At 54.8% G+C, this 140842-nt stretch overlaps 1 protein-coding gene and 3 long non-coding RNA genes across 5 annotated transcripts; 2 read left to right on the forward strand and 2 right to left on the reverse strand.

Moving 5' to 3' along the window:
* Positions 1–24810: 24810 nt before the first annotated feature.
* Positions 24811–28503, reverse strand: LOC111764382 (uncharacterized). The gene is made up of 4 exons (XR_009183550.1): positions 28085–28503; positions 26853–27087; positions 26364–26524; positions 24811–25792 (listed from the first exon to the last, which is right to left on the reverse strand). It is a non-coding gene; the product is annotated as an uncharacterized lncRNA (long non-coding RNA).
* A 194-nt stretch (positions 28504–28697) lies between these two features.
* WNT7A (Wnt family member 7A) lies at positions 28698–93649 on the forward strand. Its single transcript, XM_058288243.2, has 4 exons — positions 28698–29029; positions 33730–33956; positions 53573–53844; positions 91223–93649. The coding sequence occupies exons 1-4, from the start codon at positions 28959–28961 to the stop codon at positions 91700–91702; spliced, it is 1050 nt and encodes a 349-aa protein (XP_058144226.1). The 5' UTR covers positions 28698–28958; the 3' UTR covers positions 91703–93649.
* A 4711-nt stretch (positions 93650–98360) lies between these two features.
* Positions 98361–101048, reverse strand: LOC131276101 (uncharacterized). Of its 2 annotated transcripts, none has more exons than XR_011647568.1 (2): positions 100955–101048; positions 98361–98817 (listed from the first exon to the last, which is right to left on the reverse strand). It is a non-coding gene; the product is annotated as an uncharacterized lncRNA (long non-coding RNA). The 2 variants fall into 2 exon arrangements; XR_011647567.1 differs by lacking the exon at positions 100955–101048 and adding an exon at positions 99012–100209.
* Positions 101049–115577: 14529 nt separating this feature from the next.
* Positions 115578–121533, forward strand: LOC111764381 (uncharacterized). Its single transcript, XR_011647569.1, has 3 exons — positions 115578–115828; positions 117442–117593; positions 118176–121533. It is a non-coding gene; the product is annotated as an uncharacterized lncRNA (long non-coding RNA).
* The last annotated feature ends 19309 nt before the right edge of the window (positions 121534–140842 follow it).

Consider the following 140842-nt stretch of genomic DNA (forward strand, 5'->3'; position numbering starts at 1 on the left):
AGACAGTCTCATTGCATGATCGATAAAACACTCCTCAGTGCTATGTACGGCTGTTAGAGCTTGGGTGGCTAATGTGGAAGTACCAAAGAAATCTCAATAACGGACACAGTACATGTTCTTGCACTGCCTGCCAGAAAGAGTTCAGCCTACTCGCCAGTTCTAAAGGGAAGCAACAATGAGTCCTAATCTGGTGGGTGCAGGGGTGATTGTATGTGAGACTAAACTGCAGAAGACATAGTTTTAAGGTAAGAATTTTATTACTCTCTCTACAGGCTTATCATTTTAGTGTCACCTGTAGATAGGTTACAAGACCTGGCTTGGAAGTTTAGAATTATGGAGTGTTCCTAGGTTTTATTGTATTCCATGATTCAGTGGTGCTAGGTCTACTGAAAATGAGTTAGGTGTTTCCTCCTCTTCTAGTTAGATTATTGATTTGAGATCTCTGTTCATTTTTAAATTAGGCATTTAAAACTATAATTTCTCTGTAAGCACTGCTTTCATTGAGTTGCCTGGGGTTTGATATTTCGTGTTTTCATTTTCTTCCATCCTAAAGTATTTTCTAATATCCTTTTGGTTTTTCTTTGACCCATCAGTTGTTTAGGAGTGTGTTGTTTAATTTCCACATATTTGTGACCTTCTCAAATTTCCTTCTGTGATTTTGAATTTTATTCCATTGTGGTCAGAAAACATGTATTGTATGATTTCAATTCTTTTCTACTATTGAGATTTATTTTATGGCCTAACATATGTCTATCACGGTGAATGCTCCATATGCCCTTGATATAATGTGTATTCTTCTGTTTGTTGGAATGTTCTATATATGTCTGTTAAGTCTAGTTGGTTTATAGTGGTGTTCAAGTCTTCTATTTCCTTAATTGTGGCAAGTTGACTTATGTACCCCAGAAAAGCATGTTCTTAATCCATTCCTGTGGGTGCAAACTTATTGTAAACAGGGCTTTTTTTTTTTTTTAAGATTTATTTATTTATTTAATTCCACTCCCCCCCCCCCACCCGATTGTCTGTTCTCTGTGTCTATTTGCTGCGTCTTGTTTCTTCGGCTGCTTCTGTTGTCGTCAGCGGCACGGGAAGTGTGGGCGGCGCCATTCCTGGGCAGGCTGCACTTTCTTTCACGCTGGGCAGCTCTCCTTACGGGGCGCACTCCTTGCGCATGGGGCTCCCCTACACGGGGACACCCCTGCGTGGCAGGGTACTCCTTGCGCGAATCAGCACTGCACATGGGCCAGCTCCACACGGGTTAAGGAGCCCCGGGGTTTGAACCGCGGACCTCCCATGTGGTAGATGGATGCCCTAACCACTGGGCCAAGTCTGTTTCCCATAAACAGGACTTTTGAAGATGTAATTTTGGTTAAGGTGTGGCCCAAATGAATGAAATTTTGGCTTAATCCTATTATTGGAGGCTTTATGAAGAAAAAGTCACAAGGAAGAGAAGCTGGCACTCAATGTGAAACCCAGAAGGGAAAGAAGATGCCTCCTGTGCATTGACATGTGACAGAAGAGCCAAGGACCAAGGATTGCCAGCAGTCAGCCCCAGAACTCCTCGGTCTTTGAGGACAAAGCAGAGACTTGCTGATTTCTCAATTCTGGACTTTTCTCTGAGACTCAAAACCTGGAGCCAATAAATTCCCACTGTTTAAGTCAATCCACAGTATGGTATTTGTTTTAGCACATGGGAAACTAAGACATTGATCTGCCTAATTTTCCTATCCATTATTGAAAGTAAGGCATTGAAGTCTCCAACTATGATTGTTGAATGTCTATTTATCTCTTAAATCTGCCAATTTTTGTTTCATGTACGTTGGGGCTCTGATTTTAGGTGCATATTTTGTTATTTCCTGAAGGACTGACATTTTATCATTTCAATGATGTTTATCACTATAAAATGTCCTTTTGTAATATTTTTTGTCTTAAAGTCTATTTTCTCTGATGTCAGCATAGCCACTCCAGATATTTTTAGTCACTACTGCATGATATGCCATTTTCCATCCTTCTTCCTCAACCAACTTGTATCTCTAAATCTAAGATGTGTGTGCGTTGCAGAAAGCGTATCACTGGATCATGTTTTTTTCCTCAAAAAATTCATTCTGCCAATCTCTGCTATTAATTGAAGTGTTTAATAGTTTATAATTAATGAAATGACTGATAAGGTAGGATTTTCATCTGCCAGTTTGCTATTTGTTTTCTGTCTTAAGACTTTCTTTCCCTCTATTTCTATATTATTACCTTCTTTTGTGTTAAATAGATATTTCCTTTTCTACTAATATTCCATTTTCATTCCCTTGTCATTCTTTCACTATATTTTTTACTTATTTGTGGTTGCCCTAGGAATTACAATTAACATTTTATAAAATTCTAGTTTGATTCATACCAATATAATTCCAATATATAAAATCTTTGCTCCTTTATAACTCCATTTCCTACCCCCTCCATTGAGCTGTTATTGCCATACAAATTACATCTTTATACATTGTATGTTGATCAGCACAGATTTATAATTGTTGCTTTATGAAGCTGTCTTTTAGATCTTTTGTTCTTTAGACATGGTTCCCTTTAGTTCTTGAACATTTAAAATAGTAGATTTAAATTCTATGTCTAGGAAATCCAAAGTCTGGACTTTTTCAGAGACAATTTCCATTAATTGCTCTCTTTTATTCCTGAGTATGAGCCATACTTTCTTGTTTTGGACATGCCTCATACATTTTCTTGACAACTTTAAATAATGTAATGTGGCAACTCTGAAAATCAAATTCTCCCTCTCCTTAGAGTTATTTGCTGTTAATCTTTGTTGTTGTTTGTTTAATGACTTTCCTGAATTAATTCTGTAATGCTTTTATTCTTGTCATGTGGAGCCACTGTAGTCTCTACTTCTTTAGGTTAGTGGCCACCTAAAATGCCTTAAATTCCTGGAACTAATAACTTTCTCAGTACTTGCTGAGGGGCTCTTTGTGTATATTGGTTCATGCCTTCAACATTCAGCTTTAGCTGAGTTGACAATCACCTTCCAAATGAACCGTTTGTGATGTTTTGAGGTTGTATGTACCCCCAGAAAAGTATGTTCTTAAAATTATTCCATTCCTAGGGATATGGACCCAGTGTAAGTATGATTTTTTTGGTGAGTAGGATTTTAAGTTAAGATGTGACCCACCTCATTCAGGGTGGGTCTTATTTCTTAATCCTCTTTCTGGTGTGTGTTGTTTGTTTTTTTAAAATAAGAGAATGAAATTCAAAGGGAGAGAAATCCATGGAAGCAAGGTGCTGGAAACAACAAAACCTGGAAGAGAAGGGAGAGACCAGCAGATACCACCACGTGCCTTGCCATGTGACACAGGAGTCCACGGTCTCTGGCAGCTGGTCTTCAGGATGAAGGTATAATTTGATGATGCCTTAATCCGGACATTTTCATGGCTTCAGAACTATAAGCTTGTAAGCTAATAAATTCCCCTTGTAAAAGCCAACCCACTTCTGGTATATTGCATTTGGCAGCCTAGCAAACTGGAACAATTTTCTATAATATCCCTTTCAAACAGTGACAAGCCTGGCTCCCAACATCTGCCATTATTTATATTTTTTCTTAACAGCCACATACTTATCATGCAGTCTTATAATTATTACTCTGTATCCCCATGAAAACGAAATTATCATCTTTAGTATAATGTTTATATATAGTTCATGTTATCTGGAGCTTTATCTTTTTCTGTAAAACACCATTTTCCAAAGTTACTTGGGTTTGTTCCTTTATTTTTATTAGTTTACATGCATTAAAATTCCCTCTTTATAATGCACAGTTCTATGGGTTTTGACAAATGCATAAGTCATATATTTATCACCCCAGGACTGTGATCAACAGTTCTGTCATCCTAAACATTTCACTTATGCATAGACTTTGCAGTCAGCCACTCTCCCCTCCCACAATCCTGGCAATACTAGTATGTATTCTGCCCTACAATTCTGTATCTTCAAGAATGTCACATGAACGGAATCATACAATATGTAGGCTTTTAGGCCTGGCTACTTTCACTTAATATAATGCATTTAAGACTTCCAGTTGACCAAGATGGTGGCAAAAGATGCTCCAGGATGCTATCCCCATGAAGAATCGTTAAACAACTAGTTCCAAATCAAGAAAAAATAGCCTGAAAAATGGTAGGCAAGGCTCATGGTGCCCTTGCTCAGCAAACACAGAATAGAAGACTTCCTCGAACCAGTAAAAGGCTTTGCGGTGGACAGAATGAAGGTCCCTAAAGATGATCAGTTCCTAATCCCCAGAATCTGTGAATATGTTACATGCCAAAGGTTGTAGATGGAATTAAAGTTGATAATCAGCTGATCATGAGATGGAAAGATTAGATGGTATTATCTAGGAAGGTCCAATGTAATAAGGGTCCTTATATGTGCAAGGGGGAGACAGAAGAGGGAAAACCAGAAAGATGGCAAAATAAAAATGACTTGGCCTCATGTGGCTTAATTTGGAGATGAAGGTTTAGGGACATGAGTCAATGAATGAAAGAGGTCTCTAGAAGCTGGAAAAAAGAAGAAAATGAATACTCCCCTAAAGCCTCCAAAAGGAATGCATTTTTTCCAACACCTTGAATTTAGTCTAGTGAAACCGATTTTTTCTCCCAAAGTGTAAGATAATTAATTTTGGTTATTGTTAAGCAACTAAGTTTTTGGTAACTTGTTATAGCAGTGTTAAGAAAATAAGAGATGTACAAAAAATGTACTGCAACATTAAATTTAATGTTGAAATGTTGGCGTGTTCCTCCAGAGAGGAATTCCTGCTTCCACCACTTTTATTCAGCATTGTACTGGAGATCCTAAATACTCCACTAAGGCAAGGAAAATAGTTACAAGTCATACAGATTGCAAAGGAAGAAGCAATTATGTCCCTATTTTACAGATGATGATTGTTTATGTAGAAAATTTCAGGGAATACCTACAGCTACTGGAACTAATACAAGAATTCGGTAAGGTTGCAAGATAGACATCCGTAGCAATTGTATTCTTCTATTCTAGCAGTAGATTTGGAAGAGGCGGTTTTAAAAATTCCATTTACAGAAGCATTTTTCTACAATGAAAAACAACAAACCATTGCTGTAAGAAATTAAAGGCCTAAATAAATAGGTTATAAATTCAACATAATACTATTCAAAGTCCCAAAAGGTTTTTGAAGAAATCAACAAATTGACATAAAATTTCTATGGAACTGCAAAGAGCCCAGTGTAACCAAATTGTTGTTCTCTGTTTGTTTGTTTTTAAAGAAGAACAATGTTAGATAACTTACTTCACCTGATGTTCAGAATTGCTCTAAAACCACTTAATCAACACAGGTTGATATGTTAATATCAAAAGAAAGACAAATAGATAAATAGAACAAAAATAAGCCCACATTTTTTATGATATTTGACAAAATCCCAAGGCATTTCAATAGGGAGAGGAAAGTCATTTGAGCATATGGTGGTTGTTCAACTGGAAATAAGTACAGAAAAAGTCAACATTGTCCCTTGCCTTATACCATACACAAAAAGTAACTCAAAATGGAACCCTGTCTTAAATTTAAAAACTTAAAATTATACGACATCAATAGAAAACATAGAAGAAAATATTTGAGACCCAGGAGCAAACAAATGTTTCTTACACAGAGTACATAAAGAATAAATCATAAACAAAGATTATATATAAGTAGTAGTAATAATAATGATTCAACACTTCTACTACTAGAAAGACAGTAATAAAGAAACAAAATATGCAATGTATAGCATATTTTCAACACAAAGAACTTCTACCCAGAAATTATAAAGAAACCTTATCATTTAATTCAAGAAAGCAAACAACAGGGAAACGGACTTTGGCCCAGTGGTTAGGGCGTCCGTCTACCACATGGGAGGTCCGCAGTTCAAACCCCGGGCCTCCTTGACCCGTGTGGAGCTGGCCATGCGCAGTGCTGATGCGCGCAAGGAGTGCCGTGCCGCGCAAGGGTGTCCCCCGCGTGGGGGAGCCCCACGCGCAAGGAGTGCGCCCGTGAGGAAAGCCGCCCAGCGTGAAAAGAAAGAGCAGCCTGCCCAGGAATGGCGCCGCCCACACTTCCCGTGCCGCTGACGACAACAGAAGCGGACAAAGAAACAAGATGCAGCAAATAGACACCAAGAACAGACAACCAGGGGAGGGGGGGGGGAATTAAATAAATAAATAAATCTTTAAAAAAAAAAAAAAAAAAAAAAGCAAACAACAGAATTATAATTTAAGCAACACATTCCTGGTAGTTTCCTAATACCAGAAGAAGAAATGTGGATCATATTCTCAAAGAATCGTGCTTGTTTGTTTTGACCTATCTGCTCTCTCCCTGAAGGACTGGTTCAAGGACTTGCCCTTATTAAGCTTAACCTGGAGTGTTCCCAGGGTTGGAAGGTACCCAGGGGGCATTTGTTGAAGGCACTTGAAGACTTTTTAATGTGTTAGCTACTGCCACCTGGGACAAGGGATAACAACTGGGACAAACAATAGACAAACCACAAAGCTTTGGAGGAAAGGCTAGGGAATGAGATACTGTGGCAAATAAAGGCTTTGAAAAGCTCCCACATATTCCTGGGAATCTAGGAAACCACAGGCATGTCCAAGGATTGGGTGTAGGTTCAGAAAAGACCAGAGAATGCACTAAGCTCTCAACTGTGGCTAACCTTAAGATTGTGCACAAGCAAATAGTGAGAGATAAGACTGATTTGTAAATGGCCTGGCTGAGTACTAAAGGTATACCCTAATACGTGCATGCACAGCCCATGTGCAAAGACTAGGAGACTTTTTTTGGTTCCAGGCATTTAAGAAAATCGAGGTCAAATCACAAGCTAACCACTAAATCAACTGAACAGAGATTTCATTGACCATTCATGGCAAAGAATATAGAATTTACAAAATTAGTTCAGAAAAGGCACTAAACAAACACCAATGAATACAACAAGCAGCAACACAAAGTCAGAGAGAAGGGAGAATATGATTTGCAGGATTACTGCATTTAATATTTTAAATATTGATTTTCAACACAACAAAAAATTAGGAGGAATGTAACTTAACCCAAGGAACTTAACCCAAACATGGGGGAAATTAGTAGAAATGATTGCTGAAAAAGCAGATATTGGACATACTGATAGGCTTTAAAACAACTATTTTAACTGTGCTCAAAGGGCTAAAGGAAGCCATATAGTAAAGGAAATCTTGAGAATTATGTCCCACCAAATAGAAAATATCAGTAAAGAGACAGAAAATATTAAAAGGAACCATATAGAAAATTTTCATATTTAAAGTACAATATATGGAATGAAAAAATTCACAAGAAGGGTTCTACATCTAATTTGAGCACCAGGAAAAAAGAATTGGCAAACTTGAAGATAGGCCAATTGGCTTTATCCAGTCTGTCTTAGTATAGATTCATATCTGGGTTGGTGCAGGACAGCCAGGAGATGGGCTACCCAAATGCAAGAGCCTGCTGGTACAGGGAGTAATTACACAAGAATTCACTAAAATCTTGGGGAAGCATGAGACTTCTGTAGGTCATGGAGTTGTGGTTTGGAGATGTCACTGTCCTTCAGTCAAAGACTACTGGGAACATATTTTAGTTATAAAAGTTGGGTCTATTATTATTGAAATGAGGGAAGATGCACACCTCAAGCAACCTGGGACAGAGGGGAAGGGACTTAAGCAGAGTGTTAGAAAGAACCTAAAGATCTGGGCTTTGGTTGGGTGACCTGGGAGTGCCTAAGGAAGCAGAGGTTCACACTGCATTGGATGTTGTCAGAAGGTGACAGCAATTGTATGATTAGGTAAAGAAGTAGCCATCACTCGTTTTAGCCAAAACAGGGCAGGAGGGGAGTAAACTTTGGTATTTTAAGGATGGCACAGTGAGCTTGTTTTTGTCTATGCTTAGATAAAATTACAAAGTGGCCTTATTTGTCTCATTTTATCAAGGTCTCAGAGAAATCTTGTCTGAACAATATCGGGCTCTAGCTATGAATGTCAGATCAGTTTTGGAGGTCAGAAGCTGCTTTTTTTTTTTTTTTCCCCCCCTTTCTCAGAAGCAATCTTCTCTAGATTTTAAGGACCCAGAAAAACCCTGTTCTTGATGGTCTACAAAGAAATTGCATACACACACATATACATACCTATCAGATTCCAACAACTTTCTGGGCTGGTGATAAGGCACTCCTGGAACACTTTTTCCTTTCAAATTTCCCTATATTAGTTATTTTACAGTCTAGAAGTAATGCAAGTTCATTTTGATATATGGCACAATACAAATAAGCACAAAGGATAAATTAATCATTGAGGTCCACTCCCTGTTCTTGATGGTCTACAAAGAAATTGCATACACACACATATACATACCTATCAGATTCCAACAACTTTCTGGGCTGGTGATAAGGCACTCCTGGAACACTTTTTCCTTTCAAATTTCCCTATATTAGTTATTTTACAGTCTAGAAGTAATGCAAGTTCATTTTGATATATGGCACAATACAAATAAGCACAAAGGATAAATTAATCATTGAGGTCCACTCCTTTCAATCATACACCCCCAGGATCACCAATGTTAACAGCCTGGGGTGAGTATCCTTTCATCTCATTTTCCTTAATCATAAAAACATTAACTAGAGTTGTTGCCTCCACTTCCCCAATTCTCATTCTTCTAGCAACTCTTCCAACTGGTGTCGGCTCCCAATCACCTGATGGGCACTGGTGTCATCTAGGTTGTTAGTAATCTCCATGATGCCAACTCTAATAGTCATTTCTTGGTCTTCCTCTTGCTCAGTTTCTCAGTGGGCTTCAGCATAAGGTGAGCCCACCTTTCTTCTTGAAACCATCTCTTCACTGATATTCATGCAATTGCATGGCTTTCCACTGACCCAGCTAGAGGCCTGTTCTGTCTCCCTTGGAAACTTCTCATCTGTGCCATCTCTAATGTAGGTGTGTCCCCGGACTCAGGACAAGGCTTTCCATGTGCATTTATCTCTACCTCCCCCTGACTGACTGTCCTCAGTCTCATGGTGTTAGATATTACCTACATGCCCATGACTCCCAGTGTGTATCTGCTTCCCTGACCTTTCCTCTGCCCTGCACACCTCCCTGCAAGTTCATTTAATAGGTCTCTCAAACGTTACAGTGTTAGACTGTCTCCCCCAAATAACACTGCTTCTGGCCTGAGTCTCCTCTCCTCTCTTCTCATTACCTGGTGTCACTATTACCCCTCCTGTTGTGCAAGCCAAAAACTCAGGAATCATCTTTGGTTTATTCTGTACCTTGCCCCTCGTCTTAGTTTCCTGGCTTCCATGACAAACAGCACACTATGGGCTGCTTAACAACAGGAACTTATCGGCTCACTGTTTCAGAGGCTGGAAGGCGTGCTTCCTCCCGAGCTCAGTAGCATGCTACTGGACTGGCAATCCTTGGGTTCCCTGGCTCTCCCATCACATTGTGATGTCCTTTCCTTTCTCTTCCAGCTTACAACTGACTTCTGGCTTGTAGTTTCTTCCCAAGGCTTTTTCTTTATAAGGCCTCCAATAATATGATTAAAACACATCCTGATTCAATTGGCCACACCTTAACTAAAATCAGTATCTCCAAAAGGTCCTATTTACAATTGGTTCACACCCACAGGAATGGGATTAAGATGAAGAACATGGTGTTTTTCTGGGGTATATAACTCAATCTTTCAGAACCCTCTGGTTCAATCCATCAGCAAGGCCTGCCTACTCTAGAGCCAAAATAAAAATAACAGATATCCAAAATCCAACCACTTTTCTTTTGCAATTATCTCATCAGGCTATCATGTAAAATAATATATATATATTCACTGACACATATTCCTATTTGCAGATATCTGCGAGATGCTCACCAATCCTCCTGTTTCTTCTTCCTGTCACATAAGACTACATTTCCCAGCCTCCCTTGCAGTTACCTTAAGACCATGTGACTGAGTTCTGGCTGTTGGAATATGGAAGGAAATAGGATGTGCTTCCTCCAAGCTGACCCCTGAGACATCCCACACAATCTTCCTCTCACAGGCTAGAAGCAGGGGGCAACGAGATAAAGTCTAGACTCCAAGACACCATTTTGTAATAACTTCCCAGATGCACTTCCCAACCATATCACATTGTACTGTGAGTGAAAAATAAACTTCTTTATGTTGAGACACTGAGGTTTGATTTTTTGTCTTTCTTCAAAAAGGATTTTATTTATTTATTCCCACCCCCGTCGTTGCTTGCACTCATTGTCTGCTCTCTGTTCATCTTCTTTTTTTTAGGAGGCACCAGGAACTGAACCCAGGACCTCCCACGTAGGAGGGCTCCCAACTGCTTGAGCCACATCCACTTCCCTGTCTCTGTTTTTGCTTTGATGCTGCAGTTACATATATTCTAAAAGAGACATATATAACTCGCATGTAGAGTTAGAGCCACTAAGAACAATAGATACCTCTGTGAAGGTGCTTGGATTGGGTAGGTCAAAACTTCAGCCTTATCTGCAATGTTTTAATTTTTTTACAAGGATAAGAAATTCATATTTTTCAGGTAGAGATACCATTTAAATTTACAAGACAATCCCTGCATTCCACTCTTCTTGCTGCTGGAACAGCCTGTCTATCCACCGTCTGCCCTTCCCTCACTTACCCCCAGGCTCCCCTCCTCTCCATGGCCTTGGTTCAGACTGGGGCAAGAAGGAAACTATGAGACACAGCCAGTCAATCAAATCTAAAAACTGATTTTTACCAGAACCAATTCAATCAGGCCCTGGGCTGGGTACAAACCAGGCACCAGGGGTGAACGAATCATGCTCTCTGACCTTGAGCAGTTTCCTAGTCGGCCAATTTCTTCCCAGAGTGAACACTCTTTGCAAGAAACTGTGCTGCGTTAATAAGCCCACATGCTAAAGATGCACTTACCCTGGAAACGGGGTGATCTTCTCTCTGGGTCTCAGTTTCTTCATCTATGTTCAAAGCTAGCAGAAGAGGCAGAACAGAACAGATCATTGCATCATGGCACAGAAAGAGTTAGAATAGAGGTGTGTGCTCACATGGGGAGGGGGGTCATAAAGAGAGAAGTGGCCAAATCAAGACTGAAAGAAGGCTTGCTGAAGCTGGGTCTTAAAGGTTGAATAGGTCACTATGACCACCTAAGATAAGAGAAAGGGCATGCAAGATAGGGGGCCCACACGTGCAAGGGCTTTGATGGCTTTGATTTAGTAGAAACAGGGTGTGTGCATGGCTGATGCAGGCAAGGGAGGTCCCTCCATAGGAATTTGGACTTGATCTTCAGGGCTGTCACAGCCATTATGCAGCTTGTGCCCTTGGGTGACTGGCCAAGGGAGCAAGTGGGGCTGAAAACCAGTCCAGCTCAACTCAGAAAGTCATTCATCCAGCACAGGATTGTGCCCATCTGGAGAAAGGGGCGTTTTCTCCTAACCTGCTGGAAGGTACTGTGAGGTCTAACAGCAGTCCTGATCATCCATCCCCAGGCATCACAGTTTTCAAAGCCTTTTCATAGGAAGGATCTTGCTAAATTCTCATACCAACTCCATGAGGCAGGGATTGTAGGCAAAATTTTAAAGATTAAAAAAAAGCAACAACTGAGGTTCAGAGGTAGAAAAAGACAAAACCCTGCAAGAGCTATTCCTAAAGTGAACCCTTCTGGTTCCAGGGATTCCCTTTGGTCCATAAGATCCTGGGAAAACCCAGTAAGACTCCTGGCCATTTGGAATGTGACAATCTTTACTTCATCTGGAAAAAGATGGGCTTGATAGATAGAACTGAGATTCATTACATACATCACACAACATGGAAACAAATAGAACTTTTAAAGGGTGAAGTCAAAGAATGACCATTTTTCAGGTTCTAATATTTTCTGCTCCCTCATAGACTGTCTTTGGGGAAAACTCATCTAAGATAGGATGTTAGCCAGGTACTTTCATACCATGGTCAATGTTTTGAGGTTGGATGAAATTTTATTTTGTGGCCCCCTCCTAAGATGGGGAGGGATCTACAGTCGCACACATTTCAAATGAAAGAAATCTCGCTGAGAAACCAATGCAGATAATATCTGATTTTATTAGTTTGAGTAGAAAATATAGGGGACTTTTGGAAAGATCCTCTGATTTAATCCCATGTCTTGGCTCATAGATTTATGAAAAAGCCTGGTAAAAAGAAGGGAATGTCTGCAACCGTGGCTAAGTTCCCTAAAATATCCCTGAAGCAAGGATGAGGCTACGAGTGAATGCAGAGCCTTTAACAGGCTGTGTGGAGGGATAGTAGATAAGTTTCATAATTCCCCCTCCTCCTTTTTGATAGTTACAAATTAAATGACATACATAAAATTTATTGAGAGTTGTGCTAAAAATATGTAGGATGCTTGGAAAACAAGGGCTAAGGGGTTCTCTAAAAGTTCCAATAACCAAGCCAGTCTCAAGGCTTTTGAGAAGACCTTACGTATGGTTCTAGCACCATCTTGTGTCTAATCTTGAGCAAGGAACTTCTAAACAAGAAAACACTTGGCGCAGAAGTGTGAAGGAGATGCCTATTCTGGGAGAAGTCAGGTGTTCCTGAAAGTTGGGGGGAAGAGTGGGGAGATGTAACTGAAGAAGCAGGTGGGGGCCAGGTCCTGAAAGGATTTTAGCCAGAAGGAGACGAGATCAGATATATGTTTTAGAATAATTCACACGGTAGGCCTATAGGCCAGGCTTATGCCTGAATTTTTGGGCCGGACCACTCCAATAGCCACTTCCTACTAGAATGAAAAGAGAGATTATTGGCTGATATGTTCTAAATCGCCACTGCCTAGAACAGTGCCTGGTACCCCATGCATCCCAAAGTCCCTTTTGGAGGATTACTAATTTAGCTCTTGGCGTCACACCATCCTGAGAGGCAGGGATCATTTTCCTCATCTTATCGATGCCTGGAGGCTCCTCCCAAGGGTCAAAGGCTCTTCCTCTCTCATTTATGACTCTTTGGCCTGGGTCCCTGGGAGACCCCCTGTCTGATCCTGTAGGTAATCTGGGTCTTGGGTTCCTGGCTAGACTTAACTGTTATAGCATCTGTCACTCGAGGTTTCAGGAAAGTACTCTGCACAAATAGTGGTGTCAACAACCGTTGCTGTTCCCAAAAAAGCAAATCCCAACAGGAGGACTATCATCCAACCCCATTCAAAAATATTAAAAGTCTATACCATCCCACGAGTGGGGGGCTCAGAAAAGGCTGCACACCCAGCGTCTTCTACTGGGTGTGCAGCAGAAACTGTCCCCAATTTTACAGGTGGGGAAATCGAGTCGTTTCACCTCCCCTCCCCCCAATAGGAAAGGTCCTCGTCCGCGATTATGTCGCGGGCGCCCTTCTTTCCCGTGCGGCTTGAAAAGGCGGGGTCCCGGGAAATGGGCGGGGGTCACTTAGGGTGGCCTTGATGGTGCTTTGGCCACTGACCGAGTGTAGGAATGGTCTGGCGCCTCCAGGAATATGTGACAGGATTTCCAGAGCAGCCGCGCCTCGTTTCCTTCGCGGCCACTAGGCTCGGCTCGCTCTGCTTCCTGCCGCTCCGCCCACTCTGCCCACAAGCGACGCCCCGACTCCGTCGCTTCACACACTCGGCTCCACTCGGCCCCGCTCGGCTCCGCCCCACTCCCTCAGGTTCACACACTCGGCTCCACTCCGCCCCGCTCGGCGCCGCCCGACTCGCTCGGTTCACACACTCGGCTCCACTCGGCCCCGCTCGGCTCCGCCCCACTCCCTCGGTTCACACACTCGGCTCCACTCGGCCCCGCTCGGCGCCGCCCGACTCGCTCGGTTCACACACTCGTTCCACTCGGCCCCGCTCGGCTCCGCCCGACTCGCTCGGTTCACACACTCGGCTCCACTCGGCCCCGCTCGGCTCCGCCCGACTCGCTCGGTTCACACACTCGTTCCACTCGGCCCCGCTCGGCTCCGCCCGACTCGCTCGGTTCACACACTCGTTCCACTCGGCCCCGCTCGGCTCCGCCCGACTCGCTCGGTTCACACACTCGGCTCCACTCGGCCCCGCTCGGCTCCGCCCGACTCGCTCGGTTCACACACTCGTTCCACTCGGCCCTGCTCGGCTCCGCCCGACTCGCTCGGTTCACACACTCGTTCCACTCGGCCCCGCTCGGCTCCGCCCGACTCGCTCGGTTCACACACTCGGCTCCACTCGGCCCCGCTCGGCTCCGCCCGACTCGCTCGGTTCACACACTCGGCTCCACTCGGCCCACTCGGCTCCGCCCCCTCCCGCGGTTCGTAAGCTCTGCTCAATGGGTGCCATTTAGGTTTGCGTCGCACACAGCTCGGCTCCTCTGGGCCTGCCTCGCTCCCGGCTCCCGTTTCCCGTGAGGCCCACCTGTCCGCCTGCCGGCCCTCTCACCGACCCGGCTCTGAGTTCGGCACAGCGCGCGGAGCTCCGGACAGAATGACCGAGCCGCCAGGGGACTTCCCCGGTTGCCCGTCGTCGCGGAGGCCGTGGGGGGCTGGGCCATGAACCTGGGTTCCGCAGTATCCCGGACTTGACAGGGCGTGCAGGCCCCCGCGTGGGATCTAATTGACTTTGGGGCAGCCCTTCACCTCTGAGTCTCAGTCCCTCCGCCTGCACAGTGAAGCTGCTGGTACAGCTCGTTCCGGGGCTAGAGCGAGGATTAGCGAGCCAGTGGGCACGTTTTGAGAGTCCTGCGTGTGCCAGGCAGTGTGGACGCAAAGGAGACCCCAGTGAGCAAGAGCACTGGCCGTGCCTCCGGGGCACACGCGGGGTGAAACGCGCGCCTGTTTTGCAACCGCCCTGGCCCCCTGCCTTTCCCTAGCTGTGTGGTTTGAGCCTCTGAGCCCAGAATCCCTGGGTAGGCAGGAGCTATCTGTGCTCACACTGCCCTCCAGCCCCAGACATCTCAGAAGAAGGCTGGGCAGGTGTCTCTCCCATGCCCCATCCTTCAAAAGTTTGGGCAGCAGGAAGGCTGGGTCCTAAGTCCTTTGGAGCAACATTATTATAATTAATAATGAATTAGAAACAACACTTGGAGTCACCTTTCTCGTTTGATGTCCCTCTAGATAACTAAGGTCGATTCTACAGACCTTTTAAAAAGCCTGGAACTCAAGGCTAGGGGGAAAGGACAAGAGTTGGGTGTATGAGTTGCAGGCTGCAGAAACTGACCTGGCTATTTAAAAACGAAAAGTTTGTTGGAAGGATCCTGGGGAGATCATGGGATAAGGGAAAACCTGAAGAAAAGGTTCAGGAAAGTGGGAGCTGGTCTCTCCCCTCAAGTGCCCACAAAATAAAGTCGAAACCTCCTAGCCCTGGAGAGGCTATGGCTGTGATGAGCAAGGAATGAAAGAAAGAAGTAGCCTGGCTTTTAGCAGGAGCTAATAAATGCTAACCTAAGCTAACATTTCTGACTCTTCCCTAGTTCCTGTGTGTATTAATTTTCTATTGCTATGTAACGAGTCACCACAAATTCAGGAGTTAAACAACACACAGTCAGTTTATTATCTCACAGTTCCCGTGGGTCAGGAGTCCTCTGCTCAGGGTCTCACCAGGCTGAAACCAAGGTGTCCACCAGACTGGATCTCCTCTGAGGTGTGGGGTCCTCTTCCAAGCTCTCTGGTTGTTGGCAGAATTCAATTCCTTGCAGTTGCAGAACCGAAGTTCCTGTTTGCTTGCTGGCCATGAGCTGGGGACCACTCTCAGCTCTGCAGGCTGCCCACCGGTCCTTGCCACATCCTCCCCCGACCCCAGGCAATTCAGAGCATGGCTGTTTGCTTCTTCGAGAACAGCGGGAGATTCTCACTGGAGTCTGCTATGAGGGAGTCCTGCTTAACATGACTTCATCATAGCGGTGACTGCCCCATCGCATTTATCGTATAAGGTGACCTAATCAAAGGAGCAACTGTCCTATCCTTTTTCAGGTCCCACTCTCATTCAAGAGAAGTGGGTGTACACCAGGGGGGCAGAATCTTGGGGGCCGTCTTAGAATTCTGCCTTCCACACTATGCTGGGTGCTTTCTTCATTCCAAGCTCACAAGGACCCTACAAAAATAGAGACTACTGATTTGGAGGGAAGTTATTTTACCTTTACAAAAATGCTAAGTGCTTATCATTAAATAATTCAAGCAATACAGCAAAATACTGCCAAGAGGAGATATAAACATTATGAATCCTAGTACCCCAAAATGCCCAGAATTTAATATCAGGCAACATCATTTCAGATAACTCTTTGTGCATATATTGGAAGAAAGGGAGGGAAAAGAAGAAAGGAAAAAGGGGGGAGAGAGGGAGGAAGGAAAAAGGGAAGAAAGGGGAATTGTATTAAAATAAGATCAAACTCTATATGCTGCTTTAAAAATTAGAATATATGGAGCTTATTTACACTTGAATTAAAAGAAAAGAAGTTTAAGTGAAATAGAAGGAATTGCTAACTTCATGTATTTGTTTCTTCCTACAAAAGATTCTCTAAGATTGTGAAGAGGGCCATCTTGTTTTCTTAAATTACATTTTCTAATCTTAGCATCTATTTTTTCCTTTTTGAAAGATGAGAGAATTAAGCTCCTCGCACTCTCTTCCATGTCCCCCACCCAGCCTTGCCCACACTCTGTTGTTGGGCTAATGCCCAATATTCTGCTATTGGGCTATTGTTTTTATAATACCAAGATTACATTTATTCTGCCATCTCAATTCCCTTGGGTGTTTAGTCCTAGTTTTGTGTTTATTTGGAAGCATTGCTCACCACTAGTCCTACTCCCTTGGCCTTTTCCTATCTGAGTTCCTCATCTAGAGTCATCTCTTGGTTGGCCTGGCCCCACTTTTCGGATGGGAATATATTAAGTCTTGCTCAAAGAGCTTGCCCATGGTTACATGGCAAATCAGAGCAAGAGTCAAGCTTCTGACCAATATTTGCCTGGCTCCAAAGACAGTGCCCAGGAAAGCTAAGGGTTCAGTGAGCCTTTGAACTTGTAGGTGGGTATCTGGGGAAGAAGGTCATCACTTTCCTCTTCCTGAATGTTCTTGGGAGGCCAGAGGAGCCTAGATCAGGCTCAGGGTTAACTCTAGCTCAAAGAGTCAGACCAGGTTTCCTGTTGCAGCTTCAGCCCAGTCCCAAAGGTCTGAGTTGGGAATCACTGACAGGCTGCTGGTTCTCTTGGTCTGGATTTGTCCAGAACCTGAAGACTGGGGGCAGAAAGCAGGACAGTGGGAAGCCTAACGGATCTGTTAAGAATCATGTCCTCCTACTATCAACAAAAGTCCCCAAACCAGGAGCCGAGAGAGAGAGAAAGAGAGAGAGGTTTATTTTCCTTTCACTTGGCAAAGTGAAGTACAAGCAAAGCCAGGAGAGGGTGGGCAATCTGGGCTGCTTTCGGCATCTCAACAGGGCCAGCGGGCCTCGGGATCCTTTTTGCTTTCCATTCTGCTATCCTTCTCAACTTGGCTGCCATGGGAAGCTTAAGACAAAAAAGGGGAACCACAGGGGGCTAAAACTCACTTTGTCTCACTGGCCAGAACATAGTCATGGGCTCCCTTAGTTGCAAAGGAAGTTGGGAAATGTAGTTTTAAAGGTAGACTCTTTGCCACCTGCGTTAGCATTGGTATACTGCTAGTAAGGAAGAAGAGGGGATGGGTATTGGGTAGGTGGTAGCTGTCGTGGGCATATCCAGCAATCCAGGCTCACTGTTTCTCTCTGACTCCAGAGTGCTCTGAAGACAGAAAGATTTATCTCCTGATAACTGATATTTCTCCATTGCTTTTTAGTCTACAAATAACGGGTACCCTCATTGATTTACAGATGTGTGTTTGGAGTGCCAGCAGTGGACCAGGCACAGTGCCAGCTGTTGTGTGTACCGTGGCAAAGGGAATGAACAAGGGCCTGTCCTCACATGGTTTATTTAGGAGGCACTTACTATTACACTTCATTTAATCTTTATAAAAGCACTGGGAAGTAAGTGCTATTATCCTCTGATTACACATAAGCAAGCAGAGGTTCTGAGAGGGAGCTACTCTTTTCGAGGTTCCATAAGAGCCAAAATTCAAACCCATGTTGGTGCTACTTTAAAGCTTTGACTCTTAGCAGCTATTCCAGGCCAGTGGTTTCCACCCCTGGCTTCGCATTAGAATCACCCGGACAGCTTTTATGAAATCCAATGAGAGAGTAAATTAAAAAAAAAAAATCCATTGCCTGGGACTTACCCCTCCCAGATTCCGATTTAATTGGTCGGAGGTGGGGAGCGGGCACCCGTCTACACGCAGCATCTTGTTGAATCCTCACTACAACTGGGGGTGGAGGCGCCTTTCTCTCTAACATCGGGGACACTGAAACCCAGAGACGTGGACTGCCTTGGCGGTCACACGGCCAGTCCACGGTGGGGCTGGGGTGTGGGCGCAGAAATCAACTGTCGCTGGAGGCCTGCCCTTGGCTCCCAGAAGAAGGAGCCTCTGTAAAGCTGAGGCACCAGAAGCTTCCCCGGGAATGCGTGGGCACGAGGAGCAGGGCACCCGATGGCAAGCAGGTGATAAAGGGCCTGGCGGTGCCAGGATGCGCTGGCGGAAGCCCAGCCCGCTGAAGGCAGAGGCGGGGCCGGGGTGGGGGCCGGGGTGGGGGCCGGGGTGGGGAGGCACTTTTTCCCCGGCCGAGCTCTGCCTGCCAGGCCCAGGACGGGTCACTAGCCAGGGACTGGAGGGCCGCTGGGTGGGCAGGGGTCCAGGGCCAGGCCCGGGAGAAAGGAAATCACATGGCCGGGGTCACAGGCCAGCCCCAGGAATGGAGAAGGGGGGAGATATTTCAGGCCCGAGAGGAAGGGCCCAGTCCACCAGATGAATCACCCGGAATGGAGATTATCCTGAGGAAGACCTTGGTGGGGGAAATTGTGATCAACGCCCTCCTCCCAAGGTGACCTGGAGCCGGCGGCCAGCTGGCCAGAGAGCGGCGCGGCCGAGTGTGGGCTGGGAGCGCTCAGATGTCTCTCCGATGGTCTGCCACTCCAGGGGTTTTCCAGAGCCCCTCCAATGCGAAGGTGACACCGCCACTTTAAAGTTGAGGAAATGGAGCCTCAGGGAGAAGGCATTTGCTCAAGGCCCCACGGCCAGGGAGGGGCAGAGAGAGGATCTGGAATTGGGGTCTCCTTTTCGATTGCTGCCAGCTTGCCTCCTGGAAGCGGGGAGCTAAGACTGCCACTGCCTCCCCCCTCCAGGTGCACCCGGGATGGACATGAAGTTTCACAAACAAAACAACCCAGGGGCAAGTCCAGCCCAGCATCTTACACTTGCTTTGAAAGGAGGTGCTAGACTTGTCCAATGTCCACATTGTTCAAATGGGAAAAATGCGGTCCAGAGAGCACAAAGGGGCAAAGGGCTTCCCTCCCCACCATTCCAGTGTTGAGTCGGGCAGAAGCAACCCCTGCTTCCCAGCTCACAGGTCTACACCCGGTGCTGTTATCTGGGGTCAAAAGTACTACTGCAGAACGTCTTCTGGTTTTCTCAAGTGTGGTCCTGGACCATCAACATCACCTGGGAACTTGTTGGAAATGCAAATTCTTGGGCTTCTCCCCAGATGGGCTGAATCAGAAACTGGGGGCAAGGGGTGCAATCTCTGTGTTAACAAGTCCTCCAGAAGAATTCTGATGCCCCAACCACTTCTCGGTTGCTGCCACCAAATCCAAAGCACAGGCACACATACTCTTTCTGTACTTATTTAGTGTGAAAGGGCTTAGTGATCTTAACCCTGAGTCTAGTAGAAAATCCCACTCACCTGAAGGCCCCCCCAAGGGCTCACAAGCCATCAGGGTGCAGAGGTCCTTCAAAATCAAAAGGGGTAGAGGTTCTCAAACTCGTGAGACATGCAAACCACTTTAAAGAAGAAAGGTTCTTGTGCGCTGCTTTCTATGCACAAAACACTGGTTTAACTGATTTTTGTTATACTGTGACTTAAAAGCACTATCATAAAACTAAGTATAGGCTCTTCTGCAATTCAAAAGCCAGCAAGTTCCAAACTAAATATAAACAGCAACTGCTATCAACACTGCAAAACCCATGAATTTTAAATGAATGGCATTGACAGTGTGGCAAAGAATATTGATTTGCTGAAGCCAACTGGCAGTTTGCAGCCTGCCCTTTAAATTTCCCACAAGGTACTACCATGTGTCACGGGATGACTCAGTTCTACAACTTCCCTCTATCACAACTCCTCCCAAGCCTACCTGCACACAGTGCAAGTGCTTTGAGGCATTATTTACAGATTATTGTCAACCTCTGCTTTCTTGTCATTATGAAAGTGGTTTGAGCTGGCAACCTCACAACTGTAGACACAAATGCCAACAAGAGCACCAAAATCAATTAGAAGGTGGTTCTCAGCTCTAAACTTATCATCCCAGTAATCCAAAATATGTCGATGTCAGGTTAACACTGAAAGAAGACAAGGCACTTTTAAAATTCTTGCTCTTGGAGCCTTGAGCATGCCTCTCTGGAAACCTAAGGGTCTACAGACCCCCTTTGGAGAGGACACAGTCTTAGACCTGGGAGGTGTGGCCCTGTTTTGAGCTGCAGAAATCAAAGCCCAGAAAAGAGCAGGGACCTTTTCTCATCCTCCTTAACTCCAGCAGCTGATTGCCCATCGATACGAGGAAGAATTGTGTCTCAGCCACAGCTGTGCCCCAGGCAAGGGGCTCCCTGAAATGACGTGAGCTGCCCTCCTTGAGAGAGGTCTGAGCAAGGCTGGCACACTGCGCAGGGGGACAGCATAGAGGAGGTGTGGGCGGTGGATGAGGACCGGGCCACAGCAGGGATCCGCAAAGTCCTGTGTGCCCACAAAGCCAAATGTGGCTGGCACTCTGCTTATAAGCAGAGAAGTGGATGCATGCCTGCCTCCTTCAGAAAGTCCAGTTTGAGTGGTCTGGAGAGGCTCAGGCATCTGTATGTGCAACCAGGTAAGACTGATGCACATAGAAAGTTTGAGAAACACTGGCCTACGTGACCTTTTAAAATTCTTTCTGACCCTAAAGTGCTGGATTCTAATCCACATCATTATCACCATTAATAATCAAAATCATATAAGAGCTGTCATGTGTTGAGTGCCTGATATAGGCCAGGCACTCTGCTAAATGCTTACATATATGACCTGCATGTAGCCCTTACCCAGGAGATCGCATTATTATTTTTCCCCCATTTTTTAAAAAGATTTATTTATTTATTTCTCTCCCCTTCCCCCCCGCCCCAGTTGTTTGTTCTCTGCGTCTATTCGCTGTGTCTTCTTCTTTGTCCGCTTCTGTTGCTGTTAGTGGCACGGGAATCTGCGTTTCTTTTTGTTGCGTCATCTTGCTGTGTCAGCTCTCCGTGTGTGCGGCGCCATTCCTGGGCAGGCTGCACTTTCTTTCGCGCTGGGCAGCTCTCCTTACGGGGTGCACTCCTTGCGCGTGGGGCTCCCCTATGTGCGGGACACCCCTGCGTGGCAGGGCACTCCTTGTGTGCCTCAGCACTGCGCGTGGGTCAGCTCCACACGGGTCAAGGAGGCCCAGGGTTTGAACCGCGGACCTCCCATGTGGTAGACGGACGCCCTAACCACTGGGCCGAGTCCGCTTCCCTATTTTTCCCCATTTTATAGACATGGAAACCGAGGCTCAGGGTTCCTTAAGAACACGTAGCAAGTGGCTGAGCAGGACCTCAAGACTGCGTGGTTCTGTTGCCCCAAAGCCCTCAGCAGGGCTCTGGGGTGCTCTGGTTTGAGAACTGACATGGCCCCTAGCTGGCCATGTGTCTTGGGAACCCCTCATACCTGTTTTGGGGTTCAGGTCTCTCAGGGTCTAGCTGTCCCAGGCATTCAGCCAGAATCTGGGCAAGTGATTAAACCTCTCAACACCCCAGTTTCCTCTTCTGGAAAATGGAGTTGTTATGTGGAGTAAATGAGATTCATTCATTTATCCATTTATGCAACGGTGATCCATCAAGGGCTCACTACGTGCCACGTCTCGTTCTAGGAAACGCAGCAGTGAAGAGTGATAAATACCCTACCTCCTGGAGCTGACAGTGCAGAGGGAAAGACAGACAAACATAAGGCCACAAATAACTAGTGTAGAAATGGGGGTGGGAGGGGAATGTGTGACAAGAAGTGCGAGGAAGATAAAGAGAGCCAGGGGAAGAGCTGGTCTAGAAAATGCTATCAAGGGGCAGGAAGCTCAGGGACCACCTCCCTGGGGGCAGCGACACGGGAGGTGATATTCTGCTTTGGTGACGTGAGGGACAACCTGTACAGCTATCTAGGGGAAGAGCGTTCCAGGCAGTGAAGAAAGAACAATGGTCCGTCGGAGAGCCTGGCACGTAGCACATGCTCAATAAGTCGCGCATTTTACTCTAGCACAGAGGGAGGGGCCATTTCCTATTTTACCAGATGGATGGTCTCTTTGTTGCTACTGCTGTCTCTGCTCTGGGGCAGTGGTCTGCGGGTCCCACCTGCCTGCACCCCCTGCCAATGTCCTGCAGAGAAGATGTGCAGATGGTAATGCCCAAGGCAAGAGGAGGAGGGAGCTGCACACTCTCCCACCAGCCTCACACACGGTGGGGGGCCCCCAAATGGATGCTGGGCAGGCACAAGGGATTGTGGCGCTCCCTGCTTGGACCCTTGGTGGCTTCCCGAATGAATGCAGTCTACGTGCCTTTACAATCACCCCACACACACACACCAGTGACTTCTGCAGCCTTTTCCCCAACTCCTCCCCCATGTGCCTCTCCCCCTCCCCACAGGCCGCTCACCCAGGGTCCCCGGGAGCACATGCTCCGACCAGGTGCAGGAGACAGGTAAACACATGGGTAAAGGCGAGGCGGTGTGACAGCTGCCGTGACACGGCCGGCGCGGGGGCTGCGAGCAGTGAACACCCCGGGCAGGAGGGGTGCCAGCGGAGCAGAGCTGAACCCTCAAGGGGTTCTCATTCTTATTCAGGCCTCAGCACAAGTGTCTCCTCTTCAGAGAGGCTGTCTGTGCCCCCTCTAACTCCAGGTCCCCACCGTGTCATCCTCGGTCACCTCTCCTTATTCAACTTCCTTCCGAGCACTAACCCCCCCCTACGAAAGTCTTAATTTCCTTCATCCATTCCTGCAGCAACGTCTCTGTGCTCAGGACAGTGCTGGGTCCTGGAGAGACGTGGTGGTGAGTGTGACAGCCCAGCCGGTCGCTGACCTCCTGGACCTCCCGTTCCTGGGAGGGAAGGGAACAAGAAAGGCACGATTCCCAGCAGGGGCCCAAGAAGGAAACAGAGCAGGGTGAGGTGATGGGAGGTGCTTGGGGTGAAGCCACTTTAGAGGCGCAGTCAGGGAAGACCTCTCCGAGGAGGTGACATGCCAGAGACTTTCTCCAAACCACACAGAGTAATGCCGAAGTTGAGACGAGACTCTCATTCTCTGGTGTTCCACAAGAGTCCTCTGCCCCATGCCCCCACCTCCCTGTATTCCTTCGTGTTGAAAAAGCTCAGACTTTTCCAACAGGCCACTCCAGACAGCAGGATCCTAAGGGACCTGGTGCATTGGGATGTCCCCTCCTCCCAGTTGCTCTCAACAGCTCCAAATACTTCAGTAATAAAAGCTTGTTCTATGGCTTGTGTTACCAAACTTTTCCTATAAGCACAAGTGAAGAGAACAAAAGAAGCAAAGAAAAGGGGGAAGACTTTACAATTCCAGCCCTCGGGGATCTGTCGAAGGACACTGTGTTAAACACAAATGTCCTTTCTTGATCCGTGGTGGCACCACGTGGTGGCATGGCCTCCCACATAACCTAATTTTACAAATGCACACATGAAATTCACTGCGTTCTGGGCCTTGTTCAAAGCTCTTGACATGTGGCATCTTCAACCTCACAACAACCCTAAAAGGGAGACACTACTCCTATCCCCAGTTTGCAGATGAAGGAGGTGAGGCACAGATAAATTTAAGGAACTTTTCCAAGGTCAAAGATAACTAATGTGGAGCCAGAATCTGAACCCCTAGAGTCCTCATTTACAGTTGTGTCTAGTATATAGTAGGGCTCAAAGTGCGTTAGCAAGAACTATTGTTGTGGCTCCCAGAATCCAAATGGCCACTTCTTCTGTCTCCAGCAGGGGGCGCCAAAGCCCATGGCTGACCGTGCACCTGCCCCAGGTATGTCTGCTTTGGCTGAAAGTGGAACAACACCTGCTGAAGACCCTTTTCTTCCCTTGATCCAGGCAGAGGGAGCCAAGAGTGAGAAAGATTCTGGGTTAACCTGACTCTGCTAAAGAAGAACTTCCAATAGTGAGTCCCATTGAACCACTAAGCATTTATTCAAACCTGGCTCTGTGTCTTGGAGTGAATCAGACACTTTTACCCCCTTGGGGGAGCTCACAGTTGAGTGAAGGACTAAGTGACTTGGAAATTTCAGCTCTATCCTCTGGATGAGAAACTAGCCTGGATTTGAACCCAGGTTTATTTGACCCCAAAGTCTATAGGTTTTTTCCAAGCATGGTCCTCAGTTTGATGCAAGCCGTATACTGGATTCTGGGGCTATACAGATGAAGGAGACAGAGCATGAGGGCCTTACATTCTAACAAGGGAGAAAAGGGGGTGAACTCTCCGTCAATATCAGCTCAGGGGCTGTAGGAACACAAAGGTAGAAATGTGTTAAAAAGTGCTACCTTCAAAAGAGATCACATCTATTGTGTTTACTGCTGTATCCCTGTACTCTAAACAGGACCTGGTACACTTGAGCCCTCAGTGAAAGTTTGATGAATTAAAGAAAGAGAACAGTGCTTAGGACAGAGGCAAAGGTAATCAAGACAGACTCTTCAAATCACTTGATATTTGGGGGGGCTTTGAGGGTTGAGTTGGAGTTTTTGCCAGGTGATAAAAGGGGGTGAAGGCATTCCAGGTATATGGCAAAGAATGTAGACATCGCACAGTAGATTAGTGGTCTCTCAACTTAAAAATATTACAACCTACAATATACACACATACAGATCCAAATACAAACACATGCACACAACTGAAACCCTTGTAAGCAATGTCTTCTATTATATTCTAGACTATTTCCTTTATGTGAATGTGTGTGAATCCTAGAGGCAACCCTCTAATTTGCAGAGATATGGGCAGGTTGGCTTGGAAATGGTAGAGGCTGGAAAAGTAATTTGGAGCCAGACTGTAAAGATCTTTGGATGTTGGGGTGATGTACGTGGACCCTTTTTCAGGCCCTGCCTTCCCTTGCCTTCTCTGTGGAGTCCGATACTATGAACTCCCCTCTCACCCTAGCTTCCTACTTCTCTAGCTAGTCCTCTTCATTGTTACTTGTTCTCCCCGCCCCCCCACTGGTTCTTTAAATCGTGCTGAATTCTTGCGGCTCTGTGCTAGAGGTTCTCAGCCTCCCCAGGCTTCCCTAACAAGCCACACTTTGCACTTGTAGTTGAGGGGTCCCCAGTTGCTCTCCATAGCCCAAATGTCTCCCTCCTGAGTGCCGGGGACACACATCCAGCTGCCTCCTGAACGTCACCCACAGACACATCAAACAGCATGTCCCAAAACTGGATTTGCGCCGCAGGTGGGTTTCGCCCCAGGCCCCAGCTCTGCGTGGTCCTTCCCAGCCACACTGTTAGAATCCTGTCCCTGGGGCCTCCCCCTCCCGTCTGTTCTGTCTTCGGCATAGTCCTCCGGTTCATCCTCTTCTCTCTTTGCCATCTGCCATCAACCCTGTCCAGCCTGGGCCTTTTCCTTTCTGCATAACTGTTGAGAGCTCCAGCTCCTTCTTTCGATTCCACACAATAGCTGCCATGAGCCTTCTGAAATACAAATATGATCATGTGACACCCCTGCTTCCCTTTATGATAAAGCCCAAATTTATTTATATGCCCTAAATGTGTCCTCAGATTCCCAATTGGGCCTCTTCCCTGCAACTCGCTATCCTCCACCCCATTCCTTCTAACTCTCCATTCTCTGGTCACCTTGGACCATTCACAGGCCCTGCTCCCTCTTGCTTCAAAAACTCTACCCAGTTAACCCCAACTCTTTCCTTCAGGATCACACTTTAGAGACACCTCCTCCAGGAAGCCTTCCTGGATGAAGAGCCCCTCCTCTGTGATCCCACCATCCATTTTTTATTGCAGTGGCCCACATCTTTCTTCTCCCTTAGATGGACGGCATAACTGAGGGGTTAAGAGCAGATGCTAAGTCAGTCCTCTCTAGGTTCAAATCCTGACTCTGTCCTATGCACCAACCTCATAATATTGAGAAGATCAAAGGGAGTTAAGATGTTCATTGTGACCATGGCTGGCACATCATAAGTGCTACTGATATGCTTAATAATTCAATCAATCCTCGGACGAATTCCAGGAGGGCGGAGAGCGCACTTACCTGATCCACTGTTATATCCCCAGCATCTGCCCAACATCCAGTCACAAGGGTCCCCCAACATTTGTGATATGGATGAATCTTTGGTCTAAGCTAGAAAAGGGACGCATGTGAGAGACGCTTAGGGAGGGAGATAGACGGCTCGGGGCTTAGCGCTGTTGCATCTGAGAGAGGAGGAGGAGGAAAGAACATGTTCAGATCAGACCTCGGGATCGTCCCTCCTAACCCCAGGCTCCTCCAGTCCTCCCAGGTGGAGGCACCCCATCCACCCAAGAACTCCAGCCAGCATGGGAGTCACTGTTCATTCCTCTTTCTCAGCCCCCTCCTTCCCTCCTGGGTGCCCCGCAGCAGGTCCTATCAGCGCTGCTTCTGCACTGTGCTCTGGATCCTCCTCTCTGCTCTGCACCTCCACCAGCTGATCCAATTACACCTGCTGCGTAACAAGCGACACCAAAACTGAGTGACGTGAAACAACCATGTCATTATGCTCACAAGTTACAGGACAGCTCACAAGTTGACAGGCCATGCTGAAAACAACTACACATGCCGCTGCCCGTGATGCCTTGGCTGGAAACCCTCGGAGGCTGGGATGGCCGGGGCGGGAATCATCCTGAGGCTCCTTTACGCTCCTGCCCGGAGCCTGGGCTGGGCTGCCGGGTCTCCAGGTGAGACTTGGCACATACAAGTCACATGTGTATCTTCTTCAGGTCTCTCCAATGTCTTCCTGCTGAACTTAAAGCAAAACCAAAGCTCCTTGGTGTGCCCGCTCGGCTCTGCATGTGCCCATCCCCGTTTCCTCCCTCTGCCCTCGCTGGCCTTGTTTCTCTTCCCTGAGCACAGCCTCGTAGTGTCCTCCAGGCAAAACTGGGCTGGGAAGGGTTGGTGTGTGTGTGTGTGTGATGTCCACCTTGGAGCTGAGCCCTGGCTAGTCTCCCTTCCTGTAACACTGGGCCCCCAGATCCTTTGTCCTTCCAGTCTCAGCTTGAACACTACCTCCTCGGAAAGATCTCTCAGATCTAAAATACAGCCGCCAACACGCAACACTCTCCCTCCCACCACCCCGTGTTCATAGCTGCACGTGTCCAGGTGGTATCTGAGATTATTTATGTGCTTACTTATGGACTGTCTCCCTCACCTACTCCAGCACAGAAGGCACCTCATATTTCCAGGTCCTTGTTTTTCCGTGGTGCTGACCAACGGCGCCCAGCACAGAAATGTGTGAATGTTACAGCATAGGTGAGTGGTGCCTTGAGGGAAGTAGCGAGTGCGTGTGTATGCATATGTGGGTGCTTGGGCAGAGAAACTGAGAAAGATGATCCTGAAGGGTAGGCGGCCTGGGGACCAGGTCGGGAGAGCAACCAGGATCAGGCAGACCTCGGTTTCATCTGGCTCTGCCCCTCACTTGCTGGTGACGTTGGGTAGACACCTTCACCTCCCTAAGCCTCCATTTCTGCAGCTGTAACTTGAGTCTTAGCTCAGAGGAGAGGATGGGCGCTTGGGGTGCTCTGAGCACCCAGTCCCCAGGAGCCAGGCCGAGCTGCACCACCCGCCGCACCCGCCAGGTGTCGACGCGAGCGCGCCGAGAGGCCAGGGGCGCACCTCGCCCTCGGGCGACTCGGGCGCCCCAGGTCTCGGTTCCCAGCGAGGCGACCGCGCCTCAGCCCGACTCCCACTGCACGCCGGGAGCGGGGCCCCGGAGTTGGCTGCCCGACCTGGGCACTCACCTGCCGCCCTCCCCCTCGACGACACGGAAGTAGGGAGAGGGACATCAGCCGAGCCTGTACCTCGGGCTCCGCCGCTTGCTCCGCCGAAGGGGGCTCCCAGAGCGTGCCCTAGCCCCTTCCTCGCAGAGCTGGGCTCGGAAGCCCGTGGGGGGGTTGGGCGGGGGGAGATGTGTGCCGTACCATCCCCCTCCACCCCTACCCCACAGCCCCGGCTCGGGGCGCTCGGCCGAGGCGGGAGGAGGAGCCGCGCTAGCCTAGGGCGCGCATTCCCCGCCGAGCCCGAGTCCTCTTCGCCCGAAGGCAACTCCCGGGAGTCCGGGAGCCCCGCAGCCCACGAATTAAAGGGGAGTGCTGGGCACCGGGGCTCCCACGCTCTCCCCCGGGCTCTGCGCCCCGCCTCCCACCGGCGCCCCGGAGCAGGGCGGGGGCGCTGCGGGAGCGCGCGGGACAAGGAGCGAGAGCGCGCCTGGGGCAGGCGTCCCTGTCCCGGGGGCGCAGGGCGGGCGCTCCGGGGAGGCGGGCGGCCAGGGGGGAGGGGAAGGACGGGGAAAAGGAGGGAGGGAAGGGCGGGCGGGGGCGGGTGGCAGCAGCGCCCCCGCACTCCCGGCGCCTCGCACACTTGCACCCGCCGCTTGCTAGCTCGCAGCCTTGCGTCGCCCCGCGCCGCGCTCGCTCCTCCCTCCCTCCTCCTGCTCCTTGGCTCCCGCGCTCCTGGCGAGGCTCAGGGGCCGAGCGCGCGGACGGGCGCACGGACAGACGGCCCCGGGAACGCCTCGGCCCGCGCCTCCCGGGCGGGCTATGGTGATTGCCCCGCCGCGGCCGGCCCGCGGGATCTGCACAGCCCGGCCCGCGGCCCCGGCGGCCCTCGGGGACTATGAACCAGAAGGCGCGGCGCTGCCTGGGCCACCTTTTTCTCAGCCTGGGCATGGTCTACCTCCGGATCGGGTAAGGGCCGCTCGCGCCCCCTCCGCGCGGGTCCCGGCAAAGTTGGCGCGACCCGGGGCAGGGGTTGAACCACCCGCGAGCCGCCGCCTGGCCACCAGTTTTCCCCAGCCTCTCAGAGGTACCCGGTGGGCGGTGCGGGAGCTGTGGGCGCACAAAGGCCCCCCGCGGGCGGGCGCCCCAGGGACGCGCACACCCCCGGAGGCACCGGGCCATCCCGAGGACGTCTGAGCTTGGAAGCTCCAGAACCAGATAGAGCCGGTCCCAGGGGCGCGCCAGCCTGGGAGTCTCTGGAGAGGGCCAGCCGCTGTAAAAGGTCAGCTTCTCCTAGGGACCTTCCAGGTCCGGCAGATCCCGCAGGGACACCGAGCCACTCCCGCAGCCGCTCCCAGGGACTTCAGTCCCAGAGCCCGAGAGGAACTCCGCGCAAGGAGGCGCGGGCACGGCCGCTTCTATAGACAGGGCAGCCCCAGGTGGCAAGTCGGGCAGGTCAAAACAAACAGGGAACCGGTAGGTACTCGGAGGGACATTCACTGGCAGGGACACACCGCCGCGGGGACCCGTGACCCCACCCGATTTCCAGGGACCCACAGACGCCCAGAGCCCCTTCCCCAGGCGACACACCAAGGGGACAGCGCCTCCCACCCCAACAAACGCGCACAAAGGTAGGACAAGGGGTAGCTGGAGAGACCCAGGGAAACAAGTTCGCGGAGCCAGCACGAGAGAGAAGCGGGACGCCTCGCCCCTTAGAACTGGGTACCCGAGGCCACCGGCGCGTCCGCGGGCACCCCCTCCCCGCGTCACCCCTGCATTTCTACGGAGGTGGGGCCCGGGGCGGCGCTCTGAGTGGGAGGGGGACGCGCCTTGGCCCAGCATTTGCGCGACTAGTCATCCTTTGTACTACGGAGATAGTGCGTGCGGAGCACTGAGGGCTGCAGGGTAATTTAGGGGCTGATAGAGGGCCACCTTGGCAGGATTCAGGCAACCTGCTTCCCTTCCCCCCAGCGGGGAGCCCCTCTCCGCCCCTCTGCATGGGCGTCTGTGTGGGGCAGCGGGGTGTGTGGGTGTGTGTGTGGGGGGGCAGGTCCTTTGTGTTTTGTCACACTCCTCCCCGACACACAGTGCCCCGCCGCGCCGCTCGGGAACCGGGATTCCGCAGGTTGAGCGATCGCCGCGGCCAGCAGGTGCGCGCAGAGCTGACGAGGCGGCCGCAGCAACGACCGCGGGCGGAGAGGCGGCTGCGGGTCTCCTGCCCTGCCTGCCAGGCCGGGTGTTTTAAGTGTTATTGATTCGCCCGGGTCTGGGTGGCTTTTTTTTTTCCCTCCCCCTGCTTTAATCTTCATCTTGGCCCGCGCCCCCGCCGCCCTGCGCGCATCGTGCATCCAGGAAGCGGCTCGGGGCCGATTGGCGCTGGCCGCGTGCGGCTTTATCTCCCTTTTAATTAGAAACGGGGCGGGGGACCCGCAGGGGAGAGAGAAAGGGAAAACAGCAGAAAATAACCTCTCCTGGCCGCCCCGCCCGCCCCCCGCTGAACCTCCCGCCGGCGCCTCGCTGGCCTCGTGGGGACCCAGCTGCCGGGAGGGTGGGGGGACCTACGAGGGCGCCGGCCTTCCGGCCCAGTGCCTGCCGCCCTCTGGGGCAGGGAGGAGCCCGGGGAGGGAGAGGGCAACTGCAGGGAGACCCTGGGCCAGGCTTTGCTGCTTCCTGACCTCAGGTTATCCATCCATAAAATGGACATGAGGGGTAGACCCCAGCACGACCGGTTTCCCGCTGCTGGTGGTATTTTAAGTCTTTCAGGTGACTCCAGCACTAACTCCTTGTTTCAATCAGATCCAATAACTACGACAGCAACGAATGCATTGCTTGCCTGCTGTCTGCCTGGCACCTTCAAAGCACTTCCCACTTTTCACAGCAACCCTTTTAGAAGGGACCTAATTAGCAGTATCTTCATTTTAGTGATGGGAAAACAAATACAGAGAGGGGGTGCAGCTTGCCCTAAGTCACACAGCTTGTAAGTGGAGGAACCTTCCCCCACAGGCTGGATCATTGGAGTCTACCCTCCTACCCACTTAGCTGCTCCAGCCCGTCCTTCCCAGGAATCTGCCCCCAGTGGATCATCTCACTCTGCTGGTGTACAAATCTCCGGAGGGTCTACTAGGTGGTTAGAGGTTCCTCCTGACTTGTGGTGAGGACATCTTCACTGAGGCTTAGTCTTTCTGTGCCGCCCCTTCTTCAAGTAGTTCAGACATTCTCCTACCGTGTAGGACCCGGTTTTATGACTGAGATGAATTCCGAAGAGCCAGCCCCTGTTTCAGATGCCTCACCTGCGGGCAGCCGGCTCGGGGCAGGTCTCCACCTCTGCGGGCCTCAGGTGTCCTGTATGTGGACTGAATGTGACATCCCTCCCCAGCAGGGCTATTTAGGAAGGTTGTTTGTGAGAGCACCTTCCACACTGCCTGCATACGGTAGGAATGCATGCTGCTAAAGTTCACAGATGCATTCGGGGCATTTTGGGGGCGCACCTGCTGTATAGTAGTTACTCACCCCTGAGCGACGTTTTCCAGGTTCCGCAATCCATTCACTCAGGAACTGTTCAGTGAGCCGGCACGCAGCTGCCCTGCCTTCAGAGGGCTCCCTCTAACGAGGAGAGCAGGCGATAAACAGGCGAACCCCTAAATTAAAAACCAGGACACACATCCATGAAAAAAATGCCAAAGACAACCGAATCAAAACTGTCAAGTCAACAAAGCAGGACATTGTGACGGAAAGTTTTGGGGGTGGGGTGGGGGATGGTGTTGGCTGGGTGGCCTGGGAGGTAGTGCGAGCGATGACAAGAAGCCCAGCTCGTGACTGTAGGAGGGGAGGGCTTCCCAGGAGGGGGGGGGGGAGCCTCCCGGACACAGGGCCCGCGGCGTGGCTAGAGCAGGGTGACGGGGCAGGCGTGGACAGGGACGCGCGGGGGATAGAGGGGGCCAGCCTCCGTCTCATCTCAGGGCTGGTTATGAGGAAGTCTCACTTTAAGAAATGCCAGTTGCAGGACGCCTTCCCAGAGCTGAGTCCCGGGGCGGGAATGAAGCCCGAGGCCCTGAGCACCCGGGGCTGGCACCCTCGGGAAAGGGAAGCGCATATTATTCCCACCCAAGGGAGGCGCTGGGGGCAAGGGCTTCTCTTCAAACATATCCTGAAGACCCGTGAAGGTTTATGCAGAAAGGAAGCTCCAGGCGAGGGGGGCGCCCTGCCTGCAGTATCAGGGGTCCTTCTGAGCCTGCTTGGGGTTATCTGGACAGTAGTAAATGGCCCCGGTCTTGGCTTCCTATGGCTGCCGGCAGCAGCAACGGTATCTGGGCCACGCTCTGAAGTCCGTAGAGAAGACCCTGTCTTGGCTTCTGCTGGTGGCTTGCCGGCGGCCCAGGGCTTTCACCTGTCACGTGGTGTTCTCTCTGTCCAGCCATGCCCAGATTTCCTCTTCTTTATAAGGACACCCCTCCCTTTGGACCAAGGGCTCATCCTACTGTCGTAGCCCATCCAGTTCCATCTGTGACCATCCCACCTCTCTAGACCTGGTTCTGTACCAGCTTCGCCGGGTTCCTTCTTTTCCGCGGAGATCCCAAGCGTGCTCCCCTCACAAGACTTTCCTTTGGCTGTTCCCTCAGTCTGGAATCCTCTTCCCCAGTTTGTCCCATGGCCTTTCCAGTCTCTGCTCCCATACCACCTCCTCAGGGAAGCCCTCCCGGATCCCCTGTGCTCAAGCGAACCCAGTCCCGCCCCTCCCCACCGTCCCTCGTGGCCAGCACACCTTCATTTGCCTTCTTTATAGCATGGTTCCCTGTTTGAAATAGGCTGTTGTGTTCATTTGTGTGTGTGTGTGTATCTCCCTCCAAAGAGGAAAAGCTTCCTGAGGGCGGGACCTCACCTCTTGGGTCCACATACTTACCGTGAGAGGTGTTCTAAGTCTATCTGTTCAGTGAATGAGTTGGTGAGGACAGGAGCACCCTGTCACAGGCATCTCCATCCTCTAGGCCAGAGGGCATACAGGTGCTCCAGAGTGGGCATGCAGGAAGAAAATACTAGAAATCTATTTACAATTACTGTTCAAAGTTTTGTTGTTGTTGTTAATAACAAACAACAAAACATGCAGCAATGTATCTGTTATGTACGAATGGTTTTATAAAAATCTCATCACCTGCACACCCACCACCCAGCTTCAGAAATACAGCTTTGCCAGAAGTTCCCTGCCCTTCCCTGAGCTTATCCGCCCCCCTTCACTTCAGAGGCAGCTGCTGTGTCACACTTGGTGTGCCCATTTTCTCGCTTTCCTTGGCAGCTTTGCCACCTACAGACAATTCCTAAACGATACAGAGTTTCACGTTGTATGTTTTTCAACATCTGAACTGAACCTTAGACAAAGGCGACTTGCTTTTTTGCTGAACCTCATGTTTGGGACATACACCATCTTTCTATTTTGTTCAAAAGGAAATCAACCTGCACTGATGGTGACTACACACAATGAGAAGCACCTGTGTGGAAATCACAAACGAGTATACGTGGGCGGGGGGTGCAGGGTCAGATGCTGGGGTGGGCGGTGCAGGGTCAGATGCTGGGGTCGGTGGGGGGTGACGGGGCCTGGCACCCAGGGAGGGCTTCTGAGTTGCTCTCCCGCCTTGCTGGCCTAACGCTCCGTCTTTCTGTGTCCCCTGCTCCAGTGGCTTCTCCTCGGTGGTGGCTCTGGGCGCGAGCATCATCTGTAACAAGATCCCAGGCCTGGCTCCCAGACAGCGGGCGATCTGCCAGAGCCGGCCCGACGCCATCATCGTCATAGGAGAAGGCTCGCAAATGGGCCTGGACGAGTGTCAGTTTCAGTTCCGCAATGGCCGCTGGAACTGCTCGGCGCTCGGGGAGCGTACCGTCTTCGGGAAGGAGCTCAAAGTGGGTATGTGCTTGCCCAAACCCCCCAAGCAGGGTCTTGCAGGCTACGGGGAGACCAGGATTACCCTCTGGAGACCTCTGGGACCCCCTCACCTGCCCCGTGCTAGAATGCCTCTCAACATGGGATCCTGCAGATTTGGGTCAGGTCTCTGGTTTGAATCCACACCACCTAACCTTCATCAGGAGAGTTTCAAACGAGCAGCTAGTGGCTCAAATACTAACTGGTTGATACGGTGCTGACTTTTAAAAATTGGAGTCCAAAATTTTAATGAGCTGTTTCACCTAAAAATACGGATTTCTGGCTTTTGTTGAAAAATTGGAAGACCTCACAATAACTTACCCCTATGTTGACATAGTTGTAATGGGCAGGAGCTAACCATGTGGCTTCCTTTGGCTGGGGTCTGTGCAGTTCAATTGCTGCCACAGTCCCCACCACTCCCTATTGCCCTTACGGCTGGCCTCACAATTCATGCACATGACCTGCCTGTGGGCTTTGTTCTTTGCAGCTTTGGTAGGGATAGGGATAGCTTGCCATGCCCTCACACACACGGAATCTTGGGCCACAAGCTTGGCTTCAGAAGCAATCATGAGAAAAGCCTGGGTGGAAAAGGGGAGGTGGAGAGTGACCTTGGTCAGCATGGAGCTTCCTGGTCAGTGTGTCGGTGGGTCTTCTCATTCGTACACCTTGGCCCCAGGGTCCCAGCATGCTGCAGGCTCACTTCCGAGTCACAGATGCCCCTCCGAGTCAGGCCAGCCCCGGGTCCCTTCGGGCTGGAGGGCTTTGCCCTGTCTGCTCACCGGATCAGAGCGGATCCCAGACTTCCCTCTCTCCCCCAGCCCACGTCAGCAAATCCAACGGGCACTGTCTCGAGACGATCCATCTCACATCCAGCCGCCTCTCGGTGCCTTCGTTGCCTGCTCTCCAGTCATGGTGTTGTCATCTCTGTCCTCGAAGGCCACCTTGAAGGCCATCTCTGTCCGCCCTCTGACCCCTCTGCACCCAGGATAAGCCTTTTTAAATGGAAATCAGATCACGCCATTACCCTGCTTAGAGGCCTCTGGTGGTCCTGTCAGAATAAAATCCCAGCTGCCCACTCGTGCCCCGTGCTTCCTCAGCCTCGTGCTGTTTCCCAGTCTGTCTTGCGTTGAGCCTTCACACATTCCTTCTGCCACAAATTCTTTCCACAGCCCTGTACCTTCTCGCCTCAATTCTTTGCATGGATCACTCCTTCCCAGTCTTCAGGTCTCAGAGAAGCCTTCGCTGCTCACCCCATCTGAAGTTCCCTCTCACCCCAAAGCTCCATCCCACCAGCCAAGCACTTAGGACCCTCTGAATCATTCTTAACTCATTTGGGGTGTCAGCTCCAAGACGGTAGGGACTTGCCTGCCCTATTTGCCACCGAACATTTTCTTCCCTCTTCGCCTTGGAAGGACCTTCAAGACCTGCCAGGTCCCATGGCAGGTCTGGTTCTGTCACCATCTCCTGCCAGTGTCTTCTCACTCACGCCTGAGGGACCTGCGGGCTGGGACCTCTGGTCCCAGGGGAAATTGGCGAGGGGGACAAGGTGGCCTCACTTCGGTGGAGCTCCTTCCTGCAGGCAATTTCTAGGACCTCATTTAAGAATTTTCTCCCCCACTGCCTGCCCTTCCTCCTTCTGCTCTTCCCAGTCTCGTGGCTTGCTTTCCTGGTGGGAGCCAAGGCACAAGAGGGGAGGGGGCCATGCACTGAGAGGGGACAGCAGCTCTGAGGCTCCAGGTGGGCCGACGAAGCCCCAGCCTGGGTGCCTCCCCTCGCCGCTCGCCTGGGGGTTCCTGCATCGACCGCTCAGATCTGCATGCCCGGGACTCCTGTTGGGCTTTCTTTCAAACCTGTGGCTGGGCTGACATATGGGATGTTCCAGATGAGGAAACTGAGGCCCAGAAGGGACTCGCCCCAGGCCAGCAACAGTGAACAGCAGGGTCTCCCAGCCCTGGGTTCAGTCCGGCCCAACTTGAATAGCCGGTCCATTGGCTAGTATTTTAATTAAGCCTGCAGGCTGCCGGGAGGGGTCAGGGGAGGGCAGTACCAAAACAAATGAGCCGGTGCTCCCGGGCCGCGCCCCCAGTGTAGAATGGAGAGAGCCACTGCAGGCCGAGGAGGCGGTATGAGTCAGTGTGCCCAGAAGGAGCGGAGCCCTATGGCAAGACGAATTCCAGCAGGCTTGGGCAGGCGGAGGTGGCGGGAGTGGGAGCAGGAGCCAGGACAGGCGTGGGGTCCTCTGAGCAGTTTGAGTTTCTAGGTGGCCATGCTGATGAAAGATTTCAGCATGGGAATGACCCTGCCAAAGTGTAGTTGAGCCACATGAAATTGCCGGTATTTCATGATTTTCTGACCGATGTAAGCGACTCCATCATACGATTCAACCTATTAGACGTTCTGCAAGATGGTTTAACGGGTAGGTGCAAACGCCATTCATTCATTCCGTCTCTCATTGGTTCAGCCATGCGCTTGCCAAATCTGTACTGAGGGTCCGCCACGGCTGGAGGCTGCTGTTTTGGGGTGCGGGCTTAGGGAGAGTCTCTGGAGCCATGAGGGAGGGGAGCTGTGGGTGTGCCTGGGGGAAGAGCAGGCCAGGCAAAGGGAGCATCAAGTGCAAAGGCCCTGTGGCAGGAACGTGCGTGGCGGCCTGAGGAACAGCGAGGTGGCCGTTGTGGCTGGAGCACAGGGAGGGCGGGGGGAAGTGGAGGGATCAGAGGTCGGGAGGGAGCCAGGAGCTGGAGGGACAGCGTCTGACCGGCCAAGATGGGGGGCTTGGGTTTAATGCCACGTTAATGGAGAGCCACTGGAGGGCAAGAGACAGGATCTGAGTTCTGAGCTGGCTGCGTGGCTCAGGCTGCTGGGAGGAGCATCACCTGCAGGGGCCAAGGTGGGAGCTAGAAGTCCGGTATGGCCCTCCAGCCAGCAGGTGAAGGTGGCTCGGAGCGGAGACGCAGCAGCGGAGGCCTGTTTTGGAAGTGGGGTGGCGGGAGACAGATGACTTGAAAGCCCTTGGAAGAGTCATCCTGTTGGGGGCCTCTGGAGTGGTGGCGTGGGGTCAGAGGGATACGTGGTCAAGGTGAAGGTCAGAAAGCATCCCAAGCATCCGGAAAGGCACTTCCCTCTGAGCCTTGGCCCCCTCTTAGGTCAACGGGGATCCTGCTGGAGGTCGCCTTTTAGGTTCAGGGGGCACCTCGCCCCCACGGGGGTGCCTCCTGTGGGACAAAGCAGCTGACGGGCTGACCCGTAGAGGTGAGGGATCAGGGCCGTGGCCGTGGCTCTGAGAGCCCTGGCCATCAGGTCCATGTTCTGGACAGCAGGTAGGGGGAGAAGTGGTGACGGGCAGGTGCACTGCCTGCAAAGAGACGTCCGGGAGTGCCACCCCGCAATGCTGCTGGCGTCTCGTTGGCCGGGCCGTGGTCGCGTGGCCATGCCTGGCTACGGGGGAAGCTGGGAGTGCAGTGTTTTTATGCAGAGTGGCCGTGCACTCAGAGACGGTGGAGGATGTCGGGGAGGGCAGCTGGCGTAGGCTCTCTGTGGGTGTGTGGGAGACTCAGCCCCACCCCTCGTCACCCTCCACTCCAGCCCCCAGCTGTGTAGATCTGTGGGGAAGGCTGGGGCCGTGTACCATGCCGTACCCACATGGGTACTAGAAACTGAAACCCTGTGCAAGCCACCGTCGGCAAAGGTGGGTATTTCTGTACACCCAAGTAATGGGAAAGCCAGGGGGTAGTGCTGGCCCTCGGCGTGGCCTGGACCGGAGGTGGTGCTGGCATCCAGCGACCCCAGGGCCTCCTTCTGGGGCAGCAGCAGCTCCAGCATCACAGTAGTCCAGGTTCAAGTACAGCAGGGAAGTGCCTCTGGCAGCACCTGCAAAAGCCCTCGGGATCACGCCGGTTGGATCAGCAAATGGGGAGTGGCTTCTAGTCATGTCTCCATCCCATGCCAATTACAGCAGCTGAGGGCAATAGTGCCTCTGTTGGCCAAGCCTGGGAGCCCCCCAGGACCGTCTCTCAGGGGTGAGGGGCCCCCAGTGGGCAACCAGAGCATGGTGTGATGAGTGCTCGATGGCAAGGTGTGAGGGTTGGGGGGTCTTGGAGGTGAGACTCTGTGACTCCCAGGTGGGCTGGACCATGGAGATGTCCCTTGATCAGAGTCTTGAAGGGTGAAAAAAATTGCACTGGCAGTGAAACTGATCCCAGGGAGAGGGAACAACGGAGACATGGAAGGGCGACAGCTAATGAGATGGTGAACAGCCGTGTGCGATGTCAGCTCGTGCGGCGGCAGCGTGGGAGGTGGTGGAGCCCGATGCTCGATGCTCGAGGCTCTGGAAAGCCAGGCATTCTTCGGGTGTGGCGTGTGGCATGTGGCGCTCCATCAGCGTCATCAACTGCTATCCAGGCTTTTCCTTTTCTTAAATTATACAGCGACCCAACTCACCACCCAATGCAGCAACTAGAATATCTATCTGTGAGGCTCCCTTGTGCCCCTGCTTCCCAAACCAAGGCTTCACCATGCTAAGTCTGGGCTGTCCCACTCCCTGGCTTTTTTTTTTTTTACGTAGGTGCTGGGGATTGAACCTGGGACCTCGTCCATGCAAAGCGGGTGCTCAACCACTGAGCCACACCTGCTTCCCTCCCTTGCTTTTTTGTTTCATTTATCACGTGGATATATTTCCCCCCAAAGTATCTTATTTACTTTTAGTTGCATTGACTTTTACAAAGAAAAGGCATCACACTAGAGGCAATCATTTGGAATTCACTCTTTGCACTCAGTATTCCTAAAATCTATCTATGTTGTTTCTTGTGGCTTTTGTTCATCCATGGTACCTGTGGCAAATGGACCATAATCTGTGTATCCTCTCTTTTGGTTGTGGAACACCTGGGTTGTTTCTAAGCATTTGCTAACGTGAACCATTTTGGGCACATCTCGTGGGCCTGCGTGTCTCTTGGCTGTACACATAGGATGGAATTGCTGGTCTAGGATATGAATGCCACCCGAATTTCCAAAGCGATTGTGCCCAGTTCCACTCCTGCTGGCTGGTAGTGATGGTCCACAGCCTCTCCAGCACTTGACATCATCCAGAATTCCTCATTTTTTGCCTGGTGAAAGGGCAATAAAATGCCGTCTCACTCGGGTCTGGATTTGCATTTCCCCGAGAAGTGATGGAGTAGAAATCTCTTCCTATGTTGCTTGACTGTCTATGTTTATCCTTCTGTGAGTTGCCTGTTCATGGCTTTCACCCATTTTCTTGGGCTGAGCGTTTTCCCTTCCGTCTGGCCACCCGTGGTGGCAGTGGGGTCGAGGAGCAGGGGAGAGAGGGCTGTCTCAGACAGTGCCTGGGGAGGCTCTGGGGCTCCAGTCCCTTCTGTCATCGTCATTCGACTCTTCACTGAGGGCCATTGGGGGCCAGGCTCAGCGGCAGCCCTGTGACATACAGCGCCTCCTTCGGGCCTCATCCATGCTCAAAAGGAGGTATGTCCATCTCCGTCTCGCTCTTGGAAGACAGGCCTGGCACAAGGCGGCAGCCTGACCTAGGGCACAGGGAGTGAGCTCCCTGGGCTGGAGGGCGTCTTCTGTCTGTTGTAAGCGCACAGGTTGGAGAATCTCGAGCCTGCCTTGGGCTGCTGCTGCAATGGCTGCTGGGTTCCCCTCCCGCCTCCTGCATGGCCTTTTTGACCTCAGCCTGCCTGCTGTGGAATGGGAAGTCACACAGCCCACCTGGCCAGGTGACGCAGCACTGTGTGAGACAAGGATGGGAGACACCCGGTGGGCCCGGCCATCACAAATACGGGCGGCGCCCATCACGCGTGCACCTTGCTCCTTTCCAGGAGCTCCATCCCCTGTGATGCGTGGCTCAAGGAATCAGGCACACGTGCTGGACTGTATTCTTGGTGCAGTAGAGGCCGCTCGTCCAGGTCAGTCACTGAAGGGCAGTGTTTTGACTGCCTTCAAAATGTATCTTCAGATTAGTCCACTTCCACCCACCTCCACCACCACCTCCCGGTTCAGACCTCCGTCTTCAGAGAGGCCTCCTCAACCTAACGTATCCCTGCCTCCTCTCTTGGACCCCATCCCCAGGCCTCATGGTCATCCAGCTTAATATTTCCCTAGAGGTCATGGCGTCCCCCTATTCAGTGCACACACTCGTCCCCTGGTCCTGGAAGGCCCTAGCTCTCCGGCCCTGTCCCTCCCCTCCAGCGCAGCCGGCCCTCAAGCAGGAAGCTCTTCCCATCTCGGGGTCTGTGCCCGCACCATCCCCCCAACCTGGCAGGCTCTTCCCCGGATCTTGGCCTGACTCTCTCTCTGCAGCCGTCCACTCACGGCTCTCCCGCCACCTCCTGGGGAGGCCCTCGTTCCCCCTCCAGGAGCAGCTGCCCCCGTCCCTGACCGCCGCTTGCCTGGCCTTATTTTCCTTTATGGCACTTTACGACTCCAGGACACATTATCTGCTCCTTTGCTCATCTGGGCAGCGCCGTGTGATGGTTTAGCCCAGGAGCTACCTGCTGGGCTCCCTTTACCGCGTCACCGTTTGCTGACTCTGGACCCTTAGGCCAAGCAGGAGTGAGAGTAGTATCCGTCTCACCAGGCTGTGGGAGGGCAAGATGGCTTTTTCCACGTCAAGCACTCCAGACAGTGCCTGGCCTGGCACACAGGAAGCCTCGGTAAATCATAGCTGTGTGGCTACTATGGTCTGACCCTCGGCCAGAGGGATGCTGTGAGAGGGCGGATGGAATCCACTAAACACAGTGCTGGCACTTGCTCTGCCTCCTCCATGCTGTGTGGCCTCAAGCAAGGCCCTGCCTTCTCTGAGCCTTATCTCACACACAGCACACACGGGAATTCACAACTCTGCGTGCACACAGGGCCTCAGATGTACATTTCCACATTCAATATGACTCTACATGCCTTTACATGCCAGTCGCACACTTACATGTATAGGTCACACACCCACATGCACGCAGTGCCCTTTGCCAGGTTTCTGCCTCAAGTGTATTTATGCAGGGCCCTACACAGGTTAGCATGCCCACATACGGGTCCACGTGCATATACACACCAAAGGGGATTTAATGGACGCAGGGTCACCCACCCATACCAGTGCAGACCCCTGTCACATCTGGCTTGGGATGGGGCAGACAGCATAGGGGAGAAGCAGCTGAGCAACGGCAGGCAACTTGCTAGCGCCAGCATTATGCAGGTCTTTGCTCAAGTGCCACCTCCTCCAAGAAGCCTGCCTGGACCCCTGCCTGGGACAGCCTCCCCCCAGATCCCCTGCACCACCGTCTTTGTGGCACTTAGCCCTTTCGCACATGGCTGTGCCCCTGTGGATGACTGCGCCTGACACCAGTCTTCCCTGCCACCACAAGGGGAGCACAAACCCATCAATAATCTCCTCGGCTGGACCCCCACCTCCTAGCACAGGGCTCGGCAAACACCTGAAGAAATGAATGACCTCCGGGCAGGCCAGCTCCCCTCTGCCCTGCGTCCTAGCAGTTGTCCTGAGCCTTGAGGACAGGGCTCGTGTCTCGTTAGTCACCCCGGGTCTGTTTACTTACTGTCCTGCCCAGTAAGCACTCTGTTTTCTCTGTTGCCAGCCTGGATGAATGCGCCTCCTGACCCAAAATGCAAGCCTGAACATTCACCCCTGCACGTTTCTGTTTTGATCCATTGTAGCCCAGCCTTCCCTCTCATCGAAATCTTTCTTGAACGTCGATTCGGTTAGCTTTTTACCAGCTCTCCCTCCTCCGTGGCTTCAGCCTGAAGTGGGAGAACCTTGTTGACCAGGTCAAGGTCTAGGGCAGCCCCCACAGGCTCAAGAGCAGCTGTTCCCAGAGTCTTCAGCACAAAACCAGTCCCTCCGCCTTCCCCTGCCCTACCACCACCTCCGCCACAGCTAGCAGCTCTGGGGGAAGCTAGGAAGGTTCCCTGGTTCCCTGGGTGATACATTTGAGGACCTCAAATACTCCCTGCTCCTAGAAAATCCGAATGCCTACCAGCATATTCAAGGTTCTAGTAAGTCCTTCAGTAAAGAAAGCAGCTTGGCTAGCCTGGAGTCCCACTCTTCTCTGGCCTTGGAGTCTTGGCCACCTAAAAAGGTTGATCTCCAGAGGCAGGTGTGCTGGGAAACACTTCCTTGGTGATACCGTACAGATGAACTGTCCTCTTAAACATGCTTTTTGGGACAACCAAGAATCCAATAAAAAATATGTTCATCCATCCCCAATTTTGACATCTTTCCCCAACGGTATAACAGAGGCCCCTCTTAGCCTCTTACATCCACATGCACAATAGATCTCTATCTTATCAGCATTGCCCTTGAAAGTCCCTGAAATATCCGTAATACTCAGAAAGCTGGTTTCCTATACGACAGGTACCATAAAAATGTCCGTGTAAATGTATCATGTACCTGCAGTGATGTAGTATATATATAACAAAGGTTACATGTCTAAACTATAGGTACACAGTGTTTTAATTAATTTTTTCCTTAAGCGCATTGGTTGAACTCATGGGAGTTAAACAGTCCTGGGGTAACGCCTCTCTGAAGGTCCACCCATTTATTCATTTTCCTGTCCCACAGACACTTACCAGAATCTTCTGTGTGGTAAAGGCTGGCGAATGGCAAGTGAACCTGCTGGGGCTCTGCCCTCGGGAACGGACAGTGAAATGGGTGCTGAAATGCTCTCCAGGCTCTTGGGAAAGGAGTATGAGCTGCTGGTCTGTGGGCATGGAAGGCTGCCTGCAGGCGTGTCATCTAAAATGACCAGAGAGGCTGATGAACAAACCAAGGGAGGACGAGCACGGCAGGGGAGGGGCAGCAGGGCAAAGGCTGAGAGACGTGAGCCGGTCGGGGGCGCTTGGAATCCAGAGCAGTTCAGCGAGCGAGATTCCACGGTGTGAGGTAGGGAGAGCAGAAAGAGGCTGGGGCACGAGGTAGGAGCAACCCTGCAGCGGGTTCGGGTACCTGGCTCAGAGGTTCGGGTGGGGAGAGTCGTCAGAGGGATTTAAGCAGGGGAGACGGGGCTCTGGGAAGAAGAGCGAATTCTTTGCATATATAGAAATTTGCCGTGGCATTAGTATCCCAAAAGAAACCATGATTTCCTGAGTTGTGCTGCTGGGGGCTGGCTGCATCCTTTTCCAAATGCTCACCACCTCCTGTTTGGTAGCTCCCACCAGAACTGCCCATGATCTAGGACTCAGTGCCTCCAGCCCACCCCCCTCTGAACACACACCCGGCAACTTGGGTGCCTTTGCCAGCCTCTGCTCCCGCCCACCCGCCACCTCCTGTCTTAGGCGGTCACTCCCCGGGCCGCCCATCAGGGCCTGGAGCCCCGGGCCCAGGGACCCGCGTACCTTGCGTATGTGACTCCATCTTTTCACCCGTCCCGAGCCGTGTGATTGTAGCACATGTCTGTAGACTAACGAGTGCCTGGGTTTGAAGACCTTGCCAATGGGAGACTGAAGCAAGGGGCGGCCCAGCTCCACTTTCTCTCTGTCATTTCTGAACAATGTGCCATCTTGCCCAAGCGAAAGAGCTATTCTTTCGCTATCCTTGCTTAGAGCGCAGCCGACAAAGGAGTTTTTGTCTCGTTTGTATTTTTTTTTTCTTGCAAGCCTCGGTTCATCCTGGGTTTTAGTTCTCCTGATGCTTTTCTTTGCGATGAGCCCTTTGTTACCATGTTCTCTTCCCGGCTTTCATATGGTAGACAGGCAGACACGTACACTGACTCGTGCACATTCACACGCTCATTCATTCGTTCGTTCATTCAGCTGTCGAGGCGTCACCGATGAATAACCCAGTCCCCACAACCGGGCGGGGAGAGACTGATAAATCAACGTGACCAGAGTGAAATAAGGATGGCTAAGGTGCCGGGCACAGGCAGAGGGAGGGGATATCGGGAAGACGGCTCGGGAGGACGTAGCCAGCCTGTGTTGAGGGATACGGTGTTGACACATCTGCTAAGGGCCACCACCTGCTGGCTCCTTACCAGGCGGGGACTGAGCCTCCGCGTGCACGGGCTTGTTTCGTCTTCCCGACAGCCCTAGGAGGCACGTGTTTCATTACGCCCATCTTGCAGATGAGGATGCTGAGGCCTCGTGAGGTCAGTTAACTCGCCCTGGCGGAGCCAACATGTGAGCCCAGGAGTATCAGCCTCCGTATCGGCGGATGGGGCAAGGAAGGGCACTTCCAGGCGGAGGAAGAGAAGGTGAAAAGGCGTGGGGGCAGGCAGGGGCAGCAGAGGCTCGTGGTGCAGTGTGGCCCTGCTCGGGTGGGAGAGCCCCAAAGAGGGAGCCAGGGCAGGAGGGTGGAGGCTGGGGGCCTGCCCCTCCCCAGCCTCATCTCTGGGGGCCTCTTAACCTGAGCCGGTCTCAGAAACATGCTCCCTCTGCCCCCAAATCTTCCGGTTGTTCGTCGAGAGGCTCCTGTGAATAGAGACAGCCAGAGGTGGCATTCTGAGCCCAGAGGGGCCATGGGCTGCCACGCCATGGGGCTGGCAAGAGCAACCTTTTTCCATCTGTATATTTTCCAAATCATCATATATTTCAGCTGGTGTCACTGCAGATTGCTCACACTCTGACCTATTGTCTTTAAATAGCAAAAGAAAAAAAAATACAATGCACTTTGTGGTTTCCAGTAAGATCCCGTAAATACACCCAGATAATATTCCGGTGCAAACCATTTAGGGCAGCTGCACAGGGCGGTGGAATGGAATCTTTCGGGCAGGCTTGGATTATCAGTGTGTTTCCTCTGTAACTGCCGGGATTGTCACATAGCTGGAATGCACGGGGGGCGTCGGCCCAGGTCCCCCGTTTTATCTCAGTGACAGCGCCTTCCTGGGGCCCGGGCCCTTCACACACAGGTTTCATTTACTCTTCAGGCCTGCTTGGTAGCGTCAGCCTGACAGCTCCCATTTTACAGCTGCGGAAGCTGAGTCTCGGGGAGGTGGGATCCTGGCTCACCAATACCCAGCCGAATGCATGGCAGAGTGGAGGGACCAACAAGCACCCCCTTCCCAGCGTTCTGGGCGGAAGCCCACCTGGAAAGTTCCAAGAGGGTGGTTCCCTGGGCTTCCGGAAGGAGATGTGGGTGGCTCTGGAGTTACGGAGGGTGTGGCATTGAGGGTAGGGGACGCCACGCCGGGAGGCGGGAGACCCCGTCTCTAATCCTGCTGTTCTCGCTGAGTCACTGGTGACTTTGGGCAAGTCTGCCGGCCTCCCCGAGCCTTTAGTGGTTGCGCTCAGGAAACAGCGAACAGCCCTTGGCTTACGTCTGTGCCTCGGGGAGCCTGTTCTCTGATTCCGGGCAGGATGATCAGGACCGGGCTGGACCCGGCCACTGCCCGCCTCGCCAGCCTCCCCTCCTCCCATGCGACCCCCACCCCGTTCACCTGCTGGCCACCTGGGCCAGTGCCACCGCACGAGCTGCCCCTCCCCCAGAGCCTTCTGACCCCAGAGAGGCTTATGACTGGTTCCTCTCATCACCCAGGTCTCTTCTCCAAAGCCACCTTATCAGATAGGCCTCCTCAACCCCTCAGCTGCCCCCCGCTCCCCCCTGCACCCTGTGTTCTGATCTTCGGCAGCCTCACTTGCCACCAACTGGAGTGATCTGGCCGGCTGTCCCCCCGGGAGGGCCAGCCCATGTCTGAATCCTCTGTCTCCATTTCCCCAGCCCCTAGCACAGTGCCTGGCACATAGTAGGTGCTTAAGAAATATCTGCTGAGCAAAAGAGTGGGGCACAGGGCTTGGGCACGGAGGATAAGGGAAGGATAGGGCGGCGATGGTCCTTTCTCTGCTCTCGGGAAGGAGGGACTGGTGGGTCATTCGGGGCAGCCCCTTCCCGCCACAGGAACGGGAGTAAGACGATGAACGTGGTTTTTCCTAGAGAACAGCTCTTGGGCCTCACTTTCCACTTCTGTGAAATGGAGCTAACGAGGCTGTTGTGAGGACAAAGTGTGTTGACAAGGGAGTCTTAGAAGGGAGCCTAGCAAACAGGAAGCGTTTGGAAGGCGTTGCTCTGGTTTTCGGTGGCCACATGGCACAGGGCTTATCATCGTAGGAGTCTGAGACCGGCCCCTGCAGAGGTGGCTCATCAGAGACAAGTGAAACGGCACTTGGGAGGTGACCCAGCTGGAGGGGCTCCCCGGGCCGTGGAGAGCGAGCCCCAAGCATCCTCTGGGGAGGACGGGGGGAAGCGGCAGTGCACTCCGGGCTGTATCCTCACCTCGCTTGGGCAAGTCACTTTGCCTCTCTCAGCCTCAGTTTCCCCACTAATAAATTAAGGACTTGTTACCCACCTGAGATGGGTGAACCAGGCAGGGATGGGATGTTGGTTAATGACCTATGGCCCCTCGAGACTGAGATGTTAAGACTCTGGGCTCCTTTTCTCCCTCCTTTCTGCCACCAAATCCTGTCCTCCGCTTAGCAAGCCGTCCAATTTGAAGGGGTGTGATACATTCTTTATTGGTAGGTTTTAACTGACAACAACTGAATGGCATCTCTTGACAGAAATAAATGCATTTTGACAAGGGATGAAGCCTTAAGCTAGAGGAATTGCTCTCTAAACCGGGGGCTCTTAACCTGTTTTGTTCCACAGACCCCTTTGCCAGTCAGGTGAAAACCACGGACCCCTGACTAAGTCCACACTACACTGTGTATTATTTAATAACTGTATCACACCCGCACCAGCACGTCCCCACAAGAGTAATACTTTTGAATTTTCAGTTCAAACTCACTGACTCCCTGAAATACTTCCACGGGCCCCTTGGGCGTTCGTGGACCCTTGGTTAAGGACCCCTGCTCTAATGGGAGGACTCAGGGGCAGGGATGGCCCGGGGCAGGGGTGGGGGGAGGGTAGGACACTGCCTGACTCAGGCCTCGAATCCCAGCCCTGGCAGGTCTCCAGGTGGGTGACCTCAGGCCAGTCATGTTGCCTCTCCCTGCCTTAATTTACTCACCTGTAAAATTGTGGAGAACGGTGTCTCTCCAATGTGGCTGTTGGTGAAAAACTGCCAAGTGTGGGCGAGCACATAGTAGGTGCTCAGCAAATGTTACTTCCTCTCCACCCTTCCCCCTCCCCCCAAAAAAGCCACAAGCCTCTGGCTAACTCTCTGCTGATGCCCCGGGAGAGGTGTTGCTGAGTGGGCTGAGGAGGCGCCCGTCAGGCAGCTGCAGGGAAAGTCTACCCCAAGTGTTCAGGGGCTCCGCACCTGTCTGGTCAGTTCTTCTCTGAGCCTCAGTTTTCTCATCTACAAAATGGGGGAATGCTCAGATTACATCCCTTGAGGGTTTGCTTTCCTAAGGAATAGACAAGGCTACTTATTTAAAGGTCTTAGCCTGGCGTCTGGCAAATAAATAAGCACTAAATAAAAGTCAGATGGTTGGTGGTCATGATTTGGAGTTTCAGATTGGCATTTTGGAACTTTCATTCATTTACCTATTCAATATATATTTACTGAGTACCTGTTACGTACCTGCAGACACAGCAAAGGATAAGATCAAATACTTTATCTTCAAGGAAATTATATTCAAGAGGGATAGTGGGAGTTAAGCACAGGGATGGGGAAGCAGACAGTAAGGAAATATATCTAAAATGGCAGGTAACGACACGGGCTACAGAGAAAAAGAAAGCAGGGGAAGTTTCTTTCAATGCCTCCCACTGGTGCCTATAATTCCATCAATTATAATAATTATAATATTTACTACCATTTAATTAAGCACCTGCCATGTGCAGGTGATATTACTTTTTCCTACAGGGTAGGTGCTTCTTCACAGATGAGGAAGTGGAGGCTCAGAGAGGTTCATTAACTTGCCTGAGGTCATCCAGCTCCTGGCAGGGCTGGAATTGGAACTCAAGTCCGTCTCATTCATTCATTCCTCACCTGTGTTTGGGGGTGTGGTTGGAGACAGTGGGGAACAAGACAGACATGGTCCCCTCTCCCTCACGGACTCACAGCCTGGCCAGGCAGACAGACTTTAGATCAGCCTCACGCGGGCGCGTCCACAGTTGTCCTTCTGGGTACCCTGGAACATGATGAGACTGAAAGGCAAATGCGACTCGGGCGTGACTAATAATAATGATCTTTATCGAGCACTTGCTGCACGCCGGGTCTGTGCTCGACCGCCCGTGCTGCCCGAGTGCGTTAGCGTCCCCACGTCACAGAGGAGGCCGTGGAGGCTCAGAGTGTAACCAGCATGATGGTCACACAGCCAGCCCAGGGCCCGGGGCGGTTTCCTCGGTGGTCAGGGGGATGCAGTGGGACTGGCCAGTCCCAGCCTAACGCTGATGGGCAAGGCCGAGATCAAGGCCAGTGTCAGCAGGGTCAAAGGGCCCCTCTGGCATCCCGAAAGGTTAGGGCTTCAGCAGCCAGTGCCCGGGTCCCTGGAGCTCTGAGGCCAGGATTGTGACCCGCATTGGTCCTCGGCCCCTTGGCTGCAGCCTTCGCTTCTCCAGGGCAGTGGGTGCTGAGGTGAGGGCCAGCTTGGAGGGCGGGGGAAGGCCGGGCGCGCGTGGTGAGGCTCCCCGCGGGCTTGGGGTCTAGCTGGAACACGGGGTGGGGGCAGCTGCCCTTCCGCGGCCGCAGGAATGTGTACGGGCAGAGAAGCCATCGTCCTTGTCCTCTTCGGGTGGCTGTAACTCATCATCTCCATCCTCAGGCTCTGTCCAGGGGGCTCCGGGAGCCCAGGTGTGGCCACCCACGGGGCAGTAGAGCAGGATGCACAAAGCGCCTGCAAGGAGAGCTGGGCCGGCAGCCCCTTCTCTGTCCCCCTGGCGCCTCCCCCGGGGCCAGCGTCAGCTGACAGGCCAGGGTGCTTGCCCCCTCCTCAGTTTGGAGACTCCCTTCTCTGCCTGTTAAGGTAGACTCAGTCTGTCTCCTGTCCTGCTGTAGCGTCCTGAGCCTTCCAGACAGCCCTTGGTCTGTGGGGGGTGACCGGAGGCCAGGCCTGCAGCTCAGCTCAGCTGCCCACCAGGTGGTTGGTCTAGGCAAGTCAGACCTTTCTCTTGGCCTCAGTTTCTTTAACTGGAAATGAAAATGAACAAAGACCCTCCCCTCACAGGCCTCTTGTAGGAACTGTGACGATGGTCATCACTGAAAACTAATACCTCTAGTATTCGGGGCCACGTCCTTGTGCCAGTTTCTGTCCTCTGAACCAACCTAACAGAACGGGTGAAGTTACCAACCCCGTTTTACAGTGGGGAGAACTGGAACACAGAGAGGTCAGGTGATTCAGCCAAGGTCACACAGCTAGAGAGTGGTGGGACAGGGATTTCTCCCCAGCCCTCCTCCTTGCTTTCTTTATGCTCTCAGTCAGATTGTTCCTTTCTCTGACATTCTCGAGGGTCACCTCCGGCTGGCTGTTGAAGCCCCTGGTGTCACGTCTTCTAGTTCTTGGTGTTTGATATCTGGGCATGCAAGCGTGTGCCCAGTGCTCCTCTAGGAGTCCCTGGAACCATAGACCTGGGACAAGTCTTCCCCCGTGGCTTGGGAGCCCCTAAAACCTGTGCAAATGCCACTCTCCATCCTCCAGGGAGCCCTGGTTTTAGCCCCACTCCCCACCTCCTGTTCCGACGAGTGAGACCCCCTTGCTTGTTGCCTCGCCTCGCTGGTCTGTCTGTCCTTCCAGGGGTGTGTGTCCCCGCAGGTGCTGCCTCTTGCCCGTGTCCTGCCTCACTGGACTCCAGGCCTGTCTTCTTGCCCCCTCGTGCCCTTCACTCGAAGGCCCCCTCGTGTGCACGGCCCAGCAGCTCGAGGCCGGCCCCGTGCCCTTCTGGCCCACCACCCACTGTCGGTTCCGTTCTCAGCCTCGAGCCCCCGCAGGCCCCCTCATCGTCCTGCGAACCAGCCAAGCACTGGGCAGTTTCACACGCCATATCCTGGTGTAGGAGAGCAGCACTGGAATAGGGAGTTAGGTCTTCAAAGGTGCAGAGCTTCTGTTTGGGATGATGGGAAGGTTTTAGGAAGGAATGCGGTGAGGGCGGCACAGCGTGGCGAATGTGATTAGCAGCACCTGATTACATATTGGAGTGTGGTTAAATGGGGAAAGGTTAGGCGGTCTATATGGTACTAAAATACGAAAGTGTTTAAGATATCTAAGGAACTGCCCACCAGAAACGGTGAACCCTAAGTTAAACCATGGACTAGAGTTACTAGCACAGTTATAAAAATGTGCTTTTCTCAGTTGTAACAAATATGCAATTCATAATAGGGTGGTATATGGGACCTCTGTATTTGATGCATGATTGTTCTGTAAATCTACAACTTCTCTAATAAAAAACTGCTCAAGCAGTCGCGCAACCGCCTCCCACATGTTTGGTTCCCGGTGCCTCCTGAAAAAACAAAACAAAAACAAACAGCAAGCAAAAACAAACAACAAAACCAACTCAGCGAAGCTGACATGGCTCAGCGGTTGGGCGCCAGCCTCCCACTTACGAGGTCCAGGGTTCAATCCCTGGCCCCAGTACCAGGAAGAAAGAAAGGGAGAGAGGAAGGGGGGATGCCTGGGGCCGTGCCTCAGACCTGTTGAATCTGAATCTCTTGAAGCAGGCCCGAGTACCTGCATTCCTTAAAACCGCCCCAGGACAGGGCTAACGTGCAGCCAGACCTGAGAACCTGGGCAACTGAATAAAATGCCCCTTGGAGGTGACTGGGTGGAATCGTCGCCTGTGGGGTGGAATTGCCCCTCTGCTCTCCCTTCTTCTGGTCACAGCTGACTGATTCCCAAAAGGGAACTCCCCCATGGCAAGTGTCCGTCGGAGGGGTTGGGATTGGCCGGCCCACTGGCCCTTGGGATGGTCACATGACTCAGATTTGACCAATCCGAATCCTAAGCCTCCCCGATGTCCGTGATTGGCTCAGGAAGGACATGGGACCCCAGTCAGCCCCATCAGTCCAGGGGCTTTGGTGGGTGCTGCTGAGAAAGAGGAGCTCTCTTCCCTCAGGGTGGCACTGGATGGAGCCGCAGTGTCATTAAAGAAAAATAAAAGAGCGTTGCTGGGTGTCCAGCCTGCCCCGTTGCCAGACGGGACGCTCGTCTGGGCTCATGTCCCCCGGATGCCCGCTCCATGCCCCACGAAAGACGCGCAGCACGTCTACAGTTTCTGCCACCAAGGAGGTGGTACAAGTGCAGGGTCGGGAGCCCCGGAGGGAGTCCAGAGGCGGAGCTGTGGTGCCCGCCCCGTGCCCCGACTGTGGGGACCCCAGTTGAGCCAGGCGCTCTGCTCGGTGCTTCACGCGTACCCTATCCCCTCACTGCTTCCCAGCAGCTCCCATGAGGTGGAAATGGGCATTATCCCCATCGCGCAAACCGGGAGCCGGGGGGGGCTCAGAGAGGAGCAGCCCGCCAAGGTGCAGTGCGTGAGTGGCGGAGCTGGCATCTAACCCAGGCAGCAGGGTCCCCCGGTAACGGTAGCGTTCTCCCACCTCTCCAGAAGCACGGAAGAGCCGGGGCGAAGCTGGCCCTGGCACCCTGAAGCCATCCAGTCTAGCAGCTGGCTGGACCCCCACGTCCAGAGGAAGCAGGTGGCTTGTCTGAGCAGCGTGGGTAAGGGAGGATGTGAGATGGGTGGAGGGTGGGCAGGAAGAGGGCTGCCTGCAGCCGGGGCTCAGAGCAAGTTGGACGTGCCTCATCCACCTTCCCCACCTACCGCTTAGGCCACCTGTGTCCCAACAACTGGACAGGCTTGCTCCAGCCCCGCCTCGCCTGGTCGCCTCCACCACAGCTGCCTGCTCTGGGTGCAGGTGCCTTTGCCTCCGGGATGCCTTTCCCAGCACTGCACCCCACCCAGTGAGGAGAGTGCTGCTTTAGGGTAAAGGACCACAGACAGGGTGACCGGACACGATGGGAACGTGCTTGCGCACAGCTCTGGAGGCTGGGAGCTGAGGTCCGGGTGTCTGCGGGGCGGGGTGCTCGGAGCTCTCAGGGCAGGGTCTGGCCGGTGCCTCTCCGGTGGCCCCGGGGCTCCCTGGTGGGGGCAGCCTCACCCCAGGCTCTGCCTCCCTCTCCACGTGGCTTCCCCCCTCTGCCTCCCCTTCTCCTCTAAGGACCCCAGTCAGCTTGGCTTAAGGGCCCACCCGAAGCCAGGAGCACCTCGTTTTAACGCGCCTCATTCCATCTCTCACGCCCCCTTCCCAGAGGAGGGCACATTGCAGCTTCCTGGGGAGTAGGACTTCAGCGTATCTTTTAGGGAGGCGCCGTTCAGCCCGTCACAGAGAGAGATGGCAGGCCAAGTGCTCATCAGCCACCCCCACCCCTCCACCCAGAAAGTACTTTCTGGAAATCGCGTTGGTTAGTTTTCATCCCGTCAGGTCGATGCTCTTCTCAAACTCGTTCTGCAGGTGGAGAAACTGAGGCAGGGTGGCTGGGCCACATTTGCACTCAGGCCTGAGTGGGTGGGTCCCAGTGAAGGTTCTGTCTCCTGCCCCCCAGCTGCCCTTTGAGCTTAGGACCCCATTCCCCCAGTGCGGGGTGCTTCCACGCAGCCCCCAGCCGCCCAGCGGGGCCGTCTCTAGAGTGCTGGGAAGTCCTTCGGTCTTGCAGGCTCGTGGTGTTACCTGCCTGGCGGCCAGGCGCTGCCCTGGCCTGACTTGAGCCCTCCCTGTTGCCGTACCTGCCCCCATGCCTCGGCTTACGGGGGGTCCCCTCCCCCGTCCCCGTCTTCAGGACTGGCTGAGGCTTGGGGACACAGGTGTGAAGGGGGCCAGCCAGGTGCCTGCCTCCTCTGGAGATGCTCACGGTGAAGGGACCGCGGAGTGAGGACGGGGACAAACAGCTCAAATAACAGGCGAACTCTAATGCGAGGTGTTAACCACAGGGTGGTATGCAGGAACTCAGTATTTTCTGTGCGATTTTTTTGCATGCTTACAACTCCTCTACTTATATATATATATATATATAAATAAAGGCAGGAACCATGAAAATAACCACAAAGAAAAGCAAATAGCAGGTGGTCTACAGCCGTCAAAATGGCGACTGCAAGAGCCACTGTGCATCCAGCAGGTGCCACGGTCCAGGCAGGGGCCACGGAGCTTTCCACAGACCAACTCTTATCATTCTCCCCTCACTGCCAGGGAAAGCAGACACTAGAGCTGGGGAGACTGAGGCACAGGGAGGGGTTGTCGGTGGTGGAAAGTCACAGGGCCAGGGACTGACGTTAGGGAATTGAAACTCAGGCCTCCTGATGCCAGAGTCTGTGCGTGCAATAAGTGCTCAAGAAATGCTGCTCGAGGCTTGTTTGCAGATGTCGTGAGCACGGTGCATATGTCCAGGGTCCACGGTCAAGTCGATGGGGTTGGGAGTGGGGAGCGAATGGGTGAGCTAGAGGGGTCCCCTCGCCGGGCCCTCCAGAGCCTGACGGTCAGCCGCACGCCTCCCCCTCTGCTGCCGGTCGGCTCCCCGGCGGCAGTCAGTGAGAAGGCTCGGGTGGCCTTGTGCCTCATGGGGGCCGTCCTGGTACTGGAGTCGGCCCCAGAGGGTGCCGTAAGGAGTGGGCGCTCGGTCCGTCTCCGTGGGGCCAGCACAGCGCGCTCGGCTCCCCCTGCCTCCGCCCCGCGCCCCCCGGGCGCCCCAGCGCCTGACCCCGGCTCTCCGCTCTTCTCTCCTCCCCGCAGGGAGCCGGGAGGCCGCCTTCACCTACGCCATCATTGCCGCCGGCGTGGCCCACGCCATCACAGCCGCCTGTACCCAGGGCAACCTGAGCGACTGCGGCTGCGACAAGGAGAAGCAAGGCCAGTACCAGCGGGACGAGGGCTGGAAGTGGGGTGGCTGTTCCGCCGACATCCGCTACGGCATCGGCTTCGCCAAGGTCTTTGTGGATGCCCGGGAGATCAAGCAGAATGCGCGGACGCTCATGAACTTGCACAATAACGAGGCGGGCCGCAAGGTAGGCAGCGCGGAGGGGAGCGGGCAGCCCCGGCCGCGGCGCCGCGGCGTCTTCACAGGCTGGTGTCGGGGGTCTGGCGAGGTGCCCGGGGCTCTGCCCTCGACCATGTACGGTTACCGCGGGGTCAGTTTGTGGCCGGTCAGGATTTATGTGTAGCATGCCGCTCAGCAGTGGCCGGAGAGGTTGAAGAACCGAATCGATATAATGCGATGAGTTGGAAAGAGGGACGGACGTGACCTCATACACTTGGGTCCGCAAAAATCAACCATAGAAAACTCAGCTTGGGGTAACCTTCCGATCTCCCATGTGGAGCAGCTGCCAGAACAGCCAATACACCTGGGGTCACCTTAACCAAGACCTGGACCTCAAAATGAAGGAGGTGATGTTCCCTTTTTATAATACTGCCTCCTCGGATCCTTCTGGATTCTGGGCTTGGCTTAGAAGAGAGTGAGGGTTCTTCCACGATATTTCGAGTGGAGAGGTAGGGGGCTGGAGACTCCCTCCCATGAGTGGCTGGCTGACCTAGGGCTGCGGGAGCAGATGGGTCCGTGGGCCCAGCTTACAGGGTCCTGCCAGGGTGAGGACCAGCCACAGCAACTGAGAAGTGGATCGAGCTGCCGGTTAAGAAGCGAGTTCCCCACCCCAGGAAATACACATGCAGAGGCAGCTTGACCAGGCAGCCCGAGGGAGTGCTGCCTGATTCGGCTGGGTCCTGGTGAGGGCTCCAGAGGTGCCTGGAAGGTTCTTTGGAAAAGCGCCAGGGAGCCCAGCTGGGCGGGGAGAGAGGCCTGGGTGCCCACGCCAGGTGGGAGCCTGCTGCAGTGACAGGACGCGGGCACCTCCAGGGCCACCAAGGCAGGTGCCCACGGGGCCTGGGCAGGACCAAGAGCGAGGGAGCCGAGGAGCACAGGCCCTGTCCAAGAGGGCCCCGACTGGGCGCCAGCCCACTGTGGCCACGGGGGGACAGACCCTCTATTATGCCTCTTTTTTTTTTTTTTTTAAATAAATGTTGGCAACTACTGGTAATTCATTTAAAGAAAAAAAAAGTAAAAGAAATAAAGAAAAGATTCTGCCAGGGCTGTTCCTTGGGGTGGGCATGGCTGGGCCTCCTTCCCCATAAGGCAGAGTAGAGATGGCGAGGGCAGGAGGTAGGGCAGCGGCACCCGCCAGCTGCTCGGCGCGGGCCGGGCGTGGCCTAGGTGTGGAAGCAGGCGAGGCGTGTGTCTGTCTTGTAAGCGTGGGTGTCCAGGGCTGGTAGCCTGCATGCCCCGCTGTGCAGAAGAGTGGGCATTACACCTTCTCCTTTGCCCCGTCCAGCCTCCAGCCACGTCCTGTGTGTCAGTGTCATCCCGGGCCAGGGCGAGTCCCACAGGCTGGACCTGCTTACCTGTCCTTTCATTTCCAGGGACAGATGTTCAGGGGTCAACTGCAAGGCTGTGGCCAGTCTGCCTCCTCCAGCGTCTGGCCTGGGGCCTACACAGCTCTCCAGGGCTCTCAGCCACTCATCGCTCCAGGGGAGAGGAGGGAAGGAAAACTAGTGGCTCCCCTCTCCCAGCTTCAGTTTCCGCCACCTGTAGCTAGCTGGTTGGGCCCCTGCGAGTGGGAAAGGAAAGAATGCCTGGCCGGGATAGGTAAGGTTCAGTTGACCTCGGGTGGGACAGGGTTTTAGAAAGCCACCGGCTCCGCCACCCGTGTCAACGCACCTGTGGGTGATGCTGAGCCTGGGCACTGATCAACCTCGGTGGGCTTCCTGGAGCAGGTGAGCCTCGAAAGGTGGGTGGCGCTAGGCTCGGTGGAGAAGACAGGCGAAGGCCGTCCAGGTCTGGGTGCCGGGAGATAGTGGACAATGGCTCAGAGGTGGGGGGAGGGATGGGCCCGTCCGTGCATCCTTGACGGGGGCCGAGCAGGGCGGCCTGGGCTGAGCACTCTTGCATTTTGTCCTAGGTCTTTGTGCAGCTGCCTTCTCCTGATCGTTCAAGTTTCAGCCCACATGTCTCTCCCCTCCTCAGAGAAGCCACTCTTTCATTTCCTTTCTAGACTTTTCTCCGATGTTGCCTTGTTCTGTGGCCGCTCCCCCTGCCTAGATGATAAGCTCTACAGGCAGGGACTTTATGTCTCATTCACAGCTGCAGCCTGGAGCCTGGTGCACAGTAGGCGCTTTATAAATGCTTGGAGGGAATGGAGGAGTACCTGTGGTCACTGGGGAGCCACTGATGGTTTTGGAGCAGGGGAGGGGCAGACGTCCTAGGTGCAGGCTCCCGAGGGGAAGCCTCAGGTGGGGTCAGGAACGGGGCCGGGGCCGCGTTGACCGGGCAGCGCGCAGTGGGCTCTGATCTGGTTTTTCCGAGCAGCCACCCACCCAGCTGAAGGGGTGCTCTTCCTGCCCTCCCAGCCCCACTCTGGTAAGGGGGGACCCTTGGAGGTGGCTTCCTGAAAGATCCCTTCAAATAGGGACGGCCTTTTCCTGAGCCAGGAGCTGGAATTCGTGACTCCCCAGATGTGCACAAGGGAAAGGCCTTGGCAGCCACCAGCCAGGCCCCTTTGTGCCGTTTCCATGGAAACAGGCCTAGAGAGGGCCTTCGACACACAGGGCCGCGGCCGCAGCTTGTCCAGAGCACGCAGGAAGGTGGTCTCCCAGCTTAGCCCTGAGGGCAGCCGGACCCTGTCCCTCCCTGCCGCTCAAGGGCCCGGGCAGTGTCCAGGTGGACGGGAGCAAGGACAGCCACTGGATGGCTGTGGGTTTCCTCCCTCCTGGGGCCTCAGTTTCCCCACCTGTCCAATGGGATTATGGCCCTTGGTGTGCTCTGGATCCCCAGGGCCAGGCGAGGGCTCACCTGGCAAACCCCAGGAGCCCATGGTGTGCCATTCATTCTAAGGCATGGCACCCCCAGAACCCCCCTCCCCGCCAGGTTGCCGAGGGCCCCCTGTGCAGGAGAAAAGGGGCCAGCCTGCAGTCGCTCCCGGGGTGAGCGCCTCGGGAAGGTCGTGCTTATCACCCGCTCCCCGCTCCTGCTGTGGGGAGACAAGACTCAACTTGACCACCAGCTCTGGGGCTTGTTGGCAGCTGGAGCAGGAGAAAAGAGGGAGGCAGGGGGCCTGGGGAAGGGGTGCGCATCTCGAGGGCAGAGGTAGTGGCAGGAGACCACTCCCCTTCTGCGGGGCTCCCCACTGACTCACCTGGCAGGTGAGGGAAGGGAGACGCCGCGGTGGCATCTGGCCCTCGCGGGTCTCCGGCTTGGGTCCCAGCCCAGGCAGAGCCAGAATCCTCACCGGTGGGTGTGAGCCGTGGGGGCCCAGGAGGGAGGGCTGCAGGTTGACTTGCTCCTCGTCCCCTAATTATCTCCTACGGTTGTGCAGTCTGCAGAGCCAAATCCTAGGACAGGCAGGTTGGAAGGACAAAAATGGTGGGTGCAGATGGATCTTTTGGGGAGGTGACTTTAGAATTACAGCCTCTCCTTGCCAGACTATCGGGGCCATTACATTTTTTTGCATTTGAAATCACCGAATGTTCCGGTTGGGATTGTAGAACATTAGGTGCAAATCCTAGCACGTGGGGTTTGGAATCCTGGGCTCTTTGGTGGCGAGGGACCGAGGGGTCAGAATCGTTAGGGTGAAGTCTATGATGGGCTCGTCATGGCTTTGAATCCTTTCTTTTCAGCCTCTCGGGTGACCTTGTCAGGGGCGGTGGGGAGCGATGAATTGAAGATGGGGTTTACCCTTAATATGCTCGGTCTACTAAAAGCTTCAGATGAAAGGAGCAAAAATTATGATTCAGGGCATCATACTGGAAGAAATGTGATACGTAAGGTGCAGAAAAAAGTTCAGAGGAGAGAATGATTTTCACCCAGAGAGAAGGCGGAAGACCTCTAAGAGAGAGAAGGGTTTTGAAGGATAAGTAGGAGTTCTCTGGGTGGACAAGATGAAGGGAAAGGAGGAGGGGAGTTCAGGAAAAGTAACAGCATGTACAAAGGCATCAAGTCCTTAAAAAGCATGGGGCGGGGGGGCGGTCCCAGGGGAGTCCATGTGTGGGGAGGGGGTAGGAGCAGGGAGAGTGGGGGGTGTTGGGTGATGGGCAGCAGGGTGAGCTGGGGCCTTGACGGCCAGGTCAAGGGTTCGGGCCTCTGCCATAGGTGCCTGTCAGAGGCTCAGGTGGGCAGTTGACGTGGCGAGATGTCTGCTCCTCTCTGGGACAGAGTGGAGAAAGGAGCGAAGGGTCCAGGGGATGGGGTAGATTCAGAAGCCAAGCCGTGACCTCCGGGTGGGCAAGCGGGACAGCTGTTTAAAAAGCGTAGTGGAAAAAAAAATAAAAATAAAAAGCGTAGTGGACAGGACCCGCCAGGGGCTGCATCAGGGGTGGGTGGGTGGGTGCCACCCCTCAGTGGGGTCAGGAGTTGGGAGCCTGTGGTGCCTGTCTGGATTCTGGGGCGAGGTCTTGGCTGGGGCGCCCACCCCACCCTGGCAGCGGGCGGGAGGTGGTACCAGCAGGCCGGGCATTGGGTAGGATTGCCCAGCGAGAAGGGGAAAGTGAGAGGCGGGCGAGTCTGGAGTCCAGCCCTGGGCAAATCAGCCATGCAGCCGGGGGGGCTGTGGGACGTGGAGACGCAGCCAGAGCGGTGGAAGGGAGGCTAGAGGGGCTGGCGCCCGGGGGCCTTTGTCGCTGTTCCCCAAGAGCACGCGGAGAAGCCAGCAGGTGCCTGGAGCCGGCCTCTGCGCTCTCCTCGCTCTGGAACCCTGGCCGAGAACTGGCACTCTCCACTCGCTCTCACGACGCTCCTGCACTTGACCGGTTGTCAGGACCTCCCCGGTGCACGGAGGAAGGTGTGCTGGGGAGCTGGGAAGAGCCTTGGGCGCGGGAGGGGCCCCCAGCAACCCCTTCCTGGGAGTGCGGGTGACGGAGCCCAGGAAGGAGGCGGCCCTGGGACGGGGGCACAGCTGGGACGGGGCTGGCCCCCGCTGGAATGTGCTGCTCGCTCCGAGGGAGGTGAGCTCAGGAGGATGGAATTCTACCCTAGTGAGCAGTCACCCCCAGCCCCAGCCACGTGCTCGCAGAGGGATGTGGGTCTTGTCCTTTCCTGCCCTGCCCCGTCTGGTCTGGGTGCTCCTGGGAGCTGGATTCCCGCCCCCGCCCTGGCCAGAGGGAAGCCCGTGAGGCAGGGGGCAGTGGGGACCCCGCCCCTGGCTGCTCGGGTGGAGCCGAGATAAGGCTAGCTCAGCTATGCTTTTCTCCCTCTCTAAGGGCCACTTGCATATTTGACCAGATCAAGTGGCCAGCAGTGGCACGTGAAGGGCCCCCGGAGCCAGGCCCCACCCAGCCTGAAGGCTGCTGACCCGGCCAGGCTGGGAGGAGCCTTCCCCGGCCGTGGAGCCCTCTGTGCCTGCCCCAGAGACATGGATGTCGGTTCTCACGGGCCCAGATAGAAAAAACCCACAGCCGAGACGCAGGGGACTTGCCCCGGGGGTGGCCTTGAGCAAATCACATCCCCCCGGGGTCTCAGTATCCTCTGTGGTGGACATGTAGGATGGGGGGAGGATGAAGGGTTCTCAGGACCACCAGCCGCTGACCTCATCCGCAGCGCCCCTCCCCTGCTCACCAGCCTTTGCCCACACTGTTCCTGGACTCTGCCAAGCTAGTCCCTGCCTCAGGGCCTTTGCACATGCCGTATTTCTCTTCCCTCAAATCTTTGCATAACTATCTCCTATTCTTTCAGGCTTCAGATATCACCTCAGGGAGGCCTTCCTACCCAATGCCCAGGCCATCTCTCTCAGTCACACCACTGTGCTGTATTTTCTATGTAACACACCACACATGAAATGACTTATTGACTGGCTCTTTACGTGCTGGCTGCCTGTCACCTCCTGCTGGAATGTCAGCACCGGGAGGGGACAGCTGGTGTCTGTTCACTGCTGTATCCCCAGAGTTCAAGAGATATTCGTGGAAAGAATGAATGAAATGGGAGTGGGGCTGTCAGATAAAATGCAGGACCCCCAGTTCAATTTGAATTTAAGATTAAAAAAATGAATACTTTTTACTATAAATAATAATACCAAATATTGCATGGGACCTACTTTAAAAAAAGCATTTGTTATTTATCTCAAAGTCAAATTTAACTGGGCTTCTTGTATTTTTTTAATTAAACCTTTATTTTGAGATAATTGATATTTTGAGATAATTGCAGAGTCACATGCCCTTGTAAGAAATAATACAGAGATCCTGTATACATTTGCCCAGTTTTTCCCCAATGGGTAAAACCATCTACAATGTCACAATGAGGATGTTGACTTGACACAACATTTCAATCCACAAGGATTCCTTAGCTGTCCTTTTAGAGCCACATCTGCTTCCGTCCCTCCCCTACCCTAGTGCGACCACTGATCTGTTCTCCATTTCTGTAACTTTTTGTCATTTCTAGAATGTTATATAAATAGAAGGAGGCAGTAGATAACCTTTTGGGATTACCTTTTTTTTCCTCAGCGTAATTCTCTCATGGTTCATCCAAGTTGCTCTGTGTATGAATAGTTTGTTCCTTTTGATCGCTGAGTAGTTTTCCGTGGGGTAGATGTACCACAATTTCATCTATTGAAGGATAGCCTGGCTGTTTCCACTTGGGGGCTACTGCAAATCTGCTGTGAACATCTGTGGACAGGTGTTTGTGTGAACCTGCATTTTCGTTTCCTTGGGATAATTGCCCAAGAATCTCATTGCTGGATTGAATGGTAGTTGCGTTGGTTTTCTAAGAAACCCAAACTGTTTTCCAGAGCGTCTGCACTGCTTTGCATTTCTACCAGCAGTGTGTGAACAATCCACTTCCTGTGTCCTCACCAGCATTTGTGCTGTTGTGATTTTCAACCTTAGCCATTCTGCTAGGTGTGTGTTATACATCATTGTGGTTTTAATTTGCATTTCCCAAATGGCTACTCTTTTCCTGAGCTTATTTGCCACGTGTGTATCTTCTTCAGTGAAACATCTGTTTGTATCTCTTGTCCATTTTCCAATTGGATGGTTGGTTTTTTTGCTGTTGACTCTTGAGGTCTCTTTATGTGTTCTAGATGCTAATCTTTTGTCAGGCACGTGGTCTACAAATATTTTTTCCCAGTTTGTAGCTTGTCTCCTCATGTTCCTTACAGGGTCTCTTGAACATCCAAAGTTTATAATTTTGGTAGGACCCAGTCGATAAATTTCTCCTTCAATGGGCTGTCCTTTGGGTGCTGTCAAAGCACTTTGTCCAGCCCCAGTGCCCGAAGATTTTCTTCTACGCTTTTGCTAAATGCTGCATAGTTTCACATTTCATGTCAGTCCCTGGTCCATTTTGAATGAACTTTTGTATGAGGTGCAAGGTTTAGGTCAGAGTTCATTTTTTGCCTCTGCAGGTGCTAAACCTGGCAGCCCCGCCCGGCCCCCACTGCCCTGTTGGGGAGAGTGGCCCCCCCGCTGCGCAGAGGAGAAGTGTCCAGTTCTGTTAGAGCTGGAGGCTCTCCCCTTTAATCGAGGGACGGGTAAGGCGTCAGGATCCACTCCCGGGGCCCCGGCTCCGAGCACAGACGTCCGGCCTGCTCCAGGTGGCTGCCCAGCATGGGTGGCGCTGGGCCTGGTTGAGGCGCTGAGGTCAAACTGGGGGTCCCGTCGAGGGGCCGTGCTCAGGGGCGGCCAGACTGGGGGGTGTGGGCCCAACGGGCAGAGCCAGGGCAGGACCAGAGTGGAGGCCGCTGGAATGGTCAGAAGGGACCCGGCCATGAGGCCGGAGTTTTTCCAGTTTTCTCAAATGACCACAGCCAGGGCAGGGCCCGGCCAGCTCCTGTCAGTGATGCCACGCTGATAGCGGGTCCTGGACGGTGCCCGGGAAGGGAGGGGCTGAGATAAGAGAGGGCACGGGGGCGCGAGCGGGGCGGGGCAGGCGCGTCCCCTTCCCGTCTGGGGCCCCCAGCCCTGCGAGGTCTGGTCCCTGACCTCCCGCTTTGCTCTGGGCTGTGAAGACGCGTGCACCCCCCCCCCCACCCGAATTGGACTTGGGCAGCCCGGGGCGGGGCCAGTGGAGGCAGCTGGAGACCCTGGCCTGGTAGGAGCTGGAGGGGGGCAGCGTCAGCCCTGGAAGGGCAGCTGGGGGTGGATGGGCGAGGGTGGAGTAGCAGGCAGGACTCGGACCCACAGAATCGAGGGGTGTGGAGAAGAGGCAGGTGAAAAGCACTTGCCACCGGGCAGGGGCCGCAACTTGGGATAAGGCCTCTGTCGGGGGTGGGCCAGGTGGAGGACAGATACTCATTAGCTGGGAGAATATATAGAAACATTAGTACTCACAATGCATGTACTGATTTGGTCCCCACAACAGCCCTGTGAGGTTAGCATTCTCTATCATTGCCCATTTTGCAAACAGGAAAGTGGAGGCACAGAGAGGGTAAGAAGCTTGCCCAAGGCCACACAGCCGTCAAGGAACTTCCCTGTGACCTGAACCCAAGCAGTGTCTCAAGACTCAGTTCCTAACCACTGCACCTGTCTCCAGCCCCAGGGGTTCTTGGACTCCAATGCTTTTATACCCACTCGCCTCCCAGTCCCACGTTCCTAAGATGCTGTCTTTGGATTCTGGGATTCCCCCGATTTAGGGAATTTGCAGACTCTGCAAGTTCTCAGCCCCTGGTCATTCCAGGATTGTGGACTGTTCCGGCATGGTGTTTCCTCTCCCCTTCCGGTCACTGCGGCCCTGGGACAGTCCTTGGGCCACCCCCTTTTGCCCAGGAGGGGACCCTCCAGGGCTGGGAGGGGAGCTTGGCCCCGTGGAGAGGAGCGCTCTGCGGGTGAGGTGGCCTCGGCTGTCACGGGGCTCGGGGAGTCTGGCCGAGCAGGTGCAAGTCAGGGGCATGCCCAGGCGGGGTCCCCACCTGGCGCACAGACCCGGGGCCCTTCTGGCTTGAAAGAAGTTTCTGGGCTTACTCAGCCTGACAAATGGCTGCCTGAGGGGGCCACACCCCCTCCTCCCGCCGGCGCCTCCTCGTCTTTCCAGGCAGTCCTGAGTTGCACCTCAGAGTCTCCCGGAGCCCAGCCCTGAGCCTGGGACACAGTCAGTGCCTTCCGGGATGTAGCATGGCGCAACCCACGTCAGAAATGGCCATTGGAGAATTGACGACCGCGGGGTTGTAAGTTCTTGTCCTCCACCTCCTGTCTACACAGGTGGAGGCCAAGGCCAGGGTTGGGTTTGGGGAGAGCCTGTGGTGCTGCTGCTTCCTGGCTGTGTGACCTTGGGTGTGTTACTTTGCCTTTCTGTGCCTCAGTTGCCCCATCCGTAAAACAAAGGCCGTAACAGCGCCATGGTGTACTGTGAGCATTTGATGTCTTCAAGAATTTAAAGTTCATTGTAGCCGCGCTGTCCAATATGATAGCAGTGAGGCTCCTGTGGCGATTTACATTTAAGTCAATTAAAACTTAAGGTGAATAGCTCCCCAGTCCACGTGTCAAGTGCTCGAGAGCCACACACAGCTTGTGGCGACCATCCGAGACAGGTCCATCGCCGCGGAGAGTTCCGTCAGGCGGCGGACGTTTACTATGATTACGAAGGGACCCGGCGGGTCTCGGCAGTGGCGGGAGCCAATCCTCTCACCTGCCTGGCCCTCGGCCAGCCCAAGGGGGTCTCAAGTGCGGGCCATTTGATTTCCCTTGGAAGGAATGCCCAGGGTGCTGCCGGCCCTGCAGCAGGGGGCTCACCTGAAACCCACCTGAGCGGAGAGGGGGCAGCGTGGCGAGGCCCCGAGAGGATCCCAAGCGAGGTGGCGTCTGGGAGGGGGAGAGGGGCTCAGTTACACCACAGTGAGACCAAGTCAAAAGGCGCCCACCGGGGACAATCGCCGCCTTTGTCCTCAGGAGCAGGACTGGGACTTCTGGGTGTTATCAAATCTGCCAGGATGGGGTGGGCAAGTGATGGTGGGGGAGGTGGGGGAGTGGAAGGGGGCGGCGGGGGTCTGGAGGGAGAGAGCAGACGGGGGGAGGGGGAGCGGGGCATCTGGAGCTGCTGCTCTCAGGAGCCGGCAGCCTTTGCTTGCCCCAATCCTGAGCACTTGCGTGTCCTACGAGGAGAAATCGAGGTGGGATTCTGTCCCTTGCCTTACAAAGGGGCTTCCTCAAATCATCCCCCCCCCCCAGCAGGCCTTTAAAATGCAGATAATAATAAAGACAGCTCACAGTCACAGGGAAAAAGGAGATTTCCAGGAGATCATTGAAATTGGGGGGGGACCGGATCACTGTGATAGCACGCAGGGTCTTCTCTCTGAGCATCTGGGGGGCCAGCTGTGCCCCCCTCTGGAGAGGGCCCTGACCGTGTCATTTCTCAGCTCCACTCCAGCTCAGGAAGCAGCAGCTCTGTCCTTTCCATTGTTGAGGCCCCTGGGCATTGTATCTGACTCTTCACCTTCTTTCCCACTCTACATAGGTCAGTTCCCCCTAAAAACTTCTAACAACCGGTATCCCCGACTCTGTGGTCCAAGCTGTTACCGTCTCCTACCTGGAACAGTGCCTCCTCCCTCATCCCTGCTCCCACCCGACTTCCAATCATAACTTCACAAGGTTCCCATCTCAGAGGGGAAGCCAGACTTTTCACGATGACCAAAAAGGTCCTACGTGATCTGGGCCCCGAGACACCTGCACCCTCATCTCCTTCCACTTCCCTCTTCACTCGCTCCGCTCTGCCTTCCCTGGTCTCCTTGCTATTTCTCAAACACACGAGGTACCCTCCTCCCACAGGCCCTTTGAACGTGCTGGTCCCTTGGCCTGGAATGCTTTCCGCCGGACACTGGCTCCCTCACCTGCTCACGTCTTTGCTCAGATATCACTTCCTCGAGGAGGCCTCTCCCGACCGCCGTGTTCCCGCTGCCTCAGCACTTCCTCTCGCCCGCCCACTTTTCATTTTCCTACGTAGTACTGAGGCGCATCTGACATGAAATTGGTAGTTTGCCAGATGACCCCAATACGGCCGGTTAAAGTTTGGTACAGGAGGCCTCCTGCGGGAACAGCTCAGGGTCAGATAGAAGCTGCCGTCTCCTCTTTTGAACTCCAGCGTCTGAGCCTTCGGTATTTTTCCAACAGGCCAGCAGTAAATGGAGAGTTTATTTTAAAATGTGTATATATTCTTATCCCACTGCAGGAACTGTTCTAAGTACTTGATATAGCTATAGCTATAGCTGTTCTCATGAGTATGTATGAGTCGCTGTACTCATCAAATTCTCATAAGAAGCTAGTGAGGCAGATGCTCTATTACCTCCTTTTTACAAACAAGGACACTAAGACGCAGAGGGACTCAGGGACTCACCCAAGGTCATGCAGCTGATAAGTAGAGAGTTAGGATATGAATCCAGGTAGTCTGGTTCCAGAGTCTCCTCTTGCCACACTTCTCTCTTGTGCATTCATTCATTCATTCACTCAGTCATTTATTCATTAAATTATTTATAGCATGCCTCCTTGTGCCACAAAGTGTGCAAGAGTTTAGAGAACTACAGATGACTAAGACATGGTCTCTGCCATCAGGGAGCTCACCGTCTGGTAGGAGAGAGGCAGAGCAAGTCAATAAAGGAAAAGGGAAAAATATGTATATTCATTCACTGATGCTTATTATGTGTCAGCTCTTCCTTAGGCCCTGGAAATCAGAGATAAAATAGTTCCTGCGTTTGAAGACTTACTTTCTAATGACAGAGGGAGAAGGGTCGATTGCCTCGTGTAAACATGGTAGCATGAACTGTATTTGATAGAGGGGAGTGGAGAGGAGGCTGTGGGATCCCAGAATAGGAGGTCTAACCTTTTGGGAATTGGTTTGGATGGGTGGATGATTGAGCGGATGGGTGAGTGGTAGATAAATAGTTCATAGAATGGATAGATGGATGGGTGGGTGGATGGATGGATGGATGGGTGGATATGTAGATGGATGGATAGATAGATGTTCAGAAGGATGGTTGCATGGATCATTGTATGGATGGGTGGTTAAATGAATGGGTGAATGGTTTGGATGGATTAATGCATAGTTAGATATTTAGAAGAATGGTCAGGTGGATAAATGGATAAATAGCTAGATGATGGATGGATGGATGGATGGATGGTTGGTTGGATCAATAGATATTCTGAAGGCTGATTGGATGGATGAATGAATGGGTAGAAGGATGGGTGGCTGACTGGATGAATAGTTATTTGGAAGGATGGTTGGTTGGATTGGGTGAATGAGTGAAAAGCTGAGTTCACTGTTGGCAAGTTGGACATTCTCCCAGTGAAATCACCTGACCAGCTGGAAGAAAAGGGTGAAAATCCATGTATTCATTCATTCAACAAATATTTATTAAGCACCTATTTATGTGTCATTTACTCTATTAGATCCTGGGATTAGACTTGGTACTGGCTTTTATGGAGCTGACATTCCAGAGGGAAGGCAGATGACAAACAAATAATCAAAAATAGACAGACTCTATTTTCAGGGATTAAGATAAATGCTCTGATGAAAAAATAAAGCAGGGCAAGAGGGCAGAGATGATGGGAGGAGGGCATTTTATATTAGGCGGTCAGGAGGGGCCTCTCTGGGAAGGAGAGTTTTCAACAGAGACCTAAAGGAAAGGAGGAAGTGAGGCCTCTGGGGAAGAGCATTTGAGACAGAGGGAACCACAAGTACAAGGGCCCTGAGGCAAAGAGGCCACTGTGGCTTTTACACTGAGTGAGAGAGAGAGAGATAGAAGATGAGGTCACTCACCACGTGTTTGGGAGTGGGCAAGCGTGGGGTGGAGGGGAGGGGCGTATCACCTCGTGGGCCCCGTGAAGAGCTTGCATTTGGCCGAATCTTGGCAAGCCAAGGGGGGACGTTGAGCCTGGGCTGGAAAGGCAGCCCCTCTCCTCTGCGTGGGTTCCCAGCCCTGCTTCCTTCTGGCCTGCTCACAGTTGGGAGGCTGTCAGCATTTTAATTACAGCTCCCAGTTCTCAATGGTTTACAGCTCAACCGTAAAACAGGCCCTGGGCTACATGTGGCACCTCTGAGTGATTTACTTGCGCACCATTTCTATATTTAGTGCCATTTACAGCCTGTTGGCCAAGTTTTCAGAGAAAAAGAAGGAGGAATTTGGAGGGAGTTGGCTAAATTTGTTTTTTTTTTTAAGCACCTAGATCTATGTTTTCTGAGATTATCTCCAGCCTTTAGAAAGTGAGAGGATGCCTACTGATTGTGTATTCCACGAGAGGTTTCATTTCTAAACGAGAGCCTGGCCCTTGCTAAGCTGCCCTTTTCTCTTTCAAGCATGTGTTTGCTTTCTGGCACAAGAGAGCTGGGTTTAAAGAACCCACAGACTGAGAGTGTGACTAACAGGCAGAGGCATCGATTACTTAATATCTCACAGAATACGCCCTAGACTTCAAGGCCATTTGCCTAACCCCCCACCCGAAGCTGGGATCCCCTGTAAGATCTCGCCACCAAGGGGTCTGCCGGGCTTCGCAGACCTTAACGTGCACACCGGTCACTGGGGGGCTCGGGGAACCGCAGCTTCCGCCCTGGCAGGACTGGGATCGATCCAGCCTGCGACTCTGCTTTCCTGAGAAGCTTCCAGGTGCTGTGGATCCTGCTAGTGCGTGGACCACACTTTGAGTAGGAGAATTTAAACCAGCACTGTCCCCAAAGAACCTAACAGGAGCCACAGGGCGCATTAAAATTTGTCTTATGCCGTATTCGAAATGTAGGAAGAGGTGACAACTTCAACCATGTATTTTATTTAGCCTAAGATGTCCCAAAGATTATCAGTTCAATATGGAAACAATGTAAAAGATCCTGAGGGGAGCAGATGTGGCTCCATCGGTTGAGCACCTGCTTCCCACACGGGAGATCCCAGGAGAGGTCCCCACTGCCTCCTAAAAACAAATAACAAGCAAACAAATGAAAACACCAACTCAGGGGAGCCGATGTGGCTCAGTGCTTGAGCCCTGGCTCCCCACATACAAGGTCTGAGGTTCAGTCCCTGGCCCCAGTACCTTAAAAAAAAAAGATCTTGAAATATTTAACATTCTTTTTTTTTTTTCCATAATAACTATTCAAAATTCGGCGTTTTACGCCTCCAGCACCTCTGGGTTCTGGCTAGCCGTGTTTCAGGTGCTCACATGACTGGTGGCTTCTGTTTTGGAGAGTGCAGATCTCAGTCTGGCTTGACTAGCTCTGGGGAAACGGAACTCACTTCCCTCTGTGCAGTCCGCCCCATCCCTGCAGGCTCTGGATTTGGAGTTGTCCCTTAGAACTAGCGGGGGACAGGGGGACATGTAGCTAGAAGCCGGTTTGCATCCTCTGCCGAGAAGGGTCCCGCAAAAACGGGCTGCTTCTGGCCAGGTGCCCCGGAGGCCCTGCCTCCAGCTGTCATTTTCTGCCCCCTCCTGCGTGCCTGGCACCGTGCCCGCTCTGCCTTGTTAGCCCTCCCTGCCCCCACCGCCGAGCTGCTGCGCTTTCCCTTGTTGTTCTCCATCCTCACTTTTCTTGGGGAAGCCCCAGGCCCAGAGAGGGTAAGGGAGGCTCCCAGGGCCACCCAGCAGGTGGTGATGGAGCTGGAACACAGTCCGGGCTTTGAAACCTCTTCTCCCTCTGCCGCCGGAGGCTCCAGCTCCTGGCCTGGGGCGTGGCTTCAGAGCACCTGCCAGGCCCAGACCCACCGGCCCCGCCCGAGCTGACAGCGCCCTGGGGGGCCGGGGGACTCGTGGTGGAGGGGGCGTTCTGAGCCCCGTCCCCGCCCGGGCAGCGCCTTCTCCCTCCAGAGCACCAACCTGAGAAAAGGAGTCGGTTCTTCCTCCACAGCCTGGCCCACCCCCTCCACCATGGGGAGACAGCCCCCACCCCACCCTCGGCTGGAAACTGCCCAGGGATAGAGATAACCCAGGGTGTTTTTCCCAGTCTCCCAGCTGGAAAAAAAATCACAGGAAAAAAGATATCACCGAGATGGCCCCGGGCGGCATGTCCTGCGGGCGGGTGGCAGGACAGCGTGGAATCCGGCCCTGGCCGGTCCACCCACCAGACACCAGCTCCTTCGACCCCAACGCCAAAGCAGCCGGGCGCCGGGGTCGGGGAGGGGCCGGGGCCGCCCTCGCCTCCTGGGGGGCTCCTTGTTCTGGGAGGGGGGGTTCCCAGGGCTTCGGGGGTACCTGGGTGGCCTGGGCGGGGCCTTGCTGGAGGCGGGGGGCACGGAGTAGATCCCGCCGGGCGTGACCCGGCCCCCGGTAGTTCCTCCAAGCCCCCTGCCCCGTGCCCCCTGCCCCAGAGCCCCTCCTGGGGGCTTCGGCCTTGACCTGTGGACTGAGTCCGGGGCTCTTCTGCAAGAGACCCCATCCCGAAGGAAACAGGCGCCCGCGTTCAGGGGCCGGGCTGAATTCACTCATTCGTGCACTCATTCATTCATTCATTCATGCCACTGGAATGAGAGACAAGGGTCCTGTGTTTCTGGACCTGGCATTCAGGCAGGCAGGGGAGAAGGAAGCAAGTCCATGAGAAACAGGGCAAGGCCTGGCTGCCAGGGTGCCCGGGCGGGCGCCCATCAGGGTGATGTGAGAGGGAGTGGGGGCGCAGGGGGGTCGACCTGGAGCACAGTGAGGACAGCCGGCATGGAGGGGAGACAGGGGGGTGCCAGGGCGGGGGGAGCAGCAGGGGCGCGGCGTGCCCCAGAAGTACCTGACGTTGTCGTGGCGGAGGTTTTGGCGGGCCTGAGGCAGTGGGAGCCCCGAGGGCCAGGGCCCTTCCATCCCTGAACGGCCCCTGCCCAGCCCGGGCTCCCTGCCAAGGGGACGAAAAGACATGTCCCAGCCCCCCAGCTCTCACGGCCTGGTGGGCAGCCCACCCAGGCCCCTTCGCCTGCCCCCTGGCCTTCGTTTCTTACCTCGCCGCCATGTCTAGGGCCGCATCGACCCTCTCTCCTGTGCCACCACTCCTTGGTCTTTCCAGGCCCCCCGGCCTTGGCCCTGGCCCTGCGGCTCCCTGCAGCACCCGCCCCCTTGCTCTCCAGTGACAGCCTCCTCGTCTTCAAGAGCCACAGGTCACCAGCTCCAGGCAGCCCACCAGGATCGCTGCTCGCCTGCCCGTTTCTGCCCTCGTCTCCCTCCACGAAGCCCCTTACTGTCCGGTCTGTCTCCCTGGGTGTTCCTTGAGGACAAGGAGCTTGTCCACCTACCCTCACCTCGCCAGTGCCCAGCTCAGGCCCGGGCCCCATTGGTTGGTTCCGGAAGGGCCGGGAGGATGGAGGGTATGACCAGGGTTCTCTCTACCCCTGGCCACATGGTAGACTCACCCGAGGAGCTTTTAAAAACACTCGCTGCCCTGGCCATATCTTAGACCGATGGGCTCTCTGGTGTGATTTTTTTTTTAATAAGATTATAAGAGTTCGTAAGATTTTTTTTTTTGAGGTATAATTCATAGACTATACAGTTAACCCATTTAAATGTACAAGGCATTGGTTTTTAGTATATTCACACTTATGCAGCCATTACCACAATTTTCCAACCTTTTCATCACCCCAAAAGAAGCCCATTAGCAGTCACACCGCATCTTCCCTTCCTCTCAGCCTCTGACAAGCACGAATCTGCTTTCTGGCTCTATGGGTTTCTATGCTTATTCTCGACGTCTCGTGTAAATGGAGTTACACAGTCGCTGGGCTTGTGCAAGTGATTTCTTTCACTTAGCATCGTGTTTTCAAGGTCCGTTGCAGTTGTTGCGAGAATCACATTCATTCCTTTTCGCAGGGGAGTAGTAGTCCATCACGTGGATGGACACAGCACTTTGTTGACCCGTTCATCTGCTGGTGAACATTCGGCTCTTGTGAATCATGCTGCTAGGAACATCCAGGTACAAGTTTTTGCAGGGGCGGAAGCTTCTGGTCTGATTGTTGAGCCGTCCTGGCGGTCACTCACCATGTGGCTTCAGCGTCGACCCTCTTCGGGGTTCAGGCAGATCCCTGAAGGAGCCAAGTCTCTGGGGCCGAGAGGGAAGGAGGGTGGACAGCATGGCCGGCCCTGCCCGGGCACTGGGTGCTGTGCCCCCCACTGCGCCCCCTGTCGGCTGGTCCATCCACTGACATCGCTAGTTGACTCACCAAAAGGGACTTCACGGGACAATGGGCACGCGACCATCTGGCTTCTTTGCGCCTCCCTGGGCTTCGTCTCTGGTTCCGCCCAGTCCGAGCCTTCCATTTCTGTCTCCTGCACCCACTTGGGCCTCCAGTTGGTCCTCCGCGTGCCTCCTGAGTTACTTGTTTCTCAAACTCTGACATGTGCCCCTCTGTTCCCCAGGAGACTTGCCCACACTCTGGCCTGGCCCCTTGAGCCCTCTGGTTTCGTGCCCGCCCCCTGCTTCCTTCCTCCGCCAGCCTTTGCCTGTCCCCACGGCCTGGCAGGCTCACTGCTCGCCTGTACCCTGCCAGTGCCTCCTCAGCCTCCCGTGCTCAGCTCAGATCTCACTCCCTTCCCTCCTCTCTGTGGCCAGCCGGCTCCTCCGTTAGCTGCTTCAGTCCTTCGTTCTGCAAGGTTTACTGAACACCTGCTCGCCTCTGCTGGGCGCTGGCCTAGGTGCTGGAACACAGCAGTGGACGAGCCAGGCAAGTCCCTGCCCTCCTTCAGTTTACATCCAGACAGGAGAAACAATAAGTGAGACAAATGAAATGGGACCTAGGTTGGATGTTGTAAGTGCAAAGAAGGAAAACAAAGCAGGGCAGGGTGCTGCAGGGGTGGAGAGGGGGTAAAGGGGCAAGTAAGTGTCATTCTAAATGGCAATCAGGAATGGTGCCCTTAAGAAGGTGAGATTTCAGTAAAGACCTGAGGGAAATGAGGGAGGAAGGCAGGTCGAGAGTGGGGCAAGTGTTCCAGGCAGTGGGAATAGGGAATAGCAAGTGCCACGGCCCTGAGGCAGGACCCATGGTGACTGGGATGTAGTGACAAGGGGGAGAGGGGTAGAAGATGGGGTCAGAGAGGGGGGCGGGGGGCAGAAAGGGGGTAGGTGGAAGCAGACTAGCCCAGTGGGCTCCCATGTGCCCACCCCCAGTTCCAGCAGCCCCGGCATGTGCCCGTCAGCCACCAATGCTGCTTTACCTCCACTCAGGCCTTGCCCCCAGCTCGCCACGACTGCCTTTGTCAGGGCAAAGCAAGACATCATGTTGTTTCACCCCCACAGTTTTCAGTGTGTCTTTCTCATTGATAAGGACTTTTGGAAAACTTACCTAAGGTCCGATTGCCACCCTGAGCACAATGAACACCTGCTCAGTGCCATCTAATACCCCGCCCGACCCCCGTCCCTCCGCTGGTCTTGGAAACATTTCCCCGCCAGCGTGTGGCAGGAGCCGTGGGCCGAGCCCGCAGGACGGGTGGGCTGGGCTGAGCGTTTTCAGCCCCGTGACGGCCACCTCCCCTTCCAGGGCGTGAGCTTCGGGGGGGCAGGGGCTGAACCCAGGGCCTGGCCCAGGGCAAGGGGTCAAGGGACATTTGGTGGAGAGATGGACTAACGAGTGAGTGAACGAAGGAAGCCCGAGGCCCGTCCCCCGACGCCCCAGAAGAGCGGCGGCGCATGCGTTCTCCGGCCTCCCTGCCCCTCGTGTCGTGGTTTGGTCACCTGACTGCCTCTCTCTAGGCCACAGTCAGGGTCCCTGATCCAGCGAACCCCAGGGCACACCAGGTGGGCTCAGCTCGCGAGGGCAGGGCAGCTGGAGCGCACCTGGGAGAGGCGGGGCTGGGCGCGCAGGCTTGCTGGCCCGCCCCCACGTGGTGTTCCCACTTATAAAGGCCCAGGGCAGCCCTCTGAGGGGTGATGTGAGCCCCAGTGCACAGGCGAGCAAAACTGAGGTCCCCAGCCAGCACGTCTCCACCCTCTGGACCCTTCCCGGTGTGTGTGTGAGCATGCAGGTGTGACTGAGCGTGTGGGAGGTTGTGTGTGCACAGGTGTGAACGTGGGGGAGGTTGTGTGAGCACATGTGTGAGCGTGTGGGGGGAGGTTGTGTGTGCACATGTGTGAGCATGTAGGTGTGTGCACATGGGGGCTGACTGTGTGAGCACATGGGGAGAGCTTGTGGACATGTGTGAGCATGGCGATGTGTGTGTGTCTGTGTGGGGAGGTTGTGTGAGCACATGTGAGCATGTGTGGGGGTGTCTCTGTGTTGGGGTGGGGGTCGCGTGTGCATACATGTGAGCCCGTGGGGTGTAGGTGGGCTGCAGTGCAGGAATGCCTGAGCGTGTGCTCTGTGGGGGGTGGATGGTGGGGGGTGTGGGGGGAGGGTACGCGTCCATGGTCCGTGGCATCGCATGTGGGGGCGGGATACGTGCATTGGAAAGACAGATGTGTGTGACAGTGGGAGAACGTGCGCGGAGGGGGGAAATGTGGGGGGCCTGTGGGGGCGTGGGGGCGGGGAAGAGATACCTGCGTGAGCACGTGGGGGTGTGCGACAGGATACACGTGTCGGGGTGGGGCTGCGTGCATGGGTTTGTGTCTGAGCGTATGGGTTCATGTGTGCAAGTGGGAGTGGAAGTGTGAGCACACACTGCGTGTATGAGTGTGCGGCGATGTGTGTGAGGGGCCATGTCTGTGTGTAGGGAGCAAACAGGTATATTAGGGGGAAAGAGGAACCCAGAAAGAGATAAGTGCTGGGGTGAGCGGGTGTTTGTCCAAGAAATGCGAGTTCCTGCCGAAGCTAGGCAGAGGCCGGTTCACGCAGGGCCAGAGAGCCAGGCAGAAAATCCGGGCTTTAACCCCAAGACAGCAGGGAGCCATAGATGCTGTTTGAGCAGGAGCAACCTGGCAACCATGGACTTTCGAAAGGCCCCCGATTTAGTCAAGAAAATGTCTCTGCCGTTGGGGTTGAAATCCTCTTCCTGAGGCCATGGATGGACCCTGCACCACCCAGGGCAGGCAGGGCTGGCCCCGTTGCATTCCAGTGGCCCTGTCCTATGGAGCTCAGCATTCCCCACCCCAAGCCAGACGGGAATATTTGCTTGAAGTCAGTGAATCCAATATGACTGCAAGAATGCGACCAAAAAAGAAAATACGCCGACTGTCCTCACACACAGAGCTGTTTTTTCTTCCCTCTTTCATCTGAGTTGCCCAGAGGAATACAGCTGCTGCTGAATGAGCGGCAGCTTTCTGCTCATGATGGATCAGCCTGCAGGAAGGGGGGGAGGAGGAGGAAAACGAGGAAGAAGAGGAGGGGGCTGCCTCTGGGCTCCCAGGGGTGGCGCTCAAATCTGTCATCTCCCGAGCTGGTGAGGTCCAAGGCCGCGTGCTCCCCGCCGTCAGGTTCTGCGGAGATGGAGGCAGGACCTTTCCTGGGCAGGGCTCTTGGGTGGTCCACCTGCAAGGAGGTGTGCGGGGCAGGAGGGCGCAGGGAGAAGCTGGGGCGCCCCGCAGCAGCCCCAGAGCTTCCCCTGGGGTCCGAGAGACACTCTGGAGCGGGGCTGACCCCTTGGGGCTGTCTGCAGTCGAGGCGAGGAGCCCGGCCCCGGCTCGCTGGCGCCCCGGCCACTGGCTGGGGGCTTTCCCAGGATGGGCAGGAGGCAGCTCTCCCGGTGCCAAGGCGCTGCCTTAGGGAGCCCCCCGAGCGCACTGCCGTCAGCAGCCCACGCTCGAGGCGGCCGGGGAGGGAGTGCTTGGTCCCAAAGGAGGGCTCCGGGGGGCCACGCTGCCGCGCCCACCCCCTGCCCTCTGTCCAGCCGCCGGTTCCAGCGTTTGCTCCCTGTGCGCCCACGCACCAGCCCACAGCGCTGTGAGCCTTGTGCCCCCTACTTCCTCGCCTGTAGGATGGGGGTCGTACATCTGCCTGGTGAGGCTGTGGGCGGGTTCAACGAGTGACTTTGCGCTGGGCACTGAGAGCAGCAGCTGGCCCGGAGGAGGCCGCTGTCCTCGGAGTTGGGACACGGTCCCTGCCCTCGGGAGCCCCCAGGTGGGAGCGCCCACAGGGCGCACCGCAGGTGGCTTGGGCACGAGACCGGCCTTGAACCCCGTGCTGAGGGGTTCCCTACTCTGATCCCACGCCCGGTACTGAATCTCCCGCAGTGGCTTACAGGATGCCCACCACCCTCTGGCAGCAGAGGGCTTCCTGGCAGCACCCCCTGGCCGGGTGCTCCCTTTGGTCACTTAATCCTGACGCCGACGCCCCCGGATGTGTGCCCTTGGGCCCATTTAGGGGGGGACAGAACGGGGTGGGCAGTGTACCTGGAGCTGGACACAGCTGCGGCTGTAAGAGCTGCAGGTGTAGGTAGAGGACGTGGACCGGGAGCCCAGGGGGCACGCGCCCAGCCGCCCTCCCCGCCTGCCCTCTGGTCTTCCGCAGACTCGCCCGTGGGCTGGCCCTGGCCGGGGTGTCGTGTCCACAGCTCAGCAAGGGGAGAGCAGGGGCAAGCAGAGACTTCCAGGAGGGAAGGCAGGGAGCTGGCTTTGACTCCAGCGGGGTCGCCCCCGTGTCGAGCAGTGGCGAGGACGCCCAGATGATGCCACGGGGTGCCGGCGTAGAGAGGCGCCCGCTGCAGTGGCCACCACACCAAGGGACAACGGGCGGGCGTCTCGGTTGGCGCAGGGGGGCTGGCTGGTGGTCCTTGGAGATGAGAAGTGCGGTCATTTGGGGTCATGGGGACGTGGGAGAGGAAACCAGCAGCACATGGTGACCGTCCCCTCGAGCCGGACCCAGACAGGGCACCCATGGAAACAAAACCGTCAGCCGAGGAAGAGGAGGCTCGCGTGCCACCTGCCCCCCCCGCATCTCCTGGGCAGGTGCCCGCCGTTGCCAGGCCACCAGGCTGCCTTGGGTCTTCTTAGGAGCAGGCTCAGGGCCAGCTCGCCTGCCGGGGGGGACAGCGGCTGGCTGTGAGGGCGGGAGAAGACGCGATGGCCGCGCTGATGGGAGAAGGTGCTCCAGGGACTGAAGGGAGAAGGAAGGAGACGACTTGGGCGCCTCTTAAAGAAGCTCTAGAGTCTGGCGGGTGCTGCAGCCGGGACCAGCTTCAGGAGCTGGGTGTGTGTTTCCAATTGGACGGTTCGGCAGGGCTCTCTCGGCACCCGTGGTGACCTCCATGGGGGAAATGGTCATTTCCTCCTGTCTCTGGCAGCTGCACCAGCCAGAAACTGCCTCGTCCCCCAGGGCCATCTGAAGAATGTGGTGGACTTGAGCCCATGGCCTCATTCCACCCCCCTGCCCTCCTTTTCCCTTCGTCCCCCATTTTCTCTCTCAGAGCTCCCATCTAGCCCCTTTGTTTAACAGGTGGGGGAAACTGAGGCCCAGAGAGGGAAAGGGACTTTCCCAGAGCCACACAGCAGTGTGGGGGCAGAACCAGAACCTCTAACTGGCTGCTCCTTCCCTCCCAGCCTCCTGCGCCCTCTGCTTCTGCCTTCCAGCCGTCTCATCCCAACAGCTCGCAGCGTTCACCGAGCAAAACGAGGAAAACTCGCACAGGCTGGGGACTCGTTATTCTCGAGTCCCTGCACCAGGCCCTGAATAACCCTGCTCTCATTTAATTTCCACCGTTGCCCCTGAGCAAAGACCCACTTTACAATAACCACTGAATCACTTGGGATGCATTTGGTTGCAAGGAACGGAATTTGTTTCTAGATGCAGCTTCCCCAATGGAAGTTTACGTGTTTATTGCAACATAGAAGTCTGGTTGTAGCTCCTTTCAGAGGCAGTTTCCATCCTTCCACTCTACCATTGTCACCTTGTCAGCTACTAATTATTTTGCCTTTTGGTCACAAGATGGCTGCATAAGCTCTAGGATTCCTGTGCTCACACCGTCCCAAGAGAGGAGGGAAAGGGGCAGGGCAGGAGCAATTGCTCTCTCGGGTCATGTTTTCAGTCTCGGGGCCAGAGGCAGGCTGTCTGTGCCTTTGCAAAAGACATCTCCACTGAGGCAGATGAAATGAGTTCTGTACCAGTTAGGACACTTTTAAGTTGAAAGGGACAGAGACCCAATCCAGATGACTTAAGGAAAAAAAGGGAACTCATTAGTTCGTGGGTCTGAAGGGTCTTAGGGAAATGGCTTCAGGCTCAGCTTGATCCAAGGTACAAAGGAGATTCCCAGGACCCAGTTGCACGCACCCTTCTCGACCCACCCAAATCTCAGCTCTGCCTGCTTGCTCGGCTCCATTCTCAGCCCCGCGGTGGAATAGAATGCCTGTGCGTGGCTCTGGCCCCTGCATCCCCTCCTCTTCGTGTCTGGAGGGAAGCCAGTTCTCGCCTTCTAGTCACACAGAACCCCCCAGACTCACTCAGATTGGCCCTGACTGGGCTGGCCCGAGTCACCAATCGCAGGGACCTGGAGGGGGGATGTGTGGGCGGCTTAGCCTGACGTCGTGTCCCGACCCCGAGCCTCCTTCGTTCTGGCCATCAGACTCCAGTTTGATGGCCTAAGGTGCTCAGGTCTGAGGGAGTGGGGTGGTGGGCCAAATCCTCAGGTCTGCCGGGGATTCACCAAGAAGAGAGAAGGGGTGCCACGCTGCCACACGTCCTGTCCTCTCCCGCAGCCGCCAGCTGTTGGTTTGCTAGCAGCTGGGTGGGGAGCGGATGGAAGCACATAGAAACGGGCACCGGGTCACGAGGACCCAGCAGATGCGAGGCTGAGGCACCTCTACAATTAAACTGCTGTCCTCTCATCCAGCAAGTGCTTACCACTCAGTGTGCACCCACCCAGCAATGATCGAGGGCACACCGAGTGCCAGGCCCTGTCTGGGTGTGGGGACAGAGCCATGGGCAAGCCAGACCTGTCCCTGCCTTGTGGAGGGACGTTTTGGGGCAAGAGAGAGATGGTGAATAATAAACAAATGCAGAAGCAAAGGCCTAGAGGCAGGAAAAGTGTTCTGGAAAAAAACAACACCAGAAACAGGGAAGTGGGAGCATTGACCAGCGGGAAGCGGGAGAGGTGGCCGGTGGAGGTGGAGGGGGTGGGTGGGAGGTGGAGGTGGAGGAGGTGTATGGGAGGTGGAGGAGGTGGGTGGGAGGTGGAGGAGGAGGTGGAGGAGGTGACCAGTGGGAGGTGGAGGAGGTGGGTGGGAGGTGGAGGTGGAGGGGGTGGGTGGGAGGTGGAGGAGGTGACCAGTGGAGGTGGAGGAGGAGGTGGAGGAGGTGACCAGTGGAGGTGGAGGAGGTGACCGGTGGAGGTGGAGGAGGTGGATGGGAGGTGGAGGAGGTGACCAGTGGAGGTGGAGGAGGAGGTGGAGGAGGTGACCAGTGGGAGGTGGAGGAGGTGGGTGGGAGGTGGAGGAGGTGGGTGGGAGGTGGAGGAGGTGGGTGGGAGGTGGAGGAGGTGGATGGGAGGTGGAGGAGACAACCGGTGGAGGTGGAGGAGGAGGTGGAGGAGGTGACCAGTGGGAGGTGGAGGAGGTGACCAGTGGGAGGTGGAGGAGGTGGGTGGGAGGTGGAGGTGGAGGGGGTGGGTGGGAGGTGGAGGTGGAGGAGGTGGATGGGAGGTGGAGGAGGTGGGTGGGAGGTGGAGGAGGAGGTGGAGGAGGTGACCAGTGGGAGGTGGAGGAGGTGGGTGGGAGGTGGAGGTGGAGGGGGTGGGTGGGAGGTGGAGGTGGAGGGGGTGGGTGGGAGGTGGAGGTGGAGGAGGTGGATGGGAGGTGGAGGAGGTGACCAGTGGAGGTGGAGGAGGAGGTGGAGGAGGTGACCGGTGGGAGGTGGAGGAGGTGGGTGGGAGGTGGAGGAGGTGGGTGGGAGGTGGAGGAGGTGGATGGGAGGTGGAGGAGACAACCGGTGGAGGTGGAGGAGGAGGTGGAGGAGGTGACCAGTGGAGGTGGAGGAGGAGGTGGAGGAGGTGACCAGTGGGAGGTGGAGGAGGTGGGTGGGAGGTGGAGGTGGAGGGGGTGGGTGGGAGGTGGAGGTGGAGGAGGTGGATGGGAGGTGGAGGAGGTGACCAGTGGAGGTGGAGGAGGAGGTGGAGGAGGTGACCGGTGGGAGGTGGAGGAGGTGGGTGGGAGGTGGAGGAGGTGGGTGGGAGGTGGAGGAGGTGACCGGTGGAGGTGGAGGAGGTGGATGGGAGGTGGAGGAGACGACCGGTGGAGGTGGAGGAGGAGGTGGAGGAGGTGACCGGTGGGAGGTGGAGGAGGTGACCGGTGGAGGTGGAGGAGGTGGGTGGGAGGTGGAGGAGGTGGGTGGGAGGTGGAGGAGGTGACCGGTGGAGGTGGAGGAGGTGGGTGGGAGGTGGAGGAGGTGGGTGGGAGATGGAGGAGGTGACCGGTGGGAGGTGGAGGAGGTGACCAGTGGAGGTGGAGGAGGTGGGTGGAAGGTGGAGGAGATGACCGGTGGAGGTGGAGGAGGAGGTAGAGGAGGTGACCGGTGGGAGGTGGAGGAGGTGACTGGTGGGACTACTTTTGTTTCGTGGCTTGGGGACCCCTCTGAGGGGCAGCGCTTGCGGAGACTTGAAGCCCGAGTCCAGCAGGCTTGCTGTGGAAGGCCCAGGCAGAGACCACCTGCCGGAGGGGTCCTTTCGGGGAGGGGGCAGGGTCAGCACAGTGCTGAGGAAGAGGCGGCACTGGGGGCCCCGGCAGCCCTCCTGGAGGGGAGCGCCACGGCGTGAGGGCTGGGAGGTGGGGAGGCCAGGAGGGCTGTCCGAGCATTCGGAGCTTCAGGGTGGCTGTGGGGGCGGGGGAGAAGGAGCAGTGGCTTTCAGGGGGAGAAGACAGCTTTCGGCTTTTAAGAATTCCATTCTCCCCAAAGTCTGCGGAGGGGGACAGGCATTTCCGGGCTCAGGAGCCCCTGTGGCCTGGGCCCGTGGGAGCCGGAGGTCACGCTCTGCCTCCCACCCTTCAGGACCCTTCTTTCTTCCAGGAAGTTCCCCCAGAGGGTCTGGGACGGGCCCAGAAGGCCAACTTTGATGGTATCTATTGGGCGTGTGAGTCAAGGAATTCTCTGGAACCAGGTTTCTCCCGAGGGCCCTGCCCTGGGTAATTCTGGGCTCCAGGCAGCACCTGGTGCATTGTTGGCACTTCCTGGGGGGTCTGTCAGAAAGAGATGGATATCTCTCCCTCCAGCAGTGCAGAAAATCCTTCCTGCTACTTCTGGACATGTTTGGGGAGCACAGAAGCACCTCAGCAGGAGCTGCCCCACCCTGTGCAAGGAATCTCCCTTCCAGACCGCAGCCGATGAGCGCACACATTCCCAGGACAGGGAGCTCATCCCCTCCCCAGCAGCCCCCTCAGTGGGGGAAAGGGCGGCCACTCCCTGAGCTGGGCTCTGCTGCCCCACGAGTCCCCGTCCCAGCTCTGCCCTCAGGCCCTGCCACTTCCCCAGCTCTAGGACAGCCCTGCAGAGCCTGGAGGCAGGGGCAGTGACCAGGGACCCCGGCTTGCTGGGCTGAGCAGCTCCAGCTCCTCAGCCTGCGGTCTCCAGCCCCCTTCCCCGACTGGCCCCCTCCTCTACACGTGCTGTGTTTCTGCCCATCTCCTAGGAGGAAGGCCAGAGTTAGCCCGTTTTGGAAACCACCAAGCAAGACCACCCCCTCCATTTTGGGGGGCACCAGCTCTCGTTTGATGTGCCTCAGACTTTTGGCTTTTAATCCGCCTCTTAGCTCATACTGAATTGCAGTCATTGCAAGCTTTCAGCCTTCCTTGGTCTTCCCATCCTGTCCATTGTTAGTGGTGACAGAATTCCAGGTGTTTGCCCCATTCGTGGCTGGTCTCAGCCACGTGTTCTAGTTACGACAGTGACCGAATCCCAAGAACTCCCCGTTATTCCCTGCGGGCCCCCGAGCTGACTGGAGCCAGATTCCAGCGGCACCAGTGGGGCTTCTGCTCTCCAGGTGCCCCTTTTCTGGCCCCGGACAGTGTCCCCAAGTCCCACTTCCCTAGCCTGGGCACTCTGTGGTTTCTTGTCTCAATGAAGTGACTCCCCTGTGGACTGTTCACCCAGCAGTCTCGCCGATTTTGCTCCGTCTTCTGTCTCCTTCCCTTCCCCGCTGCCGGTATCTTCGTCGGCACTGCCGTTCTCTCTGGCCTGAGTGATGGTGTCAGCTTCCCTTGGGGTCTCCACAGTGCCCTCCGCCACCTTCTTCAGTTCAGTATCCAGAATGATCTTTAAAGGTGCCAATCACAGCTTTCCACTTCTTTGCTTAAAAGCCTTCTGGGGGCTCCCCTTGGCTCACTGGAAAACCCAGACACCTCCCTGGCCCACAGTGGTCAGCCCACCGCCTCTTCAACTCCATCTCTCACCCTGTACCGCCGGACCTTGGCACGTGCTGTTTCCTTGGCCTGACATGCCCTCCCCTCCAAGTTTGCCTGATTCTAGTCCATCTTTCAGCGCTCAGCCCAGGCCTGGCCTTTTTGGGGGAGACATCCTGAGATGGCACATAGGAGCAGCTCCTCCCGATTCAGGCAATGGCCGAAATGACTCCCCCATTTACGATTGGCTTTGGGGGGGCGATTCTTACATCCGTGGCTGCTTCTGGCTCAGGACCGCCAGCTTGGAGCAGGCAGGGATAGCGTCTGGGTGGCCCTCAGTCCTCCCAGGGCCTCCGCAGCATGGCGATGCGAAAAAGCCCGTGACAGGTGCCCCGTGCAGAGTGCGTGAGCGCGTGAAGGGATGAGTGCACACGCGGGCGACGTTAGCCCTGTTCTCCGCCAGCAGATACCGGCGGGCACTTTTTCCGTGCCAGGCATTTTGCCAGAGGCTGGGGAGCGGGAGGTGAACGCCTGGCCCCTGCCCCCGAGGAGCCTCCCGGGTTGGTGTTTTAGGCTGCAAGGCTGCCAAAATGCAATATACCAGGAATGGGCTGCTTTTTGCAGTGGGGATTTATTAGGTTGTGAGCTGATCGTTTTGAGGCTGAGAAAAATGTCCAGATCAAGGTTTCATCGGGCAATGCTTTTTCCCCTAAGACCAGCTGCCGGCGATCCCAGACTGCTCTCTCCACCTCAAGGCACGTGGCAGCTTCTCCTGGTCTCCCTTTTTTCAGCTCAGTATTTTTTTCTTTATTTTTAAAGTTTTAGATTACATGAAAGTTACATTGAAAATATAGGGGATTCCCATGTACCCCACCCCTTCCCCTCCCACATTTTCCCATATTAATAATGTCTTTCATTAGTGGGGTGCATTTGTTACAACTGCTGAATACGTATTCAAGCATTGCTGCAAACCGTGGTCGACAGTTTACATTATAGTTTATACCTTGCACCACACAATTCTATAGGTTTTGACAAAATGCGTAATGGCCTGTATCTGTCATTGCAATGTCATGCAGGACAATTCCAGTGTGCCAGTAATGCCCCATGTTACAGCTGTTCTTCCCTTTCCCTCCTCTCGGAACGTCTGGTGACCACTGCCTCTGTAGCAATGTTACAAGTTCTTCCATTACTGGAATAACTTTGAGCGTTGGCTTACCAACTCATCACCGCCTTTAGCTGCAAAGCCAGTCCTTCCTCGTGGGGAATCTGGGTGCTGTATCTTATCTCGGTGTCCGTCACAAAGAGCTGCTGGCCTGACCAAGGATACGGACATATGGGCAGGTTATCACAGGACCAAGACGACAGGTATTCCCGTAACCCAGGGCGGCACTGATAAGCAGCTCTGATAAGTTTTAGGGAACCCCTGCCTGCCCTGGCCATCAGGGAAGGCTTTGTGGAGGAGGTGACTTTTTTTCCCTCTGACTTGGTACAGTATTCAAAAGGTACAAAAGGCAATCCCATGACAAGTGGGGTTCCTGACCCCCTGGCCCCCTGGCACCAGAGCGCCTTCTCCAGAGGCGAGCCCCTCGCCCCAGCATCTCATGTATTCTTCCAGAGATGTTTGGTGCGCTTTGAACACACGTGGGCAGCTTTGTTCCCTTTCTCTTGCAAGAGCATAGTCTGCATCTTAACCCTATAGTTTACAACTCTGCCCTCACTGGTAAGTATAGGGCTGTGTCATCCTTTTTTTTTTTATTAGGAGGTACTGGGGATCAAACCCAGGACCTCATACATGGGAAGCACATGCTCAAATGCTGAGCTATTATACCTCTGCTCCCCAATGAGAGTTGGTTTTTTCATTTGTTCATTTGTTTTGTTTTTAGGAGGTACCAGGGACTGAACCCAGGACCTTGTACTTGGGAAGCAGGCGCTCAACCACTTGAGCTACATCTGCTCCCATCATTCTTTTTAATAGCAGCAGGCCATCCCCTTTAGAGTTGTGCTATAATTTATATAACAAGTCCCCGCTGATGGATATCCAGATTCTTTTGGCCTTCTATCACGCCTCTGTGAGTCTCTTTGTCATTTCACACATGCATGAGCCTCCCTGTAGGGTAAACATTCAGTGGTGGAATTGTTGGATCAAGAATCTGCAGGGGTGATAATTTGGCCTTCCAGGCGAGGAAACAGCAGGTGCAGAGCTCAGCCACGGGGAAGGGATGGGCATGCCCAAGAGGCCGGGCAACAGGGTGGGAGAGCTCTGGCCTTGGAGTCAGAGGGAACTGGGCGCTCTTCCTGGCACCGCCGTGTCGGAGCTGTGCCCATTCGCTGGTGCCCAGCCAGATGCAGCTAGCACCCTCAAAACTGGGGCATTAGGGAGAGCCTAAGGGGTAGTGCTGTCCACTGACTGACGAATGGATGAATAACCTGTGACATACCTGTGCAATGGAATATTATTCAGCCATAAAGAGGATCGATGCCTGCTACAACGTGGACGAACCTGGAAAGCAGTGAAAGGGGCCAGGCCCAGAGGCCTCGTACTGCCCGATATTGCAGGATCCCATTCATCCAAGCGTCTAGAATAAGTAAAGACAGAAAGACAGAAAGCAGATCAGTGGTTTCTAGGGCTGGGAGGAGGAGGAACCTGAAGCACCTGCCCACCGGTTTTCTTTTTGGAGTGACAAAAATGCTCAAGAAGTGATTGAAGTGACAGTTGCCCATATCTGAATACACCTCAGGCCGTTGGATGGCACATTTTAAATGGGTGATTTGTGGGACTTCTGGATTATATTGCAATAATGTGGCTATGAAAGAGGAATTGCAAATTAAGTGGAGGGTAAAGTTAAAGGAGCTGCGAGGAAAGGTGCAGCCCCTGGGGCTGGCGACAGTGGGGAGCTGTTACTCCTTAGCCCTAAAGGGCTGGGGAGACGGTGGCTGCCGGAATCCAGAGATGGCTCTGCAGGAGGATCTCCTAAAAGGAGCCGGGCCGGCAGGGAGCAGGGGGAGTAACGGTTCCATCTGGACTTCCCTCCCGCGCTCTGATTCCCCACCCGTTCCCTCCCTGGCCAAACCCCCTGGAAATGGCGAGGTGCGTTACAACAATTGCACCCTGCACGCCCTCAGCCCCCATCAGCCGGTGGTTGTTGAGGGCCCTGCAGCCAGCAGGCGGGCGGCGACAGCCCTGCAGGGTAGCCTCCCAGGGCGTGGGACAGAAGAGGGAACCCTGGGGGGAGGTCTGGGGAGGCAGGCGCAGAGACCCAGCACCCTCTGTGATCTCAGATAAGTTCCTTCCTTTCTCTGAGCCTCAGTTTCCTCATCTGCCAAGTGGGATGAAAATGCCCACCTGGGCAGGTGTGCCATCAAAGTCGAATGCTGCCAGGGTTCTGAAGACCTCTTAGGGTCAAGAGCAGTATGGATACAAGGCCAAGATTCTCAGAGAGGCAGAAGCAGCCCAGGAAATCAAATCATCTTCAAATCCTAGTGTTCAAAACAAGGAAACTGAAAATTTCCTACCTTCTTACCGAGGTCCATGGAGAGCCTGTCGGCTCTGGCTGCGCCCCACCCCTCCCATCTCAGCACCCCACACCCCAGCCTCCCTGGCTGGAGTCCTGTTCTGCAAGCGCCTCAGGCCCTTTGCACAGCTGTTCTTGGCCCAGCACACGCAAATGGAAATTAAACTGGGGAATAAATCTGTGCTGCCCCGACAGCCACCTGCTGACCTGCTCTTGGGGTTCTGCTCTCTGCTCAGATGTCACCTTCTCAGACAGAGCAGGCTCTGGCCATTCCATCTCAGCTAGCCGGCCCTCCACCTGTTGTGGTTTCCCCTTTTCACTTTGTAGTGAGTGCCGTTGATTATCTCCTGCCCTCTCCCCGCCCCCCATTGAACGTTCACTGTATAAGAGCAGCCGCTTCTCCTGCCCCGTCCTCTGCGGTAGTCCTGCATCCTGGTGCAGGGCCAGCACATAGTAGGTGGCCAATAAACATGTCCAGGGAGTCTCCTGGGCTTCCCGTGAAGGCAGGTACCGAGTCCTGCGTTGACCGTCGGGGGCTGGCAGGTGGAGGAGGTGAGCGGTCCCGGTAGCCGGAGCTGGAAGTGAGAAGCAGGGGTGCCTGGCTCCCAGCCACCCCCTGGGCCACGCCGTGCCTTCAACCCTATGGGAACGTGAGCCAGGCCCAGGGGGAAGTGGGTGGTGGAATAATTTGCACCCTGTTTTACCTTTGGGCATTTCCTGAGCACCTGCTTGGACCAGGCACCAGGAAGGGACAGGGGTCGTGTCTTCTAAGTCCTGGCACATCCTTGGAGCAGCTGACTCTGAATCACCGATTCCAGACTTCGCTCCTTGGGCAGCAACGAAGCTGACGCCAGCCTGGCTTCAGGAACAAAGAATTCTGCTTGGCCTTCAAGCATTTTCCCGGCACGTATCCCTTTGATCAAGCCCTTGCCTTGGGGAGGGGGTCTGGGTGTCCATCTGGATGCCCACCCATTGGAGTGACCAGCCCTGGCCAGGGCAGCTGCGGTGATGTCCCAGCTTGATGCGTACATAATGCCATCGCTGAGGCTCTCAAAACGCCGAGCTGGCAGGGTGAGCCGAGAGAATGTCATCCAACTAGGGGCCCGCATGGATCCCGCCGTGGCCTCGTGCCCTCCGTGCACATCGGGGGTGGTGGGCTGCTCCCCAGCTGCTGCCCCAGGAGCCCAGCCCGCAGCCCCGGGGCTCACTGCCCACCACAGCTGGCGGCAATGGCATCTGGTGCCACAGACCTGCAAATTTTTTTTTAATAATTTTTTTTGTCTTTATTTGATTTTTTAATGTTACATTAAAAAAATATGAGGTCCCCATATACCCCCCACCCCCCTCACCCCACTCCTCCCTCCGTAACGACAACCTCGTCCATCATCATGAGACATTCATTGCACTTGGTGAATACAGCTCTGAGCACTGCTGCACCTCATGGTCAGTGGTCCACACCATAGCCCACACTCTCCCACAGGCCACCCAGTGGGCCATGGGAGGACATACAATGTCCAGTAACTGTCCCTGCAGCACCACCCAGGACAACTCCAGGCCCCGAAAATGCCCCCACATCACATCTCTTCCTCCCACTCCTTACCCCCAGCAGCCACCATGGCCACTTTCTCCACACCAATGCCACATTGTCTTTGATTACTAATCACAATAGTTCATGAATAGAATGTCAGTAAGTCCACTCTAATCCATACTCTATTCCTCCATCCTGTGGACCTTGGAATGGTTGTGTCCACTCCGCATCTATATCAAGAGGGGGCTTAGATTCCACGTGGGTGCTGGATGCAATTCTCCTGCTTTCAGCTGTAGGCGCTCTTGGCTCCCTGGTGTGGTGGTTGACCTTCTTCACCTCCCTGTTAGCTGAGTGGGGTAAGTCCCATAAACCAGAGTGTAGGAGCTGAAGTCTGTTGAGGCTCAGGGCCTGCCTATCACATGCAGACCTGCAAATTACCATGCGTCTCCACAGGGTGTGCTCACTGAGACCTTCCAGGGTCTTCCCATACCTTTTCTGATGACCGGCTTCTGAGCGACGTTGTTCGCCGGCCGTGTAAGTCTCCCATTTACAGCGGACACTGCAGTGTTTTTAGTGTACTCACCATGCTGTGCAACCGCCACCAGAATCGGTCTGAGAACATTGTCATCACTTCCCAAAGAAACCCCGTCCTCATTAGCAGCCTCTCACCACACTCTCCCCCACCCCAGCCCTGGAAGCCAGTAGCCTGCTTTCTGCAAGAGGCTCACAGGCGTCCAGCTGATTCCTGGTAAGAACCCCTTCAAATGGGGTGTCCTCAAAATAACACACATTGCCCTTTTGGCGGTCAGTGGGGAAATAGTTGCCAAAATGTCCAACCCTCCTTTCTCCCTTGGCTTAAGAAGTGGGGATGGGGGCGAGGGGGCAAAGGCTCAGAGGCATGAACGAGTGTGTTGGGGCAGGGTAGGGTAGGCATTTCTGAGGCCCTAGAGCCTGGTTGATTGAGATTTTACTTCGGTCAGAGGCTGCGACACAGAGATGGGGGTGTGCAAAGCCAATTCCGGCAATACTAAGCATTGGCGAGCTTGTGGAGCAATTGGGACCCTCCTGCACGGCGGTGGGGGTGCACGATGGTACAGACATGTTGGAAACCCATTTTTCAGTAGCTGATGAAGTTTAAGATGCACGTGCCCTGTGGCTCAGAAATTTCCCTCCCGAGGGATGGACCCTAGAGAATCCCGTACTTGTGTGCACAGACTGTTCAAGAATGTTCCTAGTGGCAGCGTTCGTAATAGTTCCCAACTGCGGACAATCGCATGTCCAGCCATGGTAGAATGGATAAATAAATTGTGGCCTGGGCACTCAGTGAAATACAATAGGGCAGTGGCGATGAATAGCTCCAGCATCCACCTGACAAGGAAATGCCTTACAAAGGCCACATGGAGGGCAAATGCAAGTCGTGAAAGCTCTCCACGGCCCGATTTCATCTGTGTCAAGTTCAAAGGCAGACAAAACTGGACAGTATTGTTTAGGGACACATACAGATGGAGAAAGTATTTTTAAAAAGGAAGGAAATGAAAACCACAAATAAGCAAGCCTGTGGTTATCCCTGGGGTGGGAGGTGAGGGGCTGTGGTTGGGACACTGCCCGGGGGGCTTCGGGGGTGCTGGCAATGATGCTGAGGGACGGCTCCGTGGTGCTGCTTTATAATTACTGTTTTAAGGAAGATACATGTCAGCGTGCTTCTTCTACATGTAAGCTATAGCTCATAATTTATAAAAACTCAATGGGTACAACGGGCCAATAAGCTTATGAAAAGGTGTTCAACATCGTTGGCCATCAGGGAAGTAAAATAAAAACCACATTTAGATGTCACTTCATACCCACTAAAACGACTAGAACCAAATAGATAATAATCAGTGCTGACAAGGATGTGGAAAAATTGGGATCTTCATACATTGCTGGTGGGAATGTATAATAATGTAGCTGCTCTCGAAAACAGTTCCTCAAAATTAAACATGAAAGAGCAACCAAAGAGACAGGGAAATGCAATTCGTGATTCCGGACAGGATCTAGTAAGGGAGAAGAAAAGGCTCTAAAGGACATTATTGGGACATACGAAAAAATTGGAATACAGCCCTAAGCTTTTTATCAGTGTTAAATGTTTTGAAGTTGATAACTGCACTTAAGGTAGCTACTTAAATGAACGTCCTTGTTCTTAGGAAATGTACATGGCAGTGTAACGCGTTCAAGGAGTAGAATGGATACAACCTACAGACAAGTGTTCAGAGAATGGACGGACGGATGGATGGATAGATGAGAGAGAAATAGACATAAAATGATTCCACAAAAGAGGCCTATTGGTGGATCTGGGTGTCTGGGGGATGGGACTATCTTGGGGCCCTCTGTATGAGGTTTGTGTTTGTTTGTATCTGTACTGTATGTTTAAAAGTATTTCAAAATAAGTTTTTTTTTTTAATGCTAAACAGAGTTATCATATGACTCAGCAATTCCACTCCTAGGTATTTACCCAAGAGAAATGAAAACATATGTGCACACAACAACTTGTGCACCAGTGTTCATAGCAGCGTTGTTCATCATAGCCCAAGAGTGGAAATAACCCAACTGTCCATGAAAAATGTGAAAAATGAGCAAACCGAATGCGGTGTATCCATGCAATGGAATGTTACTTGGGAAATAAAAAGGAACAAAGTTCTGATGCAGGCTACAACGTGCCAAGTGGAAGAAGACGGTCACAAAAGGCCAGAAAGAGTGTGACCCCGTTTATAGAAAATGTCCAGAATAGGCTGGGTATAGTGTGGTCACACCCATTTCATAGGGGGGAAACTGACGCATAGAGACGCTCAGAAGTCGCCGAGGTCTCTGGGCTGGCGCGCAGCAGCAGGGCTGGTGAGATCATTTGCAGGGCCCCCTTAGTTCAGGGAAGTCTGTCTCCCCTTCCTGTGGGCCTGCCACCCCAACCCACTGCACACGGGTGACGGCCGAGGATTGCAACGTCCATGCCCCGGACGCGCCAAGAGCCGGTTGGTGTCGCCAGCCCGGGGCAGGTCGGCCACCTCTTCGCCCCACCCTGCAATGCTGGGGATCGCGCGCCGGCCTGGAGGCCCCCCGCCCCGGCGCGGGCCCTTCACTGGAGGACAGGTGTGCAACGCAGGCCTCTCCCCGACTGACACGACCCCGCTGCCACCCCAGCGCTCGCGGGCAGAGCGGAGGGCGGGGACTCCCGAGTGCCCAGGAAGGGGAGCCTGGGGAGGGGGCAGCCGAGACCCCTCCCCGGGGAGGGGGCAGGAGGTGGAACCACGGGTGAGCCGCGAGTCCCCGGGGCGGGCTCTGTTGTCCCGTGGAGTGCCACACACAAAACCCACATTCAAAGAGGAAATTACTAAGCATTTCAAAACGGAGACTGCAGGGCATCGGACGGCGGGCACGAGGCCCCGTGAAACGGCGCTGGCCCCGTGCCCATGAGGCTGGCCCTGGTGGCAAGATAGTTTGGGCCCAAGACCTTGGGCTCTTGACCCCTCCACTAGACGTCATGAGGACAAGGCGGGAGGAGGTTTGGGGGGTTAAGAATGAGTCCTGGTGTTCTTTTGTTTTTGTTTTGTAAGATAAAGAATTTTTGCCCGAGTATTTTATTGAGGAATAAAAGTCACTGCAGGTGCCGGTTGCTGTAGCTGCTGTGGACGAGGGCTGTGCTAGGCGCCTGCACACACAGGCCCTCTAAGCCTCCGTCCAGGGCAGGTGGAATCAGCCTGGTCTTCAGGGTGAAAGGGCAAGGTGAGGTTCTGGAAGCAGAATGCCTTCCCCAGGCTCTCACGGGCCTGCCCTCTGTCCTTTCCACGGAGGCTTTACTTGCTAGGGACCAGGCACGTCCTCAGGCACCGAGGTCCGCGTGGAACCCAGGACAGGTGAGGCCCGTGCCCTCTGGGGGGTCTCCTTCCCATGGGAGAGACTGTAACCGTAGCTAACCGCTGTGTGCCCGGCACTGCACTCATCACTTTGTCGCTTACTCCTCTTGCAAAAGCCCTTTGAGCTCAGTAATATTATGTTTTCCTTTCTGGAGTAGCGCTTTCAGGCAAGTGCAGCAATTGCAATGACTAATCAGCACCTAGATCAAAACAGCCAACATTTCCAGGGCCCCAGCTGGCCCCTTTGTCCCCTCCCCGTTGGAAGCCCCCGTGAGGGCAACCTCCTCTGATTGCTGCCCATCACCTTTGCCTGTGCTTGAGCTTCATATGCATGGAATCTTACAGCGTATTCTTTTTTGTGTCCAACTTCTTTCACTCAACTTTATATTTTAGAGATCCATTCTTCCTGTTGCATGTATTAGTTCATTCTTTTCTTATTGCTGTGTAGTATTTCATTGTATAAAGATAATAAGTACTAAAATGATCCCCATTCTACGCACGGGGAGGCACAGCCCAGAGGGGCTTTTCACGCCTGCAGAATGCTGCCTCTTGTGCTATGAAGGTGGAAGCCCAAGGGGTGTTGGGAACTCAGAGGGGGAGCAGAGTACATTATCCAGGCTGGCGAGTCAGGGAGAGCTGCCAGGGAAGGTTCCACTGGAGCCAGGGTTCCCAAACTCAGATGTCCACAGGGGCCTGGCGGGTATCATAATTGATCAAAGCCGTTGAACTCTGAAAGAGCATAGCTCGAGGTAGGGGAGGCAACAGGGAGGGGTGGGGATTGTGGCAAATTGGATGGTACCAGTTTGTGAAGGAAGCATAGGCTGGTGCAGCTCCGGATATTGTTGCCATGTAGCAGGGATTGTGATGAACGTGGCAGGACGGCCATGCTGGCTTCTGTGGCCAGCTTCTAGTCCCATAGGTCAGTGCCAGCCGTATCAGCTACAGAATATTTTGAATACACACCCCCGTATTGCCATGTGTCCCTTCTGTTTGCCAAGAAAACCTGGAAGTCTGTATTTTAAAGTGAGTTCTCCTGGTTTTTAAAATGTTGGTTCAAAACTGTTTCGAAATTTGCGCAGGCCAAAGAGGACAAATCTGTAGCCTGGCCTGGCCTGCCCCAAGCTCCCCCAATCTAAGGCACACATTGCAGTTGGAGAGGCAAGGGGGGCAAGCAAGTTCCAAGTAGGGAGTTCACAGCCCAAGGGCCGCAGGGGGAGGGATTCGAATCCAGGTCTCGAGTTTCCTGAAGCACAAAGGAAAAGTAAAGCAGATTGCTGACAAGGCAGGGCGGTGGGTGGGCCGGGCGGGGGGCGGCGCTCGACCTTGGCGTGCCGTGATCTGTGGTGTGCCTTTCTCCGCCCACCCCTGCAGATCCTGGAGGAGAACATGAAGCTGGAGTGCAAGTGCCACGGCGTGTCAGGCTCGTGCACCACCAAGACCTGCTGGACCACGCTGCCGCAGTTTCGGGAGCTGGGCTACGTGCTCAAGGACAAGTACAACGAGGCGGTGCACGTGGAGCCGGTGCGCGCCAGCCGCAACAAGCGGCCCACCTTCCTGAAGATCAAGAAGCCGCTGTCGTACCGCAAGCCCATGGATACAGACCTGGTGTACATCGAGAAGTCGCCCAACTACTGCGAGGAGGACCCGGTGACGGGCAGCGTGGGCACGCAGGGCCGCGCCTGCAACAAGACGGCGCCCCAGGCCAGCGGCTGTGACCTCATGTGCTGCGGCCGCGGCTACAACACCCACCAGTACGCCCGTGTCTGGCAGTGCAACTGCAAGTTCCACTGGTGCTGCTACGTCAAGTGCAACACGTGCAGCGAGCGTACTGAGGTGTACACGTGCAAGTGACCCCAGGGCCACGCCCCGTGCTGCTCCAGGGTGGCCGTGACCTCCAGCTGCAAGTTAGATTGCAGGGAGGACCGGACAGCCCGCAGGCTGGAGTCACCCAGGCAGGTCGCTTGCAAGACCTTTCCCCGGGAGCTACAGGAACGCTGAGCTTGTCTTATCTGCTGTAGAGGGCACTTCGGGGTTTCCCCCAGGCACCTTTGGGAAAAGCCTCTCCAGAGCCCTCAACTATTCTGTTCCACACCCAGTGCTGCTCCACCCGTCCCCAGAAACTTCCCAGGCCCCTCCTCCGGCTCGAGCAGCCACTTGGGACCCTTGGGCCTCGTCATAGCAATATTTAACAATTTATTCTGATAAAAAATAATATTAATTTATTTAATTAAAAAGAATTCTTCCACCTCGTCGGGATCCGTTTTCTGCAATCAAAGTGGACTGCTTACTTTCCTTGTGGGATTGATTTTGTTGCTAGGACAAGGAGCCACACGGAACTGTACCTGATCGTTCTTTATGCAGATGTGTCTACTAGTTGATTTCTCAAGTACCTCTTGCAGCACTAGATGTTAAGCCCCAAAGCAGACATCCTTTATACATACATATAGAGAGAGACACACACACGCATTCTATTTTTGTTTTGCCGTTTGCTGCTACTTATCCAGAAATTTAAGCCAGTCCAGATTCAGAGACCTTTTCTGGAAAATGTTTTTACTCATCCTTTAGCCCTCCTCAGTTCAGACTCATCATTAGAAAAATCCAGTTTGGAATAGAGAGACAGAGGAAGGATAATAATAGAATTCCCCGCAGTTTCCATCTTTTGGAAATTGAGCCACTGGATAAGAGAATATTTTGTAAGAGACTATTTTTATATGAATATTTTATTTATATCAAGTCTGCGCTGATTCATTCCACAGCCTGTGCCGCTGCTTAATTGTGGTCCTCGCTTTGGGGTCAGGGAGGGGCAAGGCCTGGGTGGGGGGTCAGGGCCCATGGGACCCCTTCCAGGAGTCTCGTGCTGCTGGGGGTCTTGAGTTCGGATTTGCCAAGGGGGCGGAAGCAGCCCGGGGTGGCAACATCCCCGCTTTCACTGGGAAAGAAATCGCGTCCCCGAGCTCCGCCTGCTGGGCTCGGGCATTTTGCTCAGGGTTGCCGAAGGGGTGACCTCGGGAGGAGACCCTGGCAGGAGGGCCCGCGCCCTGGGCCTCGGGTGGCCGCCGCCGGGACCGGGTTGTGGTCGCCGGCAGAGGCCGGCTCAGGGAGCGCCCCTCCCCAGCGGGAGCCCCTGCCCTGCCTGTGGTCTCAGGAGGGCAGCGCAGCCCTCGGATGCGGGGCAAGGGCCTGCTGAGACTCGGGGTCCGATGTCCACTTACCATGGATACAGGCGTGGGGGCGAGAGGCTGGAGCGCGCACCCTCTGCTTCGGGTCCAGCACGTTCTGTGCCTCTCAGCCTGGGAAGTTCCCCTGGGTGGCGAGGGAAGCTGTGGGTGCTCTCATGCGAGTCGGTCTGTATTTCCGTGTACGGGTGTGCACCTGTGACCTGGGGATGCTCAGGGGTCGTCGGGTGCCTGTGCCTTCGAGTGCGTCTGGCGGGCTCCCGTGTGCACCTGTCCATGGGTTTCCCTGTGCACCTGGGTATCCATGGGCCTCTCTCCACAGGGCTGTGTGCCTGTGCATCTGCTTGCCCCAGGGGGCCTCTGGGGAGTCTGTGCTTGCAGGTGAGGGCTTGTGGCGTGAGGCCGACAGCAGGGACCCTTGTGATTGTGCTAAGGCCCCCAGGAGGCGGCATCTCTGAACTCTGCCCCCACAGCCACTGGTGAAATTCCTATACCTCTGAGACCACAGTTCCAGGGGCCCCCATGTATCAGGAACCCCCCAGGATCAAGGCCATGTCTGACCTCCTAACGTCAGCACTGGGCCTGGCTCATGGCATGGGCAAATAAAAGTGGCTGGATGGTTGCTTGGTTTCTTTCTTTCTTCTGTTGTTTTCTTCTTGTTTCGTTGGGTTTATGGATGTGTGGGTATATAAATTAACAATTGGATGGAGGGAGGGATGGATGGATGGATGGATGGATGGTGGATAGATGATGGGTGGGTGGATAGGATGGATAGGTAAGTGGATGGATGAGTAGGTGGTTAAATACATAGGTGGTTGGTGGATGGGTGGATGGATGGATAGGTGGGTGATGGTGGATGAATAAGTGGATGGTGGATGGGTGGATGGATGGGTGGGTGGGTGGATGGATGGATGGATGGGTGGATGGATGGATGGATGGTGGCTAGATGGTGGATGGGTGGATAGGATGGATAGGTAAGTGGATGGATGAGTAGGGGTTAAATAGGTAGGTGGATGGTGGATGGGTGGATGGATGGATGGGAGGGTGGATGGATGGGTGGATGGGTGGATGGATGGATGGTGGATAGATGGTGGGTGGGTGGATGGTGGATACATGTTGGGTGGGTGGATGGTGGATAGGATGGACAGGTAAGTGTATGGATGAGTAGGTGGTTAAATAGGTAGGTGGATGGTGGATGGGTGGATGGATGGGAGGGTGGATGGATGGGTGGATGGGTGGATGGATGGATGGTGGATAGATGGTGGGTGGGTGGATGGTGGATAGATGTTGGGTGGGTGGATGGTGGATAGGATGGACAGGTAAGTGTATGGATGAGTAGGTGGTTAAATAGGTAGGTGAATGGTGGATGGGTGGATAAGTGGGTGATGGTGGATGAATGGGTGGATGGTGAATGGTGGATGGGTGGATGGATAGATGGATGGTGGATAGATGGATGGATAGGAGGGTGGATGGATGGTGGGTGGATGGGTGGATAGGATGGATGGGTAAGTGGATGGATGAGTGGGTGGTTGAATAGGTGGGCGGGTGGGTGGATAGGTGGGTGATGGTGGATGAATGGTTGGGTGGATAGGTGGATTGGTGAGTGCATGGTTGGGCAGGTGGGTGGATGTGGGTGGACAGACAGGTGGTTGGACGGATATATGGAGGGGTGGATGGATAGTGAGTGAGGAGAAAACATACAGGAGTTTCCTGAGGGCCCCTCATGTCACATTCATCTCTGCCTTGGAAAACCCAGAGTGTCTGCTGTGAGCAGTGGGGGCTTCCCAAAATTGCAGCCCCTCTTCTCCTCATCTCCTTGGCACCCGAAAGAGGAGAAATCCTCACCCGTGTCCCCAGAGAACCAGGCAAGGTTCCAGAAACGTGATATCAGACCCTCCCTTCCTGAACGGGCCTGGCACGAGGGCAGCAGGGCCCATGAGAGGACGAGCTCGGGAGGCTGCCAGCCCTTCCCCGGCCCTGCAGCACCCTCTGGCCCCCGGCCTGGGGCTGCTCCTCCCCGAGGTGCCAGCCGCTCGGGGCGCTACACCCTAATCCGGCTCAGCTGTGCTCCAGGCCTCCGTTTCTCCATCTGCGTGTCGCTAGGATGAGAAGACCTGCGTGGCAGGGCTGCTGGGAGCACCCTCCCAGGAGTGACTGTAGGGCACCTTTGAGCGGCGAAGCAGGGGAGGAGTGCTTGTTTTTTTTTGTTGTTTTTTTTTTATTTTTTATTTTTTTAAGGTTATTTCTTTTTTTTTATTTTATTTTATTTTTTTTAATTCCTTTTTTAAAAAAATATTACATTAAAAAAATATGAGGTCCCATTCAACCCCACCGCCCCCGCCCCCCACTCCCCCCACAGCAACACTCTCTCCCATCATCATGACACATCCATTGCACCTGGTAAGTACATCTCTGGGCATCGCTGCACCCCATAGTCAATGGTCCACCTCATAGTCCACACTGTCCCACGTTCCATCCAGTGGGCCCTGGGGGGATCTACAATGTCCTGTAGTTGTCCATGAAGCACCACCCAGGACAACTCCAAGTCCCGAAAACGCCTCCCCATCTCATCTCTTCCTCCCATTCCCCACACCCAGCAGCCACCATGGCCACCCTTCCCACATCAATGCCACATTTTCTCTGTGGACATTGGATTGGTTGTGTCCATTGCACATCTATGTCAAGTGGGGGCTTAGATTCTACATGGGTACTGGATGCAATCCTCCTGCTTTCAGTTGTAGGCACTCTAGCTCCATGGTGTGGTGGTTGACCTTCTTCAACTCCATGTTAGCTGAGTGGGGTAAGTCCAATAAATCAGAGTGTAGGAGCTGAAGTCTGTTGAGGCTCAGGGCCTGGCTATCATATTGTCAGTCCAGAGATTCAAATCCCCTAAATATATCTTAAACCCCAGCACCAACTACAATTCCAGTAAAGTAGCATGAAAGTCTTGTGAAAAGAGATCCCACCTGAGTCCAGTTCCATCACGCAGAAACAAAGTGACAAAGAGAAGATATAACACTTACGCAAAAACAACATCTAATTAATCTCCAAGACTAGACAAAGAAGCTAAGGAACTGATTAAACCCATCAAGAAAAAATGATGACCAGACAGCAACAAAAATCTACAAACCAAACCAGTAATCAGGAAAACATGGCTGAATCCAATCAACAAACTAAAAATCAGGAAGGGGAGCAGAACTTTGCACAAGCAATGAAAGATCTCAGAACATTTATCACCGACAAATTTGATGAAGTAAAGGAAGAAGTTAACAACATGAAGACAACACTTGGAGGGGAAATTGCGGACATACGCAAAAAGATAACAGATATGATGGAAATGAACACCACAGTTCAAGAAATCAAAAATACACTGAGGCAAATATCAGCAGACTAGAAGAGGCAGAGCAGAGAATTAGTGATGTGGAAGACAGTGCATCGGAAATCAAACAGATAGTAGAAGTGGTCGATAAAAAGATAGAAAAAATCCAGCTAGGACTTAGGGACCTGAATGATAATGCAAAACGCTCAAACATACGTATTATAGGCATTCCAGAAGGAGTGCTTGTTATTATTCATGACAATCCTGTTCTCATCGTCCCCACTGTTGTTACGCTCCCCTGAATGATGGGATTCTTCAAACACAGCTTACAGTAATAAATACTTGGGTCTGTGTTGCACAAAGATGTTCCTCCTCCTTTGGTTGACTCCTAAAGTGACATTTCAACAAAACTAACGTGAAAAACTAACCTGTGAAGAGGCCGAGTCCAAGAACCAGAAAGCCGGGACTGCGGTGAGAATGCAGGTGCCCGGGCCCAGCCGGGAAGCCCGTCAGCCCTGGGGCCATGGGCCACACTGGGGCCCGGCCCTCTGATTTTTAAAGAAAGGCCCAATATCTGGATTTTTAAGTCAACGCTCCCCTTTTTTCGGAATGTTGACAACACCGTGAGTACGGAGCGAAGCGTGACTGCAGGTGACCTCGGCCTTCGGGAGATGCGCGTGCAGGCTCCGCTGGGACCAGACCTCCTGCCTGAGAGATGGGTCACTGGCCGCCCGGCAAGCCTGGCAGAGGGCAGACCCGGCCTCTGCCTCCTGGAAGGCCTTTCAGCCACGCAGGACACTCCCGGGGCAGCCCAGTCTTTGCATGAATCTCCCGGCCCCGACCAAGGCGCCACCCCCAGCCAGACCAGGGTGAGGCGAGGAGAGCCCTGGGGTGACTTCTGTCTCCACCTGCGGTAGAGCTGTCCCCTGCCCCCTCAAGGCCAGCTCTGTCCCCAGCCCCCAGAGACCTCTCGCTCCCCCCCTCAGCTGGGGGTGAGGCTCGGGAAAGGAAAGGGACCTCTGCAACGTCCCGAGGCCGGGAGGTGAGGGAACGGAGGCTGCATCGTCTGCACCGTCCCCTCAGCCCCCATGGCCCTGGCCCTTCTGCCTTTTCCTGCAGAGGCCTAAAGAAAACAGCGAGAAAGGATTCCGGTGTGGAGCCCACAGGCTGCCCAAGCCAGACCCCAGATCGCGAGCCTCAACTCCCCTTCCACCTCCCGGGGTGCATGCAATGGGCCGCCAAGCTCTGACGCTTCCTCGCCGTGGCATCCTGCAGTTTCTCCCACTGCCCTGCTCTCCCCTCATCACTGTTCTACCTCCGGCCACCTTCGAATCTCACCTGGGAGAATGCCACAGCCTCCTCCCTCCCTGCCTCCACCCATGCCAGCCTCCAAGCTCCAGCCAGACCACAACCTGCCTACCACCATCCATAGCTCCCCAGTGCCCTGTAGATACCTATAGGTACCCTGGTACCTGACATGCTGGCAGCCTTGACCCTGTCCCTTCTGCCCAGTAGCAACGGTGCCATTTATGAAGTGATTACTATGTGCCAGGCAAGGTCCTAGCAATTCCCATGCGCTCTCGCTCATCATCACACCCTGTTTGTTTTCTGCACTGAGATGCCTGTGATTCCCCCACACTCTCGTGGACATCTTGCACTTTGGGTTTCCTCTGCCGGGGAGGCTCATCATCCTTTCCCCCACCTGACAAACCCCTGATCTGCTCTAACAGCCTCTTCTCTGAGGAGCCTGTCCGTGCCGCTGCAGGAAAGATGGTATCTGGAGCTACTCATGTGCAGTCTTACTCTCCTGAGCTTCTGGAATCAGAACCACACACTCCCTTAGTGGCTCCAGATCCAGCCTTTGAGCTGAAGGCAGAGAGGTGTCTGGGACCCACATCCCTGCCTCCATGACCAGAGCTCCTTTCCAGCTTGGGGAACTGTATCAGTTAGCTACTGCTGAGTAACAGACCACCCCAAAGTACCTTCAAGCCTCAAAGTGCCTCCAACCCCAAAGTGCCTTCAAACCATAAGCATTTATTCTTGCTCATGAATCCATGGATGAGTTGGGCAGTTCTTCGGTCTTAGCATCTCCTGTCAGCTGTTGGTCAGGTAGGTGGCTCTGCTGGTCCTGGCAGGGCTAGCTCACGGTTTTTGGGGTCAGCTGGTGAGCAGCTGGTCTAGGATGCCTCGGGCTGGGTGACTGGGCTCTAGCCGTGCTGTCATCCCCCAGCAGTCTAGCTCAAGCTTCTTGAAATCAGATGGGAAGATGTCCAAAAGCAGAAGCTGCCAGGCTCCTTGCGGCCCAGGCTTACAGCTGGTGCTGTGTTAGTTCTGCGACATTCTACGGAGCCAAGGAAGGTCATGAGTCCAGCCCAGATCCAAGGGGGTGGAAATAGATTCACCCCTTGACAGGAGTGGTGAGTCACATTGCAAAGGCTGTGGATCCAGGGAAGGGAATAATCTGCAAAGAACTGATCACAAGGCTAGTGTGAGGGCATTCCCATCCACTCCCCAAAGAGGAGAGGGCTTTGGCGCTGATGACGTGCAGGGGCAGGTGCCATCAGAGCCTCGGCTGCCCTCCCGCGGCCTGAGCCAACCTGGAGACTTCTCCCCGCCCCCCACACCCATCGTCAGCAAGTCCAATGGCTTCTCCCTCCAAACATACCCCAGTCTGACCATTCTCCCTGCCTGCACCCCACCAGCTGTTCGTGTGGCCAGGCTGGCTTGCTCCTCGTCCCCCGCGTCCTCATCTTTCTGGGCGCACACACTGCTCCGCTCTGGTCCCGTCTCCCTTAGGTGAGAGTGGACACATGGCTCTGGACCACCGAGGAGCGGCCTGGCCCATCGCAACCTCCACCCTCCTTCCCTTCCGCTGACTCAGCGCAGTCACCCAGGGGCCAGGGCCGCGGAGCCGCAGAGGGGAGGGCCCTGGACCCCTGAGGGGCCGCTTGGAGGAGAGCGGCCACCTGCTGGTCAGGAACATGTGTGGGCAAGAAAGCAAGGTCTGTTGTGGGAAGCCCCTGAGATCCGGGGCTTCGCCTGTGACAGCCCAGACATTCCACCCCACGCTCTGGCCACGGGGCCTTACTTCTGTTCTCCCAACACGCCACGCTCCACCCTGCCTCAGGGACTTTGCACGTGCTGCCCGCTCTGACGTTTACCTGGCTGGCTCTTTCTTGTCTATGGGACTCAACCCAGAGGCCCGCCACATCTCCACCGTTTTTGTTTCTTTGTGCCACTTTCCCTTACCTGAAACGATATTTCTCCTTTTCAGAGTCTGTTTTAAGTATAGTGAAAACCATGGATTCTGGAACCAGGCAGCCTGAGTTCACATCTCTATTTAGCAGCCGTACATAGAGAGCAAGTAACTGTGCCTGTGCTTCCCCCTTCTACCAGGGGCACAGCGGCAGGGTTACCACGCCCTTAGATGAGTGGACACATGTAAACTGCAACGCAGAGTGCCTGGCTCCCGGCAGGCCCCGAGGCAGGGTGAACTCGGCCTATTAACACGTTTGTGGAGCTTCTCGGGAGCAGGGCCCTGTCTGTCTTTGTGGCCACCGGGTCCGCAGCGGGCAGCACTCAGTAGGGGGTTAACAAATATGTGCTGGTATGAATGAATGAAGACTGAGAGCCCCAGACTCTCCCGGCCCTCGGCCTGGGCCCGGGCTGGGGGGCAGGGGCGGGCCCAGGCGGGCTTCTGGAGGGCGGGAGCCGGAGAACAAGAGGGGGCTTGTCCTGGGAGCCGCCTGCCTGCGTGGGGGCCGGGCTGGGGGGCGTGGAGACAGCTCGAGCCCCCTCGACGACGCAGTCACAGGCACATCTGCTCCATTGACAGGGCGGCCGCGGGTTGCCACAACGACGCTCCTGGGCCGGGAAGAATGTGCTAGAGACGAGGCGTGAGCTCTGCAGCCGCACCCCACCCCCACCCCAGCTCAGCGCCCCGGGCGGGCGCGTCTCCTCCGACCCAGAGAAAAGTGCCGCGCCCCGCGCACACGCACGCACCTGCAGTCACCCCCGGACACCGGGGGAGAACCCCAGGGCAGGCCGCACAGCCCGGGGGGACCCACGCAGCCGCTGCACAGAGCAGACCTGCACCAAGGGAAGCACCCCACAGCCGCCCCGCCCGAGCCCCACGACCCCCCCAAGAGGCACAGGGTTACACGCGCGAGAAGGCCGGCACAGATGCAGGTCACGGGCCGGACCTCGGGTCACCATGGTCCCTTGGCGCCTGCTCGACTGCAGCCCCCCAGTGCGCGCGTGTCTGTGTGTGTGTGTGTGTGTGTGTGTGTATTTGGGGTGGGGAGTGGTTGGGGGCATGCGAGTCGGAGGGAGGCCAAGCACCCCCTCCGGGATGAGGCACCTTCAGACGGGAGACCCCTGGGTTTGAAGAAAGCCCCTGAGCCTGCGTGCACCCCTCTGAGGCTCCGGCCCTGCCTCTCAGGGGCCCACCATGAGCCCCAGCTCTTGGCCAGAGGTGCTGGGCTCCAGCCCCAGCTCAGCCGCTCTTTGTGGGGAGCAATCACACGAGGTGCCCCCTTCCTCTGAGCCCCAGCCTCTTCACCGTGGTGGGCTGAAGCTGTTTGGATCCCAGAAAAAATAGGTTCTTACAGTTATTCCATTCCATTGTAAGCAGGCTCTTCTGGTGAGTAAAATCGTAAGCTGCGACTCGCCCCATGCAAGGTGGTCTTAATCCTCCTCCTCGGCCCCTTTATAAGAGAACGAAATTCAGACAAAGAGAGAAAAAGCCACAGAAGCGACAAAAGCAGAAGCTGAAAGCCACGAAACCCGGAAGAGAAGGGAGAGCCCAGCGGCCGCCGCCACGTGTCCTCCCACGTGGCAGAGCCTGGAGCGCGCAGCCGGGCTTCAGGCAGGAAGCGTGGCCTGAGCACGCCTGGATTTGCACGGCGTTCTCAGCCTCAGAACCGCAAGGCTGTCGACTAACGAATCTCCACTGGTGACAGCCAACGCCCCCGACGGTGTCTGCTTGAGCAGCTTTCGCGAACGGCGCCACCTCCCCGGGACGTGCTGTCAGGCCAGGCCGCAGATGACCATTCACGTGGGCCCCAAACCGTGAGCTACACTCACCCCCGCCCCCCGCCGGGGCCGGAGGGGCGCCAAGGGCTGCGAGGCCCCTGCCGGAACATTCCTTAGACAGTGATTCCCAAAGTGAGGCCCAGGGCCCTCTCTCGGGAGGCCCAGGCAATCGAAGGGTCAAAGCCCATTTTCCTGATACCTAGATATTGGCCTTTTCCACATCCATCCTCTCCCGAGCGGACTGTGGTGTTTTCCAGAGGCCACACAGCGTGCGATACCGTAACAGACAATGTTAAAGGAAGTGACAATCTGGCTGACTTCTAAGAAGCCACACGTTGACAAGATTTGCAAATAGGTAAAACAGGGCTGCTTTGACACTAAACTTCTTGTTATTGATTTAGAACATTTTTTATTAAAAATGTTATTTATCGAAACAAAATGGGTTCATTATTATTTTGAAATCAATTAACCAGTAAATATTTATTTTTCCCCCATAGCTTTAGTTTCCATTACTGTAAGTATCGGTAGATAAAATCCATATAAACAACAGCTCTCGGGGTCTGCAAACATTTTTTTAAATGTTAACGGGCCCTAAGGCCTAAAATTTGGAGAGCTCCTGCCTTAGACACATTGCTAGCAATTGATTATAATGCTTCTGCCCACCCAAATTCAACAACTACAAAAAAATAGGGAGCAAATATTAAGTGCTTACTGTATGCCAGGGCCCATTCTAAGGCTTTGTAAGGGTTATTTCATGGCCCCCTGACTCCTGCCCTATGTGGCAGGTACTATCAAGACGGATGAGTAAACTGAGGCTGAGCTTCCAGCATCGAGGAGGTCGCTGGACCAGGAATGGCAGTCACCGCTGGCCCCAAGAGCCCCACCCCTAAACCTCCCACGGCCCCGGCCACTCCGGTGTTTTTGAGTCCCTCACTGGGCCTAGAGTTGCCAGAAAAACTACAGGATGCCCAGCCAAAAGTGAATTCCAGTGGAGCAACCACAGCGACAAAATGTTCACAGGAACTATGTCCCAGATATCGCACGGGACAGACACACACAAGTCATTCACTGTTGATCTGAAATTCAAATTTAACTGGTGTCCTAGATTTTTGTTTGCTGCATCTGGCAGCCCTCACTGGGCCAGGCCCAGCCCTGGGTGCTGACGGCCCAGTGATGAGCAAGGCAAGGCCGGTCCTGCACTCTCTCCAGCTGAGTGCTCCGGGGCAGTGCCTCCACCCCTCCAAGCTGAAGCTCTCTCACCAGTCAGAGGCAGGTATCACGGTCCCTCTGCTTACAACAGAGGCGGGGGTGCTAAGTGGCTGTGGGGATCATGGCTGGGTGTCCCCGACTCCCACAGCCAGTCAAAACTACTTGGAGAGGCTCCCACCAGAGATGCCCCAATCTGCTCACCACCGCCCTCCCCTCCACCCCTCTGCCTTCCCATCCCCACCCCCCTACCCCTCACCACTGAGCAGCCGTGGGGTCCCAAGGATGCCCTGCTTCTCACCCCCGCTGGAGGCCAGGGTCCTCCCGCAGGGCAGGACTTGGGAGTTTTCACCCGGCCACAGGCTCTCAAACATCCACAGGTCCCCTGGGGCTCCCCATCACAGTGACACCCCTTTTACAGGCGAGGGAACCGAGGCTCCAGGGGCTGACGTGGCTTGTCCCGGGTTGACTGCCAGAAGGAAAAGGTGAGCTGCGGGCTCGCCAACCCCCCGCCCTCTCCCCCAGCCCCCGCCCCCGTGGCTCCCCACCCCACTTGGAGAGAACGTCTCGGCTCCCAGGGCACCACGTTTAGCCCTGGAGAGGCCAGGTGCTCCAGCCGGGTTTCTCCTTTCCAAAGGAATGCCTCCCTCTGCCCAGAGCAGCCTTTACCTACCTGCTGCCCCCACCTGCTGGCCGTCACACCTGGACACCTGGACGGTGGCCGAGAAGTGACTTACAATAGATGCCCCAATACGATCGTTGCTGCTGGAAGGCAGCCACGGCTGTGGCCCACACCTCACATCCGTCAAGGAAGCTGCCGCGGTGAATCAGAGAGCATTTCGGTGGAATTTTTCACTTAATAGGTAATTACTTCCTTGAGTGAAATACTTTCCCCGCCAGCCTGGCCCCAGAAGGCTGCTGCCTTCTATGCTTTTGAACATTTTTTTTACTTTGACCTTTGAGAGGATGATCGATTCATGTGGTTAAGCACAAACTACAGGCAAGGAAGGGACAGGGTGGCAGGAACCCCTGGCAAAGTGTATTCGGTAGGAAATATGGATTGGACTTCAGATGGGGGATAGAGTCGCTAGGAGTGTAGGGCTTGTATTCAGACACTCGTGAGCTGTGTGATCCTAGACAAGTTTCTTAACTTCTCTGGGCCTGTTTCCTCATCAACTATTGAGTGCTCATGTGTACCAGACCCTATTCTAAGCACTTTTTACATTTTCCTTTAAGTAGCTCTAGGAGGTAGGTATTGTTACAGGCAAGGAAACTGAGGCAAAAAGCTTAAAGTGACTGGTCCAAAGTCACACAAACTTTAGAAGGCCAAGGTAGGATTCAAACCCAGGCCCCCAGGATCCAAATCCTCAGGCCACTCTCCAGCACTCCGCAGGATTGCCTGTCGGAAACTGAGGTCATCCCTCCTTCTTCACCGGGTCGCGTGAGGATTTAAAGGGGTAAACCATACAAAGTGTGAGAGCAGCACCGGGCACAAATATCAGCTATTCATTACGCCGTCTGCCAGGCCTGATTTCCTCGTGCTGTGTGGGGTGGGAGGCGTTGTTCCTCTCTGGACCTCAGTATTCTCATCTGTGAAATGGGGGGTGGGGGACGGTCCCTCCCCAGACGGCCACCAAGAGGCCCCAGGGGGCTTCCAGACGCCCTAGCCCACGCTGCCCAGCACCAGGGCTGCACCTGCGCTTGCAAAGCCATGCCTCCTGCTCCTCCACTGCCGGGTCCTCTAGAAGCTCGGCAGGGACGGCAGAAGAGGGAGAAGGAAGAGAGTCCCATTCAGCGCAGAGGAGGAGGGCACCACGGCCAGCAGGGAAGCCCGCTGCCCGCTGCCATGAAGGAACAGAGACTGAATTTACCTTCCCGCCTGACACGGCAGAAAATGTATGAAATAGACATTCTCGAGACTTCAAGCAAGGTAGGACCGCGGTCCCTGAGAGACGGGAAATAAGTGAGGTGAGCCCCGTGCTCGCTCCGCTTACTGCCTCGAGAGAGTTTCCAGGCTGCGGTGCTGGGAGGGGAGCTGGAGCAGAGCCCAGAGGCCTCCCCGAGCTGAAGAGATGGAGATGGAGGTGCAGGTGGGCAAGGCCGCTGCGGCTCACAGGGCGGAGTGCCAGCCCGGAGTAGCCGCACAGGGAGAGCCGTGGAGATCTGCAGGGCACCCTCTCGAGGGTCTGAGCACCCACCAGGGCACGTGTGGGGGAGCCTAGTGAAGGCCAGGGGGAGACCCCTCCAAAAGGACTGGAGGAAGGAGTGCTTATCATCACACAGGCCCGTTCCGACCAGCCAGACTGAAAAACTCACAATTCTTAGGGCAGTGGACAGAAAGGTCTAGCCTCAGAGGGAAATAATCACCCCTAGACTGAGCTCCAGGCCCACTACCAACTCGCAAAAGCAAAGCTCCAAAGAACCAAACTGTTTCCAAATAATGTAACTGCATCTCCAAATAAAACTCAAGGAGGTAAATAGGAATATGAAAATATCTGGTACCCTGCAAAGTAAAATTCACAATGTGTGGCATCTCCTCAAAGATTACCAGGCATGTAAAGAGGCAGGAAAATACCACCCATGAGGAGAAAAATCGATCAATCAAAACCAATCCAGAATTGACAAAGATAGCAGAATTAACCGAAAAGGAAATTTTAAATAGTCATTATAACTGTATGCTTTGTGTTCAAAAAGTGAAGGAGACACTTGGAAGATATTTGGTAGGGGAAAAAAGATCAAATAAAACTTCTGAAAATGAAAACAATGGTGTTTGAGATGCATAAATAAACTAGGTGGGAGTCACAGCAGATTAGACATATCAGAAGATGAGTGACTCAAAGACAGTAATAGAAGGTATCTAACCTGAAACTCATGGAGAAAAAAGATGAAAACTGCACGGTGAGGGGTGGGACAAATTCAATCGTCCTAATATACAAGCAATAGGAATCCCAAAAGGAGAAGAGGAGGAGGCAGAAAAAGTATTGGAAGAAATGCTGGCAAAAAAACATCCAAAACTTAGTGGAAGCAATAAACCCACAGACCCAAGAACGCAATAAATCCCAAGCAAAAGAAACACAAAAACGTAGCAAGGCACATCACAATCACATTGTCCCAAACCAACAATAAAGAGGACACCTTGAAAACAGCCAGAGGTTTAAAAAAAAAAAAAAAGTATGTATAGAGGAAAATCCTTATCTATCGATAAGAGTGACCGCAGATTTACCATTGGAAACAATGCAAGTGAGAAGATAGTGGAACATCTCTGAAGTACTGGGAAAATAAAGTCAACTTGGATTCTGTATCCAGCAAAAATATGTCAAACACAAAGGCAGAATAAAGACCTTTCCAGGCATTCAGAAACTGGAAGAATTCACTGGCAGTCCCATAATCCAAGAAATGCTAAAGAATGTCTTCAGGCAGATGGAAATTTGAATTTACACAAAGGAACGAAGAGCATTGAAAAAGTTTACCTGGGAAAATGTACAAGGTTATTTTTCTTATTATTTAAATATCTTTAGAAATAACTGTTTAAACAAAAATAATAATAATTTAATGTGGGTTTTAGGCTTTAGGCAAGGAGGATGAGGCTCAGAATAATTCTGAACCTCATTCCAGGTTTGGGGAACTTTGCTTGAAGCTTAATAGCTTGGTATTCTTTTTTGAAGAAATAAAAGCATAGTAGTTGCAAATACTCAAATATATCTATATAGATATATATATGACTATATGCCTATAGAACAAATATATTTATGTGGAATCTGCCTGGAAAGGTATAGGGTGATTTTCATCAGGCAATGGAATTTTTAAATTTTGTCTTCTTTTTGCTTATCTTCACTTTGTCATTTTACTTTATTGAATAGATACTGATTTGGTGCAAAAATTTAAATTACTTTAGGAAGAATAAAACCCTGAGTTTCACTGGGGTGTGGGAACTGCTTTCCTTTCTTATCATTTCTTATCAACCTCTGCCTTGGTCTGAGTAGGCCCTAGTAAATGCTTGTTGATTGAATAACAGAATGGGACATGGCACACTCCACTCCAGCTGTCTAGAAGGCCCTTCCACCAGACATCAGCATGACTCACCCCCTGACTTTCTCAAGGAGTGCCTGCTTCCTTTCAGGCCCCATCTCCCTTCCCCTGCTCTGGGGTCTCCACGTTATCACTTATGATATAACTCGTTTATTACTTTTATTGTCTATCTCCCTGTCACCACCAGAATGAAAGTGTTAATATTTTGAGGGCAGAGGTTTGACTCCTTTGCTTTGTGTAATTTTTCCAGTGTCTAAAATAGTGTTTGGCATGTAGTAGCTGTTCAATAAATGCTTGATGAATGAAGGAATGACTTTTACTCTGCCACCTAGGACTCTCTAGTCTTGGACCAACTCCTTGATCCCTCTGAAAAGGGTAGATGGTATGGCAGTCACACTGCTTGCAAATATCTTGCAGGCACTAGTAGGATTGTACTTCCTGCCTTCTTGGAATCAGCCATGTGATTTGAATTGGCCATTTAGAGGAGAGGTGATGTGGCAGATACTTCAAGACAGATTCTTTACTCTCTTTTCCGATGGCACAGAGAATAGCTGACCCATTTTGGACATGTAACATGAGTGAAAAATAAACTTTTGCTGGGTTAAACCACTGGGATTTGAGGCTTTTTGTTTCTGCAGCCTAACCTAGCTTCTCCCGGCTGATGTCAATGGCACTCTGTGGGGCTGACAAATCTAATTCTGCAGAGAGCTTGCACCTGGCTTATTCCCCTTTGCATTGGGGTAGGAGGATGGAGTGGACTCACGGCTTAACAAGTACAATGGGCTGTGAGTATTGTGTGCTTACTGCATGACAGGCAGTGTTCCAGCTGCTTCACATGTGTTGCCCCATTCATTTCATCCTCACAGCTACATGCTACTGCTGTCCCCCCCTGGAGGAAGGAAGAGGTGAGATAACTCGTCCAAGATGCACAGCTGTGAAATAGCAAAGCCGGGACTTGAACCCAGGCAGTCTGTGGCAGCGCCTGCCACCTTAACCAATGAGCCACACCGTTTGTTCTGTGCTTCTGGCTCTCTCCATTTCTCAAGTTGCTGCCCACCACCCCCATCCCAGCTGCCAGCTTGCTGCAAGAAGAAGGCTTGAAGCTTGGAACCAGGCTTTACTTCCTGTTCGGTCTGCGCCGAGGCTGAGGGCAGGCGGATGCCAGGCTCCAGCTCTCTTGGCCAAGGCTGTCGTGTGGGAGAGGGTCTGCTGGCTCCGCGAAGGGCTGGGGCCCCACCCGTGTCTGTGTGTCGTTAACATCACGCTCCTTTGCTCTGCCTCCTATGCGCTACCCCAGCCTCCATCCCCACTGCTGGGCTCTTTCATAAAGAGCACAGAGCTCCTGGTCTCTGACCAAATAGCCCTGATGGGGGGCAGAGAAGGTCTCCTCCCCTGGGCCGACTTGTCTGGCCCCTGCATTGGATAAGGAGGAACGTGGAGGCCCTGAGAGGGGCAGGGCTTGGCCGAGGCGGCACAGCCGGGAGGGAGCTGACAGTCTGCCTGGGTTTAACTTTTGCAAAACCAGTGTCTGTGATTAGACACCCTGCCTCTGAGGAAGCCTTTCTCCTTTAAATTTGGGGCGGCCCTGGGTGATTTCCCCCTGAACCGGGGAGGGAAGGAGAAGGGGAAACAAGAATTTGTTGCTCCAGGAGCCTGACACAAGGAACCTCCTTACAGCCTCTGAGGCAAGTCCCGGTGTGTCTGTGTCACAGGCGGGGAGCACCCGAAGTCAGGGGGGCTGCTCAGGAGAACCAGGACCCTCCCCCGGGCGCCTGAAGGTGGCCAGGCGCTTCCTCTGAGACCACGTCCCCCTCGCACCCAAGCCCGGTGGACGGCCCTTGCGCGTGGTCTGGGGCCTCGGCTGAGCTCGGGGAAGGCAGCTTTCCCCTGGCTGTGTGACTCGGGCCAGAGCGGCCCCTCCTGAGCCTCAGTCTCCTCAGCTGCAAAATGGAGCCGCTCACGGCTTCTTCGCGTTAAGGGCACCGCTCTGGGCCAGCCAGGGTAGGAGGCGCTAGATTCGTGCCCCTCGGCTCCCAAAACAGGGGCCAGGCGGCCCCCTCCTCCAAAGAACACCCCGGAAGGCCTCACGCCCCGCGCATCGCCTGGAGGACCTGAGTGAAACTGTCCTGTGGAGACATCCGGGGGCAGAATTGCCGAGGCACGGGGCGGGCGCGACTTGATTTGGTAAGGACGGGGGAGCGGCCTCGCAGGTCGGCTCCGCCAGGGCCATGCTTGCACCGCAGGTCCCGTGTCCCCCGCCGCCGTGCCGGCCCTTGGCGTCACCCAGCTGTCTTCTCCGCCAGCCAGTGTAACCTGACAGCTCGCCGTCTTTCTAATTTGCCCTTCTCTGCTGACTTGGGGAGTCTGCCCTTTTCTTCACACATTTCTTATCCTTTTTTTGACTCCTTCTCTGTAAATTTCCTATTCACACCTTTGACCCATTTTCCCACTGGGGTTACCAGCTGAAAAAACTTTTCTAAAAAGATGGAAGCCACCCAAGTGCCCATCAACCGATGGATGGATAAATAAAATGTGATACAGACATACAACAGAATATCATTCAGCCCATAAAGAAGGAATGAAGGCCTTTCACGTGCAACGACGTGGGTACATTGACGGCGTCATGTTGCGTGAGATAAGCCAGACACAGAAGGACAAATACTGTATGATCTCACCGATTTGAAAAAATTAGAATAAGCAAACATAGACTCAGAACCTACAATGTAAGTTACCACGGGCCAGGATGGGGGTAAGGAATGGGAAGTTAGGTCTTAAAATGTACAGGGTCCTATTTGGACAGATTTTGGTAATGGATGGTGGTGATGGCAACACAGCATTGGGAACACAATCAACAGCCATGAAATATGTATCTGAATGTGGTTAAACGGGGAAACGTTAGGTTGTATATACAGCAACAGAATAAAAAAAATTTTTTACATCCATGGGACCACAACTACACAAACAGCAAACCCTACGTCAAACCGTGGCCTCCAGTTAATAGTACACTTACAAAGTGTGCTTTCATCATTGTGACAAATGTTCCACACCGACGCTAGCTGTTAACAACAGGGTGGCATTTCATGCGTGACTATTCTGCAATACCTTTTCCAGACTTCCCGCCTGGCCACACTTCATGCCCCTTGGCTGGCACCTGCTGGCTTGGGAACTGCTGAGCTCATTCCCAGCCCGGGGGACTCGCCTTTTCTGGGACCTCGCATCTTCCCACCGCTCCCTCTGTTTCTCCAGGTCTCCGTTCCGAAGTTGCCACCATCGTTACCCACTGCCGCTCTGACCCCTGCTTGACTTTCCTTCCTGGAACTTACCAGTATTGGATGTTAGGTTGCACAGATTCTTGTTCAGTGGCTTTTAGAGGTGAGGAAACTGAAGTGGCCAAGCCCCTGGCAAGCAGGGAATGGCCCTGGCAGGGTCCCACGCCTTCCCCGCACACACTCAGGCAGAGCCTAGCCCAGTGTTAGGACAGGCGCACCTGCTCTTCCAGGGCCCCCACGGCTGATTCTAACTCCCGGTGGCTTAATCAGCACAAGGAAAGATGATGAGAGTTGAGGCAGCGCGGCTGAGAGCCATCCACCAGCATCTGTGCCCACTTCCTTGGAGAAGGGAGCGCTGTTGCTGGAAAGCAGCTGCCCAGCCTCTTACTGCAGGCACAACCCCCTTGCATGTAGGAGAGGAGCAGGGCTGGCCTTGCCAGCGGAAAGTGAACAAGAGTGGGTGTGCGTCGACTTACAGACTCACGTTGACACCACCTGTGGAAGAGAGAGGAGCCCCGGGGTGGTGGGAGCCTGGGTCCCTCCTCACCCCGTGGACCACCGGCTACTGCTGGTCCACTCGTACTGCTGAAATGCAAGAAACCCCTCCACTGCATCAGGCCTCCGGCGTGCGTAGGCTTAGCTATCAGAGCAATTGTTCACAGAAGAGCAGGACTGGAGCCAGTGCATCGCACTGAGCTAGAGACAGAAATCGGAGCAGCCACGTGCCTGACCCCCAGTCTCCGTGATCGAAGGAGGCAGTTCCTCCTTCTCGGGGACATCCTGGAGGCAAATTGCCTTGGTGTGAGCAAAGGCGGCATTTTCCTTTTATGGTTTTTAATATATGCTCCCAAGTTAAAAAAAATAATATATAGACTCACATAAAATAAAAGCTGAAAGTATCCATGTCGCTTTCAACGTCCCACTCCCCAGAGGGATCTGCTGTGGCCAGCCCTGTCATCCTGCACAATGTGAGTCTTGCTGGAAGATTGTCTCCTAGAAGTGGGATTTCTGAGTCAAAGTAGAGGGGACTTGTAAATTTTTGGAGATTGTCTCCAAAGTGCCAGAAGGGCCATCGAAAGAGCCACTCCCTTTGACACTACCCAAAAGAAGAGAGCCGGGGTTGGGAGGGGCCAGGTTCATGGCACTGGCTGAACCTGGAAAAGCCCCTTGCAGGCTGGGACGGTAGTGAGCCTGCCTCTGCTGGAGGCATGCAAGGGACTTTAAATGACCACCCACCAGGACAGATGGCCCTTCCCCCATCAAGTGCTCAGGTGTCCTGGGTGACCTCTCAGTTGTTTCCACCAGGAAATTTTATTTTTGTACAAACCTTTTGGGCGCTGAACCTGGCTGCGATCTGCTCGAGGCTCCTTCACAGCTCTTCTCCCAAGTTCCTCTCCCGGGAGCTTGCTCGGGGCACTAGAGCAAACTTGAGCTAAACAACTGGCTTGAGAAGGATACTTCCCCATCCTGCTCCTGGGAACGCCTGTGAAATCCACACAAGAAACACATGTTTTTTTAGAATCAGTGCCACACTCTGTCACCAGATGTTCAGAGGCCGGGGCGCTAATTTATGCAGGCAAGTAAGAAGGAGAGAGTTGAGATCAGTTGAGCACACAGATGGGAAGGAAGCTGCAGTAGCAAAAGCGGTTTTCACCTTAGTGCTGGTAGGTTGAGTGGGCCGGGGCAGGGGATGAGAGTCCCAGCACTGGAAGCATGCAAGGAATGCATCAGGAGAAGGCACTGAGCAGAAGGAAGAGCGTCAGAACACTTAGGGTCTCTTCTGACAGTGAGATGTAATGAGCCCAAGAATCTAAGAATCTATGCTATTATTCCAAGATCTGGTAACACTGTTGAGAATTTCTCTAATCAGATTCCTGGATCCCAGGATTCTGTTTTGAAACATTCTGACCTTAACGATTCTGAGCCTCTGATTCTAGGTTAAAAGCTCCAGGGAGGCTGGACAAGGTAAGTAGGCTTTGGAATTAGGCTGCTGGCGATCAAACCCAACTCCTTATTTGTTGGATGAGACTGTGCACGTGTTACCTGGCAGTTTACTGGGTTGTAAAATGGGGATGAACTAGAATGAGCACCCAGTGCCTTCGGGAGGGGCCGGCGAGCCGATGTGCCCAGAGCACGGAGCGCGGTGCCTGGCGCAAAGGCTGGCTCTGGTGGCTTTTCCCTTAGACTCGGCTGATGCATCTCGCTGTCCATTCTGAGCTCCACAACCTGCTCCTGAGCTGTTGTCCCAGGATGCTCCTCGGGGCCTGGAAGTGTCCGGGGCTCCAGGGCTCGCGTCCACCAGGCAGCCAGCCCTCCGCAGCAGGGCAGCTGCTAGAAAGCAAAGCAAACATGCCGAGGGAAGGAAGCTCCTGGGGCTGCGGGAAAGCAAACAAGGGCCGCTTCCTCCAGCCTCACGCTGCGGACGGCCAACCTTTCCCAGGGCTGTTCCTTGGGAGTCCTCCTCGGGCGCCCGGCCTGTGTTTGGACAGCTTGAGGGGCGCGGAGGTAGAGAGCGCGGAGATGCAGAGAGCTGGGCCGGGCCAGGCCAGCCACCGCCCCAGCCTGCCCGTCCCCGGTGCAGGGCACGGCTTTGCGGCCTTCCTGGCCGCATGCCCAGCTCTGACCCACAGGCCTTGTCAAGGAAGAAGGGCCCCAGGATGGAATGCTGGGCCTGGGAATAAAATCCTACTGGTAATAACTAGTGTTTACTAAATGCTTGCCAGGTGCCAGGCACTCTTCTGGGAACTGGGTGCAGATTCTCTCACTTGATCTTCATAACATCCCCTATGACCCCAATTTTACAGACAAAGAAACTGAGGCACAGAGACTGAGTGGTTGTACAGGCAGGACTGGTCTGGCTCCTGGCACGACGCTTTTAAGAAAGCACAGACTGCCTGTTTTCAAGAGATATTATCAATGCCAAACAGAGCATTTTCTGAGCAATGCAATAATCTATTTGTGTTATTTCTCTCAAGTCTCTCAACAGCCCTAAGTATCGCTGTGAGCTGCATTTTCCAGAAAAGGTCAACTGAGGCACAGAGAAATGGAACCACATGCTGAAGATTATCCAGTTAGAAAATGGAGATGTCGGGGTTTCCAATGCCAAAGCCCATGATTTTAACCACCAAGCTAGCGTATTAGTTTCCTCTTGCTGCTGTAAGAAATAACTACAAACCTAGTGGCTTAAAACAACAACACGGATTTATTCTCTTAAAATTCTGGAGGCCAGAACTCCAAATGTCAGATACCGGCAGGGCTGATTCTAGTTCCTTCTGGCGACTCCAAGGAGACGATCCTTTTCCTTGCTTCTTTCCACTTTTCTCAGCTACCTGTGTTCCCTGGCTGGTGGCTCCTCCCTCCGTCTTCAGAGTGGATCTCCCCACTCCCTGCCTCTGTCATCACATCGCCTTCTCTGATTTTGCATCCCTCTTACAAGGACTGTGGTGATCACATTGTGCCCAGCTGGATAATCCAGAATAATCTCCTGTCTCAAGATCCTTGACTGACTCCCATCTGCAAAGTTTTTCCTGCCACATGAGGTGACTGAATTCACAGGTTCCAGGAATTAGTGCATGGGCATAATTGGGGGTCGGGGAGCATTATTCTGCCTACCACAACTAGTCTACATGGCATCTTGTTAAAACAGAGGTAATGAGCTCCTCATTCCTGGAGGTATGTAAGCAGAAGGTTGGCTCTTGGGCCCACTCAGAACTCCTAGCTTCGGGAATCATAGGGGATTAACTCAGAACTGGAAGAGCTTAGAACTCATTCTTAGCCCAGATTTCTCGGGAGACGTATCACACCCCGCTTTGTGATACTGTGATTTGCCCCCAGGCCTTATGCGCTTGCCAGTGAGCTGGCTGAGGGCAAGAAACCTTCTTCACAGGCCCCTCCCTGTCGCAGCAGCACCCAGAACGGGTTGGTGGTTTTGGAAGGAAGAGGCAGCAGCACACAGAGGGCTCCTGTGACCGCCGGGTGCCTGGGCTGGCCCAGTCCGGGCCCGGCATGCCTGGGTCAACAGGTGACCACTGTAACGTGTCACCCCAGGCTCGAGGGCAATGCTGGCAGAGGGCGCTCTCCCCACAGCCGTGCAGTCCCGTGTATGTGGCAGGTGTGACCACCGAGCCCTTGCCATGGGGCTCGTGTGACTGAGCAACGAAATACTTTATTATTTCATTTTATTTTATTATTCTTATATTCTATTATATTATTTTGTATTGTTTTATTTTATTATTTTACTTCATATTATATTATTTTCTTTTATTGATTTATTACATTGCTTTGTATATTTTATTTTATTATTTTGTTTTTTTATTTTATCTTATTTTATTTTTTACTGTATATTATTTTATTTTATTTATTTTATCTATTTGCTATTTTCCATTATTTTATTATTCTATTACTTTATTATTTTATATTCTATTACTTTATACTTTATTTTGTATTACTTTATACTTTATTCTTATACTTTATTTTGTATATTATTATTTTACATTATATTACTTATTTTAATTTTTTATCTTATTCTGTTTTTATTTTAGTTAATCTATTTTATATTTTATATTATTTTATCATTATATATCACTTTATTATTTCATGTATTATTTTTATATTATATTACTTTGTGTATTATTTTTATATTTTACTTTATTTTGTATTTTATTTTAAATTTGTAAAGACTCCAGTGGCTAGTGGCTTCTGTACTGGACAGACCAGCTCTGAAGTCTCCCCAGACCCGGGGCCTCCCCAAGGCGAGAACTCTATTTCAGGGTCAGGCCGCAGCTCAGGCTGAACTCTCTCTCCAGGATCCCAGACCCCCGCCTGCCCTCCCTCTTGTCTGATGGGTGCACCTGTCGAGGTTTTAACTCCAACTTTCGGAGCCGACCCCTGTCCCGTGGCCGAAACCCATGAGCCCGGTCGCCCGCCCTGCTCCTGCTCCCTGGGTCTGCCAGCGCCAGGGCCAGCGTTTACCGGGGGTCTGGAGCGCGTGGCGGTCAGGGGTCACCACCCCGATCCCGCGGGCGCAGGAGAGGAAGGCCCGGCAAGGGGCAGGGCCTTCCCCTATCCACCCGGGAAGGCAGGGCAGCGCCGGGCGACAACCCCAGGCCCCCCAGCTGCTGCTGCAGAGAAATTTCTAGAGCAGAGGAGCCCCGCATCTCAGGGCAGGAGACACAATCAGGGCGACCTGAGGCAACAGCTGCCCCCACTCTCCCGCCCGCCACCCCCAGCCCGGCTCCTGGGCCCGGAGCCGGGTCCCACCGACGGGTCGGGGCCCGGGGGTCCGCTCCCTGGCAGAGGCCGGGCAGCCCCTGCGGTGTCAGGCCCAGCTTCGCCCAGGGCCGAGGAACAAAGGGCTTTCACGGCTGTGTAATCCAGGCCGAGGGGAGGAGAATGGTCAGGCGCACCGAGGGGCCGGGCTGGCACGGAGGCCCGGGATCCGGCCGCGCTCCCAGGGCGCAGACGGTCGCTGGCAGCCAGTGAAGGCCCCGTTTGTGCGCGACGGCAGCAGGGCGGGCAGGCCTTTTAAGGGGCGAGATCGTGGGCCCGATAGCAGGCTGGGGCCTCTCCCGGGGGGGGGACCGGGCCCCCCTGAGCACTGTCGCCCATTGTTAGCTGCCCGTGTGGGAAGGCAAACGGGACACAAGCGGTCAGCTGATACCTGTGTGATCCGGCCACCAGGACTCAGCGCCACCGCCTGCGGCTCGTGTTTCACGGCGGGACAGGCGAGGGGGCGCGGCGGCCCCGGGCAGGGCCCCGTGGGGCGGCCCCCGGGCCGACATCCCCCAGCCTGCAGGCCTGGGGTCCACCGAGGGCGAGAAGCAGGCAAAGCCCTGGGTGAGCAGACCCGAGAAAACCACTCTCCAGCACTGCCCGGCTACGGCCAGCTGCCAGCCCCGAAGGCCAGGCGGATACGGGAAGAGAAGCCTGCAGGTGGAGACCGCAGGTGAGGACGCAGGTAACTTCCAGCTACGTGCAGGCAACTGGCTCGCGGCTCTCGGGGAAGGAAAAAAATGCAAGCCCGTTTGGTAGCGTTGGCCCACGTCCGTGCTGTAAATGCCCCCGCCCTCGCTAGTTCCAAGCCGTCGGTGGTTTAACGACCGGCTTGCAGAATTCCCAAATACCTAACAGTCGGCTCTCATTGCCCGGCAGGAGCCTGGTGCAGCGCATAGCTGAAATTTCTGAAATTCATCTAATTGGCACGGAGGGGATGTTGTGGCATGGGTTGAACGCTTTACTAAGGTCCCGATTGCTTGTTTAAGAAGCATTTACTATGCGCCAGTGTGTGACAATGTTAGCATGTTGGATCAATGACCCCATTGGTGGATACTACATTACATATAATTAATATGATTACATAGAATATGATAGCCACCACCCCCATTTTACAGGTGAAGAGACTGAGAGGCTAAGTAGTTTTGCCCAGGGTCAGGTCCCTGTGATATGACAGAGCCGGGGTTTTTATCCAGTCTGGAGTCGCCACTTTTAACCTCTGCCCTCTCCTGCCTCTCCGTCGCGTGGCTACAATAACTTCCCAAGAACTCACGAGCAGTGGGCGTGGGGGCTGGTCCTCTCACATAATCTGCACAACCACCTTATACGGTGGCTACTCTTATGATCCCCATTTTACAGAAACTAAGACGCGGCTCCAGGAAATGACACACCTGGTGAATTGGACAAGGTCCCGCCGGGGAAAGGGGCGGTGCAGTCCAACAGGTAGTTAATACAGGGGCTGGTTACAGAGGGGTCAGGGAAATCAGCAAAAGATGGTGAGGCACCCAGAGGCTCGCGGCAATGGGGGGGCTTTCCCTGCCTCCCCAGGCCCGAGGTGCAGGAGAGGAGCTGTTTCTGGGACCTGCCGAGGGCAGCCAGAGCCAGAGGAGCTGCCGCCTGCAGCCCTGCAGGACGAGGCCGGGGGCTCCGTCCGCCTCTGACCTCCTTGACGCAAGCACGCTCTGCTCCCCGTGCAGCAGCTCGCCACGCCGCCCGGGGCCCCAGGCCCAGCACGGGCCAGGCAGTGGCTGCAGCACTGACTCGGAGCCCAGAGGATGTCATGTCCTCTGTCTACCAATGACTCATTCATCTAGTAAGTGCTTCTTCCCACTGAGTAAGCTCCTGCTAGATGCTTTGCTCTGGATAAGCTCTGGAGGCTGCTGGAAACGTCCTGTCCTCTGTCTACCGCAAGCGGTCAATTGCCCATCTGTAGGGTGTCCGTAAAGTCTGGACACTTTCATGATGTTTTAAAATATTTTACAGATTGAAGATGTCCTTGAGTATTGAATGTATTTTATATATGTGTGCATATAAATATATACATGCATATACATATTATACACACGTGTACTCATCTTTGTTTCCAGGTTTGTAGATAACATTTCTTACTTCACTCAGTCATCAAAAAATATGCATCAGCGAAACCGGAGGGCTGGCCTGTGGGTAAAGGAGATGAGAAAAGAACTGGGCACGGCCGCAGAGTCTCTGGGAAGCTCTTGACTCCCTTCGAGGACTCCACCAGTGGGTCTCTTATTCACTCATCAAACATTGGGTCCCCTCCTGCAGGCACACGGAATCCAGCAAGGGAGCCCGGATTCCTGGGCCCAGCAACGGTAACAGGAGGTAGGGATGTGGCAGAGCAGAGAAACAGAGGTCAGAGGCACGGCCAAGGAAACTGGGATCAGGAAGCAAAGGCCGGACTTCCACTCGAGTGAGAGGTGGGTGGCCCTGCGGGGTCCCAGGGTGGGGGGGAGCGGGTGGATGAGCCCAGGTCAGGGCAGAAGCACTTAGGGAGGTGATGGAAGAGCATCTACAAAGGCCGGCGCTCCAGCGGCGGGGCGGGGTGCAGCGAGACGGAAGGGGCTGGTGCAGGGCCCGGAGCAGCTACCTGGAGAGCTGCTACCACCCCAAGGCCTGCAGGGACAGGAGTGGCCACCAGAACCCAGCCAGGGCCGGGCATCCCCACGGGGCCGCGGCTGTCAGCTGTCAGTGGAGGGATGCAGCCACCTCGCGGCAAGCCAGGGAGGAGGGAGGCGGGAGAGTTACGCCGCGCCACCCACCCCTCTCCCAAGGCCTTTTGATCTGCCGGTGTCTCCCATTGGCCGAACCCAGTCCAAACAGAGAGGGCAAGGAAGCTGGAGCGATGCAGTAGGCTGGGCAGAGAAGGGCAGAGCGCACAGTGGGGCAGCATAACTGAAAAACGGCCAGCATGGCGGGCGACAGCGTGTTTAGGAGCAAGCTCTTGGGAGCCGTTCAACCTCAGTTTGGGTGGCAGCCCACGTCACCCTGCATGCTCGCAGATTGGGGTGTCCTGAGAACCTGTCCCCACGTGGGGCCCAGTCCCTATCACGGGACCTGTGGACAGAAGAGCTGGCAGGCGCTGGAGGCACGGTAAGAACTTACACCTGGAACACAGGGAAGTCAGATGCACCGTACGAGGCTGATTATGCAGAGTTTGGGGTGACGTGGTTGAGGGCATGCAGGGATGGCAACACCCGCCTCGGGGCATGTGCCCTGCTCACTGGAGGCCTGGACAGCAGCTGGTCGTTGCTGCCAGCCTGACTGCGCCTCCGAGTCTCCCGGCATGCTTCGCTGAAGCTGCAGCCTTGAACCACCGCGTCCGTCCGCTCTGCTTCCTGGAACCTCAGATACGGACGACCACCGGGGCCGTGTGCCTTTGGGCAAGTGCTCCCCTTCTCTTGAACCTCTGTTTCCTTACCTGTCAACTAGGAATACGCAGAATGAACCCCGCTGGTTTCACAGGATAAAATGAGTCCCAGGAAACACTCTGTCGACCAGCAGCTGCTATTTTCATGACTGTTGTGCATATACCAATATTAGGTTAATGCAGTTTCCAAAAGAAAGATAATGCGAGCCACGCGGGTGATTTAAAATTTTCTAAAAGGAAATAGATGGGATTAATTTTGATCTTATGTTATTTAACCCCATATATCCCAATTATTATTTCAACATGTGCTGCTAGCCATATTTTGAGCGCTCAGTAGCCACACTTGGCTGCTAGTTGCCATCCTGGGTGGCTCAGATTGAGTGAACAAATGAATACCACAATCTGGGGAAATCCAAAGAGACTTCCTGGAGGAGGAAGTATTAGTATCAGACATGCAAGGGCGAGCTGGATTTGCACATACGGGATGGACGGTCGTCCAAGCCCACATCCTTCCTGAGGTCCAGGGAAGTGTGAGCAGGAAGCCTTGGCATGAGTTACAAGGGGCAGGCACAGTGTTCAGCAGGTGAGTAGGAGACGGGTGCCTCACACCTAACACAGGGTGGGTGAGAATGAGTGAGACCGTGAGCGAGTGGACGGGAGAACAGCGTCGAGGCGAGGGGGGCCGGGACGGAGGAGGGGTTGGGGGCCTGGAAGGGGAGGCGGGGAACCCTGCAGGCAATCGTCTTCTACGGCTTTAGAAGATCCGGCCGCATCCTGCTGCCGCTTAGGATGCTAGGCCTGCTGTCGCCACGGTAACGGGAGAACACTCACCCAGCAATTTGTAATCAGCGGTGGTTCCTTCTGCTCCCTGGGAAGATTGCTCCCAGTCGGAGGCCCGCGTCTCTGAGCCAGAGGGGCCCTGCGGACCCCGGAGCCCAGCCCCCGCCTGACCTTGAGACCCTCGCCTCACCCTCTGGGGAGGCGGTCGCCCAGGGCGGGGCGGGGGCTCCTTCCTTATTTGCCGGCCCTCCCCAAGCCGGCAGCTCCTGCCTGGGAGGACGCCGCCCCCTCCCTGAGCTGGGGCCTGCCTCCCTGCGCTTTGTCCACGGAAGCCCTGCTCTGCCCTCTGTGCCCACAGCCCCACAGCCCCCTCCCCGCCTCGAGGCAGCGCCGAGACCGCGGCCAGCCGCCGCTGTTTCCGGAGGAGCTGCCGCACGCCCTCACCCCCGGGTACCGAAGGTGTCTCCAGACTCCTCCCCATCCTGGGTGGCTCCGCTCAACCAGCCCCAGACATCGGGACCCGGGAGGGTCCGAGCAGCACAACGCACCAGTGCCCCCTCCCTCCTTCTCCTTGTAGACCTTGATTAATGGAACCTGAGGTCGGGTTGGCTTTGCTGCCCCTCAACTGGCAGCTCCCATTGAATGGTTGTGAAATCCCCTAAATCACTTTTCTGCTATCTGCTCCCCTTCTTGGAGTTTATGGGGCTGTTTGGGGGACCCCAAGGCAGGAGCTACCGTTTTGCTCGCCTCCGTCCTGCTGAATGGAAAGCTCCCTCCATGGGGAATCTCTCAGGTTCCTTCGGCCCGGCTGATGACTCCTCCTCCCTCTCCTTTGCCGGGTCTTCCTGGCTCCTGACTGGGAAGGGTGGACAGGCTGCAGAGCGGGCCTCCCACGACCTGCCTTTGTGTCCAGGGTGCTCGCCAGCCTCAGGCGCTGCCCCCTGCCTGCGCTGTCCAGCGAGGGCTCTGCAGGTCCCTCTCCCCTGCCGAGGTCGCCCCGGAACTCCTGCTCATCCTCCAGATCTTCCTGCTCGCACCATCAACGTCTGCCTCGTTCCTGACGCAGCTTTCGCCTTCGCCCGCCGCGCCGGGGCCTTGTGCTGGCATCTGTCCCTCCTGGACAGACCTAGAATCCATCCACCTCTCCCCCCTCTGCCGCCCCACTGTACCCGGGCACCCTCACCTCTCAACCGGGCGCCTGCAGGAGCCTCGGGATTTCCCAGCACCGTGCTTTTGGCGTTTCCTTTATCACAGAGGCACCGGGCCAGGGGGCCTTGGAGCGAGGACTGGGCAGATTTACTCAGACCTGGCCTGATACACAGCAGGTGCTCAATAAATGCTCCGGGAAGGAGTGTGCACCTCCCACGCCCTCCCTGCCACCCCTGCCTCCTCACCACCAGCAAACCGAGGCTCCATCTCTGTCTCCAGCGGGGTGAGGAGGGCGTGCGCAAGCTTGGGAGGCGGCAGGCTGCGGTCCCATCCTGCCTGGGGGTCTCGCCCATGCTGTCACCGCAGGCTGGCCACGCACCACACCCCAAAACCCCCTTTAAAGCCCCATAACGAGGAGGAAGGCCGTGGCCTCAGCAGGCTGGGCTCATGCTTCATTCGGGGGGGGGCACAGCCTCCAGGGCCTCTCTGGGACCCCCGATCATTCGGCATTCCCCGGGGTCCTTCTCCCCAGACCCCCTCCTCGGGCACCAGCCGGGCCCTTGCAGCCTCTGTGCTCAGCCTGAAGCTGGCCGGGTGCCTGAAGCTCCAGGGGGTCACAAGGGGACAGGGGTCTGTCCTGCGCTGGCCTCTCCCAGGGTCGGTCAGGGCCCCAGGTCTGTATCGGGGCTCCTGGATGCAGGGCACCCCAGAGCCGAGGCCCGGCGTGCAGGGAGGGGCCCCTCGCCATCGCCCCCCGCTGCTATGTGACCTGGCACAGGAATCATGCTCCCGTTTTGTAGAGGAGGAAACTGGGCCTCGGCAGGAAGGGCACCCAGCAGGTACAGGGCAAGGGGTGAGGGCAGCACCCTAAAGCAGGCGAACCCCGCCCAGGGCCAGGGAGAGGGCAGCTGGGCCCCTCAGGGCCGGTGGTCCCAGAGCAGGGGGAGAGCTCAGGCTGCTGGGGGCCCCCACGTGCCAGTGGGCCAGGTAAAGGAGGGCTGGGCACCCTAAAGTCCCTTCGTGTGCTTTTGGACAAGCCCCTGCCCTCCTCTGCGCGTCGGTCTCCAACCGGGGTGGGGGGTGCTGGAGGGAAGCCCCAGGGAGGCCGAGGATGGGGAGAGGGGAGGCACGGGGCAGAGGGGCGAGGACGGGAGGCACCCCCTAACTCGCTGGGGCCCAACGCAGGCCCGGGGCCCCTGAGCCCCCAGCCCCCGTTACCTCCGAGGTGGCCCCTCCTGGCCCCATAACCCACCCTGTGGTCCATTACTGCTGTCCCAGCTCCGGCCCTGGAAGTCCAGTTGCAAATGGAAAGGGTCAAGCGAGCCTGCGGTCCTGAAGACGGGGACCTCCCCTGATAGAAGGGGTCTGGTGAGGACGGGGGTGGGGGGTGGAAGGAGCCATGGCCAAGCCCCCGCCCCACCCCTCGCCTTCCTCTCCTTACCTGGGAACCGCCCTTGCAGGCTGCAGAGAGTAGGTATCTTCGTACAGGTCCCTTGATGCACAGACCTGAACTTACCCAGGAGGAAGTCGGGGTGCAGCGGGGACTCCAACCAGGGGACACAGACTTACCCACCTGTCCCCACAGATAGAGCCGGCCTGCGCTGAGGTTAAGAGCCTCAACAGACTTCCGCTCCTACACTCTGGCTTATTGGACTCCCCCCACTCAGCCAACATGGAGGCGAAGACGGTCAACCACCACACCAGGGAGCCAAGAGTGCTACAACTGAAAACAGGAGGATTGTACCCAGCACCCATGTGGAATCTAAGCCCCCTCTTGATATAGATGCAGAGTGAGCACAACCATTCCAAGGTCCACAGGATGGAGGAATAGAGTATGGATTAGAGTGGACTTACTGACATTCTACTCATGAGCTATTGTGATTAGTAATCGAAGAAAATGTGGCATTGGTGTGGAGAAAGTGGCCATGGTGGCTGCTGGGGGTAGGGAGTGGGAGGAAGAGATGAGATGTGGGGGCATTTTCAGGGGTTGGAGTTGTCCTGGGTGGTGCTGCAGGGACAGTTACCGGACATTGTGTGTCCTCCCATGGCCCACTGGGTGGACTGTGGGAGAGTGTGGGCTATGGTGTGGACCACTGACCATGAGGTGCAGCGGTGCTCAGAGATGTGTGCAGTGGTGCTCAGAGATGTGTTCACCAAGTGCAGCGAGTGTCTCATGATGATGGAGGAGGTGATTGCTATGGGGAGGAGTGGGGTGAGGGGGTGGGGGGTATATGGGGACCTCTTATTTTTTGAATGTAATATTAAAAAAATAAAGACAAAAGAGAAAGAAAGCCGGGACTCCGAGCCAGGCCCTTCCCAGCTGCCTCTCCCTGGCTTTTGCCCAAGGGAATTTTCGTTTGTAAGAGCAGGAGCCCGGTGGACCCCGGAAGAAAGTGTGTGTGCGTGAGTCGGGGGTGAGGTCGGCTCCCCCAACCGAAGTTCCGCAGCTGAACTCGGGCTCAGCTGCTCTGCCTTGTGGGCCTTCCTTTTCAGACCTGCAAAATGGGTTTCCCTTAGGGAGACCATCCTGCGGACGCCTCCCATGTAGCCCACCCCTCCCCCGCCCCCACCTGCGGCCCCCACCCCAGCTCTCACTGTCCGCAGGACAGCCACCGCCCCAGGAAGGCGGCCAGTCCCAGCCGAGGTGCCCTGAGTGTGCAAGGCTCGCCGGGTGGAAGATTCGATTCGGAGAAGGGAACGGGAGCTACGTCATCCGCGAGGTTTAAAGCGACATGGGACTCTTTGGGTGAGCTGCACGAAGTACATAAATTCGTTCATTTGAAAGCCTGTCCCCGCGTGGAAGTCCTCTGAGCGTCCTCTGTGCTCGCCGCGTCTCTTTTCCTTTTAAACAAGGCTGCCGGCAGCCCACCTGCCAGCCTGCCTGGGTCCCTTCGCTTCTGGTGCCCCTGAACCTGAGACTGTGACGCAGAGGGAGGGAAATCTCAGAGTGTCCCGAGACTTGACAGAGAGAGGCACACACACGTGGAAACGTCCGCCGTGGTGCGGGTGTTTGTTACTGCTATCGTCGTTGCTGCTATTATTGCCCGCAGAGGCCCAGAGAGGGAAGCGCTTGTGCTGGAGTCACACAGCAGGGCAGTGGGCGTCTGAGAGCCCCTCTAGCCAGCAACCCCTGCATCCAGGCCTCGGCGGCCGGAGGTGGGAGGGAGGCGGCTGGGAGCCCCCCCGAACGGCTCGGGTCCGGTCGCCCACAATAGAATTACCCAGGAGGCCAAGGTGGGCGGCCTCTAGACGGGCGGCCGCAGTCTGGTTAGCAGATCAGGCGGGGTCCCCGCCCTTCCCGGAGCGGGTCCAGCCCAGCCTAGTGTCCCGGTTTCCCAACAATGCCATGATGAAGGACCTTGTCACATTTTTGTCCCCGTTACTGGGGTCCCCATTCACGGCCACTGTCACACGCTCAGGACCAGCCAGGCCAGGCCACCTCCTTTGCATTAAAATGGGATGAGAAATAAGCCTCCTCGGCTGCTCAGCTGGGCAGAAAACGGGATTAGGCTCGGGGCAGGGCTGAGGGCTGCTGGAAGGGGCCGCCCGGGGGTGGGCAGGTGGGGCCCCTCTGCCCAAGCCCACCCTAGCAGGCCTCCCGCCCACACCTGCCATTCTCAGGCACCCTGAGGGCGTGCCATGCCCCTCCCTGGGCCTCAGTTTCCCTGGCTCCAAAACGGGGAGGGGGAAGGAGATTGCTGACTACATGAATGCCTTCCAACCCAATTCTGTAAACTTCACTTTTACAGGAATAAGTCCAGATAACACAGGACGAAGCAGAGTTGCTCGGATAGGGAGGGCAGGGCAAGGGGTGGCAGAGATATCCCTGGATGTCCACTTACTCCCCATTCAGGGTGTTTCCCAGCAAAATCCCAGAGATTGTGAAATGTGGAGGGGAGACCATGGAGATGAGCCTGCTGCCAGCACAGTTTAGAATTAGCGCTCAGCGTCAAAAATACATGCAAAACATCAAAGGCCTGAAAACAAGGGAAATGGCGGCGCTAGGGGACTGGCCCAGTCTGTCAGGGGATGTCACTATCATCGAGTAATTGGCCGCCAGCTAATTACCTGTGCTAAGGTGTATGGACTAAGGTGGCCCTGCAGTGAGGCTTGGGAAAGCAAAAATCAGAAACAACCCAAATAGGGGCCAACTAAATAAATCAGGAAGCCCCCCTATCTTGGAAGGCCACGCAGCTGCTAAAACAGAAGGGGGAGGGCTGTGAAATTTAAAATGGAAGGATGCCCGTGTAGCGTTAGCACATGAAAAGAGAAAGAAGCCAGAGAGTGTCAGAGCCTCCATCTGCAGGGAAATCTATACCGTCCGTGGAAGCCTAGAAAATGTCAGCAACGCAATACGAGAAAACTACTTATATGGGTCACCTCTAGAAATTCCAGAGGTCAAGAAAAAAAATTTTTTTTGACCCTATGTACTTCCCTGTTGTTTTACTTTGTCCTATTAAAAAGCTACTTTTTAAAAAGTTAATTTGAAAGCTTCTTCCCTGGCATAGAAGTCCCCCGAGGGTCCTCCTTGCATGCTAATTCAATAAGACCCGTTCAGCCACGACTGAACTGAGCAAGTTTTTCTGAATGCCATGTGCTTATGATGCAGTCTCCAAAACAACCCACCTGGAGTAAAAAAAACTAGCTGATGGCTTGCCCTAAGTTGAATGGATATTGCCCCAAAGGAGGGAAGTGAGCAGCAGAAACTGAACAGGGGGGCAGAAACCATCTGGGTCTTGCAGGATGAGTAAGAGTTTGCCAGACAGATCAACAGGGGAGAGTTTTTAAGGGGAAGGAGAGGAAAAAGAGTACGGTGTGCGTGCGTGTGTAAGCACATGTGTGTGGAAGAAGGGACTCTGTCTATCTCACCAACGACGCTTTTCCTAGTTCCCCAGCACATGAGAGTTACTCAGGGGCTAACAGCTAGTGAATGCTTACTGTGTGCCAGGCACTATTCTTAACTCTTCATGTTCTTGAACTCATTTATATAACAGCAAGTTGGCATGTCCTGTTTACTATATCCTTACGTTACAGCTAAAGAAACTAGAACTTCAAGAGGTGAAGAAGCCTATGAAAGTTCCTGAAGGTCCTGGGTGCCGGGCTGAGATGTGTATCTAGTCGGTCTGGCTGGAGCCCACACTCCCAGCCACTGCGTTGTGTTACCTCTTGCAGCTGAAGAACGTGCTGATTGAATCCAGACCATTTATATCTGCGCACAATCTTGATATCACACATGAGAGGTGCAGAGAGATCCCTTTCCTTGCCCAAGACCACTGTCTCAGGAAGGACATGACAACCAAATGCCAACAAGCACAGCAGAAAGGTGAAAGTGAAAGACTGTGCAGGGAAGGCGACTGGGAGCAGTGGGGAGTGTGGCTAACAAGAAATCATGTGCCCCCGGTAAGGTTGTCAGATTCGTTTCTCCAGAGTATTGTACAGGCCAAAACAAAACAAAACAAAACACACTGGGGCCACCAGCTTCCAACCTCCAATTTGGCCCATACTCCCAAGGAAGTACAGAGCAAGCCCTGTCTCTGGGTCCCCCACCCTGCCCTACGCCTGTGCAGGGAGGTACCTTCCTCTTTCACCTTCCAACCCTCCCAAGATCAGTTTGGGTTTGACCGAAGTGCCTCCTGCTGAAGTTTCTGTCTAAGACCTTTGAGGAAGCCCGCTTTTGTGGGCACACATGGGAAGGGGCGCGGGTAAGGATTTGTGGCATGCTTCTCCAGGCTAGTCGCCTCGCCTTGGCATTAGAAGCCAATGAAGGACTTCCCTTGCCCTGTGCCGTCCCCTGGGCACCGGACGCAGTGGCTTGGGAGCTCCATGTCGATCAAATGGCATTTATAGCAGCTCTAAGCCCATTTGAGTTGAGTACCCTATAATCTGTACACAGTTGCAGGTCATTATCAAAATTACAATTAAACACCGACACCCTGTAATTAGGTGTTTTTATGAGTTAAATCCCAAGGTATTAATTTCAAATTTGTAAGTTCTGCCCCTCCACCAATTCGCTGCCCTTTCCTAGCCAGCCAGAGGCCCGAAGTCCACTGCGGCCCCACTGAGCCCGGGGCTGGCTTCGGCCAGGGGCTCTGTCTCTCCCCTGGCCTGGAGGCTAAGGGGGTTTAAGAAAGCCGCGTCCCAGGGGATGGCGGTCACCAGGTCTGTGTCCAGTGGTGACTGTGGCAACGTGGAACCGTGTTGGTTATTGCTGTGGTGCAAACACTAGAGCCAGGCCCCCCCAACCATGTCCTGAATATGATGGAGATGAAAAGCGGCAAAACATTCTCAAGGCTTGGAAGTCATGGCTAAATCAAATGAAATGTGCTTTAAGGCCTTTTTGAGAACTAATCAGAGTCGGTAAGGGGATAACACCGCCAAAAAAGGGAGTGCCCAGTTCGGGTCATATTAACGAAGATCTACACCCAGAATAAGGGAAGGAGTTGTTTGATGCTATTCTTTATGAGGCAGAATCCCCCGGGAAGAGATTGAGTCTTACGCTGGTGAAGAAGCAGGGCCAGCCTGGGCTTCCTTCAGAAGAGAGGAGGACGTGGACCAGAGGCCCGGCCCGGGAGGAGCCAGCCCATGAGGCTGCAGTTCCCAGGAGGAAGGAAACCTCTGTCCGGACGACGTGCGGAGCGAATGGGCTGCCTGGGGAGTGGGGCTGGGGGGGGAGGTGGTGGATGCAAGCAGGGTTAGAGGGCAGCCGCCTGGGGTGCCGGGGGGCAGATTCCAGCACAGCTTGGGGGTCTGCGCCCTTGCCCCACCGTTCCCCTTCCCACACGTGGAGGCGAGAGCAGGCAGGCCACTGAGTCAGCCAGCCTGGTGGATTCCAGAGCACGGCTGCACCAGTTTGCATCCTGGCTCCACTGGGCCTCAGTTTCCCCATCTCTAAGAGCACCCACAGCACAGGTTGTTGTGAGACTCAATGGCTTCAGTGCCTGGCATTGTAATTGGAGGTGGGGGCCCGGGCGGTCCCACCCCAACTTGTCACGCCGCACAGGCACCGAGCCGTCGGCCGGGAACTGGCCTCTCTCCACCCCCGGCCGCCAAGGGGCTCCCCGGAGAGTAGCCACTGTCCCGGGAGACGGCGCACGGGCGCTTTGTGCCGCCACCACAGCCTGTTGCTGCACGCCCGGCCTGCGCTGCCTGCAGCCTGTGCTCACCGCCCAGCCCCTCCCCGGGCCCCTGGCGCATTTCTTCCTCATCCAGAGAGACTCGGCGCCTCGAGGGGGACCGAGCCCACCTCCACCACCCCCTCCAGCCCCAGAGTGGCCTGGCTTCCCGGCGGGCAGACGGGCAGGGCTGCGGGGCACAGTGGGGTCAAAGCTGCTCCTGAGTCTGGCACGGGTGGCAAGTCCGCTGTCCAGCCCCCCCCCCCAGCAAATGCTCTGTCTTCTGCCCCCCACACGGCCCCTTCCCCTGTTACTGGACTGAGCTGGGGGGCATCTTGGGGTCCTGGGGCCAAGGGCCGAGGAGCCTCCTGGGTGCACAATCACTGCTGGGGCGCTCGCGACGCGGATGCCCGGGGGTCTTTCCACGCTGCCCTCGTGTGTCGTGTCTCCTGGGCTCCGTCCGGTCGGGGCATCCCCTCGTCCCGTTCGGGCTGACGTTTCAGAGCACACTGGCCAGCGAGTGTGCAGACGGCCTGCAGTTCGGATCTGTCCCGTTTTCTCATGATTAAAATGAGGCTATGTCCTGGGGGCAGGAAGGCCACCCAAGTGGTGTGTGCCCTCAGGGCCCAGCTCCAGGGACTTCAGGGTGTTGTACGTCATCCCACTGTCCTCCTCTGCTGGTATTTATATTTTTACTTAAATTGGCTTCTTTAAAAAAAAAAAAAAGTCTACTGCCTGATTCAATCTAACCATAAGAAATAGTCACAAAGTTGAGATGGGTTTCACATGCAATAACTCTTAAAATATGTTTTCCCTGGTGCCACCTAAAAATCATCAATCCCCAGGGTTCTGTGTACACCGTTTTGGCAACTATTTCTGGGATCTTCGGAATTGCAGAATGTTGCGTTTGATTTTAGTTTTAAACAATCTTCAGAGCCCTCAGAATTCATCGCTGGTTAGAGTCTGTCTTGGATTTGCTGTGTGGAGAACTTGGCCACAGAATCAGCAAGACAGGAGCTAAGGTCCGGTTGTCACCCAGGCTTCCTTGCCCTCGCAACGCTGCCTGCGGAGACATGACTTGTTAAAACTGCAGCTCTCTTGGCACCGAGAAATCTTGGCTGATCTGAACAGCTTTGGGCTGGGGGCCCTGGACCCCTCCATTTTAACCACTCGCAAGGTTTGGGGTCCCCACCCATGCAGAAGTACAATTGTCCTTGCAGCCTCCTGCAGAGGTGTTTCCCACCTCAGCTAATACATCGATTTTAATATAGGAAAAGCTGTGTGGGTCTGGCTCCCAAATTGGGACCACCAAGTGGGAGCTCACGGAGAGGTCCGTGGAAGCTGCCACATCTGCCCAGGCCACTGCGTTTGGTACCAACACGTCTGAACCCACGCTCCGTCGTGAATGCCTCTCAGTGGGAAACTCTTCACCAGGACCAGACACGGAGGAGACTCTGGGAGACACTGTCCCCTGCTTTTTGTGTAGGGGCCAAGTTGACAACAGACGCCCCAGCACGGTCTGCCCTTTGTCAACCTGGCATTCCTACACGGCATTCCTACACACCATTTCTAACCCTATTTCTTTAACTTCTGAATAAAGGCCACACCAACATCATGCTTAGATGTAGCCAGATGCAGCTATCTCTGCCCAACTCAAGACACCCAAAGAGGAGACCCCGAATCTTCCAGGTCACTTCCTCTCTTCTGTCACACACCCCCTTTCACAGCTGGAGCCTCAGGCCGAGGTGGAGCGTGCCCCTTTCAGCATCCCTTATTTTCCATCATGGAAATGGGAGGTGATGGATTAATACCATACAAACAAGGATATTCATAGGAAAGCAAGAAAAAAATGCAGTTAAATTCTATAGTCTCCCTTTCTGCAGCTAGTCCTCGGCCTTTGTTGTGGTCATAAGTGCCCTCTTCCCCTGCCCACTGCATGGCACCCCTCTCCCTCAGCCTCACTTGATGCTTTCTTTCTTCCACATTTTTTATATTTTAAAAGATACTTCGATTACCTAAATGTTACAGAGAGTATACAGGGGTTCCCACACGCGCCGCCCCCCACACCTCCCGCGTGTCCCCACGTTGGCACGGCTGCGCTCTCAGTCTTCAGAAAACCCCCGGCTCAGCCCTTGTCGAGGAGACCCGTGGACCCCCACCCGCGTGTTTCTCAGCGCCTTTGGGAAGACCGTGTCCTCCGAATCTCCCCAGGGGAGCTGGTTTGCGGGTGGGTGAGCAGCTCAGAAGATTGCTTCCTCCACAGCCTCGGCCGGAATCCAGCCTCTCAGCTCCACCCGGGATCCCGGGGTCAGTGAACCAGCCGAGCCAGGAGAGAGCACCGCTTCCAGCTGCTCGAGCCATCACGTCGCATCCAGAACCCCTGATACTGAGCCCGTATCAGTGAAAGTGGGGAGACACAAAGTTAAGGTCTTTCCATCGGGGTTAGCCTCCTCAGGACCCATTCCTTAACAGCCCACAGATTCCTGTCTCTAGAAAAGGGTGAAACCTTGCAATTCTCTTGGCGCTCGCGTCTCCCACCGGGGCCTGCCAGGAACTGAGGCTGCTCGTGGGTGGAAGCACCGAGAAGCAGTGGCGGTGGTGACGGGTGCTCCTGGGGAGAAGCAGCGCTTTTCCACGCAGTGATGACCTGAGCACAGGTCGTTACGGTTTCCTCAGGAAAGGGGAGACTTCTCACGGCAGAAGGGCTTGGCAGGATTTGGGGGTTCAAGGTCTCCAGTTGTACTGGGATCTGCCCAAGCTTCCCACTCGAAATTTCTGGGACCCACTCTTTCTTGATCTGTACCCCCACTTGAATGAAAGAAGTGCCCTGGGGCTGTTCACGAAATTTGCCTTGCGATTCGGCCTCTGACAAGATGACACTCTGGGTGTGATTTTCACAGATCCCGATCCTGCAGATCCTTTCTTGTTCCATTAGACCAGATCCTTGGGCTGGGAATTTAAAGTCCCGCACTCATTATTCCACACCACCGTCTCCCCCAAGTTCTCCTGCACAGTCAGAAGTAGCCAGCCAAGGCCCCACAGCTCCTACTCTTCATTTTCACTATAATTCCAGCCGCTCCCAAAGCCTTGCCTTCTCTAGGTGCCTGGCTCCAGGGGATGGCGGGGGGATCACGTGAGTAGCTGTTTTGCCACTGTACGCTCAGGGCCCTCAGTGCCTCCTTCCGTCGCTGTCAGTGAGCTCAATGAGCCCCTTAAATCGGATGATAACACCCTCAAGGTTTTGCTCCCCCTGGAAACACTTCTGATGCACAAACCTGTCCCAGGCCGGCTTCAGGCAGGAAAGCCACACCACCGCCAGCCTTGCAGGAGAAAGGAGCTTGCTGCAGGGAGCGGTGGTTCCACCGCCGTGGGAAGAGCGAGAGCAACGGTGGCAAACGGAGAGGCCGGGAGGTGGAGAATTACGGAACCTAACCCCGACCGCCCTCTCCCACCCGGCCGAAAAGCGCAGGGGTGCAGGTCGGACCTTCCCAGCAAGCCGAGGAGCTGGGCGGCCCACGTGGAGGGAGGAGGGGAAGCCCGTGGAGAGGGCTGCGAGGCCACCGCCCCCGACCCAGCAGCCCCTGGAGCGGGGGCTCCTAACCAGGGATCCGGGAGCTTGAGCGGAAATTCAGAAAGCGGTATTCTCACGGGGACGTGTTTATTAAATAATACACAGCATAGCGAGGACTTAGGGAGGGGTCCATGGTTGTCACCTGAGTGGCAAAGGGGGCCACAGGAAAAAAAAAGGGGAGAACCCCTGCCCGAGAGGAACCTGCCGCCCTGACGAAGGCTCTGCACCGGCCTCGTGCCCGCTGGTCTCGGCCTCCCTGGAGATGAGCGCTCCGGCTTCGCCCCCACCTCCCAAATCAGCCTGAGCTCCTGCCGTGGCCAGACGCCACGGGGGATGGTGTGGAGGAGGGGATTCTGGGAAACGTAGTTCCCAGGCTTAGCGGAAGAGGGCTTGGTGGCGCCCAGGCGTGGGCTGACAGCTCTCCCGTTCATCCCCGCAAATGAGAGACAAACGCTCACCCCCGTTGCCCACGTGCAGGAAAACGTGTGCCCAGCGAGGCTGTGGCAGCAGGCCTGGGGCTCCGAGCCAGAGAGTTGGGCCAGTCAAACGCAGGCTTCTCGGAGCCTGAACCTGCTCTCGGCAGAAACTTTCCAGAGCGCTTGGCGCTTCTCTAGGCTGTCTCAGGAAGCGGGGAGCCAGGTGGCAAGCAGGTCTAATAGTGCGAAGAAAGGATCAGGGGTGGTCCCTCCCTGCGCGGCCCACTGCCAGCCTCGTCCTGGCCGTGCCAAGGCCCCGGGGCAGCCTGGCATGACAACATCCCACCCTGGCTCTCCGGACCCCCCTGTGCAGATGGGCTTTCTTAGCTATGTTAGCACCCGTTTTAGAAATCCCTTCCATCCCCAGACTGGGCGCCAGCTCTCTGCAGCATGAGGCCCCGCCCTGGGAAGCAGGTCTGGCTGCCCCGGGCCCAGCGAGAACGGCAGGGCCTCTGCTGCATGCGCGTCGAGCAGCGATCTGGTTTCCCCAAGTCCCCACCCCGTTCACAGATCGGCAAGCTGAGGCCCCAGATATGCCTGACCTTGAAGCCCCGGCTGTTTCCAACTCAGTCCCTCACAGAATTCTTCCCTCAGCCTCCAGGGAGTCCCCACGTCCGGGATTGTAAAGCGGGAGTCAGGCACACCCCCTCCTGCTCTCACTGGGGAAACTGAGGCCCGGCGGGCTGAAGACAGCCGACTTTCGGAAAGACCCGATGGGCACTGACGTTTGGCTACCACCTCCCAGGTTCCAGGCAGATCCTCTCTGGGTGCACACGCGAGGCTGTGACCCCCAAGACCTGCTCCCTCCTGCCAGGCTGGTCTGTCCCTGGCTCCTTTCTGAGACCCTGGTGCCCATCTCAGGGCCTGGCAGAGAGCAGGAGCATAAGAGGGGACTCGCTCCTTTTACTGCGGCAGGGAGCGGAGGGGCAGGGTGGGCACGAAGGTCAGGGCAGGGGGCAGCTCAGGGTATGCTCAGCCGCAGCCCCAGGCGAGCCACCTCCGCCACGCTGGGTGCCGGGGCGGCCCCGTGGGCTCTCGGGAGCTGACCTTGCACAGCTCCGCCCAGCTCTGCCTCCAGACATCGGCCATGGGATGGGAGTCTCTACACCCGGAAACCGGCACGTGCTTGAGTCTTTCTGAGAGCCGCTTGTTCGACGTGAACCAGTGTACCCCTGGTCGTGCTGTACCCCCCCCCATGGCGAGCCCCCCACCCACAGCGCCGTGCAGTCCCACAGGCGCTGGGCCACGTGCGCCCCTCCACACACACAGCCGTAAACACACGCCCCCTCTTATCACACACACGCAACGTTCTGGGCTCAGACCAAACACAATAACTCACACCCACTCGGCCAAGCACAAAGAGCCCTGCGTGCGTCACCCCTGCACACGGACAGCTGTCCCTCTCACCGGCCCTGTGACTTCTCGTCACCACGGCTGACAACACCCCACCCCACGGTCCTGAGCATCCCTGGGGTGCACGCTCCCATCACCTCCCCCACCCACAGGGCCCCTCCCGTCGGGCCACACACTCACAGCTAAGCACCGTCACACGCCCGCCGGCTAGGACCAGCAGCCCTCTGCACACGCACTGTCACGCCGCGGGCACACCCCACTCACGCAGTCAGCTGCTAGCCATGCCCAGAAATCCTTGTGCACGGTCCTCACCCAGGACACACAGACACAAGCCACAGCCAAGGGCTCTTACCACGCACCTGCTCAGACACTCAGACACACACACAGGCACAGGCACGGCGTCTCTCTCTCCACCCTTTCCCACTCTCTCACACACACTCACATGCACGCACACTCACACACGGACACACACGTGCACACGCATGCACACAGTGCTCTCGTACGCGTGCACACACGTGCACACACGTGCACATGTTTGCAGGCACACACCCACGCACACGTGCTCACACCCTCCCGGCAGCAGGGCAGGGTGCCCTTGGCTTTGGCAGGGCCCGCACGTGTCCAGGAACAGCCGGGCATCCTCTCCCTACGGCCAGGCCACCCCGGGGTCCCGGAGCCCCGAGCGAGTGGGAGGAAGGGCCGGGATCCTCCCTGCGTCCCCAGCCTCTCTCGGCCGCCCGCTTCCCAGTCCCTCCTGGCCCTCCTCTCGGTTTATCTGGAACCAAATGAAAGATCAAGATAAAAATAATTCCCAGAAGGCAGATCATTTGGTGATTATGCGCAGGTGTTGAATTATCCCTGCTCCCTGGCTGTCCCCACCTGCCTCAGCGGCCCCCCCACGGCGGGGAGCTGGTGCTGGCGACGGTTGCCGAGCCAGGCTCCTCCTAATCCTGCGATGGGCCAGGCCTGCCCGCCCCCAGCCCGTGCCTGGCACCCAGCCCCCCGAGAAGGGAGAAAGCCCCCAGCGCACCCCCAGGGGCCAGGCCTGGGCCAGGCGCGCTTGCACAGATCTCACCATTACCCTGCGAGGGAGGCTCTGCGAGCCACACCCACTTCCCAGAGCAGGAAACAGAGGCAGAGAGAAAGGGCGTCCCACACCCAAGTTCACAGACAAATCTGGGACACCCTGCCATCTGGTCCCGCGGGCAGGGATTTCATCCACCCCCTGCAGCTCCTGGCACAAAGGGCGCAGCGCCAGAGGAGGGAGCCAGGCCGGCGCTGGGTCTGGGAGGGCCTGGGGTGGGTCCTCAGATTGTGCCCGTCGCCGTCCTCCGTCACAGCAGAGCTGGGCCGGGAGAGCAGGCACATCTACACCTCTGCTGACCCAGCCCACAGCCTCGGGAGGAGGATTCAGGTCTGAAGAAAACGTTTCTCCCAGTCATGAGTTGCCCGGGGAGTGAGTGCCCCATGCTGGGAGGTATGCAAGCGGTACCCAGCAGCCATCTCTCCCGGGCAGCATGGACAAGCTGGTGCCGGGCTGCTTTCCGGCTCCCTTCCAGCATGGACACCCAGGGTGCTCCCAGCCCGTCCTCACCCTGGCTGGTCCTATTGGGAGCTGACCTGGAGCAGCAGCGGGGCAGCCACCACGCTCTGCCGCCTGAGCTGCTCGGTCCCGCCGGCCCGTGACCGTCCCTCTCGTCCAGCCAGCCCCACCCTCACCCACGGGCCTCAGCGCTCCACCCAACTTCCTCCTCCCGCACCCCAAGCCCGCATGCCACCTCTTGCCTCCCTACCTTTGCACAGATTGTACCCCCTGCTGGAACCCCCTCCCCAGCCCAGGGCAAGGGTCATTTCCTCCCGGAACCCAACAGCCCCTCTCTGGCCACAGGCTCCCTGCCCCCGCCCCCACCCCATTTATCTCACTGCATTGGAATTACCCGAGCCCCTCTCTGAACGACACGGACCCCAGGCCCCTCTGGTCCCTGCTCCCACCCCAGAAGTGCCCGGGACGTCCAGCCTAAGCGCGGCCGTCCACGTCTCCCAGCCCTCAAGACGGCGGCCTCCCTCCAGGGGACAGTCGACTTAATTATGTTGTCCGGCTCGGCATGAGTCAGCAGAGACGACAGGTCCCCCAGCCTCTCCCACCTGCCGGAGCTTGCCAGCCAGCCACGCCAGGGACCCCCATTTGACCCTCTGGGCATGGAGGGAGGTTCTCATGGTGTAGACAGGAAAAGGGAGGCCTCCCCTGCCAACTCCATTGGCAGAGGCTCACGCTGAGTCAGAATGCAAAGCCACCTCGTGGAACTCAGGCCGCCCCCGCGGAACCCGCCCCCCCCCCACGGCTGACTCCCACCCCACCCCCACTTCACGTTCAAATGCCCAAGTACAAAGCCCAGCGCGGCGCCAGCCACGGAGCAGGCGCTTCATTCCTTCACCCCGCAAGCCTCTGGGGTACAGCCGGGAGCCAACCCGAAACAAGCCCCTGCTCCGGGGGCGCCGGCCTTCTCCCGGGGAGGCCGGATCATAAAGAGAAAACAACAAAATGTGCACTGCGCCCCCAGCATGAGAGCCCTGGAGACAGAGTCAGGGGACGGGGCGGGGATGTCCCAAGCACCCATGTCATTCTACATTTTCTCATTGCCACTTTTAGAAGAATAACAAGAAACAGATGAATATGTTTTACTAACGCAGTATACCCCAAATACTATCATTTCAACATGTAATCGAAATAAAAATTATTCATGAAATTCCTTTTATTCATTTTCCGTATCTTCACGTCTTTGAGATCGGATGTATACTTTCAGCATGTCTGACTCCTACCAGCCACATCGAAGCACTCAGTAGCCGCGTATGGCTGGCGGCTGCTCTAGCGGGGCGCGCAGATCTGGAGGGTACGGGGAGGGGTACGGGGAGCTGTCTGGGTTTTCTGAGGAGCGGCAGGGAGTGTCTGTCATACCAGCTGGTCAGAGATGGCCTCTTTGAGGAGGTAATACCTGAGCAAGGACCGGGAAGTGAGAAAGTAAGCCAAGCAGCTAACCAGGGGAAGAGCGATGAAATGGCAAGTGCAAAGGCCCTGAGGCCCGTGTGAACCTGCTGCAGAGGAAGGAGCAAGAGGGAGCGTGGTAGGAGACGAGAGAGCCAGGCATGTGCTGTGCATCGGGCTGTGGGCAGACTTTGGCTTTCCCTCGAGGTGCATTGGCCCCTTGGATTCTAACGGGCACACACTGCGTGGCTGTGTGGGCTCTGCCTGGGGGCGAGTGCCGGCCGCTGGCGGTGGGACCTGGGGCCTGTAGCAGCATGGACGGGCTGCGTGGGGCGAAGGAGCGAGTGGAAACGCAGTCAGGGCTGGGCAGCCCCTGGCCCACGGGGGGAGTCCCCTAAATGTCAAAGGTCACTCCCGCTCTGAGTCTGGGGCTTCAAGCGAGACTCAGACGTCCCCAGATGCCGAGGGTCCGGGCTTCCCTGCTTCTGGAAGGGCAGGCGGCCCCCTCGGCCTCCCTCCCTCCGCAGGCCCGGCTCCCTCTCGGCCTCTCCAGTTCCACATTCCTCGCATCGCTGCAGGTGATAAATGGCTTCCCAGCCCGGCAGCCCTGGGGCGCCCGGCAAGGAGGCCTCCGCTTCCTGTGCACCAGGAGGGGCGGGTGGGGCCCTTGGCCCCACGGGGAGGCCCCCTGGCCCAGCATAGGGACAGCCCACTCGGGCTGGGCGCACTGGACCACGGGCAAGAGCCCCTGCTGTTGGGTCCCCGTGGCCCTGCCATCTCCACGCACGTCACTTACCCATTCATTCAACAAGCACAGATTGAGCGCCTGCTCTGGGCCAGGCGCTGTGCTAGGCCATGGGGTATGGGCATGGTCAGGGCACACGTGTCTGTCCTCGTGGAGCTGTGGGGCTTACTTTGCAAGCCCCTTGCCCTCGTGATATGGGCTAGCCCCCTGAGCTTTTTGACCAGATTCCAATGAACACCCTCCTTCTCGCTCACCTCTGACCCCCAGATGGCAGTTTCTCAGGGGGGTCAGCCACTCTGCAGGGCACGGCTTGCAGGGGACCCCCAAGAGGGACTTAGGCTAGACATAGGAAGGACTGATTGAGCACCTGGGGGAGTAAAACTTAAAATAAGAAAGGGAAAAGATGAGGCGTCTCTCCTTGCCTGCAGAAGTTTAAATCAAAGCTTTGAACACAAGTATTGTTAGGGATAAAAAAAAAAACAAAACCAAACAAAGGACCCCTAGAGGGAAGCAGCTGTGTCTCAATCGATCGGGCTCCCGCCTACCATATGGGAGGCTCTGGGTTCGAGTCCCAGGGCCTCCTCGTGCAGGCAGGCTGGCCCGCGCCCGCAGAGAGCTGACGGCCCGCGCCAATGGAGAGCTGGCGCAGCAAGATGGCACAACAAAGGGAGACAAGCAGACACAGAAGAATGCACAGCAAATGGACACAGAGAGCAGACAGCAAGCGGCAAGGGGTGGGGGGGAAATAAATAAGTAAAACAAATCTTAAAAAAAAAAAAAAAAAAGACCCTGAGAGACCAGTTCCCACCGTGACAGCTACAGGTACATTTGGAGAACAGTGAAGGGTTACAGCAGACAATTTTGCCTTCTGCTTTTCTATTTTGCAGATTTTTCTATAATGCATATTTGTCAACTGTATACCCAAGGGTTTTAAAAGAAATAGGAAATGTGATTTAAAAAACAATCACAGTTTTACAACCCAGCACCTCTTGGAATCTCCCCGAGGGAAGGTGTCTGGCTGGTAGGCCCTGGTCGGCCCAGGAGAGAGATGGTGACTATTCACTTTAGCGCAGGTGAGTCTTCTAGCTGGAGGGGTTGGGGGAGGGCAGCGGCATTGGAGCTGGGTGATTGCATGGCCAGGAGCTGGGCTGGTGGAAATGGAGAAAAAAAGGCCGAGAAAGCAGTGTCAGCAGGTAAAGTGGGAAGTGAAGATGAGGTCAGGAGAGGACAGAGGAGTGAAGTTACTCAGGACCCTGATTGGTCCTGTCGGCACTGGGGAGCCATGTAAAGTTTGTGAGCAGGAGAGGGGTATGGTTTAGGAAGAACAATGGGGCTTCTCCCAGATTACCCTTCCCTTCTCCTTCATGGCGTTGATCCTTTACTTCTTTGTAGTGTAAAGATCCTCGGCCTTCTCTGGAAGGCAGTGTGATTTGGTGGTTAAAAGGAGGCAGTCTAGAGCCTGACAACCTGGGTTCAAATCCCGATCTGCCACTTTCTGGCTGTGTGTCATGTCCTCAGGTCACGACTTGACTTCACCGTGCTTTAGTTCCTCACCGTCAACTTGGGAATGATCATAAAATACCAACCTCATGGGTGGGGAAGGGCATTAAATGAGTTGAAAGCATAAACAGCATTTTAAAAGGCATACCACCACCACCACCATCACCATCACCACCATCACCACCACCACCATCACCAGCACCACCATCACCACCACCACCATCACCACCACCACCACCACCACCACCACCATCACCACCATCACCCACCCCACCATCACCACCATCACCATCACCACCACCAGCACCACCACCACCACCATCATCATCACCACCATCACCACCACCACCTCCACCACCATCACCATCACCACCACCACCACCACCACCACCACCATCACCACCATCACCCACCCCACCATCACCACCATCACCATCACCACCACCAGCACCACCACCACCACCATCATCATCACCACCATCACCCACCCCACCATCACCACCACCATCATCACCAGCACCATCATCACCACGGTCACCCACCCCAACACCACCATCACCACCATCACCCACCCCACCACCACCATCACCCACCCCACCACCATCATCACCATCACCACCACCATCACCACCATCACCACCACCATCACCACCACCATCACCACCATCACCCACCCCACCATCACCACCACCACCATCATTACCAGCACCATCATCACCACAAGCACCATTATCACCACCATCATCCACCATCATCACCACCACCACCATCATCATCACTACCTACACCCACCATCACCACCATCGCCACCACCATCACTGTCACCCCCACTACCACCACCACCACCCTCATTATCACTACCTACTATCACCATCACCCTACCTCCATTACCACCACCATCACCACCACCGCCGCCGCCATTATCATACCCCCCCACCATCATCACTGCCACCTCCACTATCGCCATCACCCTCATCATCATCACCATCACCACCACCTCCATCGTCGTTGCTTTAACCTTCCATATTCCCGTATTACTTTGAGTCCCTTTAGGGCAGAGCCCAGCTCAAACTCCTGTCTATCAGCCTGTAAACATCAATTCTTGTTGAACAAAGGAGTAAAGAGCTCTCTGTCACCCCTCAGGAGACCAACCCCTGAACTCACTCCTCTTTGCCTGGGGTCCCTGGTAGTGTGAAGCAATGTCTGGGAGCTCCCTGCAGATGGGGCCATGACTTGGCTTTCTTTCCATCCTATTTCATCTCTTCAGCAAGCCCGTCAGGGAGGACTATTTTACAGAATAGGAAACTGAGGCTGAGAGAGGTGAGGAGACCTGCCTTAGACCCAGCCCGCCAACACACCGTTCATTCAGGAAGGCCGCCTCAGGGCCGGCGGCAGGCTGGTGCCTGCTAGGCACTGCAACCCCCCCTCCAAGGCAGAGGAGACCCAGGTGGACAGGGCAGGGGCCCGCGGAGAGCTGGACTACAGAGAAGCACTGTGGTTTCCCAGGACGCTCTTGGCTCCCAGTGGCACCGGGTGATGGAGCTGGTTGGGACCGGGAGGCCTGGAGATGGGGGACACCTCTGGCCTTTCATCTGGAGCCCGCAACCCGGCCTCCCCCCGACTCCTCAGTGGAGGGCCCCCCCAACACAGCTCACCTGGAGCCATAACTGAGCTCGGTTCTAAGGCCCACCTGTTGCCTGGCAGGCATGCCAGGACCTTAAAGGAGGGCCGGGCCTCCCAGGAGAAAGCGTTACCCACCTCGAGCTCGCCTGTGCCAGCCTTTTGAAGCACCGTGAAAGCTCCCAGACCTTCCCTCCGTCGTCACACCTCACCTGCCTGTCGAGCTCCCCACCCCCACCCGGCCGGCGTTTGCAGCTGGGAAGCCCAGCTGGCTGTCAGTCAGCAGAGCCCTCTTCGAACCTCAGTTTCCTCTTCAGGCCCTCCGGGTGGCCGGCCCCTGGCCTGGCCCGGCCTGCCAAGCCTCTCCGAGGGGGAAGAAAGCTGGCACCCTGGCCGCCCACACCGCCAGCTGTCTGAGTTGCGCCCATCGCGGGCAGCAGGCTGGGTGGTCCCTGGAGATGCAGCTGGGGACCAGGCCCAGGTGGAGAGCCCAGCCTTTGCCTGGGGCTGTGTGGACTTTGTCTGTGGGTCCCAAGACAGCGCTCTTGAGCACCTGCTGTCTGCCGGTGAAGGAAGGACCTCAGCGCACCTCTCCTTGCATGTGCGCTGGAGCTCCTGGCTCTCGGAAGTTGGATTTTCTAGAAAAACAGGTATGGGGTGGATGGGTGCAGACCCTACCCAGCCAAGACGGAGAGCTGAGCCTCAAGGAAACAATCGTGCCGATAAGGGACCAGGGCACGTATTTTCTTTTTTTCTTGTATCTTCAAAGTGATTTGCGGAACCCAGGCTAATTAATTTTCCCGGGAGCAATGAGGGCCACCACCTGGCCCAATCCCCAGCGTCCCACCCCAGCCCCCAAGTGCATCTAGAGAAGGAGGGCTGATCTGCGAGCCCTGATGGCAGAGAGGATAACTCAGCAGGCAGGGGCCTGGGGGAGAAAGGAGGGTGGGGCTGGCCCCTGGGAGGCGGCCCATGGTGCAGGGAGAGAAGCCTGAGATTAGAGGCCGCGG

The sequence above is a fragment of the Dasypus novemcinctus genome, chromosome 26, assembly GCF_030445035.2.
Source record: "Dasypus novemcinctus isolate mDasNov1 chromosome 26, mDasNov1.1.hap2, whole genome shotgun sequence".
In the NCBI taxonomy this organism is placed as follows: domain Eukaryota; kingdom Metazoa; phylum Chordata; class Mammalia; order Cingulata; family Dasypodidae; genus Dasypus; species Dasypus novemcinctus.

Excerpts from the sequence above, each read along its gene's own strand:
- WNT7A (XM_058288243.2), top strand. The coding sequence starts at position 28,959 with ATGAACCAGAAGGCGCGGCGCTGCCTGGGCCACCTTTTTCTCAGCCTG. Across the intron at positions 29,030-33,729 it reads ATGGTCTACCTCCGGATCGG|TGGCTTCTCCTCGGTGGTGG; the intron begins GTAAGGGCCGCT and ends CCCCTGCTCCAG. Across the intron at positions 33,957-53,572 it reads CGGGAAGGAGCTCAAAGTGG|GGAGCCGGGAGGCCGCCTTC; the intron begins GTATGTGCTTGC and ends TCCTCCCCGCAG.